Here is a 144,179-nt window from a genome sequence, read left to right on the forward strand (position 1 = left end):
TTGCAGATGTGGGCATGGACTGACATTTATTAATTTGGTTTTGTGATTTTTTTTTTTAGAAACACCAGCAAACAGTTTGGTTATAACAATAGTAAACATTTATTGAGTACTTAGAAGCCAGTACTATTCTAAGCACTTAACATATATTATCTCAATTAAGCTTCATAATAATTTATGATGGCCAGGAGACAGATATTACTATCACTATTTCCCAATTAAGGAAATGGAAGCCTTGAAAAAGTAATGAATTGTTCAAAGTAGAATTACTAAATGATAGAAATAGTCTTCCCCAGCCCATTTTTAACCACTTTCTTAACCACTCAGATAACCACAGGAGTTGGCAGGGAGTATAGCAAAGATGAAGGGAGGCACGGTGGGTGCCCAGAAGCAATTCAAGGTACTGATGTGCCTTTGGGGTCTATGCTGAGCAGGGATGAAATTTGAAGATGGGAGGGCAACTGAAAGAACTGAAGAAAGACCAAGAACAGAAATTTCTAAGAAGTCAGGAGAGTGTCAAACTTGCTGGGACAGTGCTTGCAGAGGTGTGAAGAGTCACTAGAGTCACCCAGAGTCACTAGGTTCTTGGAGTATTTGGGTAAATGTGAAGTTAGGCATTTTGCCACAGGAATGAGTTGTGTTAAACAGGAATGGAATCCTGGTGCTGGAGGAGCTGTGAATCATGGGGATGCGCAGGTTGTCTGAGATTACAGTGGGAGTTTGGCAGTATTTTTGGACCAGGTTTTCCATGAATCCGGGCAAGTGATCTAGAGCTGGTGGATAATGATCATTATGCTTGAGACTCAAAAGGGGGCAGAGGGTGGGAAGCTGTATACAGGTAGGAATAAAATCTTCTGGAACTGGCAGCTAGAACCTAGACTGCCAACAGGACTTTCAAAGCTCTCTTAGCATGTTGAAACGCGGGGCCGGGGTGGGGAGCAGTTTTTGTTTGCCAAGGCTCAAGGGAAGTGATGATGTCTTTGGGGGGATGTCATGTTTCATTTAAGGCAAGAAAGTGAAGGTATGGTTCTCTGAGGATGTTGGGGGCTACAAAGGATGTTGAGTGCTTACAATGAAATTGTGGCTTTTACAGTGGAAAGTTTCAAAGAGGTCAGCAGCTGAAAGAAGCTAGGGGAAAAGAAGCATAGGCAATTTGTAAACAGAATGAATGGTGTAGGTAAGATTTTTTGACCTTGAAGTTACAAAGAAATGCAGGTATGAATTTGACTGAAAACTAACTTCAAGACGGTGGGGGTGTACAGTAGCTGTCTTCTGTTGATTTGGGGGTACAGAACATACCTCTGGTGCTACTAAAAGGGCTGCAGGATGCCCCCTCTGTCCACACCAATTAAATGATCCCGAGTAGGCTATTCATCTTCCTGTGTCCTATTTTATCCATTTCTAAAATAGGGGCAGTAATACCAACCTCTCTGAGTTGTCAGAGAATCATATTAATGTACATTTTGGAAAGTACAGTTTGTTTGAAGACATGGCTTTCAGGAAAGCATTATGGAAAAAGCAGAAATGTATGCATTACATTCTGTACACAAATAAAATAATTTATCAGGGAAATAGCTGAAATCAAAATCATTTGATGATCAAAAATCATTATAATGATCAAAAATCATTATAAGAAGGAATTTTTTTTCTTTAGTCATTCTTTCCATTACAAATGATTTAAGTGGAAACTTAAGAACAAAGGTTCAGGACTTTCCTTAAAGTCTTTTAGCAGAGCTCAAACAGCCACAGGTTGGGACTCTGGGCCACATGCCAGTATTTATTCAAAGAGCGTTCTAAGCAAGACAGCATAATAATCAGAAACTGGAAATTTCTCTCCTTTCCCACATACAAGGGCTCTTCCCTCAATCTGTATATTGCAGATACTCATGCAATATATTTAGTACCAGGCAATAGCCATTTTAGCCTGTATTTCCTTGTATACTGTTTTTAAGATAGGAAAAATGTGATCATGCTTTTCTTTTACCTTCAGAAAAATCTAACATTATTGAGACACTATGAAATAGGAAAAAGTTATTTCCATGTACAAAATAAAAGTCACGGGAGGTCTTTGAGTTTATGTTTAGGAAATTTCTATTTAGGATATGGAAGAGTGTCTACTGTGGAGATGATACTTGACAAGATAAATACCCCATCACAAATTCCGCATTTCACTGAAAATTGAAACACTACACTGTATCAGACATATAGGCATAGCAGTTCTATAGCCCACCTCTGCCAGAAATACCAAGAAATTTGCCTGAAAATGTCCTGTATCTTCTGACATCAGGGTTGAACAACTCAAAAATTTATGGAATGAGATGTTTATGAAACAGAGAATGATTAAAGGAAACGAAGTCCATCTGGAATCCTGAATTAAAAAAAAAATCTGTGAGGATGTCTTCCTTACGACAAAAGTAACATTATTTTCATTGTTGAAGATGTAAAACATACACGTAAAATTAAGGAAAGACATCAAGCCATCACTTAAATATACGGGTATATATCCTTTCAGCATTTTCTTACAAATCCCTATGAACGTATAACAAACATGGACTCACACTAGACATAACATCGTGTAAGCTACAGAACGTATGTACGCATGCGTCTAAGGACTGTGGTAAAGAGCAGTTTCCCAACAGGCTGCTTGGGGTGGGGTCTCAGCTCTGTCATTGACTAATGGGATGACACTGGGCAGGTTTCTTCATCATTCTGTTGATGGGAAGTCACAGAATCTAGAGCTAGAAGCATCAGAATGCCATCAGCCAAGGTCAAAAGTCTGTAAGAGGTTTGTCATGGGGAGATCAGCAGTCCAATCTGTTGGACGCTTGAGAAGAAATATCAACATTATTATCCTCATTTTATAGATGAAGAAACAGAAAACCTTGACACAGCAAGATAAAGAACTTAGCCCGAATCTTCACAGATGGTGGGCTGTACGTAGAGTTGCGTGACTCCGGAGCATGCTTGGGGCAGGGCTGCTACTAGCGCATATGGTGCCCTTGTGAAATCAGAAAACACTCCATCTCGTGAGTAAAATGCAGTCACGAAACCCAAATGATGTTTTCCCAGGGGAGCTCTGCCTGTGTGCACACAATTGCCCAGGCTGTTGCTTGATCCCACACCCACACTTGAGGCAAGTTCTGAATAGTTTGTGCTGCTTCCCCCACTATTATCAAGGTCAAAGTTGGGCAACGGAAAGCAAGTCTTTGATACGTACCAGGTAAGTGAGGGACCAATCACAGGTGTCACTGGGAATGCCGCCGTCAAGACAGGTGTGACTTGTGCAGGTGCGTGCCAGTACGGAGGTGAATGGTCCCCTGAGTGTGTATGGTCATTATGAACCCGATGTGGGCTTTTGTAGGAGTTAGCTCTGCACTGCTCCAGAACTCTTAGGCCTGTCTGTGATTTCAGAGAAGTTACATTTATCTGCAATGTAAAAATCAACATACTCTTATTTACCGGGCTCTTGTACGGTGTGCCATCTGAACACCCCTGTGCTGCAACCTTATTCCTAACGACGCTTGTATTCATTCGACAAGCGTTAGGAGTCCACCCACATGCAAAGCACCACACGAGGCACTACAATAGATTCAGAGACACCCATCCTTTTTTAATCAAGGGATGTAATTTCTAGTAAAGAAACTGCACATAAATAGCATAGAATACAGAGTCCTAAGCTCTACAAGAGAAGCACTGAGAAACTGCTATGTGAATTCACAAGACGAAATATTTATTTGTTTGGTTAATTAAAAAAAAAAAAAAGTCATGAAGGCACTTGAGGAGAGGCCTGAAGGCGGTATCTGGATGCGCAGAAATGGAAACGAAGGTAGTTCGGAAGGACCAGGGGAGGTGAAGGCGTATCACCGCGTGTGGGAAGGGTGGGCACTCGGCCCCGAGGGCGATGAAGCTCTTGGGAAGGCCCCTGTAGCCGCTGGGCCAACTGCGGAACACGCGAGCAAGTGTCTCCGACACAGGTGTGCAACTACTGAAAACACATACGCATGCTTTCAACTGAAGTATCAGAAATCGCTCAAGCATCGGCCTGAATCCGCAACGGGGGCTGTGACTGCGTCATTTCCTAAAGTCGACGAACACCGAGGACGCTCCCAAGATCTAGTTCAAGAGATTTTCCAGCGTCAGAAAACAAGGTCTGCATTCAAGAAGAAGGCGGGTGGGTTCCGGGTTTGGACGGGCCTGTGACCGGGTCCGCTTCATCTCCCGCGGCGACCGGAAAGCCAGCCTCGCTCCTTACAACAGCGAGAGGGACCCGCGGCACATCCGGGGGTCGGGACGACGCCGAGCGGGATCAGACCAGCAGCCTGAGCGGAGGCCGCCCTGAACACCAAGGTCACTAACGGGGACGTCGTTGGGGGGTGGGGGGGATGGGGATGATGGGGGTGGGGGTGGGGATAGTGGGGATGATGGGGGTGGGGATGGTGGGGATGATGGGGATGATGGGGGTGGGAGTGATGATGGTGGGGGAGTCAGGGTGATGGGGGTGGGGATGGAGGGGATGTGGGGGGTGGGGATGGAGGGGGAGTGGGGGTGATGCTGCGGATGATGGGGGTGGGGTGGGGATGATGGTGAGGGGGTGGGTGGGGAGTGGGGGTGGAGATGATGGGAGAGTAGGGAGGATGGGGTGGGGGGATGGGGTGGGGATGATGGTGGGGGGCTGGGTAAGGGGATGATGGGGTGATGGGGGTGGGGATGATGGTGGAGGGGTGGATAGGGGGATATTGGGGTGATGGGGATGGGGATGATGGGGTGGGGAGGGGGATGATGGGGGTGGGGTGGGGATGATGGTGGGGGGTGGGTAGGGGAATGATGGAGTGGGGAGGGGGATGATGGGGGTGGGGTGGGATGGTGGGGGGGTAAGTAGGGGGATGATGGGGTGGGAGTGGGGGTGGGGATGATGGGGTGGGGGGATGGGGTGGGGATGATGGTGGGGGGCTGGGTAATGGGATGATGGGGTGATGAGGGTGGGGATGATGGTGGAGGGGTGGGTAGGGGGATATTGGGGTGATGGGGATGATGGGGTGCGGATGATGGGGGTGGGGTGGGGATGATGGTGGGGGGTGGGTAGGGGAATGATGGGGTGGGGAGTGGGGGTGGGGATGATGGTGGGGGGGTATGGGGGGACAGTGGCGGTAGGGATGGTGGGGGTGGCTCCTCAAGGGTTTCCAGGGGCCGGAGAGTCGAGGGGGCCATAGTTGGGTCATGCTGTGGCCGAGGCCCGAAGCGCGAGCCAGGAGTCTCTGGGGCGTCACAGGCCCTGACGCCTCCGCATTTCCCCGGGCGGGCGGAATGGGAGACAAGCCCCCCCCCCCCGCCCCCGCCCCGCCCCGCCCCGCGGGTGCCGCCCGCCACCGAGAGCAAACGCACCGGAAGTTCGGCTCGGGGCACCCTGAGCTCAGGCACGAAGCTGTCGTGGCCGAAAAGGGGCACAGGAAACAGCAAACGTAATCTACGCTGGAAAGAAAGCTCTAGAAGTTGTGCTCAGTCCCTTAAGACGAAAGAATTTTTAACTTTTTTCTTTTTTTCTTTTTTTTTTTTACAACACAATAGAGTCCGGGGACGCTAACTTGCGGTTTCCGGAGCGGACCTCCTGCACACCCGCCAGGCTCCACTCGGCCGCACCTTCGGGCGCGCTCGTGACGTCACCGCGACCCCCCGCGCTCCGGCGTCGCGAAGGACGCGGTGCGTCTTCACCAAAGAGACGTAAGGGGGCGGGGCGAGTCCCGCGGCGTCCTCGCGCGCCCCCGCGTGGCCGCTGGCTCTGACGCGGCCCACGGCGTCGCCCCCAGGGCCCGCCCCCAGGGCCCGCCCCCAGGGCCCGCCCCCAGGGCCCGCGCATGCGCCCAACCCCCCCCCCCCCCCCCCCCCCCCCAGTCCTTCGCAGCGGCGGGCGACGGGCGACGCCTCCAGGTCACACCGCGAGGTGCAGGCGGCGGACGCGCTCGGCGCGGCGGGGCGATGGCGGAGGAGTCGAAGCGCGCTGGCTCGGAGTCGGGGCCGGCTTGTCAGGCCGCGGCCGCCGCAGACGCCGCGGAGTCCTCCCTGCCGGCCGCCGAGGTGGCCCCGAGGTCGTCGCGGGCGGAGGAGCAGGGCGGCAAGTGCGTGTTCTGCCGCATCGCCGGCCGGCGGGAGCCCAGCACCGAGCTGCTGCCCTGCGAGGTGGGCGGCGGGCGGCGGGCGGCGGGGGGGCGGGGGGGCCTGCTGCTGCTGCTGACCCACGGCGACCCGGAGCGGGACTGTCCCCGGCCCGACGTTCCCCCGCTCGGAGCGGGACTGTCCCCCCCCCGACGTCCTCCCCCTCCCCCCCCGGCGGGACTGAACCCCCCCATGTCCTCCCCGTCCCCTGGGAGCGGGACTGGGCCCCCCCACATCCTTCCCCAGAGCGGGACTGTCCCCCCCCACGTCCTCTCCCCCCATAAGCGGGACTGTCCCCCCCCGACGGCCCCCCCCGACGTCCTCTCCCCCCCCATGAGCGGGACTGCCCCCCCATATCCTCCCCCCAGAGCGGGACTGTCCCCCCCGACGTCCTCCCCGCCATGTCCTCTCCCCCCATGAGCGGGACTGTCCCTCCCCCCGACGTCCTACCCCCCCCATGAGCGGGACTGCCCCCCCATATCCTCCCCCCATGAGCGGGACTGTCCCCCCCCCCCGACGTCCAACCCCCCCACATCCTCCCCCCAGAGCGGGACTGTCCCCAGGCCCCGACGTCCCCGCCCCCCAGCGGTGAGGGTCTCTGCAGGATCCTTGCTGTGCGGCTTGGGGCGCGGGTTGGGCGTGGGGTGGGGACACCATGTAGCCATAAAGCCAAACTCTTGGGCCTCTGTGTGCAGGTAGGAGGTATTTGGCAGAAAATAGCATTTGTGGCCTGTTTTCTAGAGGGCTTGGTCCCCGCCTGCCCACCCCCGCCGCCCAGACCGGCCTCACATCCTGCACAGGCCCCTGCCCCAGGGGAAAGAGCTGCTGGAGAGGAGCTCGTCCTTGTAGAGGCTCCTTGGTTAGGCTCAGTGAAGCTGGGCGGGGGGCACTGGGGCAGAGGTCGCACTGCTCCCCACGGAAGGGCGCAGGTCCTACAGGTGGTGTCAGTTGGCACCGACGCACTTTTTCAGAGCACTAAGTACTGAAAACAGATAATCTGATACACATTTTCTTCTATCACTTCTACGTGCCTTTAAAGAAATTGCTTTGGGAGAGGATCAGCTTCAAAGATTTTGGGCTTTTTTGTTTTGTTTAGTTTAGTTTTGTGTTTTTTTTGGTGATTCTTAATTCCTTTGTTGGAACAGATGCACTCGAATCTGTCGTAAGCACCTAGTGTTGGAGATTCACGGCTGAGTAGGAGGAAGGATAGTCGCTGTTCAGATGTCATAGGCTAAAGGGTGGCCTGAACGCGGAGCAGGTGGCTGCAAGTCCCCGGAGCTTGGTGAGGTGGTCCTGAAGCGGCGGAGCTTGTCTCCCTGAGTGGAAGCAGGAACCTCCCGGACCCAGGACAGTGAGCCAAGCCGTAGAAGTCTACTAAGCAGAGATGCCGAGGAAGCTCTCAGGGGTGACCTCCCCACAGGGCTGCCCCTGGCGCCATGTAGGTCTGCCCTTTATAGGGAACTGACCAGGGAACTTGGCAAATTCCGTGTCACTATCAGGGTGCATATTTAGAAAACAGGTGGGGGACTCCTAAGGTCATAATAGCCAAGGAGGTGTTCTTGTAAGTATCATGAGCCCAAACAAGGTGTTTACTTCTCAGGGTAACATCTCCTCCCTAACCTTTCTCTACATCTGGGATTTCTGTAGCCTAGTCAGGTAGCCCGTGGCCTTGAGACTCTTGTGCCTCTTGGTGTGAGCAGGGACGATTGATAACCCCTTAATGACATATTTCTGTGATTAGTGGCCATTAAAAGGGGGGATACTCCCTCACATTTGGAGCTAGGAGACCAGACTTACTTTTCTATTTTTACAGTCTTCTCTCTGTTTCTTTGGAGTGGGTAGGAGCCTGAGCCTGGGGCCTTTCCCTGATCCTTCCCTGCCTAGTCCTGTCTGCCCCTAGCCTGTTCCTACATCACTTCTACCACACGCTGTGTTTTGTTTAGCTGTGTGATCCCTTACCTCTCCAGCAGCAGCCACCTAGTTTTAGACAAGGTGAACCCATGGGTCAACCCATGGTTGGGGTCTGGCCCCGTAGGTGTTCCGTAAGCGCAGTGGAACAAAGGTAAGGATTTATGGCTAGAGAGAGGCCTAAAGTGACAGACCTTGAAATCTGTGCTGAATATCGGGGGAAGGAGTGAAGACTGGACACAGTTGACAGGGAGGAAGAATACATGCCTTGGTGGTCTGGAAAGTACAGTGGCCTCTGCTGAACTGATCCGTGGAGTTGGGACAGACCGCTGAGCTCTGCTTCTTTTTCTTTATCTTTTTTTTTTTTTTAGCTCTGCTTCTTCATCCACTCCTTATCTCACCACATAGAAGATTAGGGTAGCCAGTAGTAAAATTTTTTTTTTTTTTTTTTTACTTCACAGAATTCAATATTCCTTAGATTCCTACAAACTGCATTTAAATGTTGCACAGTCTAGTACCCGTGTTGAGGAACACGAGTAAGTAATATATACTTGTAGTATAAAAAGTTTTGTCTAAAATTAGTCACCGAGAGGGGGTGGGATGGTTGAAACATCTATCACAATGTTTTCCAGGCCAAAGGTCAGGGTTTTTTCTCTTTAAAGGACATTCTCAGCCTGGGTGGCCCAGTTGGCCTGGCACCTGCCTTGGCCCCGGGTCATGGTCCTGGAGACCTGGGATCAAGCCCCACGTTGGGCTCCCTGCTCGGCGGGGAGTCTCCTTGTCCCTCTACCTACTTTTGCTCTCTCTTAAATGAATAATAAAATGTTCCCAGAGAGAAGTATGTGAAAAGCCTGGAACATTTTTATAGAGGAAATTAGACACAGTCCATACTTGGAGCTAATGTGCTCCCTACATAGATGGCACAGGATGAATGTATGCTGTAGTCCGTGTAATACAGAACATAAGCAAGGTACACATCTTGTAAACAGTGTCTCAAAAAGTTGCAGATCTTTTAAATATTGAATCTAAGATGATTTAATGTATAAGAGCTCACTAATCAAAGGTTAAAGATCTTTTTAAAAAGAGAACCCAATCTTTAATTTGTATATTTTGCATTATATATAGTATATTTTTATATTTGTTCATGTTTATTATAAATATTTAGTAAAAACTCTATATATATTATAGCCTTATATTCATTCATATATGTTTTTTATAAATAGAAACTATTGGATTGATATCCAAGTAGGGTAGACATAATTAAGTACAGAGGAGAAAATTTGATTTGGAATAATTGGAGTTATTAGCATCATAGGGCTTAGTCCAAGAAACTTTTCTGGCAAAAGCCAGAGAAGATTCCTCGCTCCATAACTGTATACCGTATTTTTGTTGTATACTGCAGAGTTGAAACTAAGCAAATACTATGCCATGCATTCTCGGGGTGGGGAGAAAAAAGTTGATTTTGGGGGGATGGTATGAGGCAAAGGCAAACATGATAGACCTAAACAGGTAAGGAGTGTATCTGCAATATCGAAATACCATGAGAGTGGAATCAGGGAAAAAAGTCTTCAGAACGTCCTCGAGGGGTGACTGAAAACATGGTTGAGAAATACCAGGCTAGATGTTTATTTTTATCTTGCTTGAGGCCATGCTGAGGAAATACTGGTTTAACTTTAACGTCCTCCCTCTTCTTTAATCAAATTCACCCTACACGTCAGATGGTGTGATACTGAAATGTTCTTTCAAATGTTGCTTTAGATATCAGTCGGGGGTCAGCTGCAGAGAGAAAAACTAGCTATTTAAAGCAGAAATTGATGTAATATAGGGAATTATATGCTTTAAAAAAAGGTTGTTGCAAGGTCTCAAGGAAAAACCTTCAAGAATGACATCCAGGGGCACCTGGGTGGCTCAGTGGTTGAGCACCTGCCTTCGGCTCGGGTCATGACCCCAAGGTCCTGGGATCCGGCCCTGCTTTGGGCTCCTGGCGCAGCCGCAGCTGAGAGAGAGCCTGCTTCTCCCTTTCCCTCTGCTGCTCCCCCTGCTTGTGCCTGCACAATCTCTCTCTCTCTCTCTCTTCCTCCCTCCCTCACTCCCTCCCTCCCCGTTAAATAAATAAAAATCTTAGGAAAAAAAAAAAAAAAAGTGACATCCAGAGCAGCACTTCACCTGACAACTGGCAGACTGAGGACGTGTTTCTTCTGCCCCAGCAGGAAGCTGTGGTTCCTGGGGACTGCCCTTGGAACTAGACTTAGGGAAGATGCCTCTGTAGGGGTGACTCAGGGGTGAGGAAGAAGTGTGACCGCCACCGTTGAGTGGTGTTCCCAGGGGGAGAACTATTGGCATTTTGGGTTGGATTCTGCTTTGTTGTGCAGGGCTCTTCCACCTGTTGGAGGATGTAGCCCATTTCTGGGCACCAAATGCTGGTAGCACCTCCATATTTCTACTCCCCTTTGAAAGATAACACAACTAAAGAGCTATGCTCTGCGTGCTATGTCCACACCGGTAGGCCCTGGCGCCAAAACAATGGGTGTCTCATGCCTGTCTCTTGACTCCCGTGATGCTATTGACTAGATGTTGGCATAGGGGGCGGGGAGAAAGAAAAAAGAAACTCGGTAGTCTTAGAGCTGGCCATGTTTGCCTGCTGGAACTAGCGGAAGCCATGGAAAGATGGCTTTTTCTCAGGTTAGCTTGTCAAAGCACCTAAGTCTGAAATATATCTAGTTGGCAAGATCTAAATTCCATCTGGGATTTTGGATTTTTAAATTTCTGTAGTTCAGGGACACCTGGGTGGCCCAGCAGTTGAGCATCTGCCTTTGGCCCAGGGCATGATCCCCGGGGTCCTGGGATCAAATCCCACATCAGGCTCCCTACAGGGAGCCTGCTTCTCCCTCTGCCTGTGTCTCTGCCTCTCTCTCTCTCTGTCTCTCATGAGTAAATAAATACAATAAAAAAAAATAAATTTCTGTAGTACATAGAAGTATTTAAAATGGAAGTTGAGTGCCCATCTACCCTGTTCACCACAGTTTATTTGTTGTGTTTAATGAATGTTTAGCCCAGATGCTTAGATTCAGTGCTGATAATGAAGTCAGCATAGGCTAGCTGTTTGTCTAACCCATGCATTCTCAAAAGGGGTAAAAATTGATGTTCTTACCTGGGACAGGGACATGGGCAAAATTTTTTTTTATTATTTACATATATAAAATACAGGTAAGCATATAGGATATAAACACATGTACAATTTGGCTGTGGTATTAAAATATTTGGGGGTGGAGCAATTAGGAAAAAAAGTCTGAAAAGTTTCCTTAGAGGTATGGTAATGAAAAAGGCTGAGAAACACTTAAAATCAAACAATGGCCATAATTCCGACTTTAAGAGGGGTTCTGTAAGAACAGACTGAAAGATCATGGAAAGTCTGTCTCTGTTACTGGAAAAGGATGTAAAAACTATGACACCATTTTTTTTAAGGAGGAGAGGAGGGAGCATTCATTGGTAGCTTTATCTTTCTACTTAAACATCTTTTATTTACATTTATTTATTAAACAATCTTTCAAGTTTACTATGTGGTATTCACTTGTATTTCAAGGATAAATAGGGCATGTTCCACGCTTCAGAAGCTTGCCTGTGATCTGTATTGAAAGCATAAATGGAAAGTTCTCATTTAGTGGATATCATTAGGGATGGATAGTCAGATTTCTGTGTCTTAAAGTCACTTGAAATATCTTTTTTGGGGGGCATCTGGGTGGCTCACTTGGTTAAGCATCTGCCTTCAGCTCAGGTCGTGGTCCCTGGGTGGTGGGATCTGCTCTGCTTGGGGCTCCTGGCTCAGCGGGGAATCTGCTTCTCCTCTTCCCTCTCCTTCTGCCCGCTCCTCCTCCTGTGTGCTCTCTCTCGTTGGCTCTAGCTCTCTCTGTCTCAGATAAATAAAAATCTTTACAAAAAAAGAAAGTTCTTTGTGTAGCTATGTTATCAATGTGACATACAGTTAGGTTTATTTTATTTGTTTCCGTTTGTTTTCAATTTTAGGGATTATTTTCTTTTTAAGTTCAAAAGCATGTTACGTATTCATGTTTTGCAGTCCAACTTATAAAGCTGAGTACATTTGGTAAAGTCTAGCATCCATTCTCTTGTCTTTACTCTGTTCCTCTTCCCTCACAAGAAACTGAAAAATATATTTTTGGTTTTTCCTTCCATTGTGAGAATCCGTATGTGTTTATTTATATTTGTAATTTGAATTCCCCCCAGTGGTTAACCTCGTGGTTAGATGGCCTAACCACTCTCCTGTTCCTTGCTTTATTTTTTTTTTTAACTTCGAAGTATACTTCAGAAATGATTTCCTAAGTATTTAAAGATCTTTCTCATTGCTTTTTATAGCTACGTATTACTTCGTTGTATGGACTCGCTATAATATTCAGCTAGTCTCCTCTAATTGAATCATGGACACTTGGGTTCTTTTCTTTTTTCTTTCTTTTTTCTTGCTATTACAAGTCATGCTGCAAACGATAGCTTTGTACGTGCATCGTTGCTATATCTTTTGTCATCGTGTCTTTGGAATAGGAGAAAGTCTTTCTTAAAATGAAGAAAGAGGAGAGAGGGTAACATCAGAGGGCCAGTTTCAATATTTTAGAAAGCTTAATGGAAATCTAATTCAATCATAGGTGGCATAGGCTAACTAAAATGCATTGGTTTTCCTTCACCTATTTACCCCTCAACCTTCCCTCTAACAGCTACCAGTTTGTTTTTAGTGTCATATGCTTTAGTCCATCCATGTTGTCACAGATGGCAAGATCTCATCCTTTTATGACTAATATTTCATTGTATATGTGTCACATCTCCTTTATTCATTCATTTATTGATGGATTCCCAGGTTGCTTCTATGTCTTAGCTGTTATAAGTAGTGCTGCAATAAATGTAGGGGTGCATACATATATCTTTTGAATTAGTGTTTTCATTTTCTTTGGTAAATAAATACACAGTAGTGGAACTGGTGGATCATATGGTATTTCGGTTTTTAATTTTTTGAGGAACCTCCCTACTGTCTCCACAGTGGCTGCCCCAGTTTGTATTCCCATCAACAGTGCACAAGGGCTTCCTTTTTTCCCACATTCATCCCAACACATATTTCCTGTCTTTTTAGTATTAGCCATTGGACTGGTGTGAAGTTTCATCTCACTGTGGTTAGATATGCATTTCTCTGATGATTAGTGGTGTTGAGCATCTTTTCATATTTCTTTTAGTCATTGAATAATTTTTTATATAAAATATTGGAAAAGCTTATTTAGGGAATATTGATTTTCCTTTTGGAAAGGTTTGAAACTCAAATGTCAGTAAGTTGAAAGACTCCCTTTTTCATTTTTTTTTTCCCTTATGTGACTATGTGGAGTATGCAAATCAGAAAACTAATATAATGGATTGGACACTTAGTACAATACTGGAGTTTGTATCAGCATTTCAAAGGATTTTTAATGCTGTAATCATAAAGTATTTGTATATAACTGCTATAAAAATGTTTAAAATGGTAATTTCTGGATATGAAGATGCTGGATGATTTTCCTATTATAATTGAGGAATATGCTACTTTGGAAAAAAATTAAGTCTGAAAAAGAATTTATCAATCTTGCTATGTTTCTATAGTCAAACCTTTAAAAGTAGTTATAAAGAGTAAAAAACCCTTAGGTAGACATGGAGAAATATATAACGAAATAAAAAAAAAAACCTCTGGGATTGTTGGTAATGAAGTTTCTTTTGGTTTTGTTTGTTTTGCTGTTTAAAGATTTATTTATTTGAGTGAGAAAAAGGGCAGGAGTGGGAGAGACAGAGGGAGAGGGAGAATCTCAAGCAGACTCCCCACTGAGTATGAAACTGGACACGGAGCTTGATCTCACAACCCTGTGATCACGACCCTGAAATCATGACCTGATTTCAAAACCAAGAGTCGGACACTTAACCCTCTGTGCCACCCAGGCGCCCCTTTGGTAATGAAGTTTGAATGAACTTCATTGATAATTGTTTTCCTGAAATTAGCTTTATGTAAGTCTTCATTTTCTGTAACAAATGAACATCTCATGAAAGACGCTAAAGCTGGTCTCTATGAACTTAATGCATAATCACAAAATTGCCCAGCTGGGCTTAAATGTAACAGGAGTACGATTTTCCTATCATATTGAGATTTGTGGTATTTCAGACATGCCAGAACAGCATTAGGAAATTCTTTTTAAAAAATTCACTAACAAATGATATGATTTTTCCTTCAGAATGAAGACCTCGTTTGCTTCAAAGATATCAAACCAGCAGCACCTCATCATTATCTTGTGGTGCCAAAGAAGCATCTTGGAAACTGTAGAGAGCTAAAGAAAGATCACATAGAACTGGGTAAGATGATGGTGGCAGTATTTTTCATGGCTATCTCATCCTGAATTAGCAACAGTGATAGCAGTGACAGTCAAGAAGAAAAAGTCTAGCCAGGTATTATGAAAAAGGAGCATTGTGACTTTGTGAAACTTCTATTATGAAAAATTTCAAGTATTTACAAAAAATAAAGAAAATAGTGTTATCTCCAAGTCTTCATTACCCAACTCCACATTTATTAGCTTTTGGCCAGTCTTTTTCATCTATTAACCTCCTCCCACAGTGGATTTGAAGCAAATTCCAGACATCGTGTTATTTAATCTTTAAGATCTCTAAAAGATAATGTCTCTCTGTTTTTTAAATGATGGCTTTCCTTGACTCTGAAAATGGAAAGTGCTAAAAAAAAATGAGACCATATTGGTGCCTGCCTTGTAAGTTTCTTGTGTAGATGAACTAACACCGAAGTTTAGTTATGAGATTTTAGCGATGCCCTTTTAGCTTCTGAAAAGATTTTGTATCTTGTTTTGTTTCTTACAGGATTATCCTACATTTTCCTACTTATGAGTTCTGTGACTTACCAGTTAGCATTTCCTAAGTCATTTCTTTTTCTTTTTTTTTTTTTTAAGATTTTATTTATTTATTTATGAGAGACACAGAAAGAAAGAGAGAGAGGTGCAGAGACACAGGCAGAGGGAGAAGCAGGCTCCATGCAGGGAGCCTGACGTGGAACTCGATCCCGCTGCACCACCCGGGCTGCCCTCACCTTGTATCTTTGGGGTAAATCCCCAGTAGTGCAAATGCTGGGTTATAGGGTAGCTCTATTTTTAACTCTTTGAGGAACTTCCACACAGTTTTCCAGAGTGGCTGCACCAGTTTGCATTCCCACCAACAGTGCAAGAGTATTCTCCTTTCTCCACATCCTCGCCAACATTTATTGTTTCCTGTCTTGTTAATTTAGCCATTCTCACTGGTGGATCATTGTGGTTTTGATTTGTATTTCTCTGATGACAAGTGATGTGGAGCATTTTTTCATGTGCTTGTTGGCCATGTGCAGGTCTTTTTTGGAGAAATGTCTGTTCATGTCTTCTGCCCATTTCTTGACTGGATTGTTTGTTTCTTGGGTGTTGAGTTTGAAAAATTCTTTATGGATCTTAGATATTGGCCCTCTATCTGATGATATGTCATTTGCAAATATTTTCTCCCATATTGTAGGTTGTCTTTTAGTTTTGTTGACAGTTCCGTTTGCTGTGCAGAAGATTTTTATCTTGATGAAGTCCCAATAGTTCATTTTCTGCTTTTGTTTCCCTTGCCTTCATAGATGTGTCTTGCAAGAAGTTGCCATAGCCAAGTTTAAAATTGTTGTTCCCTATGTTCTCCTCTAGGATTTTGATGGATTCTTGTCTCACATTTAGATCCTTCAACCATTTTATCTTTGTGTGTGGTGTAAGAGAGTGATCTAGTTTCATTCTTCTGCATGTAGCTGTCCAATTTTCCTAACACCATTTATTGAAGAGACTGTCCTTTTTCCATTGGATATTCTTTGCTGCTTTGTCGAAGATCAGTTTGCCATAGAGCTGAAGGTCCACTTCTGTATTCTCTATTCTGTTCCATTGATCTATGTGTCTGTTTTTGTGCCAGTACCACACTGTTGATGATCACAGCTTTGTAGTACAATGTGAAATCCGGCATTGTGATGCCCCTAGCATTGGTTTTCTTTTTCAACATTCCTCTGGCAATTCAGTGTCTTTTCTGACTCTCTACAAATCTTAAGATTGTTCCAACTCTGCGAAGAAAGTCCATGGTATTTTGATAGAGATTGCATTGAATGTGTAAATTGCCCTGGGTAGCATAGACAGTTTCACAATATATATTCTTCAGTCCATGAGCATGGAATGTTTTTGTGTCTCTTCGTGTCTTCCTCAATTTCTGTCATAAATGTTCTGTAGCTTTTAGAGTACAGATCCTTTACTTCTTTAGTTAGGTTTATTCCTAGGTATTTTATGCTTTGGGGTGCAACTGTAAATTGGATTGATTCCTTAATTTCTTTTTTCTTCAGTCTCATTTTTAGTATATAGAAATGCAACTTATTTCTGTGCATTGATTTTGTATCCTGCCACACTGCCGAATTGTTGTACAAGTTCTAGCAGTTTTGGGGTGGATTTTTTTGAGTTTTCCCTATACAGTATCATGTCATCTGTTAAGAGTAAGAGTTTGAAAAAAAAGAGTGAGAGTTTGACTTCTTTGCCAATTTGAATGCCTTTTATTTATTTTTGTTGTCTGATTGCTGAGGCTAGGACTTCTAGTACTATGTTAAGCAACAATGGTGAGAGTGGGCATCCCTGTCATGTTCCTGACCTTAGGGGCAAAGCTCTCCCCATTGAGAATGATATTCATTGGAGGCTTTTCATAGATGGCTTTTATGATATTGAGATATGTTCCCTCTATCCCTACAGTTTGAAGAGTTTTAATCAGGAAAGAATGCTGTATTTGCCAAATGCTTTCTCGGCATCAATTGAGAGGATCATGTGGTTCTTATCTTTTCTTTCTTTATTTTTATTTTTTAAAGACTTTATTTATTTATTCATGAGAGACCCAGAGAGAGAGAGGCAGAGACACAGGCAGAGGGAGAAGCAGGCTCCATGCAGGGAGCACAACGCAGGACTCAATCCCGGGACTCCAGGATCGCGCCCCGGGCCAAAGGCAGGTGCCAAACCACTGAGCCACCCAGAGATCCCCTATCTTTTCTTTTATTAATGTGATCTATCACCCTGATGATTTACAAATGTTGAACCACTCTCGCATCCTAGAGATAAATCCCACTTGGTCGTGGTGAGTAATCCTTTTAATGTACTTTTGGTTCCTATTGGCTAGTATCTTGGTGAATATTTTGACATCCATGATCATCAGGGATATTGGTCAGTAATTCTCCTTGATAGGGTCTTTGTCTGGTTTTGGGATCAAGATAATGCTGGCTTCATAGAATGAGTTTGGAAGTTTTCTTTCCATTCTACCTTTTGAAACAGCGTTAGTAGAATAGGTATTATTTCTTCTTTAAATGTTTGGTAGATTTCCCCTGGGAAGCCATCTGGTCCTGGACTTTTGTGTCTTGGAATGTTTTTGATGGCCGGTTCAATTTCCTTGCTGGTTATTGGTCTGTTCAGATTTTCTATTTCTTCCTGTTTCAGTTTAGGTAATTTATAGGTTTCCAGGGATGCATCCATTTCTTCCAGATTGCCTGATTTGTTGGCATAGAGTTGTTCGTAATATGTTCATAAAATCATTTGTATTTTCTTGGTGTTGCCTGATTTGTTGGCATAGAGTTGCTCGTAATATGTTCATAAAATCATTTGTATTTTCTTGGTGTTGTTGGTTTCATTCATGATTTTTTAAATTTGAGTCTTTTTTCTTTTCAATAAGTCTGGCTAGGAGTTTATCTATCTTATTAACAAGTCTTTCAAAGTACTAGCTCCTGGTTTTGTTGATCTGTTCTACTGTTCTTCTGGTTTCTATTTCAATGAATTCTGCTCTAATCTTTCTCATTTCTCTTTTCCTGCTTGATTTAAGCTTTATTTACTCTTCTTTCTCCAGTTCCTTTAGTTGTAAGGTTAGCTTGTGTATTTGAGATTTTTCCAATTTTTTTGAGAGGGGCTTGGATTGAAATGTACTTCCCTCTTAGGACGCCTTTGCTATATCCCAGAGATTTTGAACAGCTGTGCCTTCATTTTCTTCGGTTTGCATGAATCTTTTTGTTTTCAAATTTTCTGGTAGACCCATTCATGTTTTAGTGAAATACTCTTTAACCTCCAAGTGTTTAAGTTCCTTCCAAATTTCTTCTTGTGATTGAGTTCTAGTTTCAAAGCATCATGGTCTGAAAATATGCAGGGAATAATCCCAGTCTGTTGGTATTGGTTGAGACCTGATTTGTGACCCAGTATGTGGTCTATTCTAGAGAAAGTTCCATGTGCACTTGAGAAGAATGTATATTCTGCTGCTTTAGGATGGAATGTTCTGTATATATCCATGAAGTCCATCTGGCCCAGTGTGTCATTGAAAACCCTTGTTTCATTGTTGATCTGCTTAGAAGATCTGTTCTTTGCTGAGAGTGGAGTGATGAGGTCTTCTACTATTAATTTATTATCTATGTGTTTCTTTACTTTGGTTATTAACTGGTTGATATAATTGGCTGTTCCCACATTAGAGGCATAAATATTCTTAATTGTTAGGTTTTTCTTGTTGTATAGAACCTTTCAGCATGATATAGTGTCCATCTTCATCTCTTATCAAAGCCTTTGGTTTAAAATGTAATTTATTGGTATGAAGATTACTACCCCAGCTTTCTTTTGAGGTCTGTTTGCATGGTAAGTGGTTCTCCACTCCTTCATTTTTAGTCTGGAGGTGTCCTTAGATCTAAAATGAGTCTCTTGCAGACAGCATATACATGGGTCTTGCTTTTTTATCCTGTCTGATATCCTGTGTCTTTTGACTGGAGCATTTAGCCCATTCATGTTCAGAGTAACTATTGAAAGATATGAATTTAGTGCCATTATATTACCTGTACAGTCTGTATTTCTGCAGATTGCCTCTGTCTTTTGGGCTTTCTCTTTGTTCACAGGATCCCCCTTAATATTTCTTGAAGGGCTGGTTTGATAGTCACATACTCTTTCAGTTTCTGTCTCCTGGAAGCTTCTTATCTCTCCTTCTATTCTGAATGACAGCCTTGCTGGATAAAGTATTCTCGGCTGCATGTTTTTCTCATTTAGGAGCCTGATGTATCATGCCAGCCCTTTCTGGCCTGCCAGGTCTCTGTGGATAAGTCTGCTGTTAATCTAGTATTTTCCCCCCTATATGTTAGGAATCTCTTGTCTTGAGCTGCTTTTAGGATTTTCTCTTTATTTCTGAAATTTGCAAGCTTCACTATTAATACGTTGGGGTGTCGATCAGTTTTTGCTGATTTTGGGAGAGGTCCTCTCTATTTCTTGGATATGAATGCCTGTTCCCTTATCTAGGGAAGTTCTCAGCTATGATTTGTTCATAAATACCTTCTGGTTGTCTCTCTCTCTCCATACCCTCTGGAATCCCAATAAAAATGGATTTTTTTCAAACTATTACTTAATTCTCGGAGCCTCTCCTTGTGGGCTCTTAGTTGTTTTTCTCTCTTTTCCTCAGCTTCCTTCCTTTCCATCAACTTGTCTTCTATGTCACTTACTTTCTCTTCTGCTGCATTTACCCTAACTGTTAAGAGCATCCAGTTTAGACTGTATCTCAGAGTATTTTTAATTTCTGCCTGATTAAATCTTATTTCTTCAGTAAGACATTCTCTAGAATCTTTTATGCTTTTTTCCAAATCCAACTAGTAACTTTATAATTGTAATTCTGAATTCTCTCTCCCAACATTTTACTTAAATCCATATCCATTAGATCAATGGCAGAGAACGTTACCTCTGTTTTTTTTCTTTTGTGGTAAATTCTTCCTTCTGGTCATTTTGTCCAATGCAGAATGGCTGTACAAATGAGCAGAGTCAAAAATATCAACCACAACCCAACCAAAATACTCACTAGACAATTCTGAAGAGGTCAGGGATCAGAAAATAAAAGATAAAAGACAAAGAAAAAGAAAAAAACGTGTGTGTGTGGGGCGGGGGAGATGGTGAAAGAAAGAGATTATAATCTCACAGAGCAGACCAAAACAATGCTCCACTTGGTTCTGAATGTTTTTTTGGTCTGTATGTTAGAAGGTACTAAATTCCAAAATTATATGAAAAAAACCCATATATATATATATATATATATATATATAAATATATATATATATATTTACACACAGACATAAAATTGAATATGGTGAAAGAAAGCCAAAAATGAAGAATATATCAATAACATGTAATTGTATAAAAAAAACATAGAATTGTAAAATATGAAAGTTAAAAAAGAAAAATCTTAAAAATGAAGAGTTGATAAGATATTATAGTTAAGATGGGAAAAAAGAAAGAATATTGGAAAATTTTAACCTAAAAGATAAACAAATGATAAGGAAAAAACCCCTCAAGTTCTATATACTGTTTTCCCCTAGTCCTGGAGCTTTCCAGGGCTGCTTGGTCAGTAAACTTGCTGTTCCCCTGGTCTTTCTGGGGGTCTCCTGGGGGAGAGGCCTACTGCACTGTTTCTTAGGTGTCTATGCCTGGGTTCAGTTGTACTGCTCCTTGCCAGGTGGCCAGGCTCAGTGTGAGCTGTTTGCCCTGTGAGGTCTTTGTTCGACGAAAGGGGGGTAAAAAACTGAAACTAGATCTCCAGTTCCAGAGCCAGGAGATCCCAGCGTGTGCCAAACGGCAGACTCCTACAGTGCCCACCCACTCAGATCCTTCCCACGGGCAGGGAGGGGTGGAGACACTGGTTGTGCAATTTTCAGGACTCCTGCCGGAGAGGTTTTGCCTGGTTGTGCCCACACCTGCTCCACCCCTCCCAGATGGAAGCAGAGGGTTGCTGCATTCTAGTCCTTTGCAGGGACCCAGCACAGAGAGCAGTCTCCTGTCCCCGGTTTGTGGTTAATGACGCAACATGCTGAGCCTTCTTCCAAGCTCGCTAACCTAAACCCATTTCCCTGCGCCAGTGCTTGGGAACTCTGCTGGCTTGGGCACCCCTGTTCCTCCTGTTCCTCTGGGAATATTGAGACCCCACTGTCCCTCCTGCGAGTTGGCCCCGCTTCCCCCACTGAGCACCTTCCAGGCAGGGAAGTGTCTCACAGGAGCAGGTTTCTAAAGGTCCTGGTTTTGAGCTCCAGGGCTGTATCACTGTCCTGCAGCCAGCTTGCAGTCTTCTGCCTCCGCCCCCCCACCCCCCGCAGTTTATCTTTGATATATCCCCCTCCCCCCCGCCCCGTTTCTCTTCTCTACTCCTACCTTGCAAGAAGTGGTCACTTTTCTATTTGTGGAGTTCCAGCCTTCCTTACATCTCAGGCTGAATTCATAGGTGTTCCGGATGGTTTGATAGTTATCTGGCTAAATTTGGGGGGACCAGATGAAAGAGGACCCCCCTGTCCTTCTGCCATCCTGCCTCCTCTCTTGGTTTCGCTTTTGTATTATTATTTTTTATTTTGTATTTATTTATTTTTATTTTTTTTTAATTTTTATTTATTTATGATAGTCACAGAGAGAGAGAGAGAGGCAGAGACACAGGCAGAGGGAGAAGCAGGCTCCATGCACCCGGAGCCCGACGTGGGATTCGATCCCGGGTCTCCAGGATCGTGCCCTGGGCCAAAGGCAGGCGCCAAACCGCTGCGCCACCCAGGGATCCCTGTATTATTATTTTTTAAATGTAGTATGAAAATCTCTGACTTTTAATTGGAGTGTTTAGTTCATAAATGTTTAATAACTATTGATGCAGTTTGATTTAGGTGTACTATCTTGCCATTTGTTTTCTGTTTGTCCCATTTTTTGTTGTTATTGCTGTTTCTTTCCTGCCTTTTTGTGGTCAAATATATTTTTTGTTATTCTACTCTTAATTTATTTCTTGCCTTTTTATGTATTCCTCTTCACGCTTTTTAAAATGGTTGCTCGAGAGAGATTAAAATACTCGTGTAATTATAATAATATAATGAGAATTCACATTTTATCAGTTCATGAGAAATGTGAGAAACTTTGCAATACTTTGTGTTATTGTTGTCATATATATTACACCTGCATACTTTATAATATGGTACTGTTAAAATTATTGCTTTAAGCAGTCATATGTCTTTTAAAGAAGTTAAAAGAGAGAACATTCTTTTCCCCCATGTCTGGGATCTTGAGAGTATTTTAAAAGAAAACAAGATACAGTCTTGCTTGAAGTAACTTGACTTTTTTTTTTTTTTTTAGATGATATGGTATTGTCCTCCTGGCTCAACCCTGACTTAGAGAAGTAAACATTAGCAACAATTTTATGAGTGTCTTTTAATACAAGCACCCTCTGTAGATTCTCTCATTTCTTCCCCCTTCCAAATACTTGGTTACACCATTCAGAAACAAAAGAAGTATAAAGTTTGACATTGTGCTTTAGAGATTGCAGGTTTACCAAAATTTCTCTCATGGGAAAGCATAATCCTATCCAAAGACCATAAAGCACCAAGACAGTAGAGACGCTAAAGCAGATAGAATTCAGAAGCCAAAACAATTATACGAACATTTAGCTAATTAAAGTAGGCTGACATAAAAGCCTATCATATCCTCGTTTGGGCTGAAAGACAAATTTCTTGTCTTTCTTGTCTCTCTTCTTAATTCAGACATACTTGCTTATTACTTTGTCTCCTTATGATCAGAGGTAGACCTCAGTAGGATCAGATGTCCTAGGTGTAGTCCCTTGATCGCGCTCCTCAACAGCTATTCAAAGTCAGCCTATACATCGTACTTTGTGGTAGGTGGAATCTTCCTGTCATGTTAATGAGCAAACTTCTCAGTAACTTAGACCTATTAAACAGGTCTTTAAACATTTACCTATCGGATACAACTTTGACTAGATCAGAAGAGTTAAAATTCATTACAATTTAGTAATGTCTTCTACTACAGTGTAATGTAGTTTCTTTCCTGTTTTATAGTTGAGAGCATGGTAGCTGTTGGGAAAACCATTCTTGAAAGGAATAATTTCACTGACTTCAAAAATGCAAGGTATGTATACTTCCAGATAGAAACCAATATATGCAGCTGGTTTTTCTGAAACGTTGTTTCCTCCTGGGAAATAAAAGTAGAGGTGGCAGACATGCAGTTTTCCTGAAAATGAGCATACATTGTTCATTGGTAGTATAAATTTAATAAATCTTATTACTCTCATAGGGTAATATGTCTCATTGTCTTAGCATCTAATAATCACCTCTTGAAGTTTGGGCAGACAAGTATATTTAAACAGCAGGTAAGTAAAATAGTTACAAGTCCACCTCCACCTTTCTTTGTTCAACATGTGCATTTCTTAAAAAACTGTGTGTAAATTGGATTTCTTTAGAAAATATTTTATTTTATGTGATTTTAAAATATATTATTATACTTCAAGTATGAAATTAACTTGAATTTGTTGCCTGCAGAACTGATCTTGGGCATTCACCAAAGTTTGAGCAAAAAGCATATAATGGTCAATGTGGCAACTATTTTACTTAATCTAAATAGTAGGTTTTTAAAACACTTCTGGCTTTGCCTTGTGTAACCAAAGGAGATTACTTCTAACATCTGAACTGGAATTCAAAGAGACCTGGATTCTAACGTTACCCATGCTATTTGCTGTGTACTGTGCTCATAACTGGCTGTGCTAGTTGAGACATTTAACATCTCCAAGGTAATACCTCCTCTGCATACTTATAGGTTAAAATAAGATTGTGGGTGTGAAAATCCTCTGGAAACTGGGACGCCTGGGTGGTTCAGCTGTTGAGCACCTTTTGGCTGAGGTCGTGTTCCTGGGGTCCTGGGATAGAGTCCCGCATTGGGCTCCCTGCATGGAGTCTGCTTCTCCCTCTGCCTGTATCTCTGCCTCTCTCTCTCTGTCTCCCACGAATAAATAAATAAAATCTTAAAAAAGAAGAAGAAGAAGAAGAAGAAAATCCTCTGAAAACTATCAAGCATTATTGAAGGCGATAATGACAAGGAACAGATGGTATTTGAGACCCTATGGCCAAAGAGCAGCACATTCCCTTCCCAGTCATAGGAATGCTTCTTAGAAGAATGAACATTGGACTGAGTCTCAATCCTCACTCTACCACTGCTTGACTTTGCAACTTTGGGAAGTCTCCTACTTTTTGGATCTTGGCTTCCCCATCTTTGAAGTGAAAGAGTTGAATGAACCCTTCAGTTGCTTCTAGCTTTTAGATTACTTGATTCTGTATTACACAGAGGGAGAACCCAGTCTATCTTTTCTAGGTAGTTGTGGAAGCTTTTCCATGTGTGTTGTGTTTATGACTTTCCATCGTCAATCCTGTGTTGATGCAATATACCACTTCTTTGCCTTCCTCCTACACTCCCACTGTTGTCTTTTTTTTTTTTTTTTTTTTTTTTTTTAATTGAGACTCACTTCTAGTTTCAGCAGACAGAAATTTGTAGGCTTGGATTATTACTACAAGTGCACCTTGCTCCACTCAGAAATTCTAAGGGGACTTAATAACTGTAAGCTGATTTTTAAGAGATAGAACATATTAAAAAAATTTCTTGGTAGAAATTTGTTAGTAGTCAAAGGAATTCTTTTGTAAGTGTTTTATAAAACAGATAATTATGAATAATTCTCATCTAACTTATTTTCTTTATTAAACAAGAAACTTGAGTGATGATAAAAGTTTTTCAAATAATGATATAATTAACCTAATTAGCCTAACCACTAGAAGATGGGTTGATAAGGAAATGACTACTTTCTGAAAGGAGGTGGCTATGTCTTAGAATAAGGGAACCCTTGAGTGTCCTGTAAATTTTTTTTTTTTAAAGAAAAGGGTGGAATTTATACCAAACGTAGTACACAACAAACAACTTCATGACTCAGCTGTGCAGTCTAAAAGTTAAAGATCCCAGGAGTGCCCTGTAATTTTTTAAAAGATTCATTGCAGAGTCGTATCTTACGAGAATTAAACATTAAAATTGTTATGTGCCGAGGTGATAAAACATAATGCAAACTCAGAATTCGTAAAGGTTTTACTGAGACATAATATGCTCTTAAGCCTTTCCTTGATGAAGATTTTGTTACTGTGAACTTCAGCACAAAGAGAGGAGGAAGTGTTTGACTATTGGGAAATGTATAAAGAAAGCAGTAAAAGAGATGTTCGAGTGGCAGTCAGTCTACCGTAGGTAACCTGTTTGGGGTATCTTAATATTAATGTGTTTTGACATAAAAAAATAGCTTTAAATTGTTGTAGAACTGCCTTGCCAAGTATCTCTTACCTTTCTGTTTTAGAATGGGTTTCCATATGCCTCCATTCTGCTCCATTTCTCACTTGCACCTTCACGTTCTGGCGCCTGTTGATCAACTTGGCTTCTTATCAAAGTTGGTTTATAGAGTGAATTCCTATTGGTTTATCACAGTAAGTATTATTATAGTAGCAGCATACACAAATACTTAAAGTATTTGTCCTTTTTTTTTTTTTTGTAGTTCTTCTTTTCTTGGCAACAGTAGGCACTTAACAACCCTCATCCTCTTGATCTCTCTCTTAATGTTCTGCTCACGCATATCCAAAGTAATATTTTTAATATAAGAGATCCTCCAGGTTATCAGATCTGTAGGAAGAGAAGCTATGGCTAAGTCTCCATTGCCAGAACAGTTCAGCACCCAGGGTCCAATCTGGATTGAAACTGTGGCTCCATTATTTACGTGATGTCCCATGTGCAAGTTACTTAAATGTTTTATGGCCCAAGTTCTTTATCTATTACCTGTGTAGAAGGAATACTGCCCACCTGTAGGGTTGCTAAGAGGATCAATAAAATAATTTACATATAAAGCACTTAAAACTATACCTTGCAAATAGTAAGTACTAGTAAATACTACCGGCTGGGGGATCCCTGGGTGGCGCAGCGGTTTGGCGCCTGCCTTTGGCCCAGGGCACGATCCTGGAGACCCAGGATCGAGTCCCACGTCGGGCTCCCGGTGCATGGAGCCTGCTTCTCCCTCTGCCTGTGTCTCTGCCTCTCTCTCTCTGTGTGTGACTATCATAAATAAATAAAAATAAAAAAAAAATACTACCGGCTGCCTCTGTTATCATCACCAACATTATGGTAGAAATTGAATTGTTGTAATTTTGAGTAAAGGCTGCCATGGTAGCATCAATGGTCAGATCTGAGGTTCAAGCCATTGAGCTAAAAAAAAATGGCAGATTTCTGCTTTTCTGGGGCAAAAGTAGACTAGAATTCAAGCTGATTATGGGCCTGTTGCCTGACAGTCCAGCGTTAGTTATAGAGTGATGTCCTTCCAGGGCCACTGGACTAGTAATTTACCAGGTGCTGTGTGTCCGTGATGGTAAGGAGACCTGTAATTGCTGTAGTTAAACAAGCACTGAAGTACAAATTAAATAATTGCTCTCAATGCATATTACTATTATAGCCATGGTACCCAAGAAACTAACGAGTGTAATTTCTAGAAACTTCATATTTCAAGCTTATTATCCCTGGTGATTATATTTAACTTAAAAATAATTTAAGATATTTGTGTGTGTGTGTTTTTGAAACAAAAATTAATAGAATATTTGATAAGAGATGGTGTGATCTCTTTAAAAAATCTGTGTGGTTAAAAGGATTTTTTTCTTTATTTGTATTTCTAATTTTTTATATGCTCCATGCTTTTATAATAAAGTAATTAAATTGAATTTTTGAAATGTTTTTAACTATATTTCCTTACATGACTTTTTAGTTAGAAAAAAAATGAAAAAATTATAAGATCTGTTAATGGTTCATCTTGAATCTGCACTCTCCTTAGATCTGTCAGCATATATTATGAGACTTTGAAAAAAATCAAGATAAAGATAATTGATTTCAAAATATCTTAAATGATGTTTCAGATATATAAGAGGTTTTTTTGAAATAATAACCAGAATGCTTTGGTTTACTTTTAAATTTTTTAAATAGATTTTATTTTTTAGAGCAGTTTTAGGTTCACACAGTAAGACTGAATGGAAAATACAGAGAGTTCCCATATACCCTCTGTCCTCCATATACTCACAGTCTCCCACTATGGACATCCTACATCACGGATACATTTGTTATAATCCATGAAATTACAGTGACATAATCATCTTTACCCAAAGTTCATAATTTACATTAGGGTTAATTGTTGGTATTGTATCTTTTATGAGTTTGAACAAATGTGTAGTAACATGTATCCAACATGATAGTATAATAAGATCCTCAGTGCTGTACCTGTTCATCTCTCCCTCTCCCTTGATTCCTGGTAACCACTGATCTCTTTAATGCCTTCACAGCTTTACCTTTTCCAGAATGTCATGGTTGTAACCATACAGTATGTAGTCTTTTCAGATTGGCTTCTTTCACTTAGTAATATGTATTTAAGGTCCCTCCACATGTAGTTTACTTTTTAAAATGTTAATATTGTATTTATTTTCTTTTTCTTATTAAAGTTTTTTAATGAATATGCAATATGGATAAAAATCAACCTATTTATATACAGTGTGGAATACCTTTACTATAGATTATAAGACTATTATATTGAGACATTTTTTAGAAGATAGACTTAGGAGCAGAATATGTACTATCCAGCGCTTCTGCTGTGACTTACTATAATAGGGATGCCAGTAGAATTATTTTATATAGGCTGTAATAACTAGAATCTAAAAAAATATGTTGTGTTTTCAAAATTACAGGCTGATTGTTTGATTGAAAAACTAAGAACATGAAAATGTCAACAGTGGAAGATTTTCCTAATCTTGGCTCAACATAAACTAATATTTTGGTCCCTTTGAAGTCTAATTATAATTGTAAGGTTTGTTGGGTTTTATGAGAGGCTATTACTGGCTGCTAGCCTTAAATCTTTTCTGAATGTTTGTTTCCTGAGATCTGTGATACAGTTACTTGGATACTCTGTCATTGACTTTTTTATTTTAATGGTTACTTGTTTAAGGTTTAAGATACCATGGATAAAATCCCATTAAAACAAATTCCATTAATCAGGAAGGGCTATTTTTTTACAAACAGTTCGAACATTTTCATTCTCAATAGTCTATTATAATAGTGATTTATTTATGAAGAATAAACTGGTATGGAAAGTATTTTGTTGGAGCCTTTATTATTACAAAGGAGAAAAGGGGATTAACCATTTCTTGACAGTTATATAATTGTACACAAAAAATTTCAAAATGAAGAGTACCATACTACATAGTGATTTCTGTTCTTGTTGAAGGAAAGAATTGTATGTGTGTAATTTTTTACTCAGATTTCAGACACTGATTTTCACTTCTTGAAGCCTAACATTTTTGTTAATATATTGTTCTTGAAAGCTATGTGATATACATTAAGTAATTTTTAATGGTGAGCTTACAAGAACAATCAATTTGGTTATCCAAGAGAATTCAGTATACTGGCAGTTTACCTGTAAGGACGTGAATGGGGAAGAAACATGAAATAGTTATACTAATGTATTAAAAACTGGTAGAAATTGTTGTTTCATGGTTTGTTTATTGTACCAAAGGAAAAGTAGAATTAAAAAGTGATTAGGCCTAGCTTTTATCATGAAATAATCTTGCTTTGAAAGTACAAATAGATAAGCTTGGATGAGAAAATTTATTTTAATAGCTCAGTGTTAGCATTACTGATACATCATTTCGTGAGACATGCTTCTTTAGGTTTTGTTCTGATCTGTGGTCACAACAGTGAATGTGAGTGAAGAGTAAGGTAGTGATAGCTAATACTTCACTGTGCCAGTTCATGAATATAAGTGAACACGAGGACTAAAGTATTGATGTTAGAATAGGCTGAGATGATTCATTTTCTTGCTTATTATTGGCATGATATTGATATTAAGCATAGTTTGAAGTAATGAAATAGTACAATGTTTAATGACAACATCTGGGATATTTAGTTACAACATCTGAAATAAATACTCATTCATTTAACAAACATTTGCAGAGTATTTAACATTTTGAGGATTAGGATATACAGGTGAGAAAGGACAGCCTGTTTTTAAATGCTAATACAAGGGTCAGATGAAACGAGTCAGTATAGTTTAGTGTGTCAGGTGCTCTCATGCCCACAGAAGAGGCTGTGGAAAGGAATACAATTTTGAGAGCAGATGGCAGTATAACTGAATATTTAAGACACAGTGGTAGGCAGGTAGACAATGGACATTTAGGCTAAGGGACCCACATGTACTTTTCCTGAATTCTTGCTCTGTTATTATTTACTTTACAATTGAAGTGAATGTTCACATTCCATGTGGAAGGTAGGGGCTATGGGCTCTCAAAATTAGATTTCCAAGCTTTTCAGCGCTGCTTTGTTCTACCAACACAGATTAGCAGTTACAAGTTTGCAGAAATCAAACGACATGTGGAAGGTAGGGGCTATGGGCTCTCAAAATTAGATTTCCAAGCTTTTCAGCTCTGCTTTGTTCTACTAACACAGATTAGCAGTTACAAGTTTGCAGAAATCAAACGACCAGCTGCAGAAAAGGAATTTTGTGTATACACAACATATTGTACTATGTGAACTTGCAATGATAAAAATGACACTATTATGATAATAACACATAAGATACTTAAGAAATTCTCAAATGCCTTATGGACTTCTTCAAAAATATGATTAGCCAACTGATTTATATAGGTTTATACTCTGTCATAGTTAAGTTTTCCTTCTCTGTTACTACAATTAAAATTCACTCAGCTTTTTCAGTAGTTATTTAGTAACTCAGTAGCTATACATTAACTCAACACAAAACTAACTCATAACTTATCTTTAAAATGTTTAAAGTAATATCAAGAGCATTATTCATGCATGTTATGATATTGTTTGTAATTGCAGAATTGTAAAATGATTAGTGAGCTGTTTCAAACTGTGCTTACTTAGCTAAAAGAAAGCTAAATAAATATGGAAAAATACTGTGTCAAGGTTTGCCTCTATGGGCTTTTTATGTGTGGGTTTTTTTTAAGACTTTATTTTTTAGAGCAGTTTTAGGTTCACTGCAAAATTGAACAGAAGGCACAGAGATTTCCCAGATAGCCATTATTGACATTCCCCAGCAGAGTGGTACATTTGTTGCAATGATGAACCTACACCTACATGGACACGTCATCATTACCCAAAGTCTGTAGTTTACTTAAGGTCCACTCTTGGTGTGGCACATTCTGTGAGTTTGGGCAAATACATAATGATGTGCGTCCATCATTCTAGTATCATGCAGAGTATTTTCACTGCCCTAAAATCCCTCTGTACTCTTTTCATCACTATCCCACCCATCCCTGGCAAGCAGTGATTTTTTTTTCTTTTAAAGATTTTACTTATTTATTTGACAGAGAAAGAGAGAGTGAGTGAGTGCACAAGCAAGGGGAGCAGCAGAAGCAGGGTCCCCACCTGATGTGGGGCTCAATCCCAGGATCCTGGGATCATGACCTGAGCCGAAGACAGATGCTTAACCGACTGAGCCATCCAGGTGCCCCAAGCAGTGACCTTTTTACTGTCTGTGTAGTTTCCCTTTTCCAGAATGTCATATAATTGGAATCACACAGTATATAGCCTTTACAGGTTGGCTTCTTTCACTTAGTGATATACATTTAAGGTTTCTCCCTGCCTTTTCATGATGTGATAGCTCATCTCTTTTTAGTGCTGAATAATATTCCATGGTCGGAATGTACTATGGTTTATCCATTCACCTACTAAAGGATTTCTTGGTTGCTTCCACATTTTGCCAATTATGAATAAATCTGCTGTAAACACCTGTATGCAGGTTTTTGTGTGGAGGTAAGTTTTCAATGCCTTTGGGTAAATACCAAGGGACATGATTACTAAGTCACATGATAAGCATATGTTTAGTTTTATAAAAAACTGCCAAACTATCTTCCAAAGTGGCTATGTACCATTTTGTGTTCCCACCAGCTATCAATAAGAATTCTCATTATGTCCTTGCCAGAATTTGGTGGTGTCAGTGTTTGGGATTTGTCCATTCTACTAAGTGTGCAGTGGTATCTCATTGTTTTAATTTCCTTTTCTCTGATGACATATGATATGGAGCATGTTTTTATATGGTCATTTGCCATCTGTGTATCTTCTTTGGTGAGGTGTCTCATAAGGTTTTTAAACTGAGTTGTTTTCTCATTATTGAGTTTTAAGAGTTCTTTGTATATTTTCGATCACAGTCCATTATCAGGTGTACCTTTTGCAAATATGTTCTCCCAGTCTGTGGCTTGTGTTCTCATTTTCTCGACACTGTCTTCCACAGAGCAGTTTTTAATTGTAATGAAGTCCAGCTTATTATTTCTTCAACAGATCATGACTTTGGTGCTGTATCTAAAAAAGTCATTGCCATACCCAAGATCATCTAGGTTTTCTCTTACTGTCTCTAAGAAGGTTTATAGTGTTGCATTTTACATTTAGGCCTCTGATCTGTTTTGAGCTAACTTTTGTGAGGGTTATAAGGTATGTGTCTAGATTTTTTTTTTTTTTTTGTATGTGGATGTGCAATTGTTCCAGCACCATTTGTTGAAAAGACCCATCTTTACTCCATTGTATTGCCTTTGCTCCTTTGTCAAAGATTAGTTGATTATATTGGTCTATTTCTGGACTCTTTTTTTCTGTTCCATTGATCTGTTTGTTTTCACCAATACCACTGTCTTTATTATTGGAAGCATTATAGTAAGTTTTGAAGTTGGGTTGAGTCAGTCCTTCAATCTCGTTCTTCTCCGTCAATATTGTGTTGACTATTCTGGGTCTTTTTACTTTCCATATAAACTTTAGCATCAGTCTGTTAATATCTACAAAATAACCTGCAATGGTTTTGATTGAGATTGCATTCAATTCACAGATCAAGTTGGAAGAAGAATGGACATCCTAACAATATTGAGTCTCTCCATGAACAGGGAATAATGAGTCTGTCAACAAGGACTGTCTCTCCATTTATTGAGTTCTTTGATTTTTTTTTTTTTTCATCTGAGTTTTGTAGTTTTCCTTGTATAGATCTTACACATATTTTGTTAGGTTTCTACCTAAATACTTTATCTTGGGGGGTGCTAATGTCAATGGTATTATATTTTCAATTTTAAATATCACTTGTTCATTGCTGGTATATAAGAAAGCAGTTGAATTTTTCATATTAACTTTGTATCCTGCAGCCTCACTATAATTGCTTATTAGTTTCATTAATTTTTTTTAATGATTGTTTTGGATCTTCTACCTAGATGATTATATGACCTGTGAACACAGGTAGTTTTATGTCTTCCCAATCTGTATACCTTCTATTTCCTTTTATTGGCTTATTGCATTAGCTAAATCTTACAGCATAATGTTGAAAAGGAGTGGTAAGAGCAGACATCCTTGGCCTGTATGTAATTTTAGTGGGTTTTTATTTTCTCAGCTTAAGTATGGTGTTAACTGTAGGTTGTTTTTTTTGTGTGTGTGTGTGTTTTGTTTTGTTTTGTTTTGTTTTAGAAATTCTTTATCAAAGTTGAGGAAGTTTCTCTCCGTCCTAGTTCAATGAGGGTTTTCATCATAAATGTATGTTTGGTATTGTTCAAAAGTTTTTTCTGTACCTATTGATATGATTGTGTGACTTTATTATTTTTTTTTTTAGCCTGCTGATGTGATGGATTACATTAACTGATTTTTTAATATTGAACCATCCTTAATACTTGAGATAAGTCCCAGTTGGTCATCTGGAATTTTTAAAATAGTACTAAAAACAGACATTCAGATGAAAGATGTTTAATAAATTAGCTGATCCTAATGTATGAAAGATTCATTGTCAGGGTTGTAGACATACTTCTTATAAGAATCCAAGGTCAAGAGCACAGTTTTTATACTTGCAGGGCTCATATATTTCTAGATTTTGATACCAAAAACCATCTACAAAAGTTGATGGCCACACTTTCATTAAGTGCCCACTACTCCAGTTTACTAAAATGAAGCTGATACCTGTTGGTTCATCTACTTATGAATCAACTTTTATCCTAGCAATATAAATATAAAAAACAGATCTCTGACTCAGCTTAAATAAACTTAATTAAAATGGATATGTCTTCCTCTGATTAGGAAGAATCAGAGCAGGCCACCTGGCTCAGTCGGCTCAGCATCCAACTCTTGATTTTGGCTCAAGTCATGATATCAGGGTTGTGAGATCGAGCCCCACATTGGGCTCTGCACTCAGTGTGGAGTCTGCTCATCCCTCTTCCTCTACTCCTCCCCCTACTTGCATGTTCAACCTCTCTCTCAAATAAATTAAAATCTTTTTTAAAAAGAGAATCAGATCCTTGTATGATGAATTATTTTAAGTCACATAAGTGGAGATGGATCCACAGTCAACCATCATCCATCAATTAAACCAGTCCAGTCAAATATATTTCACAAGTCAAATATCTTTCACATAAATTTATTATATTTCCTACTGATATAAAACTGGCACCTCGAGCTTATTTCTCCTCCCCTTCCCATTCCTCTCAGCCCTCCCCATCTTTGTTAATGGCAACTGCAATCTTTTAGTTGCTCAGGCCAAAAATCTTGTAGTCATCTTTGACTTCTGTCTCTCATACTTCGTATCAGACCCATTAGCAAAACTTAGCAGTATTCTCAAAATGGATTTGACTACTTCTCACCACTCGTACTTCTGTCATCTTGGCCAAATTTTCATCATCTCTTACCTAGATTATTGCAGTTGACCTCCACACCATCTCTACTTTTGTTCATGTCTACCCTACAGTCTGTTCTCAACACATTTGTACATTCAATATACAGAACATGAATGTCTGGATGTTCTCTTAGCTCACAGTTGCCAAACAGTTTGCCCTCAGACATGATGTTACCTTGAGGGACCTGAAACAAAACTCAATTCATTACTCTCGGTGCTTCAGACACTTGTCTTCTCTTGTTTGGAACATTGCTAGAATCACTTGAGTGGGCTTCATGCTCCTAGTTGCTTCCTTTCTAGCACAACCTCCATCAGAGTTCTTTCTAAATTATAAGACCTGATAGTGCAGTTTTCTTGCTTGTGAAAACCTGTTTTCCCTCAATTATTCATCAGCATTTTCCGCTTCATTCCCTGCACTTGTCATCCCATATTCCAGCCATTTTTACTATTCCAACTAAATGGAGCACAGCTTTGGAAATCTGTTCACTTTTAAAAGCTGGATTAAAATGTGATCTCCTCTTGGAAATAAGTCTTCCCTGATACTCCCATCCACAACCACAGCAATATTGTTTCTTTGGCTCTAGCCTGTGATATTTTATTTTCTGGGCATGGACCTTACACAATATAATAACTGGGAAATAGTGAGATATCTCTTACCACTGGATTTTGACCTTTCTTATGAGCTGGAGGATCTAATTTTTTATCTTGTATTCCCATTAGTTCAGTGACTAATTTATATTACTGGTCAATAAAGGTTTTATTTTAATCTCTGAGTCCCTTAAAATGTTACCATAACAGGGGATCCCTGGGTGGCGCAGCGGTTTGGCGCCTGCCTTTGGCCCAGGGGTGATCCTGGAGACTCGGGATCGAATCCCACGTCGGGCTCCCGGTGCATGGAGCCTGCTTCTCCCTCCGCCTATGTCTCTGCCTCTCTTTCTCTCTCTCTTTGTGACTATCATAAATAAATAAAAATTAAAAAAAAAATGTTACCATAACAAACCCAAATCTAGCTGAGCACCACGATAATCCTAATTACAGCTACTTTCAATCTAAAAATCAAGAATATAACCTAGATGTAGGCTGGCCTTAACGTTCTTCATGGCTGTATGCATGACCACCGTTATTTAGGTGTAAAACCTCTTTGAGTCTCTGGAGAATTCACCCACACTAAGTGTTTCAAGCATTTAATAACCAAACATGGAGAGCAATGGTAAAGTGTCATCTAGCTCCTGCCATCTTGCTGACTCTTTTTCTCTACTCCTTCTCCCTTTCCCTTTAGAATATATTTCTCTTCTTTTTGCTTTAGAATCTTTAAAGTTCTCTATAAAGCCTTTCTGATAGCCAACATGCGTGGCCCACAGGAAAGCACTTAAGCAGGCTCTTCTAGATATTTTCTCAGCTAAGGAGATTTTCTTGAGGTTCTCAATCTAGCTATAAGAGAGGAATATTTTCTTCTTGTTACACCTTCTGCTGAGAAACATTGCAGCATTTTGACAGTTTATCACATAAATTCTCTCTCCAAGCATGGGTAAGAGGAAGGCAAAACATGCTATTTATCTGTGGTACTGGGACTAAAAGCCTATCTATCCACACTCCTCTCCCACAGTTATTCTCAAACTTCAGTGTGCATAAGAATCATCCGGTGGGACTGTTTAAAACAGACTGCTGGATCCCACCCTGAATTTCGGATTCAGTAAATTTGAGGGTGGGCAGGACTTTGCATTTCTAAGTGGTTACCAGGTGAGATATTGCTGGTGGCTGCCATCAAATTAACAACTGAAGAGCTTTAAAAAATATGTTCAGGGGGATCCCTGGGTGGCGCAGCGGTTTGGCGCCTGCCTTTGGCCCGGGGCGTGATCCTGGAGACCCGGGATCGAATCCCACGTCGGGCTCCCGGTGCATGGAGCCTGCTTCTCCCTCTGCCTGTGTCTCTGCCTCTCTCTCTCTCTCTCTGTGACTATCATGAATAAATAAATAAAATCTTTAAAAAAAAATAAATAAAAAATATGTTCAGGCCACACCCCAAATTAAATTTGAATCCCTGGGGGATAAATTTCAGACCTGCTAGTTTTGAAAATTCCTCAGGTAATTCCAAACTGCAGCCAAGTTTAAGAATCTGTATGTGTAGGATTGAGTAAAACTCCTCCTGTGGCCCTGTGAAAAGTCGGTTCTCAGGAAGACCCCTTTTATAGGACTTGAGACCATGTAATAATTTTTCCTCCCATGGGAAGCAAATAAAACCAGGAGATGGTGAATCCTGGGAATTGTGCTTAAATAAGAATCTGCAGGTCCCTTTCTCGAAGGTAAGTTGCACACCTACCTTGGGACTCTTAATACTTGCATATTGCCAAAAGCCTTCCTTTGTTTAAAAATCACATTTGCTACTTAACATTTTAGGAAAGAAAGAAGAAAAGGAGAAAAGGAAAGTGGGTAGCAGGGAAGGAGGAAGGACAAAAGACCTGGCTTAAATGTGGCAAATGCACTGTGAACTTTCATTACTCTGGTTCACAAGTTCTGCCCAAGAGAAGTAATAAATGGGATTCCGTTCAAAAATGTTCAAAGCCAACCTAAGCTACAAAGCTGAAGCCTGGAGCAGTGTGGATGATATCTGGGGCGTGCTTGGCCTTGTATTTGGAGAGGAATAAAAGTAGAGTAAAACATTTTTTTGATATCTTAAGGTCTTGATCTCATTACAAACAAAAGAATTAAGTACTAGCCCAAAGAGGGAAGGCATCCCCAATTTTAGTAGGCCCTAAGTTAGGTTCCTTTTGGAAAACTGTTTCTCTTTCAGCCATTTGCTAAGATATGGCATGGGTTGTTCTCTGGCCTACCTCCATCAGGCTGACATCTTGCATCTGTCTGGAAATAGATGGCTTTTGATTATTTGAATTGTGTCAGCATTAGAGTTTAAGGATGACCAGGACAGAAGGCTGAATCTCCAGCCCATTTTCCTTCACATTTTTTCTATGCACAGAACCTACTTCAACAGGTAGCAAATTAGTAGGTCTGGTTTAGAACTAGGATCTCAGATTTGTTTTGGGGAATTTTTTGACCAGAGGATAAGCTCTACTTTTCTTCAGTTCTGGAGATCTTGATTCATATTTAGATTAACTGCAGCTGCTTAAGCTTGAACTGGTGCCTTGTCCCAACTTGTTCAGTTTTGTTTCCTGAGAGCACGAAGTGTTAGTTCTCTCTTCTCCTCTTCCTGGGTTGTCTTCATTTAGATAGAAGATACTGGAGACTCTTCTGGCATTTCATGAAAATAGAACTCAGTTAAGAATGCTTCATCAAAGCCGATGAACCAAACTTAACCATAGGAAACTACAAGAGAGCAAATTAAATCCAAATTAAGTGAAGAAGGGAAATAACAAAATATGGAAATAAATGAAATAGAACAAAAAAATAGAGAAAATAAATGAATCTAAAAGCTGCTTCCTTGCTAAGTTCAATAAGATTGATAAATGTTTAGCATGATTGATCAAAAAAGAAATGGGGGTGAGGGCGGTGAGGAGAGAAAAAACACAGCTAATATTCCTTACCCCCAGAGTAAGCATCCTCTAAATGTGTATCCAGCAATGTTTTAGAATTGCCAGGGACCAGTGGCTGCTGTTTGCGACCCATTTTTCTCTCCAAGTGAGAATGCTTATTGAAACTTTCCTGTCCCCGTTCCATCAAAATGTGCTTGGGGGAGAGGAATGCACAGATAAATCATTAAAAAAAAAAAATGCTTCATCATAGTGAAGTTCCCCTAGTTGTTCTATAACTTGTTCCAAGCTTTATTTTCCAAGATGTTCAAAAAGCCCCTGTTTTTTACTCATTGGAAAAATCTTCTAGTCCTAATATTAGTGGAGAAGTTTCCTACCCCTCATTAGTGCACAAAAAATCTCTATGGTTCTCTGTGATACCCAACCCTTTTTCAAGTGTTAGATGCTTAGCCTGAGACAGATGGACAGTTTTAACATTACACACGACTTCTGGTGCTGGGACTGGTTAACTCTCTACTCATTTTCTTTCTTCACTGACTCTGTCCTACTAGTCAACAGTGTAGGGGCCTGTCATAACCAGAACTCAAAATTTTCCTAATTCTGGGTCCTAGAATATCCATGAATGATTCTGATTTTTCAGTAATCAGCACCCTATACCAGAGACGCCGATGCTTGCACAACAGTAATCTCCCAGGAGGAGCCAAGTTTCTAAGAAGTCTGCCCTGGTAGATGAAGAAGCATGGGTGAACTTTGGATCAGTTCCCCAAAGATGGACTATGAACTTTTTTTGCCCTTTCTGGTACAAATTAAAAAAACAAAAACAACTGCAAATCTCCAGATGTTAGTTTAAACACCAACTTTCAAAGTCCGTACTCTCTTGGTGCTCCTTGAGGAACAGCTTTGGCGTGACTTCCTCAAAGGCAGTTTAACTGAGCTCATGATTAGTTTCACACTAACCCTCTTGGACTGGTCTGTGCAGGGTTAATTTCTACTCCCCCAGACCATGTATGCAATAGTTTGAGATTCATGATGTATATGATCTCCTACTTATCTTTGGAGTGGGGAATTAGTGGGGGTTTAGTCATGAACCTTTGCTTAAAGGCAGTTAAGGAATCTCATGTGAAAAATCAGTGAAACCAGAATTTGTCTAGGCTCTCCTATGCCATGTGTTCTTATTTGTTGTCTCTGCACAGCATCAGATTAATCTGGGAATGAAAATCAGCACCTCTACGATATCCCCTAAAACTTTGCCCCATCAAAATTTAATGTTTGGTAATTCTGACAAGTTTGAGGGATCGGGCATATCAAGCACTGCACATCATTCCCCTAATATTTCATTGGTTCTCTGTCTCACCTTTTAAAAAATTTAAAAATTCTTCTATTATTTTTTTTTGAGATCCACTTCAGGGATGCTGGAGGGAATGCAGTGCATTGACAGGCCCCAGCAGGGCTGACCCTTGAGGGGCTGTGAGAGGCCCTTCTGGATCCTAGATCCTCCGTGTGACCTGGGAGGGGAGTGAAACCTCAGCTGCTCCAACAGGTGCTTGGCTGTGCTGAGCCAGTATGAGGCCTCTCTTGGCTTCTCTTCTTGTGCCTCATAGAGTTCTTTTATGCCTTTTCCAAAGCCTTGAGGCCAAGAGACATCTGTGCTCCTCAGAGACTCACTTTATTCCTTATCTTAAGTGGACTTATCAAGATGTTTTCCTAACAAAGACAGATTGCTTGTTAAGAGAAATTTTCATAATTTTTTTTTAAGGCGAAGACTCCTTAAATCCCATTTATTGGCCCCATACAATATGCCAGGTGTTATATTAAACACTTTATATATTTTTTTCACTTAATCCCTTGAGGGAGGCAGTATTGCTTCATTTAAGATGAAACTGCTGTTAAAGAAGGCTAAGATATTTCCCACACATTTCTTCTCCCTTCCCTTATTTTCCCTTTCACTATTATTTATATTCCCCAAATGAATGAGACCATATAATGTTTGTCCTTGGAAATATCAGAAAGGGAGACAGAACGTAAAGACTGCTAACTCTGGGAAACGAACTAGGGGTGGTAGAAGGGGAGGAGGGCGGGGGGTGGGAGTGAATGGGTGACGGGCACTGGGTGTTATTCTGTATGTTAGTAAATTGAACACCAATAAAAAAAAATAAAATAAAATAAAAAAAAAAAAAAAAAAAGAAGGCTAAGAAATTTACTTAAGAGCAACTCCTGGCTCAGCAGTTGAGCATCTGCCTTTGGCCTCAGGTCGTGACCCCTGGGGCCTGGGACAGCTCCTCCCTCTGCCTGTGTCTCTGCCTCTCTCGGTGTCTCGCATGAATAAATAAACATAATTTTAAAAAAATAAAAAAAGAGCCTATGGATTGTAAATAGTGGAATCGAGATTTGAACCTAAGATTGACTCCACAGTTTATGCCTAAATCACAGCTGTGAAGTCCGGGGCGTGTGCCCAGCGCATGGTGCTTGGAATATGCCCTTCTCTTGTGCTTTGTTCAATATCGTGGTGGGATACAAAAGGAACTGATCTCAGTAAGGCAAAAGCAATAATGCATATACACAAGCTATGCAAATTCTTAAAATTTATGCATATGCTACTATTTATGTGCTATGAAATCCTGTGCCAGTGTGAATAGTTGGAAGCAATATCTGTCATTGTTCTAACGTAGAGTCGGCTGTGCACTGGGTCTGTGAATTGCACGACGACCTCCTAACTACCGAGTCCACGACTCAGGACGATGGGGAGTTTTCTGTGAGGTGCAGAACGAACCAGCAGAGATGATCGGGGTCAAGAGCTTCTTCCAGTTGGCCCAGTGTGCAGGCTGAGAAAATTAAGGCCATTCCACGTTAAGTTCAGCGTTAGCACAAGTACAGCCATCCCAGGCCCCTGGGAATAAGAGCTGAAATCTACATTACTTCAGTTACAGGAAAAAAACAGCTTACAGCTTAAAGTCCTAGAAAGCCCCATATTAGAATAAAAACAGAGCCCAAGCCAAGGGCAGGAAGCCCCTATTCGAATGGGAACAGAGCTCAATGCCCTTGAAGGCCCCATATCAAAATGTAAACAGAACTTGAGAAATTCCTACCCCCCTCCTGGCGGTTCCCTAGACCAGCCCTTAAAACTAAGCTAAAACCCACCCACTTGGCCCCAAGCTCGAGCTTGTAAATAAACCCTCGTGTGTTTGCATCGGTGCCGGGTGCCGGCTCCTCGGATTCGGATTCGAAGTCTTGGGCACAACACTCAGGAGGCGTGATGCTTGCAGAGTAACTGCAAAAATGTAGGGAGGCAAGGGATGCAAGGGCGCACTGCCTACTGGAGCAGTGGGCCAGGTCCTGAGCTTGGAGCGCTTAGAGCCTGCAGGGAGCAGGCCAACTTGCAGAGCGGCTCTGAAGAACCAAGCTTTGAAGGTTCTTTTTTATTTTCATTTTTTTTTTAAAGATTTTATTTATTTATTCATGAGAGAGAGAGAGAGAGAGAAAGGCAGAGGCCCAGGCAGAGGGAGAAGCAGGCTCCACGCAGGGAGCACGACGCGGGACTCGATCCCGTGACCCCGGGTCACGCCCTGGGCTGCAGGCTGCGCTGAACCGCTGAGCCCCCGGGCTGCCCCCGAAAGTTCCAGAGTGAGCGGGAAGCACGCTCCCGGTGCAGCCCCGGGAACCTGGCTCCCCGCAGGCGGCCCCAAGCCCTCGGGCCCTCACGCCAGCGGCTCCCCGGGCGCATCTCGACCGGACAGCGCCGCCCCGGCTCGCAGCACCCGCGCCGCCCGGGGCCCCGCCCCCCGCTCGGCTCCGGGCCCCGCCCCCCGCTCGGCCCAGCTTCCGCTTCCGGTCCCGGCCCCGCCCCCGCAGGGAGGGCGCTGTGCGGGGAGGGGGGAGACGTGCGCAGGCGCAGTGTGCGCGGTGCAATGGCGCTGCCGTGCCCGCTCAATAGGTATCTGCTGCTCCTGGCGCAAGAGCACCTGGAGTTCCGCCTGCCGGTGAGCGCGCGGCGCCCTCCCGCTGCAGCTCCTCGTCTGGAGAGGAATGCGGGGGGGGGGGGGGGAGGCTGCACGCAGCCTGAGCAAGCCGGCGTCCGGGAGGGGGGGGCTTGCCTCGGGGGCACCCGCGTCCCCGGGCCCTCGGTCCCCGGGAGGGTCCAGGCTGAGCGGAGGGTGCTGGAGAGCCGCGCCCAGAACGGGCTCCCGCGGCCTTGCCCGGCATCTCCATTCATTCCGCCCGCGCGCGGGGTGGGGTGCGGGGCGGCGGGGGAGGCCGCCGGGAGCGCCGTCCAGGTGGCAGGTCCAGGTGGCAGGTGTGCGGGCCCCGCGGAGGGGGAGGGTCGGGGGGGGTCACAGGAGGGGGAGGCCGCCTTGAGCGCCGTCCAGGTGGCAGGTCCAGGTGGCAGGTGCGCAGGCCCCGCGGAGGGGGATGGGGGGTGGCGGGCGTCACAGGACGGAGAAGGCCCCCCGCGAGCGCGGGGCGGCGTTCCAGGACGGAGAGGTCGGGAAGAGCGCTTTATTCCTCGAAGAAACATTTTCGGAGTACTTGGAACTGCGCGAGCCGGACGCGGGGATGTGCCGACGACAGAGACTTTCCTGTCTGTTCGGGCCGAGGTCTGAGCGCACGTGTGGACGGTTTAGGGACATTTGTGAGCGCGGTGACAGGCGCAGAGCACAGAAGGGAAGTCGGGCCGCCCGAGGGCGGGGGATGCTGGCCTTTGAGAGCGCTTGCAGGAACCCGTGACTTGAACAGTAAAGTACGGGTAGGACCTAGCCAGCCGAGGACATAAACAAGTAAATCGGAATTACGATTCATTACTGCTGGATTATGAAATACGTAGCTGAGGGTGACAGAGCGCAGGAGAGGTAGACAGGGGCCAGAAAACACAAAGCCTTGAGTAGTCTGGAGGGGAAGAGAAAAGTCATTTAGCTTGTAAGGGGAATTTGCTGAGAAGGTTTAAGCAAAGAAGATTTTTTCCTTAAAAATCACTGTGGCAGGGATCCCTGGGTGGCGCAGCGGTTTAGCGCCTGCCTTTGGCCCAGGGCGCGATCCTGGAGACCCGGGATCGAATCCCACGTCGGGCTCCCGGTGCATGGAGCCTGCTTCTCCCTCTGCCTATGTCTCTGCCTCTCTCTCTCTCTCTCTCTCTCTCTATGTGACTATCATAAATTAAAAAAAAAAAAAAATCACTGTGGCAGCGACAACGAGGGTAGAATTTGAGAGGACAGAGCCTGGAATCAGGGACCAGTTAGTAGCCCGTTGGAAGAGTCTTGTTCGTAGATTAAGGACTGAATTAGGGCTGAATTAGGGCCGGGTAAGGGGATGAGATCGACTGGGAAATTACTTAGGTGATGAGATCATCAGGACTGGATAATGGACCATGAGGGGGCCAGTCAAGGATGACTCCTGGGGTGATGTAAGAGCGCCTGCATTTTAAAATGTAGAGCACAGGCAGAGGAAAGATTTACAATTTGGTTATGCTCAATTTGACGTGTTGGCGTAATATCAAGTGGAGATGACGGGGTGGGGGCCAGTGAATATAGGAGCATGCACGGAGCACCATAGAGTGGTGTGGACTGGTCATATATGTTTGGGAGGCTTCTGCCTACGAACACTACGAGAGAAAGTGAAATTATTCAGAAAAAGCAGAGCGTCGAAAGAGTGATGGGCCAAACACAGGAGCTTGGTAGCATTGATGTGAGGGGAGATGAGAAGAGAGGAGGTCATGAAGAGGATAGGCAAGTGTCCGAATAGAAGGACTTTGAGGGCATGGAAATCAGGAGGGTAAAGTTTTAGAAATTTTGCTAAAGCTGTTGCATAGACTTTTGCGGTGGGGTGGTAAGCTAGATTGCTTGGTTTAATGGTCACTGGAAAACGAGGAAGAGGAGATAGACTGTTCTTAACTAGAACATAAGAAGGGAAAGTAAGTGATTGGTTAATGGAGGGAGGGCTAGGGTCAAGCAAAGTTTACAGGCTGACGAGAAGGGGAGAATGATATAAAGGCACAGTGGGAGGTGTTGGTCTCCCCTAGAAGGGGACAGTGGGCAAAGGAGAGTTAGGTTGGATGTGGGGTAGCTTTCTAAGTAATGGGCGAGTCAAGGTTGTTTCTTGAGAGAGCAAAATATCAGGGACCAAGCAGTTGAGTGGAGAAATTGGGAAAAATGGTTAAATTTGAAATAGTCATTGAGAGCAAAAAAGGGAGCTGCAAGTTAAAAATTGAGAACACGGGTTATTAGAGCGATGCTGGAAACCCAGCTGAGGGTGATGATCACGTATTTGTAATTGTGCCGAGATTCTCCCAATTTTTTCAGTGATGCTCAACTCACTGGCCTTAGAAGTCCTGAAGGAAGACTGTGTGGCATTGATTCAGGATTGATGTTTTGCTCGGCAGGTGATTTGGCAAGATGGGGGGTGTAAGGGCTTAGGGTTTCATGGAGGAAGTAATATTTTAATAGATCTTAATTGATAAAGAGTTGTTGTGTGGGCAAAGAGGACCGGAGAGCCCACTTCAGTGAGAAACAAAAGCAAGTGTAAAGGCATGATGGGAGTTGATGATGGTGGTTTGGGATGTGAGGTGTGTGGGGAGTGATGTTGAAGTAATGGGCAATGAGGCCAGCAAGGTGGGCAGGATCCAGAGTTTGGAATGTTTTGAAACCATTGCAAGGAACGTGGATTTTATTTTAGTTTTAAAGGGGAACCATTGACTCTTTTTAAGCCTGGAAATGACTTTTTTTTTTTTTTTCTTTTTGAACCAGTAAGTGACTAGTCATCATTTGTATTTTAGAGGGAGAATTCTGGAGTAGAGAAAGTATATCGCTTAGAGGATACTGGAGTGGAAAAGGAGGCCAAGGAGGATGTGTGCCTGTAGTCGGGCAGCGCAGTGTGAGCTGAGTGGTTAGGCTGCAGCCTTCAGAATAGCATCCCTGGTACTTGGACATTTTACCTGTTTCTTTTTCTTAAATTATTTTTAGTCAGTGTCTTGCACTGGTGCCACTTTAGTCTCCCAAAAAGCCCAGTTCTCTCTTTTTTTTTTTTAATTTTTATTTATTTATGATAGTCACAGAGAGAGAGAGAGAGAGGCAGAGACACAGGCAGAGGGAGAAGCAGGCTCCATGCACCAGGAGCCCGACGTGGGACTCGATCCCGGGTCCCCAGGACCGCGCCCTGGGCCAAAGGCAGGCGCCAAACTGCTGCCCACCCAGGGATCTCCAGCTCAGTTCTCTTTTGCATCCTCATTGTGCAAAGGCTGCAACTTCTTAGTCTGGCATTAGCCCGCCGTTGCATGCTTCTTTTCTCCGTCTCCCCACACCTTCCCACTTCCTACCTCAATGCAGCCAAAAGTGAGTCCCCCCCTCATTCCCTGGATTTCATGCTTTGGCCTGTGCTGCCTTTTGTCTAGTTGGGTTTTCCCTATTGCAGTCTTCAAAATCTATTGATTTTGCATAGTCAGCATGCACTGAGATTTACCCCCATATTCATTTTATTTTAGGTTTATTTTTTTATTCTTTTTTCAAGTCTGCAGTTTCTTTTTAAATAGGCTTTTATTCTTTGTCAAAATTCTTAATTATGTCTTTTATCCCCTTCAGTATAGAAAGCATAGTTATGTTAAGTATGACAAAGTGTCGAAAGCGTACATACATACATACATACATACTCACTATGATAAAAGAAGTCCTGTGGGTCTGTTGCTTTTATGTGTTGTTTCTCTTGGTTCTTTTTCATATGTGTGCTGGCTTATTTTTTTTAAAATACATCCTAGATGTATTTGTAAAGTTAATTGAAATAACATGAGGCTCAGAATGATGTAAACCCTCTTGAAGATAGGAGCATTAACAGTCTAGCATGACTTTAACTTATTTTCAGGTATTAAGTTTTGGTTCTGTTCTAATTCACACATGTTCCTCTGGTGTGTAGCTTTTGAGGATCCCAGTCCAAACTGGGTGGTTTATCAAGCTGCCTTTCTTCTCCATGGATGGCCCAGTATTTTTGTGCCTAGCTTCATTAGGCTGTCCAAAGGATCATCCAGGCTCACAGCTGCCTTTGGAATTGGTAGATGCCCCAGGAAGCAAGTGGCTGCACCTTGGGATTTCTGCCTTCTGAAGTTTGGTTTGCTAACTCTTGTCATCGCTCCACGCCTTCAAGCAGATGCCAGGTTCTTCTAGTTCTCAGCAGAAGGGCTGAATCTGAAGCCTAGTTTGCGGTTGGTAGAAGTGGAAATCTTCTTCCATCTGTGCAGATTCTCTCTGTATTCCAGGGCATAAGTCCGTTTCTATGAAAACTTTTCTTCTAAAACTGAAGTCATCTCTTCTCCCTTGAACAGTAGTGTTAAACCTTTTTGCTTTTACTTCTTTAAGAGCACTCACCATTTTACACCTCACATTTGTTACTAGGTTGAATGTATTGTTCTATTAGACTGTAACCTCCCTGAAGATAAGTATGTATTTATCTTTACATAGTTCAGTGGTTTATACATATTAGTTTTATAGTAACTATTGAGTGAGAGGATTCCTTTGGGGAAGACCATCAAAAGCAGAGTCTACACTTTTGAGTCCATCTACTGTATTAGAACTGCTAAGCAGCAAAACTTATGAGTAGCTGCCTTTATGATTTAAAATGAGAGATTAGGAATATAAGTGTGGTCCTGTTTTACCCTTGTAGAATTAATCAGGGCCAGTTGTAGTTGGTGCCTGCCTTACCCCACTAGAGTTCAGACACCTGGGTTTTATTGCTGGCTAAAAAAATGGATGAAAAAGTGAGTGGCTAAAAGAACTGAAAAGCTCACGTAAGTTGATGCATGAGGCATGCCCCAGATCATGCCGTATTCTTATATCCAGTATAAATGTTCCAGTATAAATGTTCCTAATGTAGAAAGATTCTCAACCAGAGAATGAAACCAGAAAGTGAAGTTGCTATAAGAGTAAAGATTTTGTGTTTTGCTTTTTCCAAGTAGATTGATGGAGTAGTATAATACAAGTTTTGCTTATAAGTTTGGGTAGTGGAGCTAATGCTATGCCATAAAACTTCAATAATCCTTCACTTTTTTTTTTTTTTTAGACTCATAGAGACTTTGGGTTTTTTGGCCTCTTACTAGTTTTTAACAAGGTATCACAGGAGCAGCATTTTTGATGTTTTAAATGTAAAGCTGATTTCCTACTATGTGTTAGTGTAGAATGAACATTAATCATTCTAGACCAAAGTAACTTCATCTATAACTTAATGTTTCTCTTAAAAAAAAAAAAAACTCCTGTCAGTCTTGCTTGATTTCTTGAGCCATTGGACCTCAAGGTCATCATCACCTTGAGTCCTTTACTAACACCCTAGGTTCTGTGCTCCTGTTGTCACAGACTTCCTTACTTGATGAGGCAGCTAATGATTCCTATTTTACAGATGAGAGAAGTGGCTTGTGTAGAAAACAAACAAACATACATATGGCCACTATTTGGAAGAGGTGAAAATAAAATTGTGGTTCGTCAGACTCTCAAGTCCAGTGATACCTCCTGTTTAATGTGTGTCACTCATGTTGCAAAATGACTTTTGGGTTACCTTCAGTAATTTACTGGTAGACTATGCAAGTTCTTGGTCTGTCCATATAATTCAACTGAATTTAGCCCTGTGTAAGTCCAGGGATTAAAAAAATATATATATATATGCATACACACACACACACACACACACACGCACGCACGCATATGCATACACCCTCATTATGAGTTGGGTGTTAAAGTCTCCTTTTCCTAGTTGGGATAAAAGAGGATTGTAGGCCCCCAGAAGAGGGGACAGACATATTTCTAATGGGATTACCTCCTTCGTAAGATTTACAGAGAGGAGTGGGGTTCTACTTGCTTTATGTTATTTGAGGAGACACAATTTGTTAGCGGTATATATTGTAAAATTTGCATAGTCATTTTGTATTTATCAGTACAAAGTGATTGCTTCAGAGAATATAATACTATCTGAACAGATTTCAACTTTGCATTCCTGATGTTTTTAAAGTAGCTACAGCTATTCTCTTTCTAGTTCTATAACTTTATCCAGAAAGAACTTAACTTGCTGTTAAGGGGGTTAACTTGCTGTAACTTTTCTTTAGTGAATCCACAGTGATGCTTCCTGGTTAATCCCTTATTTTTTGTCTGAACGTCCTCAACTTACCTGTCTAATAATTCATCTTATTTTTATTGATCAGTGTTGGATTACTAATCTGTAGTGTTTGTCATCCAGTTTTTTCCATTTTCTGAGCAAGGCTTTTGGCAATCTTCTTGTGTAAAATTTCTCAGAAATTACTGTGTTTGTGACTGTAAAATTTTTTCAGAACCCAGAGTTTGTAGTTTATCTGGTGTTGAAATTTAAATGCCTTGGGTAGGTACTCTTAAAAAAATCTTATTGTACCTATATCTGTTAATAGTCTTTGAGTTCCCTCTGTTAAAATATGTTTTTTTTCTATAATATTTTTAATATAGGAAATAAAGTCTTTGCTGTCACTTTTTGGAGGTCAGTTCATCAGTAGTCAGGAAACTTATGGAAAGGTAAGTTGAATTTATATTTTTCATTAGATCATGTGCATTATGTTTACAAATAAAACCTTGAGTTTGAAGAGAAGAACTACAAATCTTAAATTTATATTTGTACAGTTATTTGTTTCTTTCTAGGGGCAATTAATAAAAGATATTTTTGGGAAAAAGTTGTGGTTTTGGAAAGTCATTTAAATTTATTTCCAGTATTCATTTAGTTTACTCGTTTTGAATTTTTAATTCAACACTTAAACCATAATTGGTATCTGTCCCTTAATTGAAAAAAAGGGCTGTTTCCCCTTGATGAGGTATGATTAGCATTAGAATTCAGAATTTAGTGGAATTTCAGACTTATAGTGGGAATTATTTAAACATTTAAAATTGTGTATTATAAGATTATAAATTTATGAGCTTTGTATTTTGTTTTTGATAGTTTATCTGTGTATTAGAGAAGCTTGGAAAATAGAAAAAGAAAAAATCATAATTCTTCCTTTACATGACTTACAATCTGAGGGTACTACCTGCAATTTTTTTTCATATACTTTTTTTCCTTTAGTTCTAATACTACTTATGAATTTTTGTAGTCTCTTTTTCACTTGATAGTATTAATATAGGCACATGTTGCTACATAACCTTCATCACTAACAGGATTGTGTAATACTTTCTATTGATTAGCTCTACCATTATTTATCTAATGATTTCATTCAGATTGCTTTTAAATTTTTCTAATAAAAATAATACTGAGATAGCCATCTTTTTTGTTTGGATTATTTTGAATTTTTCTGTAGAATAGTATAAACATTGGAAGAAGAAAGACTGGGTGTGACAGGGAGGATTTCTTTCAGAAGATGAGACAACTTAGTTGAAAGTCCGCTAAGGTTGGACTCCTGGTTGACTTTAAGTACTGTGGGAGGAGGAAGGGGGTAGAGTATAGACATAATTGGGTGAGGATGGCAAACTGAGGTCAGGGTTCTGCTTTTTCCATATTCTGGCAAGGGGTTGTCTGGGTGGGGATGAAAAGTGCCTGTAATCAGGGTGCCTGGGTGGCTCAGTCGATTAAGTGACCAACTCTTGATTTCAGCTTAGGTCATAATCTCAGGGTCTGTGCTCAGCGTGGAGCTTGCATAAGTGTCTGTCCCCCCACCCACTCCCTACACCCACGTGTGTGCACATGTACGCATGAGTACTCTCTCTGTAAAAATAAAATACAAAACCTTTTTTTTTTTTTTTTTAAAAAGTGCCTGTAATCTTGATGGTTGAGACAGAGGATTGGTAATCACCCTTGATGCACCTGAAACTTTTTTCCTTAGGTAATGATAATTTAATAATATATCCTATGATTTTCAATCATAGATACTTCAATCATAGATACTTCAAAGAGTTCCTTTTCTACCCCCTCAGGTGGCCACAACTACTTAAAAAAGAGGGATCATTCAAAGTAATAGAGTACTTAGAAGTTAAAAATAAAATAGCTGTATTATAAGGAATAATGAACAATAATAGAAAAATCTGAGATTATACTTTGGTTAATTATTGATTAATTAAATTTTTGTTATAAATTAAAAAAACAAATCAAATGAACTTTGATTATTTTGGTCAAAATACATAAGCGAGTAAATAGAAAATTGATCTGCAGTTTAATCTTATATTTGCTGATATTTGCATTTATGGTCATTTATAAAAGTTTTTCTGATGTTGTACTATATTATCCTAGCAGGTTACCCATTAAAATAATTTACATTTTTACTACTGGAGCAATTTTTATTTTGGTTAGAGTCAGATCAGGTGTTTTTACAGAAAAGTAGCAACTAGGAATCTCTCCTTACTGACTCCTTGACTCCTTGGCACACAAGGCCATGAAAGCAATTACAAGTAAGTTGTATGTTGTTATTTTTTTTTCAGTCTCCATTTTGGATTCTTAGCATTCCCTCTGAAGATATTGCCAGAAACTTAATGAAACGGACAGTGTGTGCCAAGTAAGAGAGACTTAAAGTGTTTTCCTACAGATTGTACACATTACTTCTACTTCTCTGTGCCTTTTGCTATGTTGATAGAGGATAGAAGGGGTTGTTGTGGGGAGCTCCCTTTAGCTTGCAGATACCCGAATTTGCCACTGGGTGGTGGTGGAAGAATAGGGAGTTCTCTGCTGAAACGGGGAGGGAATTTTCCTGGTGAAATGCATCAACACTTGTTTTGGGTAATGTTAAAAAAACTTCTATATTAGGCAGGAATATGATACAAGATGTAAATGCTTCATTTACATAGGATAAATGCCACATTTAGTTATAACCAAAGTACTGAAAATCGAACAATGTTTTTCTTAGAGATGGCTTTTAGTTGGGTGAGCAGATTGAAGTGTGAAATGACAAAAAGTAGGGACTGCCATGAAGTACGTTTTGCTGTTTTATTTGTTAGCGGAATCCCAACTAGCATATCTTGTGTAGATTACTATAATGATGTTGCTCATAGTGTGTCCTACCTGTTTTTTAGATACTATCTTTGGTGTCTGATCTTTTTTCCTTTTTTACCTTCCTTGTTTCTTTCCTTCATTCTTCCTTCTTTCCTTCCTTCATCTTTTAAATTGAAACTTGCTAATGAGTCTTATTTATTCAGTAAAAATGACTAGCAAACAGAAACAACTAAAAACCCACATATTTTGAATAATTATTACTTTTGGTTAGCATATTAAAATTTATAGCTCTAAGAGTTTGATTTTAGCAGATAAGGCTTATTATAAAAATAGCTTTTTGGTTTAAAATAGCTACTTGAGCTCATATCTTCTGCATTTCCTTAATGGTGCAACTAATAACTATGTAATGATTGTATATTATTATATAATAGTTTCCTTGATTACTTTTTATTATCTGTATATTTTGAATAGCTTAGGTTGGGTATACCCTCAGTGATAGCTAAGTAAGGGTTGTATTACTGTAGACATCTTCTGTCTATAAACTTAATAGAAAGCAAAGGAGGAGTTCCTTTTCAAATGATAAAATTCACAATCCTAATTGTAGCATTAATTGTTCTGGAAGTATGGGATGCCTGGATGGCTCAGCGGTTGAGCGTCTGCCTTCGGCTCAGGGTGTGATCCTGGAGACCTGGGATCAAGTCCCATGTTAGGCTCCCTGCATGGAGCCTGCTTCTCCTTCTGCCTGTGTCTCTGCTTCTCCCTCTGTGTCTCTCGTGAATAAATAAATAAAATCTTTTTAAAAAAATTGTTCTGGAAATAAAAGACTATTATAAGCATGAATTGAAAATTATTATTTTTTTAATCTATTTATTCATGAGAGAGAGAGAGAGAGGCAGAGACACAGGCAGAGGGAGAAGCAGGCTCCATGCAGGGAGCCCGACGTGGGACTTGATCCCGGGTCTCCAGGATCAGGCCCTGGACTGAAGGCAGCACTAAACCACTGGGCCACCAGGGCTGCCCATGAATTGAAAATTAAATTCAAAAAAATTTTTTGTAATACCCTAGGGATTAATAGTTAATTTTGTTTTGTTGATTTATTTTTAACATGGAATATTTTCAGGATGCCACAAATAGAATGAAAAATGTAATAGACACCTAGGTATCTACCTTATTAGATCTCAACATTTTGAAATATTTGATACAGCTTCCTAAAAAAAAAAAAAAAAGAAAAAAAAAAGTGGTTTACAAAAACCATTGACTCTGTGCACCTTTCCCAATTCCATTCCCCTCCTTCCCTCAAAGGATAGTTTCCTAAGGAATTTTTGTCAGAAAGATTTCATTACTACTTCCATAATCATTAAAATATATTAGTTAATATCCATGCTTCTTTGTATAGCACCTGTGAGAAATGTTGCAGCTTATATAAGCTTTACAATCTCTAAATTATGGATTAAAATAGTTCAGTCACATATATATGAAAACTGTTTACTCTGAAAATCTAAATCATAGAAGGTATTATACATTAGTGTTCGATTATAGCTGAAGCTTTTCATGTTATATACCTAATCTTTATTATGACCATTTAAAATAGAAATTTATGAATATATAAGTTCTTTCTGAAAAAGAAGACATGGAATCATAGTTCATTGATTCTAGGTTATCATTACAAGCACTAGTTCCTACATCATTAGGGTTAATTATGATCTGTGAAATTCGGTTTTACCCTGAATGGCCTGGTCTGGGATTGTTTTTTTTTTTTTTTAATTAATTTTTTTTTTTTTTAATTTTTGAGAAGCAGTGTATTATAGTGCATGTAGTCATGTGTGGAGTCTGGAGTCTGATGGATTGGAATCCTAGCTTTATTAATTGCTATATGACCTGAAATAGTCATTTTAATCTCTTTGTGCCTCAGTTTCCTCTTTGGTTCAGTGGGTGAAGATACTGGCAGCTACCGCGTAGGGCTCCTATGAGGAACAAGTGAGTCCATATTAAATGGCCTTAGAACAGTCCCTTGTACTTTGAGTTACATTCCGTGTTAGCTTTTATTATTTTTTACCATTTTTGTTTTTCAAGGTTTTCCCTTTTCAGAGGTTGAGTCACCTCTGCTTTCCCTCAGTTGATGCTTCCAGGCATCCTCTCCCTGAAGTTTCACGAAGGCAATGAACTTTGTTTTGTTGTGTCCTAGTGCCTAGAACAATTCCTGGTATATAGTGATCCTTAATAAGTATTTGTTGAATAAATGAATTGATCAAGCTTATTATTTTTAAACATTAAGAAAAAGTCCTGAATACATGGAATTTGGGGACATCTATTTTGAATAATTGTGTTTGCTGCTTTTTACTTTTTGTATGTTTCTATAGGTGAGGTCACCCCTTTAGTGATGCCTAAGTAAAAGTAGAATTATTGTAGAGGTCCTTTTTCTATAAATTTAGTAGAGAGGAAAGAAGAGTTTGTTTTCAAAGGATAATCTCAATCCTAATGGCAGCATTATTTACATTTATAAAGTAGTTTGAATTAGGTCCACAAAACTATGCTACTATCTAGATTTGAGGTCCATTACAATGAATTCTTATTTATAATATTTGTAATGAAATTTTTTCTCGTGACTGTTTAAGTGTTCCTTGAAATTGGTGGAAGCTTGAGGATTTTTTTATACTAAGAATTCTCTTTTTGTAATAGTTAGAAAAATAAAAGTTACTAAATGTTAATAAGTAATTGCTGAATATTGTAACATTTTTAACTGCTCATTTTTGTTTTGTGGAGAAGACATTGGGAAAAATTGGATTTGCTGCAGCTTTTCACCTGTTTTAGTGAAATAAATGATGTTCCTGCATCATTTGTATTCTAGTATAAAAATATAATGAAAACTTGGAAAAATCTTGAGTTAAATTTCCTTTCTTTGTAAAGTTAAACTTCTTTGTGTGGTTTGGACTTATGTTTATTTTTAGGACACATTTCTCATTTATAGCTTAGAAAATGCAATAATTGTATTAAGGGAACAAACATAAAAAAGTAGGGAAGTAATTGTTAAATATTATTGTTAAACTGATTTTTTGTTACTGAGGTTAGTACTAATCATTTATTTCCTAGGTCCATATTTGAATTATGGGGTCATGGAAAATCTCCAGAGGAGCTATATAGTTCTCTTAAAAACTACCCTGTGGAGAAGATGGTGCGTAGTGAAATGTATTTTTATATAGGTATATCTACAGATACTGTAGAATTACTAAGCTTAAAAGAATTCATTTGCTTTTATTTTAGGTTCCATTTCTACATTCAGATTCTACATATAAAATAAAGATTCACACATTTAATAAAACATTGACACAAGAAGAAAAAGTCAAACGAATAGATGTAAGTGAATTTAGCAAAAATGAAAAAAAACCTGTGAGAGTAATGTGGTCTGATTGCTGTTGATATGTAATAATTTCTCAGTTCTGGATAAGTGCTTATTTTGTAGCATATTGTGTGCTAAATAATTTTCATGTTTTGTCTTAATTTAATGCTGATACCAAACTTACAAGATAGGTATTATTATATAAGCACTGTTTTTCCTTTAAAATTCTCATGGGACATGAGAATCACTCTTTTTTTTCAGGCTCTTGAGTTTCTGCCATTTGAAGGGAAAGTGAATTTAAAGAAGCCACAGCATATATTCTCTGTACTGGAGGATTATGGTTTGGACCCAAACTGCATCCCTGAGAACCCACATAATATTTATTTTGGTAGATGGGTAAGCAAGTATTCTTTTTACCTGTTTCAGATTGTTTCTTTAAAAGCTTAATAGTAGGCCTTTGTGTAGTACTTTATAGGTAAAATTTTAAAGCAATTGAAGACTCAGAACTACTGTATGACTTAAAATCAGTGGAAAATATGTGGTTATATGTTGTGTTTTGTTTATTTTTCTGGAGATTCCTGAGAAGCGCAAGAGGCTTTTTAGATATAGGGCCTAGGTAAGGGGTAATACACCAGGAAAAAATAACATAAGACTTGCCAGAAAGTCTGGATTGATTTTTAAGCAGAGAAAAGGCAGGGTGCACTCTGGTAGTAAGGGATCTTATTTGTGGGGTTTTCGAATCTAAGTTCACATTCTGAAAAGAAATAAAATTACTGCAAAGCAGTCCTGCTCACTTCCCTAGGGTAATGGAAGCTGGGGCTTATGTTACAGAATATTGTTTTTAGGAGAAAAAAAGAGGTGGATAAAGTTTACTTACCACCAACCCCTGGAATTATTGCATTCAAGTTCAATTCAAATTTAGTTTGAAATTGAATTTGTTACAGTAAATTGCAACACACTAAAAAAAATACAAGGTATTTGTCCATAATTACCACAATCACATTTTTTAAAGGAACAAGTGTAGAGCAATGGTAAGTGGAAAGAAGTTTTTATCATTGAGATACTGTGGTTTTATTGTGAATGGTTATCTTAAATCTGTTTTATGTTGTTAAACTAATTTGAAGAATCTCTGATCTAGATTGCAGATGGACAGAGAGAGCTTATTGAGTCATACAGTGTCAAAAAGAGACACTTTATTGGAAATACAAGCATGGATGCTGGTTTATCATTTATCATGGCCAACCATGGAAAAGTGAAGGAAAATGATATTGTCTTTGATCCATTTGTTGGAACAGGTATTTTTTTTTAACCATCAAACTAGTGCATACATGTTGCTTGTTTATGTTAGTCAAGGTTATAGTAATGTTTTTGCTAAAAGATTAGTAAATTTGGACAGAATAATCTTAATTATCATGTGATAGTGGCTAAGAGACAACCACATATTTCTCTATGATAATAACCCAGTATGCAACATTTTTGCCACTTCAAGGATGGTATGATTTTAATTTTGTGGGCTGCTTCTCCAAGTAAACCACTAGGTGGAGGGGCATACCATGCATCGCAATACTGTGCACTGCGGAAATGTTGTAAAGCTGTACAGTTTATTTAAATAGGAGAACTTTTGGGTGGAAAAAGACTTGAGTAACAAGATTAAAAAATATATGTTCATCATTTAACATTGATAAGCATATACTTACATGGAAAAAAATGGTAATGTGTCTTATATTTGATTTGGATTATAGAGCTTTCTAAGTGTGAAAATAAGGAAAGTGCCTTAATTATCAACAGCTAGAGCCTGGCTGCTGAGGCTGTGGTCTGGCCTCTGTACACACTTGATTGGATGGCCTTGTAATTGACTTTGTGTAAGAAGTCCTAAAATTCCAAGTTTGCCTCCTCTGATTCCATGAATACTACATTTTCCCACTTTACCCCATTTTTGCTGGATCTTACTCATACCTAGGGAGCACTCATATTTATGTTTGTCTGGCTAGATTCATTGTGATTCAGATTGTGACAGAACAAATTATGTTTGTGGTTGGCGTTTCTCCCTGTAGCCGTCTTTCCCCATCAGAAACTTGGGAAGCAGTGTTGATGCAATAGCAGAAACATTGTTGAATTAAAAAGTAAAAAACTTCCTGAGGAGATTATGGCACAAGAGAGAGGTTATGTGACTTGGCCGAAGTTAGTGTGTAAATTTCATGAGATTGAAACTCCCGCAGTCTAACTCCAGAGCTCATGCTCTTAACTACTATCTTAGGGCTGCCTCTTTCTGCATTAAGGTCTGTTGGCCAGCTGTTATATCATAAACTAACTTGAGGAATGTGACCACATGTGATTAGGAAGAAAAGTATCAAAGTTAAGAGGTTTTAACCGTTGGAATGATTTTCTGTGTTTGTTGTTGAATTAATCTGCTAGTGAGTTTTTCTTCTCCCACTCCCCCAGCATCTCTGTATATCCCACACCCAACATATAGCCTCTTTGTTTCTTTGCTTTCCTCATTATCCTATGCACCTCTCCCAACATTTTAAACTTTTATTGGAAGTAATGCCAAACTTATAGTAAAGATACAAGAATAAGAACAGAGAACACTTGCATATACTTGACCCAGATTAAACTGTTAACATTTGATCTCATTTGCCTTATCATTTGTTTTCTCTTTCTGTTTATTTACATAATTTTGTTTTCTTTACCATTTGAAGTAAGTTGCATCCATCCTATCAATATATAGTAGTACTACCTCCACAGTTATCATTTGACACTCATTCTATTATAAGCAAGAGTCTTTTATTCTCTCCTATGTATTTATTAATATAAACATGTAGATTCCCCCTCTTCCCCCTTAGTGTTCTATAATTCATTACTTTCCTTTATCATTTAGTTGCTCAAATTGTCCCACATTTGCCAAGTGGAGCCCTTTTGTGTGGTTTCTGTCTTTGTGACCTGTTCCTGTCTTTTATTTTTGAGTACTTTCTTACTTTTTGGCTCATCTTTTACCTGCCCAAACCCTGGAATCAGTCATTTCTCCAGGAAACCATTGTTTCTTTTAGTGGAGAATGGTGTTAGAGACCAAGATCTGGATGCTAGGTATCTTCATTTCTCGACCCTTTCAGCAGACAGGCTAGAACATTTGTGTACAAATGTACACAATATACATATAAATGTGTATGCAAGTACACATGTCCCTATGTATGTACTGTGCGTGCACGTAGTTTTACACACACATATTGTAGAAATTGTGAATTTTCACATATACTACAAATTCTTATCTATCTTGGGACATTTCTTTCTTGCCTAACCCCATTCTATTTTTACATGTGCCTTCTTCCACAGTGAGAATCCTGTTTCCTCTCACCTTCCACACATTTATTCTTTTGCTCATTCCTCTAATACATATAAAATAGTTTCAGAATTGCTTTGCCTTTACCACTAAAAGCAAAGCAAAACAATACAAAAACCCTCTTGAAAGGATATGATTTTAGGCTATGTATTCAGTTCTCTGCCCCAGCTAACGAGCAGTAAAGTTAAATATCGTGCTTTCTTCTTTTTTCCCTTTATTTAAAAATCAGTTTGGAGTTCATTTTTTTCAATTTACCTTCAGTTTTAGATTTTTACTTCCTTCCATCCTTGTGGATTTATTTTTAAATATGTAGAAGATCAGTTTGCTTCCAAAAGTCAGCTATATGAAAGGTACACTGAGACAATTATCACTCTTTTCCATATCCCTTCCATCCTTCTCCCCCATCCCTTGTAGATAACCAACGTCTTTTTCAGTTGATTCTTCTTATTTGTTGTTTGTAATGATAGGCAGATATGTACATTTTATTTCTACTTATTTCTTACATACACTACTTTGCTTTTCTCAATTATTTCCTGGAAATCACTTTCTGTTAATTCATAGGGATTATCTTCATTCTTTTTTTATGATTGTACTTCATGGATGTATATGCTATAATTTATTCAGTCTCCTATACTTGGACATGGGTTGTATCCTGTATTTTGGAGTTACAAATAACGACTGCAGTGAATAATCTTTTGTAGATATACTTGCATAATGTTGGAGATACAGCTCTAGGGTAAATTCTTAAAAGGAAGTTCTTTGGGTTGAAGAATATTATGTATATTGTTAAATCTTGCTTCACCAGAGGAATTCATTGTCAAGGTTGTGAAATGTTACCAGTCTCTTGGATGAAAATGTTACCTCAGTGTAGTGTTTTTTTTTTTTTTTTTTATTGGTGTTCAATTTACTAACATACAGAATAACCCCCAGTGCCCGTCACCCATTCACTCCCACCCCCCGCCCTCCTCCCCTTCCAACACCCCTAGTTCGTTTCCCAGAGTTAGCAGTCTTTACGTTCTGTCTCCCTTTCTGATATTTCCCACACATTTCTTCCCCCTTCCCTTATATTCCCTTACATTATTATTTATATTCCCCAAAGGAATGAGAACATATAATGTTTGTCCTTCTCCGACTGGCTTACTTCACTCAGCATAATACCCTCCAGTTCCATCCACGTTGAAGCAAATGGTGGGTATTTGTCATTTCTAATAGCTGAGTAATATTCCATTGTATACATAAACCACATCTTCTTTATCCATTCATCTTTCGTTGGACACCGAGGCTCCTTCCACAGTTTGGCTATCGTGGCCATTGCTGCTATAAACATCGGGGTGCAGGTGTCCCGGCGTTTCACTGCATCTGTATCTTTGGGGTAAATCCCCAGCAGTGCAATTGCTGGGTCGTAGGGCAGGTCTATTTTTAACTGTTTGAGGAACCTCCACACAGTTTTCCAGAGTGGTTGCACCAGTTCACATTCCCACCAACAGTGTATGAGGGTTCCCTTTTCTCCACATCCTCTCCAACATTTGTTGTTTCCTGCCTTGTTAATTTTCCCCATTCTCACTGGTGTGAGGTGGTATCTCATTGTGGTTTTGATTTGTATTTCCCTGATGGCAAGTGATGCAGAGCATTTTCTCATGTGCATGTTGGCCATGTCTAGGTCTTCCTCTGTGAGATTTCTGTTCATGTCTTTTGCCCATTTCATGATTGGATTGTTTGTTTCTTTGGTGTTGAGTTTAATAAGTTCTTTATAGATCTTGGAAACTAGCCCTTTATCTGATATGTCATTTGCAAATATCTTCTCCCATTCTGTAGGTTGTCTTTGAGTTTTGTTGACTGTATCCTTTGCTGTGCAAAAGCTTCTTATCTTGATGAAGTCCCAATAGTTCATTTTTGCTTTTGTTTCTTTTGCCTTCGTGGATGTATCTTGCAAGAAGTTACTATGGCCGAGTTCAAAAAGGGTGTTGCCTGTGTTCTTCTCTAGGATTTTGATGGAATCTTGTCTCACATTTAGATCTTTCATCCATTTTGAGTTTATCTTTGTGTATGGTGAAAGAGAGTGGTCTAGTTTCATTCTTCTGCATGTGGATGTCTCAGTGTAGTGTTATTTTGTATTTCTCTTATTATGAGTGAAGTCAATAAATTTTTATATTTTAAGGGCCATTTTTATAACTTTGAATTATTTTTCTTGTCTTTTGCTGATTTTTATGTGGACATTTCTTTATTTTTGAAAGTACTTCATATATTAGGGACATTAGCTCTCTCCTGTTTTCTTTAAGTATATAAGATGTATACATACATATATTACATGCATGGAGGTGTGTGTATATATATCCACAAAATAAAATATTTTCTCCCATTTTTTTTTTGCCATTTGTTTTTTTGCCATGTTTTTTGACTTTGCAAGTAATTCTTTTTGTCATGCAAAAGATTTCCCTATATCTAAGTTATAGACATACCTTGCTATATTTTTCTTCTAGTACTTTTATAGTTTTAGTTTAGTTTCCTTTAGATCTCTGGTCTGTTTGGAGTTTTTCTTGTATGCTATGGGGAATGGATCTGTAATTTCTCTTTTTCCAAATGCTAATAAGCCTTTTATGAATCCTTAGTTTGTTCTTGGACTTTAAAAACTTTTTCTAAAAAAACAAAAACAAAACTTTTTCTGTGAAGTAAGAATTCTTTGAATACATACATGTACATAATGTTTAATATGTATACATACATGTAGAAAAGACTGTAAGGTCTAAAAATGGAGTTCCTAGTATAGGTAAAATTTCTTTCCCTTTGTGTATGAGGTTAGATATATTATGAAATGTTAACTACGGTCAAAATATTGATTACCTTCAGTATGTGGGGCAAGGAGACCTGCTCCTAATTTGCTTTAGAGAAGCTCCTTAGATTGGGTAGTAGGTCTTGGTCATGTGACTGTTTACATAGGGCAATTAATTGAAATTACAAAGAGGAAGATGTTTGCAAAGATCCTGCTAAAATATATTTTTGTAATTTCTGTTTGTAGTTTAAGCATAGCTTTAGAATTTTAGTTTTTGGGCTTTTGTTTTGAAATTGGTGATGTAATTGTGAATAGATACAATTCTTAAGTATAGTTTGTCTTTTTTCTTGGGCCTTTTGTCTCACTGATGGGTAGTACCTTCTGAAGGATTGGAGAAATAGTAACCCTGTGTCCTCCTCCATGGCCATAGTTTTTCACAAAGTATTTGATGCCATTTTTTCCTTGTTTCCTTTTCTAGTATTTTAAAACAAAGTCAAATGTATCCAATTCTTTTCCATTTTAAAAGCAGGAAATTAAAATATATGAGCTTTCCAAATGCTTTATCCACTGACTTCTCATTATTTGTGATTTTCTCAAGGTTAGAAGATAGAGTAGAAAGTTTCTGGGAAGCTGAAAGGAGAGATATAATCTTTTCCTGCCTAAATGCCTTTCCTTTTTCCTTAGACAGTCTGCTATTGTTGTCTAGAATGACATTATGAGCTGTAGAAATTTACTTTCCTTTCCATTTTAGTGACTATGTTGATTTCATTTTAAGAAGATTTTTAAAAAAGTTGTGTATCTCCATTTTAAGAGAGAAGATACCTATCATTGGGCCAGCTCTTAATAGTTAGGAAGTCCTGTTCTAGTGTGAGCATGGCTAAAGGACTGATGAGCATGGTATGTTGAATACCTATAATGGTACAGGCCTGCCTTGATGATATACAAGAGTTGTGAATTAGATATACAACTGTTATTAACTGAGTGTGCAGCATCACTTAATTTCATAACAAATTTTACTTTTGTTATCTAATTGGTAAGCTGAGTGTATATTTATTTCAATTGGTGCTGACCTCAAAGGAGACAAAATGGTATAGAGAAAAGAACAAATAGAGTGAGTTTTAAATCCTTAATCCATCTATTATTATGTTACTTTGGGCAACATTCTTAACTGGTCTGGGTCTCAGTTCCATCATTGATAAAATGGTGATAGTAATATATTGTGAGGATTAAGTGAGGTAAAATATATACATGGAATTCTTAGGAAGTTGCCTGACACATGGTAGACATTCAGTAGACTGTGTAATGGTTATCATTATTATTTTGTTAGGAACTTAGATGCCTTTTTGATGAAAGATGTTAGATATGGCCAATATTGAATGGTGATGATGAACAGTTTGGCCATGAACTCATTTTCTAGTCCCTTCTCTGGCTAATTTCCAAGATACTCATAATTTGCAACTGTTGGCAAGTTGTGACATCAGGCAAGGAAATTGAGGGTTAAAATTGTAAACATCTAATTCTTTATTTATAATGAAAATAATTGGTACAAGTGTCTGCCAGGTGCTCTAGGTAGCTGCAATATGATTTTATGGCAAGGCTTCATAGATACTCCTTTTCTCCTTGCCCTGTCTCAGGTGAGTGAGCTATTTTAGTGATTGAGAATATACCCAGGACAGTATTACACACTCCTTGGCACCAACTACCTTCAGATGATCCATAGTGTGAGGAAAGGAGTGTGGCTCCTTTTGAATTTTATCATTGCAGAATGATAGACACAGGTGCCAGGTGTTGGGAAACTGACTGTCCTGGTCCTGGGAAGAGACTGTGGGGAGAAAAAGAGACAATTAGGAGACCAGTAATTGGTCTCTGTAGTCTGTGTAATAATCTCTGCTTCATTCCCATTTTTGTCCACAATCTTTGTAGTCTCCTTTTCCTAAGTTTCCTAGTGTATCCAGTAAAATTCCTGTTTTCTAGTCATATCCTTTTGCTCAGGCTATTAGTGTAACTTGTTTGAGTTTGTTTTGAAAATGGATCTTGTAGGTATGTAGTATTCCATTTTTCCTCCTTTTCTCCTTTTCTTTCAGCAAAACCAAAGCCCAGTCTCTCATTTCTAAGCTTTTTGTAAGGCTTTTCTCTTAAATTTCTAATGTTGAGAATCACAAATTAGTTTCTATATTTAGGCAAATATTGTGCCTAATTGTGCCATATTGTGTCCTTTTGCCTATAAGATACTGCCCTGACCTTAAAGTGGTTGCTATTTAAGTAAAGAGAAATTAGAACACTGAGTTTGGGGTATTGGTACACTTGAGAGTATAATAGGAAATTGGGTGAGTCACATTACCTGGCCCCTCACCATTTCACCCCTCCTTGATCACCCCTTCTTCCACCAGAAAGCTTCAGGGAAACTCCAACTGAGGTATAACTAAATGCAAAAAAATACTTCAATTTATTTGAGAAAACAATTAGATGCTTAACAGGGATTACCCAGTGACCAGTACAGAGAAGCTAATTTATATACTGACTTTATTTAAAACTTTGAAAGCTTAAAGGGCACAAAGTAAACTCACAGATGCAGTCTAACAGATTATTCATCTCCTTTCAGCAGTGTGCTCTAAATTGGGTCTTCTCAAAACTCACTCTAACCAAATGGATAAGGTTCTGTTTAAGGAAGCACAGGAAAGCTTTTCTGTTCCCCTTGGCAACTAGTTCTTCTAGGTGAGTATCTGCCTTAATTGGCGGAATCGTAGTAATTCCTCGTAATTTGGGTGAAGTGATTTTGTGAGTATTCCAACTCATCACAACAGAATATCTTTTCCGAAACGTGGACGGTTCCATTTATAGAACAAGACTGATGAGGTTGACCTAGCTTACCTCTCACACAAATGCTTCTTGTAGTTAGTAGGAGGGAACCTAGGTTTTGGTTTCTGCTGTACTTGTTAGTCCTCCATCCTCTTCTTTAGGGACTCCAGTAGTAGTCATCAGTTACAGTATTTTTCACAAGCAAAGTCTATTTATTTAAGTGCATGTTCCCAGACTGTGTTTTTAAATGGCTATGGAAAGAACACCATTAATTTACAGACCTTGACCCTCTGGAGGCACTACCCATCTTAATTTTAGAGATTACCTTTGAAAAGGATATCAGGGAAAAAATATAGTTATTGTCCCTTATCTGAGTCTGTGCATAGTTTTAAGAGTATATTTCTGATGTCAGTTTGACTGACAGATCTTTCTACAGTAGAGCTGTTAGGACTAAGAGCATTTTAATTTGGATGATTAAAAAAAAAGTAAAGTTGAATTAAAAGCACAGTTATTAAAATATTTAACTTTGTGATTCTTTTTCCTTTGAACAGTTTGAAAATACTACCTTTTATTTTAAAGGGTTTCGTTAATTTTTAAATCTTTTTTTTTTTTTTTTTAATTTTTATTTATTTATGATAGTCACAGAGAGAGAGAGAGAGAGAGAGAGAGAGGCAGAGACACAGGCAGAGGGATAAGCAGGCTCCATGCACCGGGAGCCCGACGTGGGATTCGATCCCGGGTCTCCAGGATCGTGCCCTGGGCCAAAGGCAGGCGCCAAACCGCTGCGCCACCCAGGGATCCCAATTTTTAAATCTTTATTAGGATTTTTCTTCATATGTGAGCTGGGCACAGCCACCAAGTTACTTAGTCCAGTCAGACTGTGTTGGGACATTTGTTCTTACTTCAGTCACAGCACTAAGTAAACAGAAAAGTCATTGTATTAATTATTTTTGTGTATGCTTGCTTGGTAAAGTTATGCAGAAATTCATATTTATAGTTTAAAACAAAAGGCAATTGCTTCATTGGTTACAGGAATAACTATTTCATGTCCTAATAGTTTAATTTATGTAGGGAGTCATGTCTTAACATATTTAATTATGCCCTCTTTAGTTATTTGAAACTCAGGCTTCAGTGGGAATTGAACCCAATTGTCAGAATTTACTTTTTGCCAACTCTGTGTAGTAGCCTTAAATGCTCATTTGTAAGTAAGGAGCAAGATGTTTGTATAGACCTCTCCAAATCCGATGAAAATGTCTAAATATAAATTATTTTGATCAAAAAAGGTTTGTTTTCCCTAAGTGGTATGTTTAAAGTAATGATGCTAAGACATATGTTAATTCCCTATATTGTGACCAATGTAGTGAGCACAGCTTAGGGTTTTAAATCTGAAGCCTTCTACATATGGTCAGGACCAGTGTTCCTCTGTGGTATTCTTCCTACAGCTAGTTTGTAAGACTCTGGATTGGGTTAAGTGGGGGAATAAACAAGAATCTGGGACTTTCTGGTTAACAGACCATATTGTGTGATTTTCAGGTGGCCTTCTGATAGCATCTGCTCATTTTGGTGCATACGTATGTGGGACAGACATAGACTACAATACAGTTCATGGCTTAGGTGAGTAGAGGTTCTAGACTGTTATAGTCTTTGTTCTTGTACCAAATGTGCCTTTAAAATAAATAAATGGGTTTACATGGCGTTATGCATCTGTCTTTTATGTTAAGATATAGAGTTGTGATAATAATGTAGTTTTACTTATTTTTATAAACTGATATTTCGTTGGGTATCTGCTTTTTATGAAGCAATCCAGTATGTGCAAAGTGATCTCCTGGGGGAGCACAGGATGAATAAGAAAAAGCTCTCCCCACAGGCTTAGTTGAGAGAAATTTTTTTTTTAAAAAATTGGCAGACTCGAAGGTTGTGAACTTTAGGGCTGGGAAGGAAGTAGGAAAGAGACTAGTCATCTTCTAATCAGCATGTCTGTGTTAATAACATGTACAGTTTCTGTTTAAAGATTAGCACCATTTTTTTTTTCATAATCCAACGTTGCACGAATACTGGATTAATTTCTAGTCCTTGAGTACCATATCATTTTTAATTTCATAACTAACCAAAATATCTTTGAAGCCGTTAAGGTGATAGTAACTTAGAAAATTCTGCATTAGACTGAGGTTAACTCAAGACACATTTGCTTGCTTTTGAAGCCACTTTGGAAACTATTTTAAAATCTAGACACTTTGCTAATGATGTGTGATTTGATGGAATGGAATCAGACTAAAGAAAGTATTCCCATATACCTGAATGGCACTAAAAATGGCAAATTTCATCGATGATTCTGAAACTATTTGTGTTGGTATTCCATTGTTGTAACTAGAATCAGCCTTTCTTTCCCTCACACAGTTATTCTCAAGTTACTGTATTGGTGAGAATTTATTTTTTATTTTATTTTTTTTTCCTGAAACAATTTGACATACTGTGTTTGACCTCTCTTTTTTCTTCCTTGACTGTCAGGAATTTAGCAAGATTTATCATAAGAAGAATTGGTTATATTTTACCAAGTTTACCTAAGTGAGCTAACCAGAAAAAGATATTCTTGGCAACATGTTAGAGCAGACAAAGTGCTAAGAAGAATTATTCTGGTTTGCTTTTAGTAGAAGCAGTATGTTTACTTTAAGGAGATTGTCCTACGTAATTTACTAGAATTCTTATTTATGAAAGCTGTGTTATAACCTTTCAGTCTACTTGGATAGAATTCTGATTGAAGTAGAATTTTCTCAGAGCTTATCCAAGATGCTTTTAAATATGCCCTCTGTTTCATATGCTTGTAATCTCTTTCTATGCTCTCAAATATTCTCAAAAGTCTCCTATTTTAAAAGAACGAAACCTTTCCTGTCCGTCGTGTAGGGGGGCCCCTCTAGCTGCCACTTTGCTTTCCTCTTCCTCACTGTCCTCTGCCCATTATTTTCTAGCTTCCAGGCCCACAGAAACCTCTTACTAGGGCCACAGATCTATAGCATTTGGCAGTGTTGACCTTCGTACAGCCTCCCTTGGTTTCCTGCACTGTGGCCTCATCGGGTGGTACTTTTACTTCTTTGACTGTTCCATCTCCATCTCCTTAAGGCCCTGTGGGTTTCTTTGACCTGTGATAACATGTTCCTTTTCTCTAGGCTTCTCTCTTTGACCAGTTTTCCTATCACAGCGCATGTTATGCAGAGTCATATCATTCTTCCCATTTTGGTTTTTTTAAGTTTTGTTTCTGTTGTGAAGTAGATCAAGATACAGAAGAGTGTATAAAAATAGAATAATTATAGAATAAACATGTAAATGCCAAGATTAATAAAAAATGTCATTCATTCTTATGGGTCTAACTTAAATGCCTATACTGATATCTCCTCAGTGTATATATTCTGGCCTCTACCCACTGAATAACTCTTTCTGGATGTTCTATAGGTAGTTCACAAGCACAATTGATACATTTTAAATGGATCTCATTTTTTCCTTTAAGCTGGGCTCGATCTCATATCCCTGAGATCATGACCTGAGCTGAAATTGAGAGTTGGATACTTGGCCATCTGAGCCACCCAGGCACCCCTGTTTCTCCAATCCTAATCAACAATATCATCATCCACTTGTGTCTCCTAAATGAGAACTTTTGAGCTTCTTCCTTCAACCTCCACTTTAACTTTTTTCATCTGTAATGTCTCAATTTGACTTCTTCTCTCCATGGTCACAGAGCTCCTGCATTTCCCAAGTTAGCTTTCTTTGTTTCTGTTTCACTGATCTGATTCATCCTATTTCTACACGGGGTTGTTTGCTCTTGGAGGAAAGAGACCATGTTCGATACAGCTTTGTATCTTACTTGTATATGCTTTCAATTCAGTAAGTATTAAATGAATGTTTGAAGGCAGTTTTACTTGAAAGATGACAAAACAGGATCAGTTAGTACATTTTACTATTCAAAATATTTTTTTTGTAGTAAGTTGAAGTAAAAATAGCTGTTTAAATAAAGTTAAGATTTTAAATGAAAGCAAGTTTTATTCGAGTAAATCTAGGTTTAGATGTGTTAACATTACTTTTAGCTAAATGATAAGAAATAAGAATGCTCTATTTGATTTAGTAGTTTCTGTATTCCTTTTTCTTTCCCTTTAGGAAAGGCTAGTAGGAAAAACCAGAAATGGAGAGGACCAGATGAAAACATTAGGGCGAATCTTCGTCAATATGGTTTAGAGAAATACTACCTTGATGTCCTGGTTTCAGATGCATCTAAACCTTCCTGGAGGAAGGGCACATATTTTGACGCAATCATCACTGATCGTAAGTTTATTTTTATACAAAAGTAGGAGTAGGATTTGTTTCCTAAAGTCATTTACATTTAAAGTAGAAAATTTATCGACACACAGAAAAATATCAGGTTGTACTAGTATTCTCCCCCCACCCCCTGACTTCTTCACATAGTGAAAAGGAGAAAAATTGTGAATATAAGGCAGGATACCAATTTAACTCAGTAGTTAAGAGTTTTCTGTTTTGGCTTTTAAAATTACATATATTGTCTTCTTTTTTTCTCTTCAGTTTCTTTTTAGAAGCATATATTTGTTGTAAATTTTTGACTAATTGGTTATTAGTATGCCAACTGGAGCCAAAATGTTATGTGCAATTAGAGTGTTAGATGTCAAAGAAGAGAGTTTTATTTTAAAAAAATTTTTTTTCTGAAAGACTTACTTGAGAGAGAGAACACACACTTGTCTGTGAAAGGCAGGGAGGGGCAGAGGGAGAGACTTCCAGGCAGACTGCTCCCTGAGCACAGAGCCCTATGTGGGGCTCAGTCCCACAACCCTGAGCTCATGACCTAAGCTTTGAAAACCAAGAGTCGGACACTCAACCAACTGAGCCCCCCAGGCGCCCCAAAGAAGAGGGTTTAGGGTATCACATAACTCTCCATGTGTAAGCTTTGGTGTATTGCTTTGTTTTTGTACCACATGTTTTCACTGACATCTCCTTTCTAGAGTTATAAGAAATTTGGGATTCTGTGAGCTGCTAGGCTTTTGAACCCCCTGAGCTTCAGGAATGTGAATGAGAACTTTTGCCTCATGAGTTCTGGGCATTGCAGGCGTCCTAAGAATAGGTTGGCCTTCTCTACAGTATATTGTAGTAAATCTGTAAATAGCGGCAAGTATATCTCCACCTTTCTATCTCCACTTGCTTCAGTTCTTTGGTAACTTAGGTGGTTTCAGATTGAACAAAAATATTATCAAGGCATTGCACTGTCATTATGAATCTACTTTATAAATACCGGGTGACTTTTTATTAATAGTCTATTCTCATTCTGCATGTATATTTATATAAAGTATGTATTTTGTTTTGGTCCATTGAGAGTGAGTTGGATGCACTGTGGCCTCTTACCCTCATATTTCAGTGTGTATTTCCTAAGAACAGGGATAGCCAGAGTACAGTTTTCAGTTTCAATAAATCAAGGCAATAGTTTAATTTTAGTTTGTCATCCACTGCTTTCAGTCACCCAGTAACATCCCTTTATTTCTTTGTTTTCTCCCTCTGGGACGGTATCCAGTCTGGTGTCAGGAATTGCATTTTGTAATATCTCTTTTAGGCCTCTTTTAGTTTGTCACACTGTCACAGCCTTTGTCTGTCTTTTTATGACATTGACATTTTTGGAGAACACAGTGGCCTGCTATCCCTCCCAGTGTTTTAAATAGAATGTTCTGTGTTACACATTCTTGGCTGCAATATTTCATAGGTGGAGATGTATTCCTCTCCGAGTGTCCCATCTGGGGGCCCATGATGTCTGTGCCTCACTGGTAATTAGGTGACTTTTGACTCTTCACGTTACTTATGTTTTCTGTCTAGCTCCATATGGTATCAGAGAATCTACAAGAAGAACTGGTTCTCAGAAGGAAATACCAAAGGGGATGGAAAAATGGTAAGTGACAGTTAAATATGATATGTCACTAATTTGAGAAGAAGCATGTTGTTCTTTTTAATCAGCTTAGTTTAGTAGGCTTAAGGTTTTCACTGATTTTGAAATTTGTTTTCTTTTTCTAGTCCAGAAAGCCATGTTCCTGTTTCCCTGAGTTATCATCTGAGCGATATGTTTTTTGACCTGTTAAACTTTGCAGCTGAGACCCTCGTATTAGGTGGAAGACTTGTCTATTGGTTACCAGTGTACACGCCAGAGTATGTAATATTAAATAATTTTATTTTTAATTTTGCTTGTATATACAACATAATTTTTTCCCTATTTCTCATTGTATTCAGGATAAATATCTTTGTGTTTATTTTTTTTAATTTTTATTTTTTTTTATCTTTGTGTTTAATGTTTATAATAATCTTTGCTTACCTACGTATGCATATAAAACAGGCCCCTTCTTAGTGATTGAATTGCTTTCACCTTTGTATTTACATCAAGAGTTGGCAAACTGTATGTGGTTCAGATACGGTTTTCAGCCTGTTTTTGTAAGGTACTTGAGCTAAGATGAGTTTTTACTTTTTTTTTTTTTTTTTATTTAAGATTTTGTTTATTGAGAGAGAGAGAAAGTGAGAGCACACAGGGAGAGGGAGAAGCAGACTCTCTGCTGAGCAGAGAGCCCAGTGTGGGGCTGGATCCCGGGAGCCCGAGATCATGAACCGAACTAAAGGCAGACACTTAACCTTAACCAACTGAGCCACCCAGGTGCCCTGGGTTTTACATATTTAGAGTTGTTAAAAAGGAAAAAAAAAAAACAAAGAAGAACATGTGACAGAAATTTATGTGGCCACTAAGGCTAAAATATTTACTGTGTGGCCCTTTATAGGAAAAATTTACCAGCCTGGGTTGTGCCCCCATTCTTAACTCAGGGCCTGATATATCATTAGCTGTTGGTGACTGTTTTGCCAGGCCACAAACAGGTAATTTCTAACAACTTAGTTGAGTGATCCATCTACTACTAGCTCACATTAATATATATTGGTTGTTATCACCTTATGATATTCAGTACATCTTTTTTAAAAGTTAACATCAAAATAAAAGCTGTGCATATATTAAAGCCTTGATTATGTTCCATATTATTAATTTGGGTTTTATTATTTAGTAATTATTAAATACAAGCAGAGCTGTGTACATCAGCAATGAAACACAAGATGTCTTGAATAAATAGGGTCTTTAGATTTGAAAGATAGTTCAGTGTCAAGCTCAAGATTCGGCTATTTCTTTAACCTGCCATAGAAATCTTTAAAAAAAATTATTTTAGTTCCTGTGTTTACATAATTATACAGAATGCATTTTAGAAGATTGTTAACTTATCTGTCTTTTCAAAATGGTGGATGGTCCTCAGTTGGAAGCTGTGATGTTTTTTGTTTTATAAACCTTGTGTTGGAAGTTACCATGGCCTAACTTTAGTCACACATTTGTTTATTGGCTGATAAGACTGTACACATTCATGCCCAGATTCCTTAACACTGGCCTTATGTTTGGCTGCCAATGGTAATCTCATTTAATCTTTTCACTTTAGAAATAAGGAAAATTATTTCCAAGGAGTGAGGTGACTTGTCTACAGTTAATAGCAAGCCTTTGGTTTTCTTACTCCTTTGGCTTTGTTCACTTAATTCAACAGTCTATCAGATCTCAGTTGCCTGGTATGTGAGGTGATAGATGGAGTTTTATTAATATTTTCCAAAAAGAGCACTTTTGTTTCTTTGTATACAAAAGTGGGTCCTTCCTTAGATAAGCTGAATTCCAGCAGCAAACTTTCTGTTTTTTTTTTTTTTTTTTTTTTTTAAGATTTATTTCTTTGAGAGAGAGAGAGGGAGAGAGAGAGAGCATGCAGAGTAAGGGAGAAGCCCTCCAAAGGCAGGGGAGGGGAGAGGGAGAGGGAGGAGGAATCCCAAGCAGATTCCTCACTGAGTTTGGAGCCTGATGCAGGGCTGGACTCCATGTCCCCAAGATCATTGAACTCAACCAACTGAGCCACCCAAGTGCCTACCGCCTCTTTAAATTAAAGATTTATTTATTTATTTTAGAGAGAGAGAAGCTTACTCTTCTTTTTCAAGTTTCAGGGCTAAATTTTTAAGTTTATTTTGAGATAGGTTCAGACTTAAATAAAAGTTTCAAATGTAGCAGAAAAAAAATATCTCATCCAGATTTTCCAACTATTAATGTGCGCTTACTGTATCTTCTCTCCACCACCCCCCACCCCCCATTACATGAATCACATACCCATTATCATTCACCTCTTTTGGAACTATTTGAGAAGTTGCAGATGATGATGCCCCATCACCCCTACATATTTCATTTTATTTCTCAGAAATAAGAACATTGTTGTCAAAGCGCAGTCAACCCTCCAAGTTTGGAAATCAGTATTGATAACACTACTGCCCATTTTAGGGACCCTATTCAAATTTCACCAATTGTGGTCCATTGGAGAAAATGTGCTCCATTAAGCCATCATGTCATTCTTCTCCAGTCTGGAATAGGTCCCCATTCTTTTTTATCTTTTGTGTCCTTGACAGTTGTATAGAATATATGGCTTATATTAAAGGGTGTCCCTCAATCAGGGTCCATCTGAAGTCTTTTCTTCCTTTTTTTTTTTTTTTTTAAATGAGGGAGGGGGCAGGGAGGGGCAGAGAGAGAGGGAGAAAGACAATTGGTATTTCTTTTATAATCATATTCATGTAGTGCCCTTGGTAGGAACACCACTAAATTATACTGTGTTTTTTGTGCATTGCTTCATGGGGCACATAGAGTTAACCTCTACTAGCGATCTTAAACTGGATCATCTGGTCATGTGGTTCTCTGTCAGGTTTCTCCACTGTAAGTCATTATTTTCTCCTTTGATTAGTGTTTCATGGGGAAAGTTATCCCAAGATTACATCAATATCTTACTTTTCATCAAATCACTATTCACATTGACAACTCCATTGTTGACAACCACCACAATGGTGCTTTTTTGTTCCATCATTTCTTCTCCATTTTAAGTTGGCATTCTACTGTAAGGAAGAGTTTTCCCTTCTTCTCCTGTTTGTTTACTAATTTATCAATTTATATTGCTATGGAATCATGGATGCTTATATAATTCATTGGGTTATAATTCATTACTGTCACTATTTTGTTGCTCAAATTGTCTCAGATTTGATCAGTGGGAGTCACTTTGAGGTGGTTCCTGTGTTCTTTTGAAATATCCTCATTAGTTTCTGTGTACTTCTTATTTTTTGGCATTTCTGACTGTCCACTATTTTGTAGTTTATTATTTAATTATAATTGAAGTTGAATGTGCTTAAGAATATCTTTTGTAGTTCTTTTGTTTTTTCCTTTCTCTTTATTACAAAATTAAATTGGAGGTACTTTTAAGTATTTTTAATATTTCTAAAGACCTTACAAAATGGAAGCTGGATATTTTTCAATGACTTCTGGATTTTAATAATTTACAACAAGGGAAAATTTCAAAATGCATATAATCAGAGGGATATATTTGAAATAGAAAAGGGATATGTATTTTTATCACTTTATTTTAAAAAAAAAAGATTGATTTTTTTGAGGTGGGGGAGGGGGTAGAGAGAGGGAGGGAGAGAGGGAGGCCAAGCACACACACTGGGAGAGAGAGAGAAGCAGACACTCTACTGAGCAGGGAGCCCAATATGAGGCTTGATCCCGGTACCCTGGGATCATGACCTGAGCCAAAGGCAGACAACCGACTGAGCCACCCAGACACTCCTATCACTTCTCCTATTTTTTATTTTTTTATTTTTTTTATTTTGGATGTTTGTCAGGGAAAAGATTTTATCCAGGAATGTGGCTAATGCTCACATGGGAAGACTGTGGCATTTACTTCCCTGACTTCATCCCTGGAAAAATTTTTGTCCACATTCTCTGATGTTCATTATTAGACTTCTCTTTTTCCTTCCCTTTATTTTTTTTTTCTGTTTATACTTTTATTTGCATTTATTCTGTGCAGAATTTACTCCCGGGCCATAAGTTTTTGTTTCTTCAGTTTCTTCTGGGATATCCTTTTCTTCTGTGCACCTCCTCTTCTGGTTTAGAAACAGTCTACTCATTTTCAGTAAGGATCATCTCAGTGTGGCAGGGAGCACTCATGTATTGGTTAATCTGACGATGAGCCCTGTAAGTTCTTTGCTGCATCTTGGGGGCTTTATCCACCTGGATGTGCTTGATGACCAGAAAACCTACATCCAGACCCTTACATTCAGCATACTCCCTGCATTTTTAAGCATGTGCAGTAAAAATTCAGCACTCTTTGGGCCATCAGCTATGTCCAGCCCCACTGTTTGGCCTGGGCACAGCTACCAACTCCACCATTATAGCTACAGAATGGCACACATTGCTTCAGATACTTGGTGGCTTTTTGGATATGCATAGCCTTGATGGCCTGGGCAGTTTCATGTGTGTTCTTAAAGTGGATATGAATATTTGAACCTCTTAATTTGCATAATTTTATAGGGTTTTCTGGGTCGAGTGGATAGCAGCCCTTTTACCTCAGGCTGCTTATGACTAAGATGATCGTCCCTTTAGCCTGATGTGATCTTACTAATGAATTAATAATTTTATTACTGTTAATTTATTAATGAACTTAGTTTGTCTTGTGTTTTTAGGAAATGAATTATTTTAACTTAATGTATTATATGTCATCCAGAATCTTTGTTCTTTTGAAATAGCACAAATATTATTATGAATTTAAGACCAAAATCATCTGCAAAAGGTTGAAATAATGTTTTTGCTTCTGAATTAAACAATTTAAAATTAGTTTGATTATGCTGTATTGAAAATAAAGCTTTTTATTGGACTAAGAATAAAGATTTCATTTTAAAATTGTACCTTCGCCCAGCTTAAGTTTAAAACTTTTATGCAAAAAAAACAAGAAAACAAAAAAACAAAAAAAAAAAAACTTTTATGCTTTTGGTATAGTGAATATAGGCTCTTAGTCCTACTATTGAATTCGTTTATTCAACCGAATTCTGTTATATGATTCAAGTTTAAAAATAACAGGCCCCTGGATGTCTCAGTCTGTTAAGCATCTGCCTTCGGCTCAGGTCATGATCCTGGAGTCCCCCCATCTAGCCTTGGGTTGGGCTCCCTGCTCAGCAGGGAGTCCTCTTGTCTCTTGCCCTCTCCCTGTCCCCCCAACTCATGCATGTAAGCACGTGTGTGTGCTCTCTTTCTCTCTCTCAACCATCTCTCAATAAAATCTTTAAAAAAAAAAAGAATTACATATTGTAATCAAGTTTAATATTAATTCTTTAAACCTAGGGCATTTTGAAAAATGTAAGACATAATAAAAATAAAGTGCCACCTAAATGCTTAGTTATTTGTGAAGGATTGTCAGAGCTTCAAATAGAAAAAGGATTTTCTATTTGGCAATTTAAATTGCAGTGAAGAAATTGCTACTCAACAAACTTGCCATATTTCCTCGAGTATAGATTTTCCCCATCCAATCCAATTTTAGTATATTGGATTTTTTTTTGCCAGCATTAAGATGCTTTGTAGACTTTGTATCTTTTCACCTTTCTTTTTCTGTCCCCATTGCTTGATAAAACATTTCTTCATTCCTCAGCTGATAAAATTCTAGTTATCTTTCAAGACCTAACTTAACTGTCACTGCCTCTGTGATACTTTTCCAACCCTTCTCAGCAGAATTACTCTTTCATCTGTGCTCTCTCATAGTAGTTTATTCTTCTCACTCATAGAGACTGACCGCATAGAATTACTGTAAACTGTTGGTATTTATGGGTTTATTATTCAGTTTCAGCTTCTTGCAAGTGACCCTGAGGATCTGTGTGATACTCATTTGGATGGCATAAGTTCAACTCCCATGTGTTTGATGTTACAGGAATTGCTAAGCTACTGAGTGCTGTGAGTGCAGCTGTCTGCTTTATGTGGCCATATAATATTGTTTTCTAATTGGCATTATAAACAGAGAACTCTCTTGAGGTGATTAGAAACTGCATTTCTTTTTTTTTTTGTTTTTTTAAGATTTTATTTATTCACGAGAGACACAGGCAAAGGGAGAAGCAGGCTCCACGCAGGGAGCCGGATGTGGGACTCGATCCCAGGTCTCTAGGATCACGCCCTGGGCTAAAGGCGGTGCTAAACCGCTGAGCCACCCAGGCTGCCCAGAAACTGCATTTCTTTGTGAAAGATGTCCTTTAATAGAAAATCTCACTGCTCTGCTTGTGATAGAAATGCTGACAAAGAAGCTTTAATAAAGTATGTCCCAGGGGGCACCTGGGTGGCTCCAGTGGTTGAGCATCTGCCTTTGGCTCAGGTCATGATCCCAGGATCCTGGGATCGAGTCCCGCCCACATCAGGCCCCTCTCAGGGAGCCTGCTTCTCCCTCTGCTTATGTCTCTGTCTCTCTGTGTCTCTCATGAATAAATAAATAAAATCTTAAAAAGAAACATGTCCCAGTATAGGATTTGGGGGATACATTTTTTCCAGTTTTATCAGGAAATAATTGACATACATCACTATAAATTTAAGGCCTATATAGCATGATAGTTTGATTTACATTGGGGATAAACTTTAGTAACATGAATTTTGGAGTGGCTCAGAGCAGTGAACATGTTTTTCATCTCTTAATTGGGAACCAAGAAAAAGTGATCCCTTGAACTGTTTTTAGTGAGTGCTCTAATCAGGCAAAAATGTGTTTCTCAAATGGGAGGTGAAATTCTAATGACATTTGGAAATAGCTTGAAGTGTAAAGATTCATAGGAAAATAAGTGTCAAAATTGATTCATGGAAAAACTAGGGGCCTATGTGCACAGTTTTACTTTTAAAAAATATATAATCGTATATCATGAAAGTCACCCTTGTTACATCCACAAAGTTGTGCAACCATCACGACTTTCTAATTCTGGAACATTTTTGTCACCCCAAAAGAAACCCCATACACATAAGCAATCACTACCACTTCTGCCCCTGGCAGCCACTTATCTGTCTCTCTGGACTTGCCTATTGTGGCTGATTCAGGTTTTAAATAGATGTTTGGATTGTAGGGCTATAGTAATAAAAATGAAATGAAGATAGCATACCTTACTATCATAATGGCTCAGGCATAGTACAGGTTTATGGTTACTACTTAACAGTTTGCACAGTTCATTGCAGTATGTTGGGTATGAAATATGTTAGGAAATATAAAGAATTTTTTGTTACCTGATATTTTTAAATTCTTAGTATGGTAAAAATTATGCTAAATTGATTGGTTTTAGTATAATAGGGTAGTGGTTATAAACAAGCTTGTTGATGATAATGATGACCCAAATGATGTTCTTTCATTCTTTTTTTTTTCTTTCATTCTTTTTTTTTTTTTTTTTTAATTTTTATTTATTTATGATAGTCACAGAGAGAGAGAGAGAGGCAGAGACATAGGCAGAGGGAGAAGCAGGCTCCATGCACCGGGAGCCCGACGTGGGATTCGATCCCGGGTCTCCAGGATCGCGCCCTGGGCCAAAGGCAGGCGCTAAACCGCTGCGCCACCCAGGGATCCCTTTTTCTTTCATTCTTAAACTCAAAGATCAAGCTGAAAAGATAATCTAAGACACCATTGTTTTTCTGCTTTTAAGCAAAATGCCTGGTGACTCAGTTTCAACAGCTTAGCATCATTTGTGTCATCAGTATCAATTAAACTTACATTGGTTTTGTACTTTTAGATTTGATTTTAAATTTGTTTTGGTTTTATAGTTATAAGGGATATAAGCGTATGGACTTTATATCACACTTAGGCTTTCTAGATCTTTAAGTCACTTTTAATAAGAGTACTTCAGGTCAACTCTGCCAGGAAATAAGATTTTTTTTCTCCTTTAGAAAAGGGAGCATAACTGAGTTTGACTACTGCTGTTTCAGACATCTACAAACCCTGCTTTTTCTAGCTTAAGGTCAAGGCTATATCTTCTCCTGTTAATCATGGTGTAGAATGTATTGCTTCATACCATAAATACTTCATGTGAAGACTCCAGATTTGATGTCAACTAATGTTATGAGAAATACATTTCTGGCTATCAGGTGAACATTAGAAAAATGTTAGATCAGACAAAAACTGAACTGGTCATTACTTACTGGAAAGCCCTAAGGAAGGATGCAGAGAATGACTTCAAGAGAATTCTTTCCACTGATAATACAATGAAGTGCATTATGAATACTGCTTGATAAGTGGGTGATGAAGGTTTCAAGCATGTGGTTGAGGTAATGAGGGAGAGCTCACTGAAGGTCAGAGGGGCTAGAGAAGTCAGTCAAAGAGCGGTAGTGAAGACAATGTTGATGCATTGGAATGGGCTAGCTGAGACTGGTGGTCCTTTACAGGAAATGCTAATTGGCACCTTTCCCATTTTGGACCAGAACTTCAAAATTTCCCATACAATAAATGTTTGCAGAGACTACGTAGAAAGGTATCAAGATTTCCAAAGGAAAAGATAAAAAAAATGGCAATTTACAATGTCCTTTACCCATACCTAGGGAGCCCCTGTCCACTGCTGTTCTTCAGAATTCTCCATAGTTGTTTCCTCCTCATCTGTCACCTGTTTCTTCTGCCAGGAATGATGCCATCAACGTGTTCTGAACTATGGCAGTCTGACTGTCCTGCTTTCCAGGTGTCCTCCTCTCCATTCACGTAGCACATGAGTTGCGTAGCAGCAGTCACCACTGTTCATTATCGTGGATTTGATTTTATTTCATGGTTAAGGTGACCATGTAGTGTTTATTTTATTGGTAGCCTATTTGAATAATCTTATACATAACTTTGATCCTGTATTTACAAAGTTAATAGCGGTTTCAAGGTGCCATTAAAATTTTGCAGGGACACTTCATTTTATAGGGAAAGTATATGCCGATTGGACATTATTCTTTGGGAATTAATAAAAATCTCCAAATGAATCAGTCCCTCATGAAAGTCAAGGAGTTGTGGAATATATTTCTGTCCTATATGCTCTTGTGGAATCCTTTAGCGTGGACATTGTCTTGTATTTTTGTGATTTAAATGCTTGGTATTCTTCCGTAGAGCATACTTGCATTTTCTCTCATACTCATTCTACAGGGAAAATTATTTAAACTACTTTTTTCAGGGGATCCCTGGGTGGCTCAGCGGTTTGGTGCCTGCCTTTGGCCCGGGGCGTGATCCTGGAGACCCGGGATTGAGTCCTGCATTGGGCTCCCGGCATGGAGCCTGCTTCTCCCTCTGCCTGTGTCTCTGTCTCTGTCTCTCTCTCTATCATGAATAAATAAATAAAATCTTTTAAAAAAATAAACTACTTTTTTCAGATGTGGTAATGTTTAAATACTTTGCTTTTTAAAAATACAGATTATTCATAGGTTATAGGGACAGTTAGTCTATGTGAAATAAAATGGGGGGACGTCCATACGGCATTGGATAACCCTGTGACGATCCTGTGTGGGGTGTGCATGTGAGTGCTCCTAAAAGTCAGCTGTTCTTTCTTCAGATATACTGAAGAGATGGTACCCTGGCACCCTTGCCTGAAACTTATTAGCAACTGTGAGCAGAAGCTTTCCAGTCACACATCGAGGCGCTTGATAACAATGGAAAAGGTGAAGAAATTTGAGGTAAATTATCCTAGTATCTTTGGGGTAAATTCTGGAAGAATCCAAAGGAGATTTTTGTAGTTTTCCTGTAATGGAGTCTGGAATTGCTAAGTCCTTGGTTTTTAAAAAGCTGTCGAATTCAGGAAGAGGCAGAAGTTCAAGAGGTTTGTGGGATTTGATGGGATTCAGAGGGTAGGAGTTGGATACAGAAATTGGGTAGCAGCATAGAAATAGAAGCTCACCTTCACTTCTCATCTTTGCTATGAACACAGTTAAAAAACACAGACACACACTCACACTTAAACAACTGTTGTCTAATGAGCAGTCTACTGGAGACTATTTTTTTCTCCAAAAGCAAAACCTACTTGATTGCATACTATTCTCAAGAGAAAAATATCACTTTATATAATGGAGAAAGTAATTGGCCGTCATCTTAGGGCCTAGCACTCGTGCTCGCTCGCTCGCTCTTTCTCTCTCTCCCTCTGACACACACACAATTCTTGAGAAGAACAAAACATTGGTTATTTCATATCCAGATCAGAATTGATATGAATAATGCCTCATAATGGAGCTTAATTAAATCTACAGAATGCTCCCTGGGCTGTACTAACGTGGACTGACAACCACAGCTTTCCCAAGTTCACTAAACTTGAGCGAGCCCCATCTTTGCTTTTGATCTGTAGAGTACGCAGAAAAGAACAGTGTTACTGCCTGAAGATTTTGTGATATTTATCTCCATGTATGGTTTTTTTCATCTAATTCATAGCTTATGGATTCTTTCACAGTAATGAAAACTAATATTCATATGGTGCTTTTTGAATATAGTATTATATAATTCTTGTTTTCTTTTGTGCTTTTAATTTTCATTTGCTGTCTGTCTGTAATGTAGACCCTTATTACCACATACCTGGTTTGTGCTGATCGTCTCCTTGTCAATGATCTCTTTTCCATTTTTCACATCTCTAGTTCTTAATTGTTAAATGACTCTTCCTAAAGCACTGCATTCATTATTGTCACTTCTTTATGCCAAAAGCTTAATGGCTCATCTTCATTACTGAGTAAGATTCAATATGACGTAAACTTTCTTTGGTAATCAGGCTCCGATATCAGGGCATTTCAGAAAGCTTAAGCCATTTATGTATATAAATAGTTGAATCATGTTCACTCAGGGGTGGTTGTATATGTATTTATGTATTTATATACAGGTGTAGGTGATATAATTAACATAAGTGTCTGGTTGTCACTTTTAAAACAAGTTTATATTCAAATGATATCCATGGGGTGGCATCTTGTACTCGTTACATTTATGTCTTAATTATTCAGTATTTTGAAACTTTTAGATTTACATTTAAAGAAATGTATTAATATTAAACAGTTATTTTGCTGTACAGTGACACCTTGCTTTTCTTCAAATTGTTTTACTGGACTTTGGTGCTCACATTTTAGCACACTGGTCATTTAATTGTTGTTCCTTGGAAATCACAACCTGTTCCAAGGATGATGATCTACCATTAAATATTTAAAACATTTAAGAAATTTAAAATGATAAAAGAGGGGTTTCCAAATTGTTTGACACAATGACAGCCTTCAGAAGTGACAGTTTTGGATGGACAACGTTTATTTGGATATACAGTAGAAGTCCTTTTAACTAACCTCCATTTCAAACTCAGTTGATTAACCAGTACTGGCCATTTTTGTCCTAAAACACCAGTATTTATGCCTGTAACATGACATATACTTCCAGCTGATTGGAAGAGTTGCTTGATCTCTGCTGTGTCTGGAGGCTTCTGTACCTACCAGCTCAATTGCCTGTTTGCCGAGTCATTTGTGTTTGTTGTGGGAACTGTTTAAGCCATGTTTGTTATGGTAATTATGTAGTCTAACTAAGTGCTATCTTGACCAGTGAAATGTGAGTGTGAGAATAAAGTTGTCATTTCTATAAAAGCCAAGTGGAATATTTCAGAGAAATAGGTTAAATTGAGTTGCTAGGAAGACTCTTGGACTGGGGGTGGGAGAGATGACTATAAAAGAATGGAAAGAAGTTAGCTCAATCTAAGTTTCTCTACCCCAATTGCTCTGTAAGAGTCTTTAAGTTCTTGCATCATTTTACAGAAGCCAAAGCTGGAAATCTTTGTGGGTCTTGATTCTATATCAACAGATTATAAGTGAATATATAATTTTTTAACCTAAGATGTTCAGCATATTTACAAAACATTTTCATGTTTTTTCCTGATTTTACTGACGTTTTCAATTAACTCATATTAGTCTGTTTGAGCTGCTATACCAGAATACTGTAGACTGAGTGGCTTAAATAACAGAAGTTTATTTTCTTATAGTTCATGAGGCTAGAAGTCCAAGGTCAAGGTGCCAGCAGGTGTGGTTTCTGGTGAGACCTCTCTTGCTGGATTGCAGACAGCCACCTTCTTGCTATGTCCTCTGTGTGCACATACTCTTGGTTTCTCTCTCTCCATACGTAAACATCAGTCCTATTGGATTTGAGCCCCACCCTTATCTATTTTAACTTCAGTTATCTCCTTTAAGGCTCAGTCTCCAAGTCCAGTCATACTGGGGTTTAGGGCTTCAGTATATGAATATTTGGGGAGTCACAATTCAGTCCATAACACTAAAAATTACCAACATCTATCACAGTGAATAAGAGGCTTCTGTTGCATGTTAGAGATGCTTTTTTCATGCTCTTCCAGTCAGTTACTTCTCATGTATGTTTGTCTTTTAATATTTTGAAGAAAGTAAGGTATTTGATAATTTAACTTAGTAACACTGCAGCTCTTAGAAATCACAGCACTTAATGTAATTATTTGAGTTAGTAATAACATGTGCCAGACACATGAGTAATACATGTAAAAAAATAGAAATAGTACCTGTAGATTTTGTAGTTGTCTTATATTAAAATGAATGACATCAGCATTCTTTATTTTGTGGCCTCCATAAATAGTACTTGCACCATATGATGGTTGTGATGTTCGAAGAAAATATAAAGGACTCTAGTAATTAACGGGGCCACATACTAAAGCAGTCATTTCTATCTTAATGGCATAATTGAAACCTGTTGTCAACAATTTTTGCATTTGCTTTCTTTTATTTAAGAAAAATCTTTTTTCTGGTACTTTTTCCGGGTTTATAATATTTATAATATTTCACTAGGCAGATATTTGGATAGCATAAAAATGCTAAGTAAGGGCACACACCTTAGGTAATTTTTATTTTATTTTTTATTTTATTTTTATTTTTTGATATTTTTAAACCTATAAAGAGAATGTTAGTTAATTCTTGTTTGTTTTTATTATTTTACTTTGGTCCTTTTTAAATTGATTTAAAAATAAGGAAAAACTCTAGTGCTCAAATAATTTTTTGAAAGTCTTCACTTTATATAAGTTCAAATTTAATCAGTGAGTTTTAGCAGTACGCAGTGTACTGTAACCGAAAATACTTCGTCATGTTAAATCATGTTTGGTTTTGAATTAATCACCTCATTTCTACCTTCTGTTTGTATGGAGAGGACTGTATATAATTGCAGCAAGATCTCAGTCCTTTATAATGCAAGTGATGACACAGAATTGTCAAACAGTTCTCATACGCCCCTAACAAATTACTCTCGGCCTTGTTCAGCGTTGTTGACTTTGGCAATGGAAGACTATTAATTGTAGATTTTTACACTCTGGTGTACTATCTCTCTGCATTTTTGGTTTGTCACTTGTGTTAGGTTTAAATTCAGTATAACTTTTGGCCCGCTTGATTCATTGTTATAAAGTGTTCTCCCTCTCACCATGTAAAATGTAACCTTAAGTTATAAATGGGAAAACTGTCTAAAGAATGTAGGTATTTTATAAAATTTTGTATCTTTTTACTAGTTTTGCTCTAGTTTTTAGACTTGCTTATTGAGCATTAGTAGTAAAGAAGAGAATTTTTGCTACCCCTATTAATGAAAATGTCTTATAAGAGGAGCCACTATTCCCTATTGATAGAGTGTGAAAGAGAAGGGAATGATGATTAATGCTTTGATGCTGCTTATTGTTACAAAGCTTTCATACCTATCTTGTTGTTTTATTTTGCTAATTTTAGAGACTAGGAAGTAGCTGAGTAGAGACCAAACTCTTCTTTGTACTTGAAACTCTTTCTTTGACCTTTTTTTTAATGCATCTTGTTGCCTCTTTACCAAGACAGTTTCTGCCTTTGGAATATGCCAAGGTTAAAAGGCAGATATTCTTGAGTGGCATATTTCTAGTTTCTTTTAAAAATCATTTTTCCTCATTGTTCATGGGGCCATGGTAGAATGGGATTTGTTTTACTTGAATTCATTTTTCCTGTTGATACAACATGTAGTTGATGCTGCTATATATAGTTGTGGTCACAGTGGTTACTCTTATAAAACATTTTTCTCATATGAAGTTCGTTGGAAAAAAAAAATGCTGATTTCCAGAGTTGTCCAGAACAGATCAGAATATGAGTGTAATAGTTACATCTTTGGTGAAAATCACCTAAAACGATACTGTCCGCCTTTTCCAATCATGCACTTGGACAAAAGAGTACCCAAAGTAGTCATTTTTGAGATTTCCTTAAAATCTTTTTTTTTTAAACTTTCATGCAGCTTTTAAAGGCGATTCTGTAGTATGTTTAAGTTTGTAAAAAAAAAAAAAAAATGTATCTTAAGTTGCCATTGCGCTACACAGGCCATCATGTGCTGTTTGTTTTGTGGCTTATCTGACACGCTACCTTAGAGTGATTTGAGAAGTGCTGAAGTCTAGGTAAGTTGAATTCCAGGTATTATATGGGCACTAATTTAGACTAAAGTTATGTAAGTCAGTTGTAATTATTTTTTACAGCCAGCCAATATGGTTCAGATGATTTAAAATAGAGAATATTGGGAGGTCATAGTGGCAGGTGATGAGAATTAATGTTAATTTTTTAAAATTTGGACTGAACAAAGAGTCCACTAATATGAAGCTGATGAATGATTCATTAATCAGAATAGAAGGTGACCAAAGCTGAGGGATTTGACTTAAGGACCAAAAGATTTTGAAGTTGTGGAGAGAGAAAAAAACCATTTTTTTTTTAAAGATTTTATTTATTTATTCATGAGAGACACAGAGAGAGAGAGGCAGGCTCCATGCAGGGAGCCCGATGTGGTACTCGATCCTGGTCTCCAGGATCACACCCTGGGCTGAAGGCAGCGCTAAACCACTGAACCGCCCGGGCTGCAGGAGAAAGAACCATTAACATTATAACATGTTTTAAATGAGGAAGGGAGAGAAGAGACTCCAAGGTCAGTTGTTTGAGAAAATGACTTATGGATGACTTGAAGTAGAAGAAATTAGTCTTTGTGATAAGTAGTTTACATGGTAGAATGATAGTAGTGTTGCTAATCATAAACTGGTGGTTTGGTGACATAATGCTTGTGCCTATTTTGTTATGTTTTATCTCTTCTCAGGATTAATGCTGCTACTTGTTTTGGCAACTATTTGAATTAAAGGTGGTTTCCCCTGGCCGACCTTTCTTTCTGAAATATTTTGTTTTTTGCCTATCTCATGCCAGGACAGTAGATATTTTCCTTTTGATTAGAGCTATGAAAGATTAGAGATGAGGTGTGAAATATTTCAGTCATACAACATGCCTAGTGGGCAGGAGACGCAACTTCATGGAGATGCTACTTCATTTATCAGTAAGAAAAATAAGACTGGGGTGACACTAAGTAAGAACATGGTAATTAGATATGAGCTTTAATGGAGGTCCTAATAGAGTACGGTATTCATTACCATCAAAATGTGTATGTATGAGAGACAGAGAAAGACCCAGAAAGAATCATTTAAAAAATTACTTGTGTAGTAAGTCAGAAGGAAACCATTTGTATTATCTATAAATTATGTTTTGACCTGAGATCTTTGAAAAAGGCTTGTAAGAGTAGAAAGTAGATAGAAGCCTGGTGATGCAGCATATCATGTTGGATTAAGTTTTAAGAACTATGTTATCTACTTATCTCAGGTTACCTTGTCCTGAATGGCTTGCTTTAGCTGTTAATGGTACTTTTCCTTGAATTTACATCTTAGAGGGTCATCATTTGACTTTTTCTTTTATACATCTGCAACTAACCGATTTTGCCAAACAAACTGGGTATTTTGTAAGTTAATACTGTTCATAATGGTTTTAAATTATTGTTTCTGGTAAACCAAGAAGAAGCAAGCAAGCAAGATTACCTTCCTGCTCCAGGAAGGTAATCATTTAAGATATCTGGATTCTAGTACATATCTCTTTTATTTGCAGGAAAAATACAGTTCTCTGAAGGTGACAGAGCATCTGTTATTATGCTCTAGCTATAATGATTATATTTTTGAGCTGTGATAATAAAACAGTCTTTAATATACTCATGTCATATTATAGAATCTTAGAGGTCAGTTGCAAAATACAAGGTATGATCTGGGAGTTGCAAAGTATGAATGATTTAGGGAAACGGGAAGTTTAAGTATGGAGTCTGCATGATCCTCTGGAGCTTCTTTTAAAATTCTTGTATGGCAGATTTCCTACTTGTTTTTTTTTTTTTTTTTTTTCTTTATTTATGATATGGTTAACTTAGAATTATCTTTCTGGTACTTGTCAAATCCAAACATGAACATATATGTCTTCTCCCTCCATGACCTACCAAGAATACACCCTGAAGTTTTGAAGCATATATTTTTTCTGCCTAAAACATAAGTGTAGGGCAGCCCTGGTGGCTCAGCAGTTTAGCGCCGCCTTTAGCCCAGGGTGAGATCCTGGAGACCCGGGATTGAGTCCCATGTCAGGCTCCTTGCATGAAGCCTGCTTCTACTTCTGCCTGTGTCTCTGCTTCTCTCTCTCTCTCTCTATGTCTTCCAGGCAGGCAGGCAGGCAGGCAGGCAGGCAGAAATAAATAAATAAATAAATAAATAAATAAATAAATAAATAAATAAATAAATAAATAAATTCTTAAAAAAAACCCATAAGTGTATAGTTTAATGAATAATTATGAAGTGAACATCTGTGTAACCACCACCAAGGTTAGGATTACAGTACCTCAGAAGCACCCCTTTTGGTGGCTGTTTCTGATCATAAACACTTCTTCCTGTAGGTATAACCAGTAATCTGACTGTTATGGTGATAACTTTCTTGCTTTCCTTTCTAGTATTGTTGCTATTGAATTGATCTGTAAACAAAGTAATTTGCTTGTATCAGATCTTTATGGAAATCCATGTGTATTTTTGTTAATTTTTCTTTTAAAGGATTGTGACAGCTTAGAAAAGTCAACTAAAAGAATAGTCTCCAAATTAAAGCAAAAGAATATGTATGCTGGTGCATATTTTGGTCTGTTATATTCATCTTTTGCTACTTACTTACTTAGTTTTAGTTAAATATTTGGACATATTAACTAATAAGTTGTATTTCATTTTTATCTGGTGTGTTAGCCCTGTATTCTTTTAATATTTGAGATTAAGTTTTGAATTTTATGAAGTTCATGTATTTCTAGTGGAGAGCATGTAGGAAGTACTTCTAGTTCTGTATCGTCATGATAGCATGAATATCCATGATGGTCTTTTTACAGTTAGAAATTATGTGCTGAGTGCCTGATGTCAAAGTTGAACCACTAAATGTTATTCATTTTCAAAATTCAGTGAAGATTTTAATATATTTTAAAATATTTTTTAAAAGTACAGATTATATATGAATACTTAATTTAGGGATAAAGATTTCTACCGTTACCTTGTTACCATTAAGAATAATGCTAGAGGTTTCTCTTCAGAGTATTGGATGCCAGACTTTTGACCTGCTTGTCCTTGGTTTGGAAATGGCCTAGTGCTGTTTATAGTTGTATAACTTTAGCACAAGTGGTTTCTATAGCTACTGTCCAGTACCAGATGTAGAACAGTGGGAAGGTTTGATAAGGGGAGCAGGATTTTTAAACAAAAGCCGGACATGGGTAATTACCCTGACGCTGAACTGAGGCCCCTTATATTCAGCACTGTCATTTACCTTTCATTTCATTCTCAATTGATTACAAGAAGGAAAATCTACCCACTGTTTTACTCTTCCATCTCTTTGCCTTCTTCCTCTCACCTTATTTAAGAATGTGTATCATAGCTTTAATCCATTTCAACAATACATGAGTGAGTCTTTCTTGATAAAGTTAGATGAGCATTGTTAGTTTGGTGGCTTTTGCTGTGATGATAGCATCATTGGTTTTCACTTATCACAGAATAAGTTTCATAAGCCATTTGTACTCAGTTGTTTGCAATGAAACTGCTGTTTTGTATAAACTACTGTCACTCTGAGAATATAAATGACTTCAGGTTAATACTAGTGAGGTAGAAGAAATCATTATCTCATTATCAGGAACTGTCAGTAAGTAAAAAAGAAAGAAAGAAAGAAAGAAAGAAAAAGAAAGGAAGAAAGAAAGAAAGAAAGAAAGAAAGAAAGAAAGAAAGAAAAAAAAAAAAAAGGACAACTTAAACCTGACATATAATTATAATAGAAGCCATTCGGAATACTTATGAATGGTTGTAGACTTCTACAGCTTCATCCCCAAACTGACACTTCCCTAGGGGAAATCTCTTTATTTTTAAATGGTAATTTTATACATTGTTATAAAAGGTATACATGTTATACATTGATGAAAAGATATTTTGGAGGAATTCTATAAAAGTAACTCTTTTGGTAGTAAAAGAAAACAGTGAGAGAGAACTTTGGCTTTGGTCAGAATGTGGATGGAGATGGTATAAGCAGTAAAGCGGAGGCTTGTTTATAGTAGAGGCTAGGGTTGGGGGGATCCAGTCTGTAGAAGTGGATGGGGTAGGGGGCAAGGAAGTTGAGGAAACATACCTGATGACTCCCTTATAGTCTGTTAAGAAGGCTGTAAATGTTTACTGAGAGTGAATAAACATTTTAATGTAAGGTCTTGAGGACAGGTGGAATTTTACAAAAGGCACTATGAGAATTGAGAAATAAAGCTGTATCTTTTTTTAAGATTTTATTTATTTATTCATGAGAAATGCAGAGAGAGAGAGGCAGAGACCCAGGCAGAGGGAGAAGCAGGTTCCCTGTGGGGAGCCTGATGCGGGACTCGATCCCAGGACCCCAGGATCACATCTTGAGCTGAAGGCAGACGCTCAACTGCTGAGTCACCCAGGGATCCCCTAAAATTGTATCTTTTAATGATTGTTACATTCATGTACTTCTCATATTTTTGTATGTTTTCTTTCCCTGACTTGTTTACATGTTCACTGAGGGGAAAGCCCTGGCTTTCATCACTCGGCATGTGTTTATGGGACCATTTGTGTAAGGTGTTGAGGCTAAACAGACCAAGTTATAGTCTTTATCCTTAGAGACCTTGCTGAGTGAGAGAAATGGTCACCCAAACCAGTCCAGCCTCGTGTTTGGTTCTGTAGTGATCTGTGCAAGGTGCTATGTGAACATCAGAGAGTGTCTACCTGAGAAAACAGTGGTCAAGGTCAAGAGGAAGCCAATATTTCAAGCAATGGAAAAGAGGCATGAAAGGGGTTGTGGAGCATTCATGGGTCCCTAGACATTTTAGCATCACTGAAATACTAAGTATTTTGGGGGAGGAATGGTTGGAATCAAAGCTGAACACCAAAAAATGCCTAGGTTGAAGGTCTTTACATACCAAAGAACTTTAAGTTTATCCTTTTGGTGATGGCAAACCATGAGGGGTATCAGTTAGGAGAGTGGCAACAGTTCGTGTTTTATGCAGGCCACTTTGTGTTGTGGAAAGACATGTGATATGAATGTGAACGCTCCTGGCATGGTCATGCAAAGATGATGAAGCTGTAAACTAAGAAAGGTAGAATTGGAGGTTGTAGAGGAGTTAATAGAATTGAGAGTTTTTGGGAGAGGTAGACATGACAGGACTTGACTGATTGGATAACTGGGCTGAGGGTAAAGGAGTTAAGTAACTTCCAGAAATCTGGCTTGAGATACCTGAGTGGGTGATGGTTTCTTGCACATGTTTTTCTCCTTTCCTTGTTCCTCCTGGAGCACATGGGGCAGTGCTCCTTTCCTGGGCTACTGCTGTTGGAGTCTCCCAGCTGCTTTCTCTGCTTCTGCAGTTTCTCCTGCCATTGTGTTTCCTATCTAGTAGCCAGAGTGTCTTTAAGAATGTGTGTAGGTGAGCTCTTGCCTGTGGTCTCATGGCACATTGGTAGTACATCTGAGTCTAGAATACTAGGTACTGAGTGAAGCTCCCCTGCTTAAAATTCATCAGCGACTTTCTGTGGAAGTTCGAATGAAATGCAGGCTCCTTCACATATTCAAGGCCAGCCTGGTTTACTTCTGTCCAGCGTCTTCCATTTCATTGTGTGTCACCTTTGCTTTTGTTTACCAAGTCGTAGCCACACTGGCCTGTCTGAGATTCCTGGAGTGTCATCCTCTCTGTCTAGCCTTGTAGTCTTCTCACATTGTGTTTCCTCTCTTGTTGTGTTCCCTAGTGTTTTCTTCCCCTCTCTTTTTGTGAGTTTAATTCCTCTTTTAGCCCTCAGATAAATATTACTTCTTAGGGAAGCCTTCTTTGTTCATACTCTTTTTTTTTTTTTTTTTTTTATTCATACTCTTCACCCTATCTAGCCGAGTGTTTCATTTTCTTATGGTAACTCTTTCTTCCCAGTGTTTAATCACAACTAATAAGTACACGTTTGGGTATATATTCTTTAATGTCTTGTCTTCCATTAGCATATAAGCCCTGTGAATTCACAGATCTTGACGGTTTTGTTCAACTCAACAAATACTTACAGAATGAATAGTAATTGTTCAGGGATTATTTGGGGTCCTCCTTGAATAAAAACAATCAAATTCAACAATATTTAAACCATCTATTTGAAGGAAGAGTAGGAACAAATAGTTACGGTTTGCTGCAAGTTTTCTGTTTAAAAGTACACGGAATTTTGTCATTACCCTGACATCAATCCTCAGAAATCAGTGGTAAACAAAAACATTTGAATCCCGTGATACCTCGGCCTCATTTCTCTTGAGAAGCAAACCAAAAAGGCAGTCGAATCACCGTATCGTGGAAAATCGTAACACCTTCCATCTGTTTAAGGAGGAGATAACAAAGAATGACAAGTTTCTGGGAGAAAGCAGTAATGAGGATAGTTTCACCTATGTGGAGTTCTCAGTGAAGAATCTATATAGTTCCTTTAAAGTCTGAGCAGTTTATGATGCTCAGTTTGAGAAGCACTCATACATGTATGTATGCTCACAGTATAATTTGGGATGTCATTAGTTCCATTTAAAGTATCCATTTAAAATGTTACTGCAAAACATACAGTTTTGTTTCTTTTCTTGAAAATTTATTCCCATGGAGGTTAAAAATTACTAAATTATAAGGGGCTGGAGTACTTTCCTTGTAATGTCTTTTTTATTCTTTTTCTTACTCTTTTTGTTGTAGAGTTGTAAAAATAGCTTGAATGAGGAATAGCTTGAACAAGGTCTAGCTTATGTCCTTTTTCTTTCTTTGATTAGAGAATAATTTGCAGTTCTAGATTGGACATGGATGCCAGTGATAATACTTTAGAGTAGATATGTATTTGTTTATTTGTATATTATTCTTTAAAAAATGAAATGGCGTGAATAAGTGCTAATGTTGCCTGAAGGAAAGTGGCCATCCTGGTCATATTGGTGCTCTGTGACTAGATGTTTACAGCAAGCAGGACTGACAAACGGTGAGGTACGGTGTCAGATATGTGGTCCGCGGTCCTTTAAACTATCAACTCACATCAGCAAATCCCACGGAGAAGGCTTTATCTACTTCAGTCAGCAGAGGGCAGTGTACACATAAAAGTACACCACCGATTGTAAGGCTTCCTTTGGGTTTTTTTGGCAAGTCTGTTAAAATTCCTCGAGTGGTTTATGTTTAGAATTAACAGTACTGATAGGACAGGAAATTGGCTGGGTGGGACAGTGGTTAAGGGGGTTCTGTCTAAAAGCTTAGATCAGAAATATGTGCTACCATAATGTTCCTGTTTTGTGAGGAATATCCTCTAACTGTCAAACTCCATTTTGAGTGACCCACTAATCTGTCATGTAGGAAGTTAACTCTTTAGCTATTGCTTCGATATAATTTCTACTAAAAAAAGACGTGTGATGGAAAAAGCATGGGTTTTGAAGTCTCATCTGGACTGTAGTTCTGCAAATGCTACTCATTGTGTGATCTGTGGCAGATTATTTTAACTCGTTCAGTGTCCATTTCTGTATCAGCAAAATTTAGATAATGATAGGGAAAGATGCAGAAGATAATTGACTTTTGTAAAACACGTGGTTGTAAATATAAGTTGCTTCTTTAAATCAGAACCTGTATATTTCTTGTCATATTTATGCTGTTTGTCTTACAAGGTTAAGTGATAGGTTTGAAAGCAGTATAATTCCATTATGTAGCCATCTGAGACTAGTACAGATTTTCTTGCAGAAACTCTGTTATAAAAAATGGTGGTATGTTCAATAAGGGATTAATAACCAAAATATATAAAGAACTTCTATAGCTCAGTGCCAGAAAAAAAGCAACTTGATTAAGAAATGGACAGAGGGGGATCCCTGGGTGGCGCAGCGGTTTGGCGCCTGCCTTTGGCCCAGGGTGCGATCCTGGAGACCCGGGATCGAATCCCACGTCGGGCTCCCGGTGCATGGAGCCTGCTTCTCCCTCTGCCTGTGTCTCTGCCTCTCTCTCTCTCTCTCTGTGACTATCATGAATAAACAAATAAAATCTTTAAAAAAAAAAAAAAAAAGAAATGGACAGAGGACCTGAATAGACATTTTTCCAAAGAAGACATGCAATGCCAACAGACACATGAGAAGATGCTCAACATCACTCATCATCAGGGAAATGCAAATCAAAACCATAATGAGATGTTACTTCACACCAGTCAGAATGGCTAGTATCAAAATGGCAAGAAATAACAAGTGTTGGCAAGGATGTGGAGAAACAGGAACCCTCATGCACTGTTGGTGGGGATGTAAATTGGTGCAACCACTGTGGATGACGGTATGGAGGTTCCTCACAAAATTAAAAATAGGAATACCATATGATCCAGTAATTCCACTATTGGATATTTACTCAAAGAGAATAAAAACATGAATTCGAAAAGATATATGCACCCTTCTGTTTATTGCAGCATTATTTTCAATAGCCAAGACATGGAAGCAACCTGGGAATCCGTCAATAGATGAATGAATAAAGAAGATACGGTGTATATCTACAATGAAATACTACTCAGCCATAAAAAGGATGAACCCAGAGGGTATTATGCTAAGTGAAATAAATCAGAGAAAGACAAACACTATATGATTTCACTTAGCTGTGGAATCTAAAAAACAAATGAACAAACAGACTCTTAAACACAGAGAACAAACTGGTGGTTAATAGGGGAAGTGGGTAGGAGGGATGAGCAAAATAGGTGAAGGAGATTAAGAGGTACAAACTTCCAGTTACAAAATAAATAAATGATGGCAATGAAGATAGGTACAGCGTAGAAAGTATAGTCAGTAATGCTGTATTGTGTGGTGACTGATGGTGACAGACCCTTATTGTGGGGAGCATTGAGTAATGTATGAGATTGTCGAATCACTATGTTGTACATCTGAAATTAATATAACACTGTATATCCACTATACTTCGGTAATAAAATTCTTAAAATGGTGAGTATCTAAAAAATAGTGTAATTAATAATCTTAATATTTTATTCCTATCTCAACTACTAACATGCTCCAAAATTTAACTAGTAGTCATGAAATCTGGGAAAGATCGTCTGTAATCATTCACTACCATAGTTTTTTCTCTAAGCATTTCCTAATTCCTTGTGTGTTTTTATTTTCCACGAAGTATTTTCTTGCTTACTAAAAATTGGCAGAATGCAGGTTTTGTGATGCATAGGTGATATAATGATTGATAGTGATAGGCAGATTTAGAAGTATTAGGGAAACCAGCAAACACTGGGCAAACTTGAGTATGAGGGACGCCAAGGGTTGTGTTGCTTGAGGATACTCTTCTCCTTTTAAGTAAACACTTTGGCCTTTGAGATACGGAGTTGGAAAAAATATCTGCAGATATTCTTGGTTCAGATGAGCAGGGAATGTGAATAGAGAAGAGTCACGAAAAGGTGATGAAAAATATGTAGAGTTGAATATCACTGTCTCAAGTGTGCGCCCTGATAAACTAAAGATAGGATGAAAGAGAGAAAAAAAGAAAAAAAGCATATCAAGTTTGCAATTTTCTTCAGCATCAAGGTTACAGATTCTGAATAGTTGCAAATAGATTTCATACGGAAGGGATATATTTTAAATGTGCATTCATAGGTGTATGATATTTACACGTATGACGTGTGTGATCATATGTGGTAGACTGTACATAATCTTGAATGTTTCACGTGGAACATGTTATATGAACCATGAGGTTTCCACTTAGATGAAAATAGTAGCTGACATCCTTAGAGTGTCTCCCTTACCCGAGAGCTAGAGCAGGACTTCCGCTCTACCTTCTGCAAAGTAGTGGAGTAGCTCTTGCCAGATCTCTGACTGCACAAGAGATTTGGAGCTTTTGGGTTTTCCAGGAGTTTCTGTTATGACTGCCTTAGTTCACAGTCAGCCTTGTAGAAGAAGGCATTCCAGCACAGGACCCAAACATACACCTCACACTGATTATTCTGTACTCCCTGAGAGATAAAGAAAATAGGATATTTTTTTCCTCCCAGAGATTGCATCTCTAAGATTATAGCGTTTCCTAACTTTTTCCAGTAGCACATATTTCTCTGCCACCGGGTCCCTGTACCACACTGAACATAGGCTGGTAGGGGCTTATTTTGCTTTTCCTCTATTCTGAGGAAGTCTTGAGGTCTAAAGTACTCAAATATGACAAGGTAGTACATGTTTTCTACGTCTCCTCTTTTTTTTTTTTTTTTTTTTTTTTTTTTTAGATTTTACTTACTGGAGCGAGCAATGAAGAGAACATGAGCGGGTGGTGGGGAGGAGGAGCAGAAGGAGAGGGAGAAGCCCACTCCCCACTGAGTGGGGACCCTGACTCAGGACTCGATCCCAGGACCCCAGAATCATGACCTGAGCCAAAGGCAGATGCTTAACTGACTGAGCCACCCAGGGGCCCCAGTAGTTCGTGTTTTCTTGATGACCATTAATTAGCATAGGTTTTAGTTATTACTTTTGGGTTTTCCAGGCTCCTACTGTTCATTTTCAGTCTCTTACTCTGATCGTCATATTCTCTGCTTTTTATCACTAGTTTTTCCTATTTATGTCCTTTAGGTCAAAGACCAGCAATTTTGTTCAGCTATCTCTTTGGTCTGTGAGGAAGCCTATCTCCCACTTTGCTCCAGCTTTTGTTCCCTACTTGGGCTTCACCGGGTGAGCTGTGCAATTGGCAGCATAGGTGGTCTAGGCCCACTAGCAGCTGAGCCTGAGTCGGTCTCCAGCCCATCCTCAGCCGTCTTACCCTAAGCCTGCATGCTGGATTCTATCCTCTCCTCCTCACCACCACAGCTCTAGAACATTCCCTAAAGTAGTCCACAGTGCATTTTGACATGGAGGTGATCATGCCCAGCCTGGAGGAGTCACGGGAAGAAGAGAATTGAGGACAGGAGGCAGAGCTGGGAAGGCCCTCATCGCCCACCCGTGTTGTGATTCCTCCTGTGTGGAGGAGGAACCCGGGAGGACATTCAGAGACTGATGTGTAGGTGAATCTGACTCGCAGACATGGAGGGGAAAGCCTCAGAGTCGGGGAGAGTCTGAAGCCATTTGGATTTTAGCCAGACATGAAAGCCGGCACATTAGATTCGTGTTTGAACAGGTTAAGTTTGGTCTCAATATGGAAAATAGGCTGGAGAGGGAGTCGCTGAAGGCAGGGCCACTGACCTTTCAGGGGGGAAAAGGGCAAGGAGAGCCGGGGAGCTAACACTGCAGTACTGCGTGGTGGGCCAAGAGAAGTGGCCTTGAGACACTGGGGGTGCAGAGTGGAAGCTTCGAGGTCTGACTCGGTGTGACCGCCGGGTATTGGCCCCGGGCTTCTGATTTCCACGAGTAGGCGGAGAGTGACGCGCAGGACTGTGAGGAGAGAGGTGGGCATCTGGACTGAGCTTTCCCATACCCCCGAGTAGTGACGTCTGCCAGGGTGAAGCTCAGGTAGCTCAGGAAGTGGACACGGTTTCTGGAGACCTCACGTGGTTCGAAGCAGTTAGGATACCTCAGGGAATAGAGGAGGGCGTACCCCTTCCTTTCAGAGGCCCCCTCAGACTTTGATGGAAGTTGGAATGCTGTCCCGGGAACAGTACCCTCCTGAAGTCGACCCTACTCCAGGACTGTGGTATCCCTCAGGCATCCTTGTGGCTCCCTGCATGTCCTCCTGGTATAAAAACTCTGTGTCACTGAAATCAATCCTCGTAGTTGCCGGAACTAAGTTAGTAGTACTTCTCATCTAGTTGTGTCGCTTTGTGGGGAGGCAGCTCAGCTGTCAAAGCCTCGCTAACCACCTGGATCCCCAGAGATACTCCTCCCAGAGTTGAGGGAGAAGTTAGCTCTTTTGGGAGAAAACCTCGGTACGTTGCAGTTGAGAGTAGACCTGTGTTTGTGTTTGAATCCTAGCTCTGCCACTCACCAGCTAGTTCTCCGGGGCCTCATCAGTAGGGGGTGCCAGTAGTGCGCCAATGGCTTAGAGCTGATGAGTTTATATAAAACATCCGTATAGTCTGGGGCCCATAATAAATACCTAGTAAGTGCCACCTTTCATTTGGTGTTCTTTAAGGATTGACCAGATAAGATGTATCTTTTACCTTTTGGAAATTATATAATAATCGTTCGCATGTTTTCACGCGTCTGTGGGAGTGTATGATATGCTTAAGTGTCATAAAGTTTAAGTGATATTTTTTTAAATCTGATGCTCTACCTTTATTCTCATGGTTTATTTTTTTAAATTTATTTTTGGCTTATTTTTTTTAATGGCACGATGGTAAGAAGCAGTACAGCATAAAGGTCAAGATCTCGGTCTCTGGAGATATATTTGTATCTTGGCTTCTTTGCTCAAGAGTTGTGCTACGGGCAAGTTGGCTAACCTTTCTGTGCCTCAGTTTCCTTATATGTAAAATGGAGACAATTACTGTACTGTTCTTACACTGTCATTGTCAGGATCAATTGAGTCAGTGTATGTAAAGTACTTGGAACACTGGCTGGCACCAGTGGCCCTATACCTGCTATTGGGTCATGCAGTTAAGTTGCCTCGGCGTGTAAGTTTTTTCTGCTTGTGCTGAGGAATGGATGTTGTTACTCCTTAGAATCTTCTAGGGTCGTATTTTTCTTTTCAGTAATTCCCTTCAGAGCTGGCTGAAGTACTCATCACATGGAGAGCTAGCACGGGCAGCAGGAGCATGGGAAGGGGTTCCAGTCCACGTGGTGGGCTGACAACGTGGCTGTCTTGCCTCTTCCCGAGACCATGACAAGGATAATAGAGAAACTCACAAGATAATGAAGCCTTCACAGCAAAGAGAGCAAGAGCGATGCACCAACAAAACCCCTAAGGGTGGGAAGTAGAATCGTGTGGATAAATGAAGTGGAACACGGGCTCTTGCATGGATGGAATGGCAGGCAGGGGCCACAGGGAAGACATTTTTTTCTTTTCTTGTAGCAAATCAGGAAATCTGGGCATGTTTAATCATTTGGATTTTGCATGATTTTTTAAAAAAATAATTCTGTGGCATAATTGTTTCTGAATAATAAATAAGTCAGCCGGCATAATCTTATTTTGGCTACACCTGTGCTTTTATCAGATATGAAGAAAAGGACAAAATATTCATCTCATACAGGAGTAAGGAAAAATGTAAAAATATTTTAAAGATACTGCATTCCAGATATATGTGTACTCTGATACTGAAACCGGGATAAAAAATTAGGCTTTGTATTTTCTAATTGTGTCTTCACCTCTCTTCTCAAAACCACATCAATTTACATGCAATGAAGTCTGAATTCACAGAAGTACATAGGAAGGGAGATTTTATTTCTGATTAGATTCTTATCACAGTTTGAGACCGCTGGTGAAATTGAGAATGAGAAGCTCGTTAGCCCTCAATTTTCTTAGCTGAAATAGAACATTCTCCCCCAGACTTACATTTCCAGTGTCCAAACATCAGTTTGAGCCCTAGGCCTTCCCTGTCTCTGAAGCCTAAAATTGTGGAAATCACTTGTTTAGCTTTTATCTTCGTCTGCTGTGGTTACTGCAAGTTGCCAAGAATAGTTTATTTCATGAATTGAATGCGGATATACCTCCACAGTTTTATTTCTCTGTATGACCTCATACAAGTGCAATCACTTGTCGTTACATATTTTGGAGTAGAAGCTCCCTTGTGTGATGATTCTTGTTGCAGGTGATTTCAGTTTGTGCTGAACTGTGAATCTGAAGATGCATGTGATTGTCTCAACTTGGGTTGCCCGGGGTGATTCTCTTTGCCCTCTCTGATCTCTTTTTTCCAACAGAAATGTTTGTTCTCTCTGTGCAGAAGATTTTTGTGTGAATCACATGAGGTGAAGCAGATGAAAACACTTTTGGATACTCAAGCATGAAGCATGATACAGATATAGAGTGATGGGGTAGTTCTAATTCAGATAAGAAAGAAAAACAAACGTGCACCAGAGGGCGGGATTTTGCTTCAATAGAACGACTGCCTTGGTTTCTAGCTAACTAAAGAAATAACTCAAACATCTTTCTTTTCTGTGTTTCCCAACCAACCAGGACCGGGACCAGTATTCACATCTATTAAGTGATCACTTTCTCCCATACCAAGGTCATAATTCCTTCCGTGAGAAGTATTTCAGTGGCGTTACTAAAAGAATTGCCAAGGAAGAGAAATCTAGCCAAGAGTGAAAATTAAGATTTTGACAGTGGAAAAAGTAAGGATTTAATGGAAAAGACATCTGGATGTGAACTTCCATGTATGATACAGAAAACATAGTTTTAAATAACTTTATATAGTGAAATAAAAGCTACAAAGTAAATTGAATAATTCTTTTACATTTAGCTTTGTTTATAGATGATTTTGTTGTATGTGGTCTTTGAGACCTTATTTAATTTATATTTGTACTTCCAAGTATTATGGAAATTGAAAACAGTTATATTTTTTGTAATTAATTTGCAAGGGGAACTGATATTGTTGACTTTTTAAAACAGATAACCTGCCGAATATGTTTTAAGCAACTAACTAACCTTGGTTAAGAATTTACTCATTCGGTAGGTTCGTTTAATTTGGTTTCTGATTGTAACTGATGTACAGTACCACTAATAAAGCTTACTGAAGATTTCCTAAAACTGTGTTGTATTCAGTGCTTTTCAGGGGGAGGTGATGAAGGAAATGAATTTTCATTTTTAAGTTCCAGACTAGTATGTAATAACGGTGATAATTGTGAGGAGGAGAAAGGCTAGGACCTGGCAACCTGAAAAGCAACCCAACTCCTTAAGGCCTGTCCACATCTGAAGCCTGTCTGTACCTTGGACTTGCTCCTTCATTCCTAGACCTTGACTGTTGGTTCAGTTAACTACCCACAAGTTTTGGTTTAGAAAGTAACTGATATTAAAAGCAATAACAACAACACAAGTCCTTGATGGTTCCCTAATGGTATTAAGCCTAATCAGAGCTCTTTGAAATAGAAGCTGTATTTTTCTTGAAGGAGAAACTTTGCTGAGTCTACACTGTGTCCATCATGAAAATATCTTGTTTGAAAACCACTCTACCCATTAATTCAGGATGCTAATAGCTTTCCTGCTCTTGGTGGTCAAATGTACCTCAGCAGGGCGGCCGTAAATGGATCCTCTCCCTCTAACCATAGCCTATTTTTATTTATGCTCTTATTATTGTTTTAGTGTTACTGCTGGCTTTTATGCACTCCCAGTTTGAGTCTGCATGGCTTAGGACCTCCAAAAGACCAGTGCTGCCCAAGCAAGGAGAGAGAGAGCCGTCTGTGTAGTTCTCTCTCCTTTTCTGATCCTGCAAGCCTGGATTTCAGCAGCAGATCTCAGACATTTCAATGATTGTTTTGTTTGGGTTTCTGGATGTGATTTGTGGTACACTGGGGAAAATCTAAAAGTATTCAAGGATAATTTATTTTCAGTATTTCTGTTATAAACCATCTTATTTAAAATTTTTTTGAGGTTATATGGAGGGTGAGTTTGCAACTTTGTAGCTGACTAAATTTGGAATATGAGATTTTCAGCCTTGCTCTGTTTTTGTTTTGGGTTTTTTTTTACTTATCACAAAAAATTAGTCCAAATAGTTCTGGAAAAGTTGCAACGTTAATTTGAGTCACTTTGTCCTTAAAAATCATCCAACATTTAAAAAAAATTTTTTAATTTTCAAATTATTTCTTACTACTACCAACTGAGGTCTTCTGATCTTTGATTCTTCATCCTCTTTATCATCAAGTTCAGTCTCCTGTTCTTTAAATGTCACTAGGTAGGCTCAAAGTATAAATGTGTGCAGTTATTTTAAAGTTGGTACGCAGAAGTGAAAAAGAAACCTGATCACTTTCAACCAGTTTTGACTTTATTTTATTTTATTTTTTTCAGTTTTGATTTTAGAGCAGAGGTCTCAACTCTTATTCTGTAAAAAGAGGCTTTATTTTCTGGCATCAGGATCTTATTACTTTCAGCAGAAGTTAGAGCAGATCATTTCCAGGAGTGTTGTGGTCGTGTGTGTGTTTCTCATGCACCTTTCAGCAGGAATATCACCTAGCAAACTGCCTGCATTTTGGATAGTCCCGTAGTATGAATTTATAGTATTATCTGTGTGTGAACCCTAGGTGGTCCGTTAGCTGGCCTATTTCATGTTTATAATATGACAAAATCTATCATTTTGTTTTTGGCATATATTAAATATCCATATAATCCAGATGGGTACCTTGGTGGTATTTCATCAGAAGTAACCTCTTTCCTACCCGTTCTGGTGGGGATTTGTTTTTGCTGTAATATCTGGGAGGAAATAGTGGAGTAGATGGTCTTTGGTGTGTTTAGCCAGAGTGGCCAGCAAGCAGATTAAAACCAAAAAAAAAAAAAAAATTAAAATCTGCTACAAGTTTCTCAGCCACTTCCTGCCCATGGTGACCTAGGTTTTGGCCAGTTTGCCACTAACTTCCTTATGACTAATTCTTTAAATACAAAGATTAAGCAATAAAACATTTCAGACTCTTTAAATTCTGGGAGGTAAGTTGGTGTTACCACTATTTCCTTATGAAGAAAACTCAAAAATTGGAGATTCCCTTCATATTTAAGAAAAACAATTACAACTAAACCTTATTTCAAGTTTGGTAGGAGAAGTCGAGTATGAGTTAACATACCAGATGCATTGTAGTGAATGTGTTTATATTATTGGATGAAAAATATGCTTTAAAAGTTTGAGACTTAGAAACAGCTTTTGAGGTAATATGTTTTATACTCTTATTATAATTAAATTAAAGAAGCAGGGGTTTGACTTTTTTTAACATCAGGAAATTAGATATTAAGGTTGTATTATCTAGATGCCAATATAAGCAAATCTGGGTCTTGAATCAAAGGCCTCAGTTGTTTTGAGTTAGAAGAACTGCTGACATCCTATGCTGGAAGTATTATCAGGTATTGCTAATCCAAAAAAATATGGAATTAAATATAATGTTTATGTGGTGGAAATTGAATGTGACTTTTTTTTTTGGAAATGATATTTCTACACCATTTTAGTCTCCCTAGAAAAGCACAATGGAAGTAAGCTGCTGTTAATGGTTGTACTAGAAAAAAAAAATCTTTGTAGATAAAGCAGGGCATAAATAAATAAATTCATTAATGGAGAAGAGGGGTGGAAATGGAGGTGGGTGTTGCTGAGAAAATTGATGACTTCATTGTTGATTTTCCTGTTTGACCAAAAGGGAATAAATTATACCAGAATTAAGGACCTTGGCTCTTTTTACAAGAGCATGGTTTTGCTTCATTATAAAGTTATTTAGAAAACTAAACACTTGTAAGAATCTTTTTTTTTTTTCTTAGAAGGATTGTATCATAGAATAAGTGAAGTCTACTTTCATTTCCAACTCACCCACTCCCATTTTTCTCAGATATTTATCAAGTAATGTGGTTTGCAATCCAAACAAAAAAAAAGTGCCTTAATCCAGAACATACACATGGACACAATAACACTAGGCTGATGATGTTTGTACTTTACTAAAACATTGAGATCTTCTCTAAAACAGTGGTTTGAGAACATAAGGTCTAGAGTGTAAAGAATTGTAATGGAATGATAAACATATCTGCGATTCTATCTAGCCGTAGAATCATAGAGACAGCACATTCCTGTCTATCCTTTGGGGTGAAAAAGCTTACTAGGGAACCTGACCCTATTCCCTTAACAGAGGTCTGCCTCAGGATGTTCATATGTTTCACTGTGTGGGATAAGCAAATTGACGTTTAGACATAACTGAGACCAACCTGGAATTTGGCTCTTATCCCTTCCTTCATAAGCCATTGAAGACAGGCTCTTAGGGGAATGGAGGCTGAATTATCATGGCAGTTTCTTAAGAAGTCTGGGTCATGGAACAAAATGGAGCTTAATAGATGAATGTTAAGATAAGCCAGCCTCACTGTCTGTAACTGCTAGCCTTGTTTCCCGGGATTTTAGGATGGACTCAGTATATCTTTGTCCTAGAATTTTGAACGTTCTTGCAGAGATAATACTGCAGTGATGCCAAACTGAATTGCCTAAAAAGGAATCTGCTTTGACCTCTACGCCTTTAAAAATCTCTCCTTTAATCAAGCCTTCCTGACTCTCTCCTGAGGGCTTATTGGAAGAACTCTGTTTTGTCTAACATCCAGCAATGAAGATTAGCCGGGCTTATGCCTGAAATTAGTCAAATTAAAAAAAAAAAAAAGCTGTGGAGAAAATTAGAATTGAAAACTGTAAATGGTACTTGAATTGGGTTTTGATGGACTGTACAAATATTTTATCTAATGTAAGTTTGTGAAGTAGATCAAGATGGTCAAAACCAGTATTGGTAAAGCTTTAGAAATCTGTGAAAGCTCTTTAAATATGCATTTGTTTATGAATCACAGACTGCAATACCTCACACGAGTCTGAGTGCAGCCAGCACAAACATCAAAACTTTTTTTTTTGCATTATTTTCCTACAACGTAAGCCTCTGAGGAAACAGTTCTCCATAGACACCTTGCATTTCTGTGTATCTAAGGAGGTACTGACCCCCTGCACCCGAGACTCTCTTTTCGGGGATGTGGGAGCATCATTGAAAGGTACAGCGTCTCCACTTCCTCTGCTCCCTCCCCCTTCTGTAAAAAACGATTAGCAAACCACTGTGCTTTTGCCAAATTGAGCACCTGAGCCATTGGAGCCATCCGACCTCCCTCCCGTTTCCGTGGTGGAGGAGATGAAGCGAACTCCTCACCCTCAGGGTTCCCGGAGGGGCCACTAAGCCTCATCGTCTGGCGGAACTGGCATATTCAGAAGTGCCGCTTAGCCTGGGTGGCAGCTGGGGTCAACGTGGAAAAGGGGCAGCTCTTTGGGGAAAATGCTCGGGGTCATACCATTGCCTGAGACTCCAGCTCAATGGCATCCTTGATTCATAAAGGCTACATTTCGGGGGTTTAAAAAGACATTTAGGTTGTTGCGTTTAGGAGATTCCTTTAGATCGGCCTCGGTCGCTACTGGATTGGCCAGACTGTAGCCCCGGGGTCTTCGGGGAGCTGCTTGGGCGAGTGACCCCAGTGCCAGATCCCGGAGGTGGCGATGCGGAGGTTGGCCTGGGCCAGGGGCGCGAGGCTGTGCCCGGGCCCCCGCCAACACCCCGGTGCCGAGCCGTGCCACGCTTCCCCTGGCTCGTGGGCCGCCACTGATGACCCGTGGTTGGTCTGTCACCCGGGAAACTAGAGGGATCAGCAGGTTGAGGATACCTTCCTCCGAGGCTACCGTAGTGGACACAAGCTGTGGCTGCTGCCCCGACGGTCTGGGTCATTCTCTGCTGAGACCTACCAGAGTCACATTGCTGGTTGGGCTGGCACCTGCCAGTTGGCCATTGCTGTCGCCTGGCTCCGTCATCGTCTCAAACAGCAGCACGTCCACCGCGATAGGCAGGACACGAACCGAAGGACTGTATTTCCGGGGCAGAGCTGCCCCTCGGTGCCAGACTTGCGACTCCTGCCAGAGGCTGACCTGGTTGCCTTGTGGTTTAGGAGACCACGTGCATGGAGTGGTGGCCAGCACGCTCCTGGCGATGGCTTACTTCGGATCCCTGCCCCCCTCCGAGAAAGCCCTGGTCCTGTGTCACTGCTGCTGACACTTTCTCAGGTTACGGTGTTGCTGTTCCAGTCCGATCGGTTGACTCCAGCCGCACTGCTCTAGCCCTCGGAAGTAATCTGTGTCAGGTGTTGGGCGTTTGGGACCATTCGGTGTGACAAGGGTATTAGACCCCTTCTTGCAAAAGCCACTCGACAGTGGGCTGATAGTCAAGGTGTTTGGTAGACTTGCCATGCTCCCTACCATCCACAGGCATCTGGAACTTCTGAGCTCGGGACGTTTTCTCTACATTTGCTGTTTTCGCTGGCGGTCCTTTACCAAGCCTTCCCAGGAAGGCTCAGTACACTGCTCCACAGAGCTCTGAATGGTGCGGTGTTCTGTCCTTTGTCAGACACCAGAATCCCAGCCGGTATGTTTCAAACTCCAAGAGCTCACCTGGTGATCGCTAGCTCGAGTCTCAGGCAGGGAATGCACCTGTCTCAGGCAGTCTCCTCTTCCTGGTTAAAGCAAGAAAATAGAAATTCCAGCTGATGTATTGCCCTACATTTTCCTCTAGATGCCAGAAAATGCTTTCTGAATATTCCAGATTTTCAATTTTATTTTAGTGGTAACCGCTGGTCCCCGAGTGACCGTATGTGTCGCTGTCCTTTTCCTGTTACAGGTGTCACAGGCCTGCCTGCCGATGCTCAGGCAGGGAATGCACCAGTCGACCTGTCGCGGGGGCGGGGGGGTGCGCGGGGGCGTCGGGGGGGGCAGTTGAGTCACTGGAGTGTGAAGTGGGACCTGGGGACCAAGCAAGTGAGGCCCGACAGTGTGGCAGGGGCCTTCTGTTTCTCCCTCACGCCTCCGCCCTCCTGCCTCCGTGACACACGTCCAGCTTTGCTGTGAGCAGGTGGTGTTACCAGGTTTGGCCTCTCATGCCGGTGGTAGTGGGTTGGAATGTGTGTGTGTGTGTTGGGGGGGTGGACTTAGGAGTCGGAATGCTAGTCGGGGTGAGGGGTGGCCATGAGGTCATCCAGGTTAGGGATGGAAGGCTCAGGAAGGATTTAGGAGGGGCATGAGCAGGTGCTGGTAATGGGTCGGGGAGAGGGTGGGTGGGTGGGGTGAGATCTGAGCTCCACAGGGGACTCGGGGTGGGGGGGTGGAGATTCGGAGCACGGAGCCTCCGGGCTGGCAAGCCGCCCCATGGGCCGCTGAGAACCAAGGGCCTGGCTGGGCAGCAGGGAGCCCAGGCTCGGGCCCAGGAAAGTGCTGGAGACCAAGTCCCGCCCCACACGGCTCTAACAGGGGCTCTAACGTGGGACTCTAACTTAGGGCTCTAGAGCATGGCTCTAGCTCAGGGCTCTAACGTGGGGCTCTAACTCACGGCTCTGACTCGGGGCTCTAACTCAGGGCTCTAACTTGTCCGGTGGAGCTTCTCCGCCTACGTGAGGTGTGTGTTCAGCAGCGAGAATTGGCGCGACCGCTGCTCTGGAAACTGGACCAGGCAATGCCCAGCTGATTCCAAGAAATCTCTACTCAGATTACTCAGGAGCTGAGCTACCCCGTGGCGCGGCTCGAAGCTCTGGAACGCCACTGGCCGTGGGCAGGTGTCCCTCTGCCCACCTGGGTTGGCGGATGCGCCGTGTGCCCAGGGAGGTTCTCATCTTAACGTCGTACAGCCAGGACCCAAAAGAAGCTGACAAGTCGTCATTGGTTGCCCCTAAGAGACACCTGCCTGAGAGATACCCAGGCTACCTCGGGTTGCACTCAGGATGTGGAAAAAGAAAAACTCAGAGGTTTTTGTATTTCCCCCCCTCTCTTCTCCTTATCCTTTAAAATTAAAAATACTTCCCCTTCCTTTCTCTTATTTAAGTGACTCCATAATAGCTTTTGGGCAGCGACATAAAAATCACAGGGTAGGCCAGAATATAGGGAAAATTTTAATTAAATTGGGAGTCTTGTTTGTTTTTTCATTTATTAAAAAATGTCGAGCCAAAAATCCCAATTTCCCCCTGCCTCTTTTTATATGTCCTTATGCATTTGGCAGAGTTCATGACAAAACCTCTTTCCAGCTGTGGACCCACCAAAAAGCCTTTGCTGAAGCTCCTACTAATTTGGAATAAACTGAGTGGTTGAAAGCTTCACACAGAAATCCTGCCAGGAAATGTCATAAGGTCCCTTGACATTTAATTCTACAAACACCCTTATCTTTTGGAACCAAATAAATAAAAATGTATTTAAAAAAATTTTTTTTTGCCTTCGTTAGCTCGTTTTCACTAAATTTTGGGGAAAAAGTTCAAGATCCTGAAAACAACAGAACTTCATTTCGCCTTCGGTCTGGCTTTTTTGAACCCAAAAAGATGATCTTTCATTATGCTAAGTGGATTCCTAAGGACAAGGGCAAGTTCTATGTAATGAATAAGGCTTCTGGGGGACGACGTGACATCTTTCCACTAAGTGGCCCAGGAGACTTCTGCAGCAGGTGACCTCACCTGGTGTGTCTGAGCGAAGGGCTAGACTTTGAAGCCTCTTGAATTGATCTCTGTATATATGTATATTTTAAAGACTGTATTTATTTATTCATGAGAGACCCAGAGAGAGAGGCAGAGACACAGGCAGAGGGAGAAGCAGGCTCCATGCAGGGAGCCTGACACGGGACTTGACCCCAGGACCCCGGCATCTGACCTGAGCCGAAGGCAGATGCTCCACCGCTGGGCACCCCCCCCCCCTCGGCACCCGGATGTCTGTATGTTTCATTGCCATCCTCAATGGAAGAGACTCCGCCCCTGCCCTCAGCGTATAGTCCAGCGCCTAGGGGTGGTGGTAAGCAAAGCGGTAAGTAGTTCATTAAAACAGTGGTCAGTGTTTTCAGAGGGTTAAGCCCAGGGTGAATATAAGAGGAATTTAACCACTTCTAACCATTATGGACCATGTGTTTCTGATATTTTGAATTTTGGAGCCTTGCGGGCCCTGGAGAGGTGGCTCTTCCTCTGGTGGCGGATTCTTAGAGGTGTTGAGAGACTCCCAGCATGTGTACCTTTCAGATGCAAATTAAGCAGTCCAGAGACCTCCTCTCTGCTTTTCTACTTTGGGCCACAGTTCCCCTGTCCTAATCATAATCACTCCAGGGACAGGTACCAGGCACCTAGGGAGAGGCCCTACTTCTCAGAGCCCATTGAAACTATTCAAACTAGCCAATCCCAAGCCTGCTTACCCAGCCTTACCCATCCTTTCCTGTAGGAACTCCAGTAAAGGCCCTTGTCCACATTTTCTCTTCACTCCCCTCTGTCTCCCGACTAACCCTGTGTGGCCCTGCACGGCAAGTCATGCCCTCTACTTTTGTGAACTTCAAGGACCAAACGATCTCTCTGGTGGCAACTGTCTTCTGATCTGTTGGTCTTACCATACCTGAATAATCATAAAATCTACACTTAAAACTGAGGGGTGGGAGAGGACTGGGTGAAGGAAGACTTCTGGGAGAGACTGACATGTAAGCAGACTCCTGAGGAAGGAGTAGAAGTTGCCAGGTGATGGCAGGTGGTGAGGGGGTGGTTCCAGGCAGAGGGATAAGCATCTGGAAAAGCACATTTAGATTCAGTTCAGGTAGTTCACATGCCTGTAGCCAAGTGTGTTGGATGAGGAGAAGAAATGAGGGCCAGATCGTGACGGACTTCTGTGTCTAGCTACTGTCTGAAGATGATCAGAGGAGAATCTCCCTCCCCCTGATGTTGATCCCTTATGATGACATCAAGGAAGTTTTCTGGAAGTTTCTGGAAGTTTTAGCTTCTTACAAAATGGTACCGTGTGTCTAAAGTGCTTGACTTGCTTGAGAAAGGGCTCTTGTGATGAGGTCTGTAGCTTGGCCGCTGTTATAGGGTCTGTTTTTTCTCTTGGTTCTGCGTCTCAGTTAGTGACCGAGTTGGGTGAGCCACATACTTAGTGCTGCCTAAGCATCACGACCCTGGAGCCTTCGTTGTCTCCCCTCTAAACCTTCACGAGTCCCTGGTTAGATGCAACAGAAACCTCCATTACCCTGACTGAGACACTTGCTACAGAGCCAGGAAACCGCCTCCGGTCCACCTCGGGCGATGAGAGAGATGATGTTTATTGACTTCACTCCTCACACAGTGCTGACGGGGTACAGGCCTGCAGAAGAGCAAGCTGACGAAAATAAAGATTGTGGGTTGCCGGGTCATGTGTTCCTTATTTGCAAGGATAAACACAGACCCTGTCTCCAGGAGCTGCTTCTCTACTACAAGACGAATGAGCTGTTGATGCATCATGGTTTTGAAATCCCAGCAATCTGCATACAGGATATTTTACTGATCAACCTCAAGGAATCTGTCATAAATTAAAAAAAAAAAAAAAAGATTCAAACACTGTTGCTTATTTCAGAATTTTGCATTGGTGTCCATTGTTCTTCTGAGACACAGAGTGTTCCCTGAAGGAAAGTTGCTCGGACCCCCTTCACTTCCTTTTCACCTGTCCTTGAACCAAGAGCATCACCTTTTTTTTTTTTTTTTTTAAGATTTTACTTGTTTATTAATTTGAGAGAGAAAGAAAACAGCAGGGAGAGAGAGAGAGCCCCAAGCAGACTCCCTGTGGAGCTTGGTTCCCAACGCAGGGCTTGATCCCATGGTCCTGAGATCATGACCTGAGCTGAAACCAAGAGTTGGAGGCTTCACCAGTTGAGCCACCCTGGCACCCCCAATTCACCATATTCTGATGACCTTGAAACAACCCATCAGTAATGGGGATGAGACGGAGGGAAGGATGGAATGCCTGTAGCCCTTATTTGTCTTTTTTCCTCTTTGACCCTCTGCCTCTGTCACTACCTGCTTGTCTCTCCTTCAACATTTCCTGCATACCTGAGATACACCAATTGCTGTGGACACAAAGATGATACACTGTGTGTATCCTGGGCTGAAAAGCTATACCCAGTCTTTGGTTGAGCTAATTTTTGTTACATTATGAAAAAAATCATATTTACTCTGAGTCCCCATCTCTGATGCTTAAAAACAAACAAACAAACAAACAAACCAAAAAACAGCACACGGTATGTATCCTGGGCTGAAAAGCTATACCCAGTCTTTGGTTGAGCTAATTTTTGTTAAATTATGAAAAAAAAATCCTTATTCTGAGTCCCCATCTCTGATGCTTAAAAACAAACAAACAAACAACAACAACAAAAAAACCAGTCAAAATGTCAAACAGAAACAAGACTGTACCACTTTCAAAGTACTGTTCTCTGAGTGACATACTAGTGACGCGGGAAGTGGTGGGGAGTTAGGGTGAGATGATGATGGCAGGTGGTGACGGAGGAATTACAGTGACTTTAAGATTTAACCAATCTTAAAGGAATTGAAAGATTTTCTCCTTTAGTGCTATTCAGTGTTATTCCTTTTCATGTCTTAAGCCTTTTCTTTAAATGTTCATGTTTCTGCCCATAAAGTTCTACAGCCATCTTTTTCATGCTTCCTCTATAAAGTTCTACAGTCCTTTTTAAAAATTTTTAATTTAAATTTTGTGAATAGGCAATAAATTTACATGGTTGAAAATTCAAAGCAGTTCAAAAGGGTATACCCAGTGAAAAGTTTCCTTCTTCCCCCGCCCTTCTATCCCAGTGGGTCCCTCAGCTGCCCAGTTCCCTGCCCTGGAGACAACCACGGTCACAGATGGCTTCGCTCAATGTCAAACGACATAGGATGGTCCAAATGTGAAGCCGTAATTGCAACACCCATGTGGAGCAATGGCAAGAACAAAGGACCAGGAGTCAGAGGGCGCTTCCCAGTCCTATCAGGCAGCTCTTAATTCATTCGTGTCTGTTTCTCACTGTTGACGTAAAAATAACAGCAAACATTTCCTTAGCAAGCTCCCTTAGAGTGAGAGTCCCTTGAGATGGTGCGTGTGAACGCGTTTAGAAAAACCGTTCCCTATGGGGAGAGAAAAGCCCAGAACCTAAAGCTAAACCCATCAGGCAGGCGAGCTTGTCACGGAAGGACTTGAATCGTTCAGGCTATTGCCCGGGAAAGTCTTTCGTTTGGTTTCAAAGCTTCCAACGGAGAGCCATGTCGGTGGGCAGTCTCCTGGTCCCGTCGGGAGGATGAAAGGTGGATTTGCTGCCTGTCAGGCTTCACGTCCTCGTCCTCTCAGGAGTCCCATCCCCTAGCGGAAGGGAGGGGTGGCCCCTCTGAGACGCGGAGCTGAGCAAAGAATGTGACTCCTTTTGGAGCTGCTGATCTGCCACCTTTGGGGTCAGGGGAGGCTCATTTCCCGGGCTGCTTGATTCCTTCCTGGTGCTTCGAGTGGTTTCCAATCAAGGAAAGATACGGTCTAGGCCGCTTTGAAAAATGGGGGAGTTGGGAGCAAACACAGACTGGGGGGGCCTGTTACCTCAGGAGTGATGGGGCCGTCTTTCTTCCCTGAGGCGAAGTCTGCGTTTACCTCAGAGGGAGTCGTACTTTGGGGAAGGAACGCGGACTCACTTGGGTCCCCCGCGTGTGAAGGGGACCTGGCCTGATAGCCTGGGGCCGGAGCCCTCGTTCATCCACAGAAGATAGGCAGCGAGGAGGAGAGAGAGGGCGGCCTTTCCTCGGGTGCCTGCACCTGGCCCCCGGGGGGCTGTGTCTAGAGCAGATAGGAGCTGGGGCAGCCCCCGTGTCCTCCGGCCGGTGAGCCCTGGGGCAGTGTATCAGAGGAATCCTCGCCTATGCCTCTCCTCGTAGGCCCTTCCGTTTTTTTTTTAATGGTTAATCTGCAGAGACTCAATAAATGATACACTTATGAGCACTGTTCTCCCTTAGAGAGCAGCTTAAGCAAAGCCCCAGGATGCCTGGGAGCGAAGCCAAATTGGCAAGCCCGTGGTGTCCCCTCTCTTCCTTTTTCCTCTTCTTCATTCCTCTGGGCCAAGAAGTAAAGGTTACTCCACAGGTACGGTCAGATGGGATGGCATCTATGGTCATCTTGACCTTTGGATGCCGGAGATGAAGTCTTTTCTTCTGTCTTAGGTTATCTTTGGAGTTACTTATCTTCCATGTATGGGGGGCGGTAGGGGTGAGGGTGGGGAAAGAGGTACTTTTCAAAGAGTGTGTTTTAGTGAATTACAATGGGACATCTGGGCAGAGACACTAATTCTATTTGTGGCTCTATCAGGGGATCTTTGGAGAAAGTTTGTAGTCCTCCGCTGACTGGAAGGGCTTGGTGGCTTTTTGGTCAGTGTTGAATACAAATCAGAGCTCTGAGCAGTGTTTCTAAAAGGAATTACAGTGACTGATGAACCAAATGGGCTTGGTTAAACTAGTTGCTTGAAGTGTACAGCCACCAGGAGCTTGGTGATAATGAAAATAGTTAAAATGCTTCTGTCTAGGCAGCAATTAGTTTTCAGGAAAAACACAGAAAATGTGTCACATACACCATTGCCTTCAATCAGTCAAACCCACCATCTGTAGGAGATGGTTTTAGCTTTTTGACAGCAGTGGAACTCCAGGAACCTAGGTCAAGACCTGGCAGTCTAAGAGATTACCTCCTTATTGCCTTGGTTGTCTTCAAAGTCTTTCTACAAGAGCATCTTTGCTACAGGGCAGGTGAGGATTGAGAGGCTTAGCTGGGCAGCTCCATCTCCCCAGCTCCCGGGCTGAGCTGACTGGGTCTGGGGACTCGAGGAGCCTGGGTGGGGTCTCGGGTTTATTATCCCCTTATCCTTTCCTGGATGTGTCAGCACCTGCACCTCCACCTCTGCTCTGTGTTGGTACCATTCTTGCCTCCCCCCAATGGCCAAAGAGGGGGCAGGTAACAGCTCCCCTCCAAATTGGGCCCGTTACTGGATTTCTAAGTTTCTGTTCACTTCTAAGACTCTGGACCCAGAAAGATCCCAGAGGTGGGGGTAAGTCTAGAGTATATCACCCTGTTTAGGGTGCCCATCCTTATTCTCGCAGTATATTTTGGATCAGGCGTCATGTGGCTACCCTTGGTATCCATGACAGCTCTTACAAATGGTAGGAAAAGCGGCTAGTGAGTAGAAGTTAGAGGCTGGGAGTGAGGGGACTCAATGAACTACGCTACCAAGGATGACGATTATGAGCATATACTATTTCATAGGCTGACATTGTGATAAATGCTTTTAGGTAATACCTAATCCTCATAACCATTCTGTGCCCTAGGAATTACATCCATTTTACAGATAAGGAAACTGAAATTCACAGAGATGTGCAAGTGGAGCAGTTTCGTGGTGCGTAATGCTGGAGGTCCGGTTGAGCCTACATCTGACTGACGAGATTCGCATTTCTGACCGTTACTCTACTGCCAATGGCCGTGAGCCCTTGTAGGCTTCTTCTCAGTTTCTCCCGGATAAGGCCTCTGGCCCATGCTTCTTGGCATTCTCGGTGCCTAATCAGAGTGTCTTGTTGTGTGGCATGAAATCCTCCTCTCATGAAACTATAAGGCCTCCTCTGACACAGAACCGCACATTGTCATGTCCAAAGACAGCTCTTCAAAATATCCAGAAAATTTATTGGGAGGAAAGGAAGGGGGGCAAAAAAAGATGGTCAATGGAAATGTAGAGGGCAGTGGTTTGTGCCGACAGGAATGTTTTCATGAGCCCTCCCCTCACCAGCATTCTAGTGAAAACTATCGTAGAAGGACCATCAAGAGCCAGAGAAAGATTATGGAAACCCTATGGATTTATTTGAAACGCAGTGTTACTCTTACTCTTCCTGAGCAGGTTTTGTTTTCTTTTTCCTTTCTTAATGGTGTAGACCCAACCTAGACCTGGTTGTAGGATTTTGATTATATTTCCCAGATCAATAACTCAAATTTAAAAATTGAAGAGTTGTTTGCCCCAAAGGGTTAGCTACCCTATTACCTACAGGCTCTAAAAATAATGCTTTGCCTCAGACCCTGACGTCTGCTGGTTCTGTTTTACTTTTATCTTATCATGGGTTCTCCAGTTCAAGCTGTCTACCAAGGGAAGTGAAATGCCAGAGGGGGGTGTGTGCCGGGCCCCCACCTCGCCTTCAGGCAAATAAGGCCAAGTACACTCCAAGAACACGTTGACTCTGTGCCTCTAAAGAGAGAATAGGCCATTCACTTCATGATCCGTCACTCAGTGCTTCTGTGACAAGGTGCAGATAACAGCACCTCAGAGCACCCAGAGGTTCTGGGTTGGCCCTGCTTACAGGATGTGGCCAGTCACTGCTGGGGGGTGAGGACAGGGCCTGGGCTCCGTCCAGAAGGCATACAATAGATTCGTTTCAAAGTTTTCCTTTTTTCTTTTGATTGGGAAATAAATCCCCCAACTCTGATGACAGACAATGACCCAATTCAAGGGCTGAGGGTAAGTCAGTATATTAGATTTCTGAGTAGAGCAGCGTTTGATTTGGAGAACGCAACATAGACCGCTTGTCTGCTTTCGGATCAGGGGACTAAGGCGTTGTTTGTGTAGTTTCTGCGCTCAGGGAAATGGGGTCACTGGGTGTCTTAGTCTGTTTGGGCTCCTGTAACAGAAAACCATAGACTTGGTAGCTTATAAACAACAGGCATTTATTTTTTTGTAGTTCTGGAGGCTGAGAAGTTCAAGATCAAGATGATGGCAGATTAGGTGTCTGGTGAAAGCCTGCTTCCTGATTTGTAGCTGCTTGTCTTCTTGCTGTATCCTCCCGGGGCAGAGGGGCAGGGGAGCTCTCTGGGACCTCCCATTCCTGAGGCTCCCACCTCATGCCCTAGCTACCTCCCACAGGCCTCACCTCCTAATATGATTGGGCTGGGGGCTGGGGTTAGGATTTCCACGTAGGGATTTTAGGGAGACGCAAACATTCAGTCCATTGCACTTACATCAATGACATCCACAGAGCCCGTCTCCGTGGGCTGTTTTAATCTTCTTCTCATCAGATCTTTCTAAAGGCTGCCCAGAGATTCGCCTCTTGTTGCTGGAAGGGTTGGTGGGAGGTGTGGTGTCTGAATGAGGGACCGCGTGGTCAGAGAGGAGAATCCTGGGCCCGGTGATCCACTGGGTGGGAATTGCCCGAGAACCTGTTAGACATGCCCAACCTCAGGCCCCGCACCAGACTTGCCGAATCGGAATCTGCATCTTAACACAGTCCCCATGTGACCTATTTGGACGTTAATATCTGATAAGCACTGCTCCAAACTCCAAACACGTTTCCATTAATATCACACACATTGGAAGTGTTGTCTGCTAGCAGGGAGGCAAGATGACTAAAGTCATTAGCCTAGTTCTTCAGCTTCTGTCAGCAAGGTTAATCATTTGTTTATTTAAACTAAAATGGCCTGCTCTCTCTGAATCCGTTAATTGTGCATCAGTAAGTCACAGGCTGCTCCCCCCCCCCCCGCCCCGCCCCACATACTATAGTTCTCAGAATGAACTAAAGGTGCGTCAATTCTTTCGGCCCCTGGTTCTTAGACCTGTTCAGCCTGACATTTGAATATGTCAGTGTCCTTGTCTGTGCCCATAACCGGTGGGGAGCCACGACGCTGCTGGAAGGCAGTGGCTGCTGTGGACAGCTGCTGGTTTTGCCTGACCCACCACCTCTTCCCTTCTCATTTTGCAGCAGCATCTTTCTCTTCAGGGGTTTACAGGCTGGTGAGGCTTCAGTCCAGGTCCTGTCCCCTCTAATGGCCAAGGGGCGGGCATGTGACCGCAGCAGGACCCGTGGATGCTCTCTGACAGTGAGGCCAGAGCTCATTTACTCCATCATAGCAGCTGCAAGGACCGGGCTGCCTAGACCCGGAGCTCCTGGATTGCTGTCCTGCCTGCGGCCTAGCCCTTCTCCTCCGAGAGTCTGTTCTTATTTGTCCAAGGTGGCGAGAGTTCCTTTCTGTTGATTCAAACCAAAGAACCCCAGCTGAGTAAAGGAATCTAAATATGGTTCATGTTGTGGAAAACCGATTTTGGTCTCTTTTTTAAATTTATTTTTTAAAAAAGACTTTGTTTATTTGAGAAAGAGAGAAAGCAAGAGAGCATGAATGGGGGGAGGGGCAGAGGCAGAGGGAGAAGCTGAGACTCCTCACTGAGTGGGGAGCCCGATGCAGGACTTGATCCCAGGACCCTGAGATCATGACCTGAGCCAGAGGCAGACGCTTTGCCAACTGAGCCACTTAGGTCTCACCCAATTTTGGTCTTAATGACAAAGGCGGCACTTATGAATCACCACAACCTTCCACTTTGTTTCATTGGTTGGATTGTGTCTATAGCCAAGTATAAAACATTTTAAGGTTTTTAAATGCTGTTTGGAATTTTTCTTCCTTACCTTGCTGTGTCTTATTATATGTGTGTATATCTGTGGAAAGGCTAATATTGATCAATAATTACCAGGTTATGTGTAGTTAATACTTTTGTGGCAGCTTCAACATTAACCTCGGTGTGTTTTTTAGTTTTTGAATTTATGACTTTGGTCTGTAGATGCTCTTAGTACATCCTTAGCAAGTTAAAAATTAGCTCCAGGACAAGAAAGAACACATGTATAGCTTATCCATCTATCATATGGAAAACAGTGGTGTTAGCACAGACCGATCCACTTACTGACCATCAGAAGGTATTACTTAGTTGGCAGCTTTCAGAGACTGTGTAAAAATTCACATACTTTTCTCGCAAATGAATTTCTTAATTTTATTAGTGAACACAAAGGACTAAAGGTGCTAGAGATTGATCAAATGAATAAATAATATTGCCTTTTAAAAAATCAAATGCATCAATTCCAGGGCATAATTAACAGTATAGCTCCTATTTTTAAAATGACATTGGAAAAAAAATGGAAGCGGATTCTGATAGAATGTTGGTTGGTTTAATATCCTAAATAAAAAATCAGTACCTTTCAGCTGTTAAAAATAGTATAGATTAATATTTAATGGACATGTATTCATAATAGAAAAATAAAGGGTATGTACCATGTGATTGCATTTTATCTGTTATTTATGGTAATATTACTTATACATGTAAGTATTCTAATGTCTTACAGTAGCCATCTCTAGGTAGTATTATTTTTTTCTTTATTGATTTGTTTTATTTTCATTCCAGTTATGCGCTTTTTCTGAAAATTTTCTATTAAAACATGTTCTGCTTTTATAACATGGAAAAAAGGAAAAGGTTATTTTTTGTTAAAAATAAATTAGAGTCTCAGTGGACTTTGTGTGTAAATTATAATATGGGAAAAGATGTCAAGGATGAGATAGCTAGGCTAAGCCTTATTATACCATGTAGAAATACTAAATTTCCCTGAGAATGCAGGAAAAGTCTTGTTAGCTTTTATTTTTTTTATGAACCAAACTCAATGGAACTTAAATTAAGAAAATATTTCTTTAACAGTTCTGTTTAATTTTGTAAAAATGTCCTGCAGTCAAGGATTTTAAAAAAAGAATAAATTGAACTTGTGTTGTAATAGACATTTCTGTTTTCTAGACCAGGGCTTCTCAAATGTTAATGTGCAGATGAGTCCCCTGGGGATCTTGTGAAAATGCAGATGGGTCTGGGATGAGGCCTGAGATTCTGTATTTCCATCATGTTTCCAGGTGGAGCTGGAGGCTGCTGGTCTGTGGACCACGCTTTGAGTGGCAAGGGTCTCTAAACAGAAGTTGTCATTCTTAATGACGTCGGAAATCACTCTGAGCCAAGGAAAAAGTAAACATTCTCTGAACAAAAGCTTTTACAGCCCAGGGCAGAAAGTTGGGAGGATTGGAACCTTCTGGGTCTGGAACTTGAATGTTGCATCAGAGCGGGACTCAGGTCACAGATGCAGGCGTAGGAGTGAGGGCTGGGATGGGGGATCAGAACATATGGAGGTGGGCTGAGAAGGAACCAGGGGAGGAGAAAAGCCATCCTATTGACATGGCTGTTCCTTACCATATTATTTGCTATAATCTTCCTGAAGATGCCACTGCTGCTCTTTCACCCAGTGGATTAGGAAGAGATAAATATTGGCAACCTCTGGAGAGGATACTTTGGGAGAAGCTGTGGTCTGTGAGCATGAAGGGAGGGAGAAGGCGGGGCCAAGTCTGAATATCGGGGCTGACTTCTGAGCAAAAGTGGTCAGTGGTGGAGAGAGAAAGGGACCTTGCAACAATTTGGAATCCTGGATCTCTAGTGTGTCTGGAAAACTACTTGTGTGCCAGTTGACACCTGGATAAACCAGAGGTCTGTGGACCCCTCCCAAGAACAGGTGAGCAATTCTAGAGGGATTAGTACTTTCTCTTCTCAAATGCAAATTAGAATACCTATAATACACTGCTGCCAGAGTAGCCTTCAAAGCCTTGGGCTTCTGGATTGATGTTATGTAGGAGAAATCGAGGCAGAAACTATTAGATTTCATTTCCCAATTGACTTGCATTCTGTAGGTGGAAAGGCAGTGTCATAAGAAAGAATTAATTTGCCCCCAAGATACAATCAAAGTTGCAATTAAAGATTAGAAACAATCTGCAATAAACTGCATATTTAATAAACAGTGGCAATTTCTGACAAGATAATAATATTCAATAAACCATAAAGCGCAGATTCTATTTCGAGAGCAAGCACTAGGTCAGAAACGTGGTTTCTGCAGGCCAAAAAATCATGTATATTATGAGGTCCAGAGGTTTAAGTCCCATCTCTTTTTTTAGGGGATGGAGAGGGAGAGAGAAAGAATCTTAAGCAGGCTCCACACCCAACGTGGAGCTGGAGCACGACACTGAGATTGTGACCGGGGCTGAAATCAAGAGTTGGACGCTTAACTGGCTGAGCCACCGAGGTGCCTCTTAAGTCCCATCTCTCAATCTTTTAACAGCCTTGTTTTCTATTTAGTACCTTTGGTGCAGAGCAGGCATAGTTAGAAAGGATAACGAGCTATAATTACTTGATACTAGAATAGGATGGGCTTTACGTTAGAAGTGGAGGCTGATCTCCTGGGCGGCCATGGGGCCCCTGCCTTGAGTCTAGGAGAGTCTAGACATATGGAGATCCTCATCAGCAGAACTACTTGGACTAAAGGATGAAGATGATACTGAAAGAGAAAGCCAAAGGCCAGGGAGGGTAGTTCCCAAAGCCAGGAACCAATGACAACATCTAACTCACAAAAACATGAACAATTTGCCTATGAAAAAAGATCTAAAGGGATGCCTCGGTGGCTCAGCGGTTGAGCATTTGCCTTTGGCTCAGGGCATGACCCCAGGGTCCTGGGATCAAGTCCCACATTGGGCTCCCTGCATGGAGCCTGCTCCTCCCTCTGCCTATGTCTCTGCCTCTCTCTCTCTCTCTCTCTCTCTCTCTGTCTCTCATGAATAAATAAATAAAATCTTTAAACAAAAAATAGCTCTAAAAAAAATAGCTCAACAAGATGACCTATGACAAAGAGAATGTCAGACCAGTGTAAAGGACCCGGGGAAGCTACATGGCTCCTCTGAGGTGGGGGCGGGCCAGGGGCAGAGCTGAGGCCTACGGGCCTGGGGGGGGCCCACGGGCCTGGGGGGCCAACGGGGAGCCCTGCTAGCAGGTGGTGGAAAGCACTTCCGGTTAGTGCTTCATTCATTGGTAGCAACCTTCTCTTGATACGTTTGACGATTCCAAACGCCAACACTGCATAGCCTACCCTTTAATTCTGGGCAACTGCAGGCTGACCTGTGGTTAGGGCGAACTTGGTTTAATCCCTGATGCCTTCCTTCACTCACCATAACACCTTGAGAAATTACGTGGTCCCCTCTGTGCCTCGATGTTGTTAACTGTGAAATAGAATCAAGAAGAAGTACCACTCGTAGAGTGGTCGTGAGGATCATAAAATTAACACACGTCTAGTGCTTAGAACAGCGCCTGACACACTGTGAGTAACTCAATAGATAATAATGGAAACTGTAGCGTTATTATTCTACTGCTAGGCAGCTGTGGGCAAATCGCGTTGTTTCTCTGAAATCGTTCCTTTTATGTGCAAGGAGAGTCATAGTTCCTATTTCCTGAGCTTCTTGGGGGTGTCAAGGGATGGACGCCGCCCCGGGTGGTTGGACTGTGGATGGTGGAGCTCGGCTGCTGCTGCTGGGCAACGTGGGGGAGGCCCCTTGCGCCCAGTTGTTTACGTTTACAGGGCAGTGGTGACAGGAGGCGTGGACTCCAGGGAGCCACGATCGAGGCCACGTGGGGAGAGCAGGTGAGCAAGGACGACCTCTGCAGACTGTGCCCTTTGCAGGCCAGAGCTCATCCTCTTGGCCTCGCTGCGAGGGGATCATAGGTCCGCGCTTGAGCCTTGTGGACTGAGTACAGTCCTGCTGTCGGGATGCTCTGGACTCTGGGCCACAGGTGCTGGAAGGCCCGGGCGCACGGCCAGGCCTGGCTCGGAGGAGGCGGCGGGCCGGGCAGGTGGCGCAGCCGGGGCCAGGCTTGGAGGCCTAAACAAGGGTGCACTGCCTCACGGCGGAACTGTTGGGGCGCCGAGCAGCTCCCTGCACAATTTCATTTTTTAAATGAAAGAAAATACTGTTTTGCGAAAATATACCCTGTATATAGTAAAATGCACAAAACCCAGGTATATGGGTCAATAAGTTACCTCGGAGTAAACCCGTGGGCCTCCCTTAAATCAAGAGCTAGAATCGCGCCCAAACGGGAAGCTCTCCGGGGCCCACTTTCCCGACGCAGCTACCTCGGGCCGGGATGTGTGATCGGTATCCTGCCTTTCGGGAACCAGCACCTGGACTTCTTCCCACGTAGTCTCACCAGGTAGGCGCGCGTCCATAAACACGACAGTGGTAGCTGCTTCTGCTCAAGCCTGTGGCGAGATTTCCTCTGTATCGTTGCTTCCAGCTGAAGCTTGTTCACATTCTTCGCCGTGTGCCTAAGGCTGTGGTTTGCAGTATTTATCAGCCCTACCTATTAAGGATAGACATTTGGGTTATCTGCAGGTTGGGCCGTTCTTGAATCCGGCCCTGAACATTCTTTCGTAGGTCTCCTGGTGATCGTTTACATGCACTTTGTTAGGTTTACACCTGGGGTCGACTTAGCTCAATCATAAGGCATGCATATTTTTGACTTTAATAGATTATGCCAGATTATTTTCCAAAGTGGTGGGACCAATTTATATTCCCACCAGGCATGATGAAGAATTTTAATTGCGCCACATTCTCACCAATACAGTGATCTTTAAATTTTAGTCATTTTGGTAGGTGTGTACTAATTTTGTCACGTTAAAAAAAATTTTAGTAACAGTTTTATTGCCCTGTAATTCGCACACCATACAAGTCACTCACTTAGAATGTATAATTCAGGGGCTTTTCGTGTATCCACAGAATTGTGTGGCCATCACTTGTTGCTTGTAATTTTTACTTTCCCGATGACCACCCCTTCGCATGCTTGCAGATCGTTTGTCTCCTTTTGTGACGTGTCTTTTTAAGCCTCTGACGCATTTTTCTATTGGGTTGTCCATCTTTTTTTTTTTTTTTTATTGTTTCATAGGCTTCCTCTGATCTTGAGCCTTTCTTCAACTTGTGCCTCTCTACTTGTATAATATTACTGTCTGATAAATAAAAGTTTTCTTTTTATTTTTTTTAAAGATGTTATTTATTTATTCATGAGAGACAGAGAGAAAGAGGCAGAGACACAGGCAGAGGGAGAAGCAGGCTCCATGCAGGGATCCCCATGTGGGACTCAATCCCGGGACTCCGGGGTCACAACCTGAGCCGAAGGCAGACACTCGACCACTGAGCCACCCAGGTGTCCCAGAAGTTTTCCTTTTTTTTTTTTTTTAAGCTTTATTCATGAGAGAGAGCATGAGCAGGGAGAGGGGCAGAGGCAGAGGGAGAAGCAGACTCCCTGCTGAGCCAGGAGCCCAACGTGGGGCTTGATCCCAAGACCCTGAGATCATGACTTGAGCCAAAATCAAGAGTTAGATGCTTAATTGACTGAGCCACCCAGGTACACCCCAGAAGTTTTTATTTTTGTTGTAAATTAAACAATGTTTTCCTTTTGGGTGAGAACTTTATGTGTCCTATTTAAGGAATACTGTATTTTCCTGCCTTGGGTCTTGGAGTTAGTCTCTTATACTATTTTCTAGAAAGTCTGTTGTTTTACCTTTTATATTTAGGTCTCTGATCCTCTTGGAAGTGATTTTAGTGTGTGGTATGAATTAGGGAGGTCGCATTTTATGTTGATCCCATTAGGATATCCACTTGTCCTCGCGCTATTTATCAAAAACGTCATCTACTCCCCCCTGCTCTCTAGTGCCACTGTTGGCATAAATCAAGTGTCCATTTATGCACGGGTCTGTTTTAAGGCTTTCTTTTCTATTCTGTTGATCTAATCGTATATGTTTGTGCCAATACCACGCTGTCTTAATCACTGTGACTTTGAGAATGTGATTTGATATTTGATATCCAGAAAAGCACGTCGTTGTGTCTTTTTCTTTTTTCTTGTATTCGAAAGCATTTTGGTTATTCTTAACTCCTGCTTCTCCCTATAAAATTTAAAACCACCTTGTCAAGTCCCACAAAAAGCTCTGCTAGAATTTTGACTGGAAGACCTTCTTTATTCTCACCACCCCCACCCCCGATTTTTTATGACGTGAATCCAAGAGTTATTTCTCCTTGCTTCATAAGAGGTAGCATTCCAGGGCTACCCAGTTCAGGGTCACCCCAGCTTTGATGGCCATGACAGCAGTCCATACTGGTTTCTGTAGGAACCAACCTGGGGACCAGCAGTGGTAGAGTTGTCCAGGCTTGAGAGCCGTCTGAGTTCCTGACCCTAAGGGAAAGAGCCAGGACTACTTGGGGGATGTCTGGGGGTTCTTGGAAAGAACCAAAGTCTGCTCATCTGGGGAGGGAGAACTGGAGTTTCATTTTAAAGTGCCAAGTTCAATGGCACTCTTAAAGTTCATTTTAAGGTGCCAAGGTGTATACCCAGAAGCTGAACTCCAGTCATTCTGGTTCTATGATGGCTGAAAAAGGGAAGGGTTTCTAGTAGTTCCAGACAATGCCAAGCTACAGAAAATACTAATGAGTCACCTCTGTCCCTCCCTTGCTCTGCCCTAACCCCCTGTAAGGTGAACACTCAGCAGGACGAGGCTATAAACTAAAGTAGCTGTAGGCCAACGGCGTGGTAGTTTATGATCGGAGAGAGGGAATTCCTTTTGAGCAGACATGTCCGTGACGCCAAAGAGACAAAGCTGTTAGCAGCCCCTAAAATGCCAAATATGACTATGCCTTGCTTTACCTCCACTGTTTCTGGGAGAATTCTGAAAATATTCCCAAAGCAATAATCATGTGGGCTTCTCTGGTTCCTACTTAGTTTTGTTTTTCTTAAATGAAGCAGATTTCTGAAATAAAACAACAAAACCCCAACACTGAATTTTTTCCTAGGTGTTCTTGCTGGGGCTCATTGCTTTGGACTCTTGTCCAAGACCTGCCATTGGAGACAGCCGTCAAGCCTTGATGCGTGTTATCCTAACTCCCCTTTGTTAACAGCTTCATGTTGGGAACGCTCCATCTGCTGTTGCCAGCAGGGTGTCCCTGTTTCAGAACCTGTTACCCAGGACCTGCCAGCGTTCAGATGTATCGTCTTCTCTGGTTATTGGAGATTTCTAAGGAACAGTTTTTCTTTTGTTTTATGGAGGCTGTAACCATGTACATGAGGGGAGAGATCGACAATAGTGATACGTTTGGTTTATGTAGATGAAGGATGTTCCTTTCTAGTTTTCATAGGCCCTGATAAGATTACTTTGATTTTTAAAGAATCAAATAGAGGAGTTAAGATACAGCTACTTCCCAGTTGGTCTCTTTGGGAGGGTATGGGGCAATTAGAGGGTCCTACAAAGCAGAGCCACATGAAACAAAATAAAACCAAACACACAGATGACATACTAAGTCGTAGCTGTGGACTCCCTTTCCTCGTCTGAATTCTCTGGGTAGAAGCTTAGTCAGGAAAGAGAGACTGGTCCCTAGAGACAGTGATGCAGATGTGCTTCTCATCATAGAGTGAAGGAACTTTCACTTCTTTTGCTGTCTCTCTAGGATTCCCATCTCAGAATTCAGTGAATGTTGATTTCTGGTTTGCTGCTAGTGGTTGGAGGCCAGAGAACTTTGGAAGCGTGCAAGGCTCGGGATTGTTGCACAGATACCCTCTCCTGGTTTTTTGCCTCCTCTCGTGTACCTGTCACTCTAACATGTTCTCTGTCTCCAAAATTTGAATAAAAAAAATGACTTTCAGATCTTGCATTCATCCTAAGGGAGAGATGTTTGCAAAACCAGGTGGGTTCAAGAGGTCAGAAACCTCAAATAAAGGAACGAAACCCTAAAGGTTGAATTCCAGGGATCAGCCAATTGGTGGGAGAGTCTGAATGGTTTTCTCTTCTTTCTTTCCTTTTCCTTCTTTCCTTTCTTTCTTGTGGAAGTGGTAGACTTAGTGCCTGTCTTCCAGGAACCTATATCCTGTTTGGTGGTGACACTGATACACATAAACCAAATTTGAACCACAATGACAAGAGAACACCACCACTCATTCAGCATTTATGTGAACAATGTGCTAAACATCTTAGATGTTTTATCATATTTCATCCTTAAAACAGTTCTGTGATAGCAGTGGTATTGTTCATCACATTTTTACAGATAGGGAAGCCAGAGGCTTAGGTTAAGATGTTGCCCAACACCGTGCATCTACGAATTGGAAAGGTCAAGCTGCTCTGGCTTCCACCACTTTGATAATTCAGCCCTCTACTGTGCCTCACAGGCCACAATAATTTGGACTGTTTAAAGGATGGAAATAAAATGCCAGTGAAGGAAGCTTTGTGGGTTTGATGGGACTTGAAATGGTGACGGGTGTATGGGTGAAATGGGGAGATGAGTGTCATTTATGGCCTTAATACGTCCTCAACTCTGATCCATTCTTTGCCTTCAGAAGAGATAGTTTTTCTAAATTGCCACACACGAGTGTTTGGAGTGTAGTAGTTTTCCATTCTAGGAAGGAGCTGGTTATCATTAATCACTACGTGCAGCCCTGTTTCCTCTGGCTTCTTTTGGTTGCTGATAAATCTTTCTAATTAGCTATAAAAATAATGAAAGTACACGTCATGTTTTAGTCGTAAGCCACTTGGGCCATTGGCATTTGTGTGATAGCTTGAATTCTTACTTTCCTGTACCAAATTGCTTTGAGTTTATGACATTTTTAGGAGACCTCCTATAAGTCCACAGAGCTCAGGATTGCAAAAGCTATGAATTGTTTTCAGTAACTCAATCACAGAAAAACAAAGCAAAAAAAAAAAAAAAAAAAAAAAGAAGCATTGACACATTGTCAGTGGCTTATTTTCCCATATGTTGGCGGGATATTAAAAATCTTTGAGATCTTTGTGAAAATTCAATGCAGGCTTGGTTCTAAGAATGAAAGCTGGCATACTGATCTGTGAGGGAGATTTTTTTTTCTCTCTTGAAGCCTAAGTGAACTCTTCTAAGAGTTGGGGGAAAATATATAGGCTTAGAAGTCACACTCTAATTGGCCTCCAGTGTTGAGCTATGGCATCCGAACAGGTTCAGTATGGAACAGCTGGGAAAATCCCATCTTAGCTCAAGTTCTCTGTGCCCTGGCATATCTGTAGTTCTCAAACCTCAGTGTGTATCAGCTCAGATTGGCCGGGCCCTGGGCCACACTTTCTGACCTAGTAGGTCTTGGAAGGGGCCTGAGATTTGCACTGCTGACAAGTTCTCAGGTGCTGCTTCTGCTGGGGCATGTGCCAAATTCTGAGAATCTGACTTCCAGTCCTAGCTCCGGGCTAATGAGCTCTGTGACCTGCACTTTTTTAGTGTCTGTTTCCTCGTATCACCTGCACCTAAGTCAGTGAAGGTTTAGGAACCATTTTAAGAACTGCTCTGATATATCTAATAGCATCTGCTGGGATCTCAGCTAATGAAAATATTTATTTCCTTGTTTCTTCCAGTCTAAGTGGGATCTGCTTTGCTTGAAGCATTGGCGGGGATTTTCTGTATCTGGGGAGCTTTGAAGAAGAACTATTGCTCTTCTTCAGGCTGCAATGCATGCCTCTGAGTCTCCTCCTTGTATGGATGTAGAAGCCACAACATAGTGCAGTGAAACCTGATAATTCTAGTCAGCACTTATTTTGAAAAGAAAACATTTTTATTTCTTTTTCTTTTCTTTTTCTTTAAAGGTTTTATTTATTCATGAGAGACACACAGAGAGAGAGGGGCAGAGACACAGGCAGAGGGAGAAGTAGGCTCCCTGCCGGAGCCCGACATAGGACTTGATCCTAAGACCCTGGGATCATGCCCTAAGCTGAAGGCAGATGCTCAACCGCTGAGCCACCCAGGGGCCCCATTTCTTGTGTTTCTGACTGTATATTCCACAGCACCTAATAGAATGTCTTGAACTTAGCAGATGTTCAATAAGTACTTGCTGAGTTGAAACACTTAATTTTATTATTTTAAAAATATTAAATCTGTAAGTATTAAACCAACACACTACTGCACTTTAGGCCAAATAAGAAATCAAAGGGCAAATCAAAATATGAAACATTTAATTTTAAATTTGCAGTTAGGTGCCAAGAGTTCATCAGGAAAATTGTATCCTCTGAGTAAACAAACAGAAATAATCACAATTTAACACACTTAACTGTGCTTTAGAACTTATGCAGAATTGGAGATTTTTAGTCCTCAGCAATCTTTGTAAAAGAATGTAAAAGATTGAGAGTTGAATGTATCGCTAGAGCCTTTGGTGCTCAGATCATGGGAGATCCTACACTAAGAGTGTTAGTGTTCCTCTGAGCAGGACTGTTATGAGTACTTTCTAGCCCCAGGTCCTTTTGGAAGGATTTTCCCTGTGGCCATTGATGGTTGGGTCTGAATAGAGCTGAAATGCGTTTTGCATCACTGCAGAAACGTCGTAACCACCGTTGAGTACTAACTCAGACAAAGCTTTGCCCACTCCGGGCACAGAACGAGTGCTCTCCCGAAGCACTCATGTTCCATTCGCTTCATGAAGACTATACTGAGAGACTAGAGCTATTCTTTCTTGGGATACAATCCGAATCACTAGATTCAGCACACCAAACACATACTGAGAACTTCATTATCTATTTTTAAAAGTCAGGACAAGTAATAAGCTTGTTTCTTTGGTTAATAAATGAAGCTCTCTAGTGGGACATTATGAGTGACTCACTCTTGTTACCCATTTCAAATGGGTACATGAACCATAAAGTTACAACATAAACCACTTTGGAAATACACCTTGCCTGGTACTCATCTCGTGGAGCTGAGCCATCTTTTCCTCTTTCTGTAGGCGCCCACCACATGTGCTCTTGCGCTTACTGTGGTGCACATGGCGCTGAGTCTTTATCCCACCATAATTGTCCATTAGCATGTGCTCCATTGGGCTGCATGCTCCTTAAACACAGGGTATGAGTTTCATTCTTTATTATAGGGGCATACTGTTTATTGAATCGATAAATGATATCCAGATTTTCCTCATCAAAGTAGATGTCTGGATTGAGGATGGGAATATATAAGCAAAAATATTTCGAATACTACCTATAACTAAAAGAAATTATCAGATGGGCGATTACAACGGAGAAGAGACAAGGGGCCTGGGAATTATCACTTAATCTTTTTGCTATTAGTCCCCTGGGGCAATGTCTGTTTTTATACAGTTGGTGTAAAATATGTTTCATTGATTTAAGAATTGATTTTTTACACGCTCTTTTCCTCACTCATAAAGATTCATCCAAAATGAGAACTTCTCAATTCCACATTACAATGGAACATAGATAAATAGGAGTTGGTTAGGAATAATCTTTAATTATCTGGATCCCACCTGAGCCAGACTTTAGAGAAAAAGGCAAAATGTGAGGCACAAATAATTAAAGAATGATTTTCAAGACCGGCTGCCAGAAAAAAAATCTGTAGGTATAGTGTTCATTCAATCCATTTCTTCATTTATTTAAATATGTAAAAATAATTGCTTTTCATGGTACTATTCCATCATCAGAAATTTCTTAACATATACAAATTAGTGGCTGATAGCGGGAATAGTACATTGTAGAAAGGCTCTCAATAAAAATTCAAAAACTCATTTTAAGCAAAGCCTCCTATTTAGGGAATCGGGGTTCTCCAAGTGAGTCTTAAATGCCAATTACGTGCTCTATTTAAAGAAAACACCATGGACAATCTTGGCAGACACTCTGAAACAACTTCTTTTCAGTCTCTAATTAAAGGAACCTGCGGATTTCCATGTCAGGTAAGTCGGAGAGTAAATGACTATGTGAGATCCACGAGTAAACCTTTATTTAACTGCTGCTTCTCCCCCCTCCTCGGACAGAGGCTGAGAAAGAGTCGTGTATTTGTAGGGGAATTCCCTCTCGCAGCTCCGACAGGTGACTCCCCACGTCTCAGCAACTTCAGGTAATAAAGTCTGCTTCTTGCTCACGTGGAGTCCAGGTCGGCCTGGAGAGTCCTCCTCCCCCTGGCGGCCGGTCATCTCATCGAACCACAGAGACCCCGAGGCCACTGTTGCAAAGGAGGAGAAGGTGCCCAAAGCACATGGCCCTTCGTTGTCTTGGTCTAGAAGCAACACGCGTCACTGCGGTTCAGTCTGTTGGCTGAATCTAGTCCCAGGACCCAAGATAACTGCAGGGGAGGCTGAGACGTGCATCTGAACATGTGGGTGGCCGGCAAGCATGTGACATTTCCCCGCTGCCTTCTGCTGCCTGCTTGCTGTGCTGCTGAAGGTGATGGGGTGGGAGAAGCTGAGGACAGCGGGACCTGTGCAGCCGATCTGGACCCTCTCTTCGGGTCGTGGAACGCACATCCCCTTATTATTATTTTTTTTTAATTTTTATTTATTTATGATAGTCACAGAGAGAGAGAGAGAGAGGCAGAGACACAGGCAGAGAGAGAAGCAGGCTCCATGCACCGGGAGCCCGATGTGGGATTCGATCCCGGGTCTCCAGGATCGCGCCCTGGGCCAAAGGCAGGCACCAAACCGCTGTGCCACCCAGGGATCCCAACACATCCCCTTAGGAGAATCACCTGTCTCCCACTTTCGGCTCGTGTAGTCTCGTCTGACCTTCCTTCTCCTACGGAGCTGGGCGTGTGCCTGAGGCCGGGGAAGCAGAGAAGGCCCTGAGACAGGAGAGCCCTTCCCCCAGGCACCCCAAGGGCTCGGTGTGCCCACAATGGCTGGGCCAGGGCAGTGCCCCCCCTGGATATGTCTGCTTGAAAATGAAGCCATAAGAAGAGATTTTAGAGCCAAGAGAAAATAGAATTTGGATGCTATTGATAGAACACCTGGAACAAACAGTACCAGTTCATGCCTCGACTTCCCCAGTTGTGTGAGCCATGGATTCCCTCGTTGGAGCCAGGAAGACTTGTGTTTCTTTGTCTTTAAACCTAAATAACAACACAACTTCAAAACAGCATCCTTATGCCCTTTTGTATTTTAACCCGACTAAGAAAGTACCGGTAATGGTCATCTTTACGTTTACGTTGCACAATTGTTACTTTTGTAATATAACACCATATAAATGAGGAGTGACTAATTGTCCTATAGGCATTTCTTCTAATCCTAGTTCAACTTTTAGTAGTTTTTATAATTACCAGTTGGCTGACTGATTACCATCTGAATCACAATGGATTTCATTTTGCCAGTTAATCATTTCCACTTGCAACAAGCCAAATATTTAAGTCGGCTTCGAGAACATTAAAGGAGAAACACCTCTTCATCCCTCTCACCTGCACAAAAATCCTACTATCTGTCAATAGGATGTTTGGCAAGTATCTAAAGTAAATCTGAGGCGTGTTTTCTGTGGCCCTCGCCCAGCGAGGATGTGGAGCCACAGCCGGATCCCAGCCCTGCAGACTGTGGAGGGATTTGGCCCGGTTGCCCTACTCAACCCAACACTTCTGACAAGAAGATACGCAGTGACTTTCCGGTGATTTCAAACTGTTGTAACCTCTAAGTCACGTATTTGCTTACTTTCTTTCCAATAGGCTGAATAATTATTTGTCTTTAGTGCTCTCCATCAGAAGCCAAAAGAAATTGAGCAGCTGGGGCCAATTTTTAAATTCAAAACCAACAGAGCATTTGGCTGTCCGGCGTGGAACTGAAGGGTGACTTCTTGAACATCCTCATCACCACAGTGTCCAACCTGCCCTGTTCCAGATGTGCAACATCTGGGCTTTGAGGAGTGTGATTAGGAAATCAGACGAGACATGTGGACATCCAAAACGAGATAAGGGACTCCAGCAGATCACTTTCCCTTCTTACGTCGTTTCTTTCATCCGATTCTGTCCGAGTTCGCTAGGACCCTCTATCTGGAAAGCAGAGTTCCTCCTCTTTAACAAGCAGAGCAGCACGTGTAAGAAAGTTTTGTCGCCTGTGGTAATTAAATGAACTGAATCGGAATCCACATTGATAAAAATCCCCTAAATCCCTCTCCATAGAATAACTTCAGGTGAATTAAACTGAAATCCTTTTAGGGACTGGATAGAAAGTGTTGCTGGGCCTAGAGGGGTGGGTGGGAGGCATCAAGTTTCCTTTTAGAAGACATTTCCTCTCTTCCCAGATTGGGGCTATTTTTCCTTCCACATAAATAAACATTGTTTTCACCCCTACATGACATAGAAGGTGATAGAACGACCAGTTGACAATTTCAAGTGACAGTGATTGATATACAGCAATTTTGGCTGGAAAGTGCTACCATTGAGCTTCAGGTCGGATTCCCTAGGGGTAGAAAGAGGTTGAGCATTTGGCGACTAGCCTCTCCTTCATGAAGACCCTCCTTGCGTTGGTACCCACGATCACCTCATGTCTAAAAAAATCCTGAAGTTAACACAAAACCAAGTCGAGGTTGAAACTAGTCATCTCAGTTGAATTTTAGCATAATCCTATTGATGGAGTAAACATCCTTTGTCAAGTAATCAGTGAGTATTTGCTGAGGCCACTCTTCATGCTCACGTGGTATCAAGTGAATGGGGACAGTGGACCACGAGCCTCCCTGGTTCATGATGTGGTGGGTGACAGACTGAATAATGGCTCCTGGTAAAAGGCAGCATATCATTAATACTGGGTTATGGGCTTATGGGACTAAAACTCTCGGGGGGCGGGGGGCTCAGAAAACAGGCTGCAGTCCTGATGGATGACAGCAAGAGTGAGGGGTTGTCCTGGGATAAAAGGAAGGTTTCATCCCAGACTGCCCACCTCCCCTCCTACCTGTGCCTGGAAGACACACACCCTTAGTCCCAAGACAGGCTAGCTTGGGAATGTGGGTAGCTCTGTGCTAACGCGTCCCCACTGGGGAAACAGCATTTGTATCCTCCTTATTGTGGCTTTGTTGCATGGACGTTATGGTCGCTGGAAAGAATGTTTATCCATAATGCATCCCATCCTTCCTCAGTCTTACAAAAGAGATCCCAAAAGGTAAGATAGGCGCTTTCCTGAGAGAAGCTTAATTCAGTGGTGGAAAGAGCACTTTGGGACTGTGAGAATTGCCTGTGAAATCAAATTTAGGTAAAAAGATAGCCCAGCAGCCATATGTAAATTGTTCCCTCATGTAGAAACAATAGTGAGCCCTGGATAATTCAATAGAAAACATTAGTCATTTATCATCCTTAATTATCAGTCATCTCTAACTGCATCTGGTTTGCATTTTTTATTAGAAAGTTTTTTGGTTTTTTGGGTTTTTTTTTTTTTTGGTTTTTTTTTTGAGTTGGACCCGGGCTTTTTTTTTTTCTTTAATTCTGTTCCTGATTTCATTTTGTTATTCTTTTTAAAATTCCATCACTAATTCCCATGATGTGAGGAGGTTTCTATTTCATAAGGCACAATAAATCAAGCAGCTCCTCTGTTGTAACGTCGTCCTTCCTGTGCATTTGTCAGAGGCCCTGGATGGCTGGGTTTACTGAAGGTTAGAGACGCACGGCGCTTTGAAGACAGGCTCAGGCAGCGGCGAGGGCCAGCACGCCACCCGGGCCGCCTGACGGGGAGCAGCTGCTGCAGAGGAGTCAAGTGGCAGGACCTGACCTCGGGACATTTTGAAGTTGGTGTGCTCTTGACCTGCTACTCTGGACGGGGTGTGTGTGTGTGTGTGTGTGTGTGTGTGTGTGGGCGCGCGCGCGCGTGTATGTGTGTGTGTTGCTGGCGAACGTGCACTTTCGTGTAAAGGACTGATGCATAAGAGCATTCTCTCATAAAATACGGGGGACAGCTACTATTTACCAAGAATCCTCTACACGTTCTGCTTTATGCAATGTGCTTTTTGTGCATTGTCACAATAACCCTTGAGGGAAGTAAATATTATTATTTATCCTTCCCGGGGAGCAAACCCTGACCTTACAGAGGTGTCATTGCTTGTTAGTTTGTTAACTGGGTGGGGGTGGGGGTGTCTCTGAATGCTAAAAGCATAATAAATCAGAACCTCATACCTGCATGAGGTAGGCCTATGTTACAGTGTCTGCAGGGAGAATCATTTTTGCCATGAAAATCACAGGACAAGATAGGTAAATTCCTTGGGTTCCCCCCGCCCCATGATATCATTTGTGTGTTTTGTGTTTTGTTTTCATTTTTACCAAGATTATAAGTTTATGTAGAGGGCAGCAGGGACATAGTCATCATCAGAGTGTCTTGGGCTGCAGGGATCTTTGGTGGAGGCTATTGATCACCGTGTCCCTAGGAATGAAAGAGATGGGCAGCCTACTAGAGTACTGCTTAATCTATAACATAGGAAAACTCCAGCCCTGGTGGCCAAAAACCTGACCTGAGTTGCTACCATGGAGAGTAAGGGACACTTACCAAGTCTCCCAAGGCAGTTCCCAGATTCAGAGCCTCTTGACTGGAGACAAGGCCCGATCCCCTTGAGGAGGAACCCATTATTGCCTCAAGCAAAGACCATAAATCTTTCTGCTTAGTCTTTTCTAAAAGAAACCTGCGGCCATTTGGTAGAGTGACCGTGCACTGTGGAAAAGGAAATACCTAGATCTTTTAGGGATTACTAGACACTGGTTCCTAATTATGGCAATTCCTATGACCTAAACTATCCACTGTAGCTTATCAGTTAAAATGGAAGTTTTCAGCAGTCAGGAGACAGATAGAGAGGTCTGAGGCCACGTTTAATTCACAGTGAGCCCATGTGGCCGATTGAACTATCCCCTGGTAATTTCCCTAGTTCTGGAATATATGATAGGCAACAGTGGGAGTCTGCACATTGGCTCTCTGACCCACGGAGTAAGGGCCATTTTGGTAGGAGGAGCAAAGTGGAAGCTCCTGGAACTTCTCATCACTACAAATGTGGTATAAACCAAGAGCAATATCGCATCCGTGGGGGAACTGCAGAGGTTAGTGCCACCAGCAAAGATTTGAAGGGCCTAGAATGATCCCTGTCACGTGCCCACTGAACTCACCTGTTTGATCTGTGAGGACATTGGCTGGGTCTCCACCTGCAGCTGCTCTCCCAAATATGGTATATTTACTGGACCAAATAAACACAGGCTCTGATGTGATGGTACCTTTTGCTCCAGACCAGCAGGGACCACCAGAAGCAGTGTGCTTTTGTCTGAAATAGCCCACAGCTGTTCACACTTAGACAATAAGATCTTCGCACTCTTGAGTTGGGGTTTTGTCTATCCTGTTCCCCGTTGTAATGTAGTTTGCAGAGAAATGCATTGTTGTGAGATTGTACAAAACATCACGCTGGTCCTCTATATACTATTATGTTGATTGGGCCCAATGAACAGACCATAGCAAATCAGATGCCTCAATAAGAAACATGTAAACAAGAGAGGGAGACATAAATCCCATAAAGTGTCAGGGGCCCAGCACATCAGTGAAGTTTCTAGGAGTTCAGTGGTCTGGAGTAAGGTGAAAGAGAAGTTCCTGCAGCTTGCATCATCTAGCATGAAAAAAGAGATACGGTGCTTGGTATGAAGATTTAAAAAAAATTCTTTTGGGGGTCACACCTATAACATTTGAGAATGCTACTTCTGGCTATGTGCAGAGCTACCCCATAATGCTGCCAGTTTTGAATGTTAACCGGATGAGAAGAAGGCCCCATTGCAATTCCAGCGTTAGCGCCTGTCACTCTCCCACCCGGCCCCTATAATCCAGCAGGTTCCATGACAATGTGTGCATTGCAAATAGGGTGCTGTATGGGGCTTCTGGCAAGTAGATCTCCAGGTTGCAAATCTCTGCCTCCCCCTGCAAGTAACGATTCTTTTGAAAACAGCTTCTGGCTTGCTACTGCCCCATGTAGAGGTGGAATGCCACCAAGCGACTCTGTGGCTTGAGCTTCCCATCGTGAATTGGATGTTGGGTGTGTACAGCACAATCTCTCATCAAGTGGAGATGATGTGTGACAACTTGGGCGGGTCTAGAAGGTACTAGTAAGTTGCTCTAGCAGGTGGTTCAGACTCTTTCAAAGTGGACTCCTGTTGCATCGCCTCCTCTCCCTCAGTTCATTCCCTTGATCCCCAGTGGAGTTCTCAACAACCAACTGAACGATGAAGAAAGATCTTAAGCCTGCTTTACAGAAGGTTCTGCACGCTATGCCGCTACCATGGAAAACGGACAGCTGCATCATTACAGCCCTGCGGAGAGGTGACTTGACATATATACCTGCTGTTTCTGTTTCTCTAAACCCTGGATAACACAGCAGACATGTTATTGTGATGTAATGTACTGTAATATGTTATCAACGCATGTTGCATATTTTCTGGTAACTTCAATATCGTATATTGTAACATAGTATCCGTGATGTATGGATGTGGCACCCTGAATGTGGTGCCAAATTTTCTTCTTTAATTTGTAGTTGGGAAATGATCTGCTTTTTGTTTCAGGTTGTTTAATGTTTTCCAATATAATATTCCTTCTTGCACCCCAGTGGGTTCATTGGGGTGATAGTAACATAAATCATGATAAAGTAACATAAATCAGCCATTCACTATGTGTACTCTGCTTCAGAAGCTTGGTTGCCACCCTGTAGAATCTTGTTTCCAAATTTGCTTCCAAATCATTATGTTCATTTTTACAGATTTTTTTTTTTTAATTTGAGAGAGAAAGAGAGCACACATGTACAGGGGCAAGGGAGAGGCAGAGGGGGAGGGAGAGAGGAGAGAGAATCTGAAGCCGACTCTGCTCTGAGTGTGGAGTCCAACATGGGGCTTGATCTCACGACTGCAAGAAACCAAGAGTCGGATGCTTAACCGACTGAGTCACCCAGGTGCCCCTCATGTTTTTATAATTTGCTTTTTATTTGGAAAAGTATTCTTTAAGCATGTTCTCTACTCTCCGACATTCTTTCACTGTTGTCAGTTTTGACTACTTAATTTTTAAAAAAATTTTTTAAAAAAAGATTTTATTTATTTATTCATGAGAGACACAGAGAGAGAGGCAGAGACACAGGCAGAGGGAGAAGCAGGCTCCATGCAGGGAGCCTGATGTGGGACTCAATCCCGGCACTTAGGATCACGCCCTGAGCCGAAGGCAGACACTCGACCCCTGAGCCACCCAGGCGTCCCTTGACCTACTTTATATCAGGTTTCTCCTTGTTCTAGGAATGAACCGTGAAACACTTAACTTCTTTTAGTTTTCGCCATTTTAGAATTTCATACCCTCTTATTTAAATTATTTTTCCAGTTTTCAATTCAAAGACCACTGTTTTTAAACGATAGTGCAGAAGCTGGGGGCAAAGATTCACCGTAATCCTTTGATCTCACTTTTCCTCTAATGACTTCCTGTTTTTCACCATGATTTTTGCTGAGCATTCTTTTTGGAAGCCTCAGCTTCTTTAGGACTTTGACTTTTCTGATGTGCTTTCGCAGTTTCCTTGACAAACTGATATCCCATTCATCATTTCTCTGGATGAGGCAAGCCAAGGCGCCTTCCTTCTTCCTGGGGCACTCTCCCTTTTCCAGGCCCCCAGTTGACCGAGGTCTAAGCATAAACGTCTTTTGCTCTGGGATATTTCTATGGCCTTTTGCACTAGATTTGATCCCTTAAGTGACGTCCTCCACTGTTTACTTCCAGAGTACCTGCCTCTAGTGAATTTTCAGCCACTTTTTTACCATTGACTAAATGTATTTTTCACTCGCTTACGTGCTCCTGACATAGAGTACCAGTTAACATATGGTCAGGAAATGCTCTAGACTTCTTAGATATTGGTGAAACGCAAAGTTACCCATTCTTGTTTCATAGGAGGGCTCGGACCTTTAGCATTTTTCTTTGTTCTTTTGCCATTTCGAATTTCTTTACCTTCCAGACATATCAAGCATTAGACAAATGTTTGCTATGTGAGGCAGCATAACATATTTAATATGAGAAGGGCTGCTCCCTGTGACCCTCAGCATGCCTCAGGGTCTCAGGTCGTCATGAAGGCCCTACAGCATCAGTCTGTCACAACAGGCAGGTCCTTGGTGCAGTGGAATTCTTCAATCATTTGACATCATGGCTGTGTTCAACCTGATGGGTGTCTGTTGTCCCTTTTCTGGGCTCAGAGGTTGAACAAATGGATGAGAAGTGGTATCAGAGGTCCATGGTTTTAGTAATTGTGGGGAAAGATCCTTAGATCAGTCACCTTGAAAGGGTGCATTTTCTAGTCTCTAATTTCTGTGCTGATGGACTTCAAAGTAACGGATTTCAATTAACAAGTGCTCAATTCAGACATCATACAAATATGACCACAAATGACGTTTTGCCCACTTTATTCTTGAATCATGAATGAATTACTTAAACTTCTGATTATTACTTAAGCATATTTATTTAACTTGGTTCTGGGCAAAAATGACTTAAGCCACAAATGAGCGTAAGAGAGGAATGTTTGGTTAGTGGCATCACATCCATGCAGTTGCTAAAGCTAGAAACCCAGACATCCTCCTTGACTGCCTTTTCTCCATTCCCATGTCCATCCTCATCAAAGCATTCCATTCAGTTCTACTTCCACCAGACTGTCCACTTCATCTCTTTGTTAACATATGAATCTCTACCACTGTGGTCCATAGTCTCCTTATCTCTTATTCAGATTACTTTGTCTACTTCATCTGTTCTCCTCGTCCCCACTGTTTTCCAAATGACAGCCATGTTAAGCCAGATCATGCATCCCTTACGTAAATCGCTTCCATGTTGTCTATAGGGTCAGGGTCACTCTTTTGGCACCACATTCTAGGTCTTCCACACTTGGTCCTTGTTCACCTCTTCAGTCTTATCTTGGGTCCCTTCTTCCATACACGATCTTCATGCCATCTTTTTTACTTTAGGCCCTGTAGACACTGCCTGTAGTGACCTTTCTCTCTTAATTGTGTAGCTAAAATCCTTTGTTTTTACTATGGTAGAGGCACCACGTGGGGTTGGGATTACTCACCCTCTGAGCTCACCAGAGCTCCCTCTGCTTACCTGTGTCAGGGCATTATTCACATTGTGTTTTAGCTTTCTTTATTTTTCTCTTCTGTCTCCACTCTCCAAAGAATTACAAATTACCCAGAGGCAGGAGCTGAGACTTATTTGTGCCTAGCCTGGTGCCTGACACAGAGAGGATGTTTCCATAAACATTTGTCGAATGAGTAAGTTAATGGATAAAAGGAGAAGAGTAAACATCCAAAAGTTTCCTACTCTTTATTAGTTCACAAACCTAGTCAAGTTAGGAGTTTATGAATTACTGTCAAGTTCTATGAAGCACTCACTTTTGTTCTAACTGAATACACTGTTCTTCAAAGACACAAATGACATTAAATGTTTTGTAAATGAACCCACTGGGGTGCAAGAAGGAATATTATATTGGAAAACATTAAACAACCTGAAACAAAAAGCAGATCCTTTCCCAACCACAAATTAAAGAAGAAAAGTCCTCAGCCAATATTAAAATCTACTTTAAATACTGCCAACATTTTAAAGAGAGGACACAACCAAGTCCAGAGACCAAGACTGTAGAATGAAGACAAATGATAAACTGAAGAACATTAGCCAAGAAAATAAAATATCAGGAAACTCGGGATCCCTGGGTGGCGCAGTGGTTTAGCGCCTGCCTTTGGCCCAGGGCGCGATCCTGGAGACCCGGGATCGAATCCCACGTCGGGCTCCCGGTGCATGGAGCCTGCTTCTCCCTCTGCCTGTGTCTCTGCCTCTCTCTCTCTCTCTCTGTGACTATCATAAAATAAATAAAAATTAAAAAAAAAATATCAGGAAACTCATTTGGACAATGAATGAAAATGAAATGGAGTTAAGAATTTAAAAACGTCTCATTTCTACAAGGCTTGCTTCATCGTTTTTGGTTCTGTTTTTCCCTGTAAGCTGATCTCAGAGACTTTCCTTTGTAGAAAGAGGCTGCGGCTGTCATTTTATCATGGCATGTGTTCACGTCCTACACAAGCACCAAATTACGAAGCAGCGTCTCCTAGGAGGCCAGGGGCGGGCTGGGCGGGCTTTTAAAGTCGGCAATGATGGATAGGCCCAGCTAGAGAGAGGAGTCGAAAACTGGATTGTTCCCAGTGTACATCCCCAGAAAGAAGTGCTGAGGTTCCTTCCCCTCTTCTTTTTCCAAATCTTACCACTTTGACCTCAGTTTCTCCCAGCTTCCTAGAGGCAGTGCCCAGGGGTTCAGTCACTGTGCCCTTGTCTCCTGACCTCTGCAAGACCTCTAGGCTCAGACTATTCAGTTGTTGGTATTCTTGTGTGATAGTCGTCACCAATTACGTTTCTGTGTGTAAATACTGTCTCCCTAATGAGATTATTCCCTCTGCCAACACCTGCCATTGACTTTCAAACACTGTTCCCGACAGTTAGGAACAATGTACAGTGCACATGGCAAGCACTCAGGCGACATTACAGTTACAGTGAATTAAAGGAAACAAAAGATACTTCGTGACAGATTATTTTCCCCTTGCAAAATTATTAACAGAAACCAACATCAGAGTGTGACCATGTTAAGTGTCTCTATATATAGCAAGTCTTTTCTCTCTCTCTCTCTCCTTTTCCAAATTAGATGTGGGCATTAAGCCACTCCAGTGGTTTTCGATCCTGTATGCATATTTGAATAATGCGAGGAATTTAAAAAATACAGATGCCAGGGCTGCTACTGAGACTAATTTAGCCAGAAAACACAAGGGAGTGCAAAAGGGTCCCCAGGTGATTTTAATAGTCAGGGTTGGCAAGCAGTGCGCCTTCTCATCAATTGTTGAGTCCGTCCACAAAGCTCCGCTCCTTGGAGCAGTACTTGGAAACTGCAGCTGTGGGCTGCTTCTAAGCAGTAAGTGTGCCACGCTGCTCACGAGCGTCACAGCTTCTCAAATATCCCAATATCCCCTCACTCATCTATTGACAATAAACAATATAAGCAACTTCTAATATTTAGATATTTTAATTTCTAATTAAATATTTCATATTTAGATATTTTAATCTATATGTAGAGGATGAAATGGGATAACCCAAGTCCAAGAAGTTTAGGTTGCTTCTATACACTTACAGAAAAAAAAAAAAAAAAAAAAGAGAATTGGCTTACTTTCTTAGAGCAATCCAACCCCAAACCATTTTCATCTGAGACCCACAATATTTTTTATATCTAAAATAGCTAGTTTTTCTCAAGAATGAGAATTCTTATTTATTTGGACAATTGCATAACTACTAGTTTTACTTGCACTTGTAGAGCAATATTATATTGGTTTTTTTCCTTTTATTTTTTTATAAAGATTTTATTTATTTATTCATGAGAGATACACAGAGAGAGGCAGAGACACAGGCAGAGGGAGAAGCAGGTTTCCTGTGGGGAGCCCAATGCAGGACTCGATCCCAGGACTCCAGGGTCACGACCTGATCCAAAGGCAGATGCTCAACTGCTGAGCCACCCAGGTGTCCCTATTATATTGTTTTGTTCTTATTTTTAAATTTTTTATTACACTCTCACTACATGCCAGACTCTGCAAAGCCCTTTGTATATAATCGGGTTTAATGATCAGAGTATCCAATTGAGACATGTGCACGTGTAAACACCTGTTTTATTCACAAGGAAATTCAGGCTCAAGAAGGTCAGAGATTTACCCAGAGTCACACGGCCACTGAGAAGCGAGGGTAGGATTCCAACCCAGATCTGAGCAGGTCAAAGCTCTTACTCTTCACGCCGTGCTGCTGCGTAAAACCCGCAATGAAATGCTGAACCCGAAAGCCAAGGGCGATGGAAGAGACATAAATTACAGTGGGCCTCCTGTTCTAAGTTCAGCTGTAAGTCCTGTATGGATTTCTGTCGGCTGTTACTGTGTTTGTAACTTTCCACTAGAATGTGTTTTGGATGATCTTGTAAAATTTCAAAGAAAATTCATGGGATCTTTTTTCCATATTCAAAGATGGGGAAGGGCAGCAATGTGGAATTTACCCGACAGACCATGCTGGGAAAATTGAGCAAAACTTTTATCCTGATGTGATTAGACTTCTACTCCATTTGCAAACCTGTCACCCTCTTTTTTTTTTTTTTTTTTTTTTTTTTTTTAAGGAAAGCATAGATAAGCAAATAAGCACATTTACTGTTAAACGGAAAGCCTTCTGTGAAAGCAGTAAGTTGATTTACGGTGCCATCGGTGGCAGTGTTTGTATCTGTGTGTGTATGAATTAAGTTCATGTAGACAGTTTGTGTCTTGAAATTTTGAGGTTCTATGTAATATTAAAATTTAATATATCAAGACATCCTAATATTACTGTTTACTCTAGTACGTAAGATTGGTTCATGCTAACATTCATCTGTAGGATGTCAGTGACTAAAATAACCATTTGGGAAAGAATTAATCTACCCATGTGGAGAATAGGTGTTAGTTTGTTAACATGGGGAACAGCATCTCCATCCAACCTCGTTCCTTAAAGCTTTTCCTTGGAACAGATTTGTTCTTTCATACTGAAGGGTGATGTTTTGGTGCAACGTCTGTTTGGTGCATGGGGTCAGGTCCCATCCGCCGGGCATGGTGTAGGTCTGCAACCCTGATGGGCGTGCTGACCTAGAGTGGCAACTTGTTTGTTTGCATAAAAGCCTAAGGAGCACTAGTTACTTTCTGTTGTGTTGAAATGGTGAAACTCAGTTACCTCTGTCTATAGGGTGTTGTGCATCTTGATGACACACTGATTGCTTTCCTTCAGTATTTTCTGGCCTTAAAATGACCATATGGAAATTCAGTCAGTTTCTTGAGATCTTTTCAATTTGCTCAGATTCTAACTTCTTAATTTGTTAATACATATCCCATGTGTTTAAATTACCCAGAAGAGAGGAGTTAGGAATGACTCATCACCTACTTTTACGAGTCTTAAGAAGCATTTAAGTTATATGCAAACCTATGATTTTAAAATTTAAGAAGCTGTGCAAGAAATATGAAATAGCCAGTTAAAGTAGTTATTCAGGTGATTTAGGTTTAGTCTAATAAAAAGTTTATTTGGTAGGATTAGTCATAATTACTTGCTCATAGTGGTTGAGTTCTCTGTGTAGATGTAGTTTTAGTTTTAATTTTAACTCAGTACCACACCTGGTTTTCTAACTTTGTTAGGAGAGGGCACTGGAGAGCACAGTGAATACAATCTGGAGCTTTTTGTTCTTCTCAGTTGTTGGTCCATATGTTTGTTTATTACTTTATTTTTGTTCTGATACTTGGAGTCATGGCAACTGTGAATGCCTGCATTTGTCTTGGTGATTTCTAGAGGTTTCTGAATCGTTGACCAATCCAGTGGTCCTGCTTCCAAAGATTTATTTGCTAGCTGATCAACTGGGTACACGAATTCTCACAAATAAGTAAAAATGACACTTAAGTTGTGACTCAGAAAGTATGTGAGCTCTGACAATCTTGTTTGAGCCAAATGACACAGTTCTAGAAACCATGCAGAATTTCTAAGTTTATCTCAAAGTATTTTGGGCCCTTCACTAAAACCTCTTATTTGTTAGAGTTTGTGTGAAAAGGAATCTTGTATTTTAACCTGTCCCATGAACGATTTCTTACTTAGGAAATATTTTCCACATTGCTTATTTAATGGAGGCGGAAAGTAGGAGATATTTTCCCTGGAAGGTATTATATTATTTCCTTACAAGTTCAAGTATAATTTTGAGAGTTTAATACATTATCTTCACATTTGGTCCCTCATAAATCTGAGTTATGTGGGTAAAATAAAAAACACACAGCAAATTAGTAATTTCTCCTATCCTGTGAACTCCATTACATTAGTTAGTTGAACTTCAGACACCTAAGAGGCAGAAGAGTACACTTGACTCTTCTTAATTTCTGTACTAACATTCATACTTCATTGCATACTCTCTGCATGCTATGTATTTGCAATGTTAAGATAAATTGCTTATAAACATAATTGCAGTATAAGTATATAGGATGAGAAGTTTACAGACTGTTAGAGGGGACTTGTAACTGTTTCTTCCTATGAATATTCTAAGGTTCTAGACAAACTAGAAGATACTGCTTCATTCTTTAGTACACTGGTCAAGATTGTTTCATTTAGTACCCTAGTCCTAGTACTGGTTGATCAATTGGGTCCTGGAACTTGCTCAAGAACTTAGAAAATAAGATTAACTCTCTTAAAGAATTGATTATGGAATTAACAAATGTTGGTGAGAGGGCACACTCAACCAGGCACCTGAATAGCCTAAGGCTATATATATATATATATATATATATATATATATATATATATATATCTCCTAAAGCTAATAAGTTAATTTAGCAAGTGTAGACTGTAAAGTCAATATATATAAAAAATTATATTTCTAGATATTAACACTGAATAATGGAAAATTTTCAAAGTTGGTAGACTTATCCAAGATGCTTCACTGGGCTCTAGAGTTTTTCCAAGGTATTGTGTGAGCAATGAATGGAGGAGGACTGAATGCTTTCTGAAACTATATTCTTAAGTTGACTTTTGGTGGCATGTTCTTGAGCATTTTGTTCTTGATTCAAGGTTATCTAAGCCAAATGGTGGAATAGAAGAAGTGATTGTATACATGGGGCATCAGCAAACAAAATAGTAGAGCTATCTTATTGAACTTGGCCTTGACTGCTTTTTTTTTTTTTTCTTTTTGTGAAATATACCTGGGGGTGACTATTCTCATATTCATGGTTGTTTAATTTTGCTTGTGCTTCTCAGAGTAATAAAATTTCATGTATCATTTTGAACATGGTTGTGTCCTTAAATCCTGTGTAGAGTTGGAGACTTTGTCAAAGAAAAGCATATGTCCAATAGGATGGAGAGGGATGTTCCTTTAGAAGGGAAATTTTCTCCCTTAAAATTGTTTAAATTTTCTCCTTTAAAATTTTATTCTCCATATCAAATGTTATATGGACCTGTTTTATATATGGCAAATTTACGTGTCAAAGTTGACATAGTCTCGAGGAGCTTTAAAACTAGCTCTGGTCACCTAGATTTGATACTCGTGATTTTGCCATTAAGAAATAGAAAACCTCTGGCCTATTGTGTCTTCTAAAGGCTTTCTGGAAACATAATAGGCATGTCAGAGGAAAGGTTATTCCCTGGTTGGTGGGCATGGAGAATGCCAGGGATCTCATCAAGGCCTGACCTGGGTTTAAATGTAGAAAGAAACCAGACAATGGTCCCTTTTTGTAGTTTTTAATTAGTATGTGTGAGCTGAATGTTCACGAACATTCTTGGGGTGAACACTGTAGGTCACATTGATCTATTTTCTACTTAGTTAATAACAAGTATATTATATGGACACTATAAACTCTATATTTTATAGAGTTAATAACAAGTGTATTATATAGAGACTATATAATATAACAAGTGTATTATATAGAAGCTCTCACATGTGTTTACTCTGCCAACACATTCTGTCTTATTTTACCCCCACAGTGATTTTGTAAGGCACGTAGATATCTATTTTTTGACGGAGTCAAAGAAGCCTGGATTAAGAATCAGGTACAGACACTAGTAACTACTTTTATGGCCTCAGTTTTCTCATGTTCAAAATAAGATGATTCTAAAACTCATTATTTCCACTGTACATAAACTCATAACACAGAGAGATTAAGCTATTTCTTCAAGATCACACTTTTCCAGATAGTTAGAGCTGGCTCTAAGCTTAAAGCTATTTGCCTCTAGATTTTAGGGTCAACACACTTAGAATGTCACAGACTAGTAATATTTGGAAATGGATGCTAATAGTAATCAGCATGTATTGGATGAGACCGGCCCTGCTATGTGATTATTTAAACAGGTCTTTGTTGAGGAGTACAGACCTGGAAACTAATCTCTCTGGTTATATTGTCTACTGAAGATTGATGATGAGTTGAATTATTTGCAAGAACTTGTGAACGTTTCAAACACGGTCTAAGGGAGAGGAAGCTGTGGCCACACTAACCATCATGGGAGATAATGTCCTAAAATGGAGCTGACTGGAGAATATGCCAGAATTGCTGTATGGCCTTGTTCAATAGGAATATTTGATTCCCTTGTTTTTTCCCCTTTGTTTGCCATGTAACCTTTTGATACCAACTTTATTCATTCAGCAAACATTTGTTGAAGATGCCAAGTGCTTGGTCTATATGTTCAGAGTTGAGAAATGTGGTCTGTATTCTGGTCCTTGCGGGGTTCATGGTCTGCTGGTGATTGGCGAAGGGGAGAGAAATGAAACATCAGAAATAAATTGAGTGGGATATCTGCTATGACAGAGATATGAACATATTGTGATGAGAGCAATTAAGTCTCCTGGGCCCAGGCTTAAGTGGACAAGAGGAGGGAATCAGAAAATTTTTCACATGGAAGAAGACACTTAATCCAAGTCTTTGCAGTATGAGGAGATAAGGGGAGAACCTTGTAATTGGGATCAGCCATTTGTTAAGGCCTGGAGACCTGAGAAAGCATGGCTTCCTGAGGAATGAACTGAAGATTTTGTGTAATCAGAGATTTTTTTTTGGGGGGGGGGTGGCCTATGGACAGGCATGTGAGAGAGAAGAGATAAAACTGGAGTCAAGCTGACATCAGACATTGAGTGATGTTGATCATCAGGCCAAGTTTTTTCTGTATAAAATGATGAGCCAGCAAAGAAGAGTTTGCCATGTCTAACCAGCAAAAGAATCCTGGTTCTCTTAGGAATTAACTCTTGACTGCAGAGTAGAGTAGTATTTTGTGTGTGTGTGTGCGTGTGTGTGTGTGTATTCTTTTCTTGGGGGCCAGTAGACCTATAGAATTCTAGGTCCATTGACAGCTAACCTGATTTGTCAGTGCAAACTAGTAAAGTGGTATTCCAGCTTGCCATTCCGCCTATTTTAAGCCTTATTAGTTTGTCTTCTCTGGGGCCTGATCAGTTCTGTATAATTCCAGAAAACCGTATTTTCTGTATCCACACAATGGCGTACCATTCTGTGGATCCCTGTATGGTGTTACCTACATCCATAATCAGCTCCTCTCCAACCCTCAGTTGGCAGCAGATCGAGGTTAGACTCCAGATCCTCTCAGTCCTAGCCAATTGCTTACATCCTTGGATCATGCGCTCCCTGATTTCAAAAACCTAGATAAATCAGATTTTAATTTCTTTCTCAGGAGACTAAAATACTTTAAGTAGTGTGTTGATAATAGGCATTAGGGCATCGGTGCTATTTGTGGCTTTGTCTTTGAACCTCTGTAAATCGGAGTAGGTTTCCATCGTCTTTGTATTGTCCCATCATGCCTAGCATGGTCTTGTTCATGGGGTAGGAGGTTAGTACCTGTTCACTGAATGATGACTTCACAATCATATTTCTCCTATAAATAATTTTTGTGTTGTATCTGGAATCTGCCTCTTACTATTTTACATTAGCCATTAATACGAAATTGATTTAAGTTGATCCGACTTCTTTGGAGAATTTCCATAAGAAGAGGCTTGTTATATTAGAACTGTGAAAGGCTAAGATTTGGAGAACAGAATTCAAGGCAGTGAGTCACTGCTGCAGATATAAGCTTGGGGTTTACCACCACAGTCGATGGCTGGAATCATCTGTAATTATAGGGAATGTTACTTGCTTCATCAGACTTTTCCAACTTGCAGACTTTCTTTTCCCCCCTCTCAAACAATATAAAACTTCTCTTTGATGTTAACGTATCAAAACTCAAGATGATTAAATACAGAAATGAATGGGTTTATATTTTCCCCCAAATGTGTGATTTGATGGTGGTGACCATGAGACAGAGGAACATTCTCATCGTGTTTTTAGAGGGAAAGTTCTTAACCTCGGGGTTCTAATAGAATACCTAGATTGGAAAATGACTTTCCTTCTTGGGAAGGTAGCCTCCTTGCCTCAACCTCTGTTTTTGTTAGCACTCTTGGTGTCCCTCTAGGTACTAAGAAGCAATAAATAGTGTTTACATCACAGGACCTACACTGCATATCAAGAAGGCTACAGAGTAATAAATGGTAATTATTTTAAATAATACTCAGGGGAAAACAAGCTTCCAAAGAATACAGTGTGCCAGGCTGATGAATTGAAGAGGTACGTTATATCATTTTAGCTTTCCATACCTTAGGGCAGTAGTATATTATGGTGCTTGTTGGAGAAATACGACATAATTTTTAATTTTTTGCATGTGTATTGAGTGTGAAACTCCTTAATTTTTAATGGTTTCTGGAGCATGAGTCAGGAAGCCAGCTTGCTTTCTTTCTTTTTCTTTCTTTCTTTCTTTCTTTCTTTCTTTCTTTCTTTCTTTCTTTCTTTCTTTCTTTCTTTCTTTCTTTCTTTCTTTCTTTCTATATTCTGGTGTTCTCCAAGTTTCTAATCAATTGAAATTTAAAAAAAAAAAATCTAAACTTGAACCAAGATTTCTTTCATCTCATCTTTACATCTTTTGCCTCTAGAGATTTAGTTGGCTTATGAAGACTAAAATATGTTTGAGTTCCTTATTTCTGAACTCTTTCTTTCCTTTGCATTTCAGTATGTGTGTGTTCTTGGGGCAAAGGCTGGAGGGAGGTGGTGTGGGCAGTAAGGAGAGGAAGTGGAGAAAAGCACTTAAAAATGCCTCTTACCCTCTTAAAGAAACATCTCCAAACTCTCTGTTTATTCTTATGGTAAGTGGTTTTACAAAGTGCTGGGTAGGATAATTTCCCTGAAATTTTCCCTGGATTTTAATGACCTGAAGAATTATTCAGAATTTCTTCCAGCACACTAAATGGAAGGGCGTGTGGTCTAGTCTGGAGCTTCCTCACTGCTTTT

The 144,179-nt window shown here is 40.6% G+C and overlaps 2 protein-coding genes and 1 long non-coding RNA gene across 6 annotated transcripts; 2 read left to right on the forward strand and 1 right to left on the reverse strand.

Moving 5' to 3' along the window:
• Positions 1 to 3,586: 3,586 nt before the first annotated feature.
• On the reverse strand, positions 3,587 to 5,755 carry LOC144316481 (uncharacterized). The gene is made up of 2 exons (XR_013382465.1): positions 5,380 to 5,755; positions 3,587 to 4,147 (listed from the first exon to the last, which is right to left on the reverse strand). It is a non-coding gene; the product is annotated as an uncharacterized LOC144316481 (long non-coding RNA).
• Positions 5,756 to 5,918: 163 nt separating this feature from the next.
• HINT3 (histidine triad nucleotide binding protein 3) lies at positions 5,919 to 29,938 on the forward strand. Its single transcript, XM_077902414.1, has 5 exons — positions 5,919 to 6,171; positions 14,307 to 14,424; positions 22,967 to 23,036; positions 25,291 to 25,417; positions 27,704 to 29,938. The coding sequence occupies exons 1-5, from the start codon at positions 5,971 to 5,973 to the stop codon at positions 27,734 to 27,736; spliced, it is 549 nt and encodes a 182-aa protein (XP_077758540.1). The 5' UTR covers positions 5,919 to 5,970; the 3' UTR covers positions 27,737 to 29,938.
• An 11,046-nt stretch (positions 29,939 to 40,984) lies between these two features.
• TRMT11 (tRNA methyltransferase 11) lies at positions 40,985 to 97,138 on the forward strand. 4 transcript variants are annotated; one of them, XM_077902432.1, is made up of 13 exons: positions 40,985 to 41,125; positions 47,585 to 47,650; positions 49,538 to 49,611; positions 53,136 to 53,217; positions 53,307 to 53,399; positions 53,644 to 53,778; positions 54,521 to 54,677; positions 63,822 to 63,902; positions 66,435 to 66,599; positions 68,148 to 68,220; positions 68,343 to 68,474; positions 77,718 to 77,838; positions 96,566 to 97,138. In XM_077902432.1, the coding sequence occupies exons 1-13, from the start codon at positions 41,054 to 41,056 to the stop codon at positions 96,695 to 96,697; spliced, it is 1,383 nt and encodes a 460-aa protein (XP_077758558.1). In that variant the 5' UTR covers positions 40,985 to 41,053; the 3' UTR covers positions 96,698 to 97,138. The 4 variants fall into 4 exon arrangements, with proteins under 4 accessions (XP_077758558.1, XP_077758567.1, XP_077758585.1 ...); XM_077902441.1 differs by lacking the exon at positions 96,566 to 97,138 and adding an exon at positions 95,145 to 96,550; XM_077902459.1 differs by lacking the exon at positions 77,718 to 77,838.
• The last annotated feature ends 47,041 nt before the right edge of the window (positions 97,139 to 144,179 follow it).

The sequence above is a fragment of the Canis aureus genome, chromosome 1 (genome assembly GCF_053574225.1).
Source record: "Canis aureus isolate CA01 chromosome 1, VMU_Caureus_v.1.0, whole genome shotgun sequence".
Lineage (NCBI taxonomy): Eukaryota > Metazoa > Chordata > Mammalia > Carnivora > Canidae > Canis > Canis aureus.

Bases quoted from the DNA above. Each gene is read 5' to 3' on its own strand.
- HINT3 (XM_077902414.1), top strand. From the start codon at position 5,971: ATGGCGGAGGAGTCGAAGCGCGCTGGCTCGGAGTCGGGGCCGGCTTGT. The intron at 6,172-14,306 runs GTGGGCGGCGGG...TTTTTCCTTCAG, and splicing joins CCGAGCTGCTGCCCTGCGAG to AATGAAGACCTCGTTTGCTT. The intron at 25,418-27,703 runs GTAAGTATTATT...TCAAAATTACAG, and splicing joins ATTCCTATTGGTTTATCACA to GCTGATTGTTTGATTGAAAA.
- TRMT11 (XM_077902432.1), top strand. From the start codon at position 41,054: ATGGCGCTGCCGTGCCCGCTCAATAGGTATCTGCTGCTCCTGGCGCAA. The intron at 63,903-66,434 runs GTGAGTAGAGGT...CTTTCCCTTTAG, and splicing joins CAATACAGTTCATGGCTTAG to GAAAGGCTAGTAGGAAAAAC. The intron at 68,221-68,342 runs GTAAGTGACAGT...TTCTTTTTCTAG, and splicing joins CCAAAGGGGATGGAAAAATG to TCCAGAAAGCCATGTTCCTG.